The sequence below is a fragment of the Cupressus sempervirens genome, chromosome 9 (assembly GCF_028749045.1).
Source record: "Cupressus sempervirens isolate cs-2001-9-10 chromosome 9, ASM2874904v1, whole genome shotgun sequence".
Classification (NCBI taxonomy): domain Eukaryota; kingdom Viridiplantae; phylum Streptophyta; class Pinopsida; order Cupressales; family Cupressaceae; genus Cupressus; species Cupressus sempervirens.
In genome coordinates this window covers 304,412,780-304,556,958 of record NC_143126.1, presented here as the reverse complement: position 1 = coordinate 304,556,958, position 144,179 = coordinate 304,412,780, and the positions used below count along the sequence as shown (strand labels likewise).

The 144,179-nt window shown below is 35.7% G+C and overlaps 2 protein-coding genes across 3 annotated transcripts; one reads left to right on the top strand and one right to left on the bottom strand.

Annotated features, from left to right (window-relative positions):
• The first annotated feature begins 29,325 nt into the window (after positions 1-29,325).
• LOC149538614 (c-Myc-binding protein) lies at positions 29,326-126,723 on the top strand. Of its 2 annotated transcripts, none has more exons than XM_089799925.1 (5): positions 29,326-29,404; positions 71,191-71,263; positions 71,463-71,511; positions 92,443-92,566; positions 126,282-126,562. In XM_089799925.1, the coding sequence occupies exons 1-5, from the start codon at positions 29,366-29,368 to the stop codon at positions 126,342-126,344; spliced, it is 348 nt and encodes a 115-aa protein (XP_089656051.1). In that variant the 5' UTR covers positions 29,326-29,365; the 3' UTR covers positions 126,345-126,562. The 2 variants fall into 2 exon arrangements, with proteins under 2 accessions (XP_089656051.1, XP_089656052.1); XM_089799926.1 differs by having other exon boundaries at positions 29,361-29,752; positions 126,282-126,723.
• LOC149538615 (uncharacterized) lies at positions 102,216-104,446 on the bottom strand. Its single transcript, XM_089802878.1, has 2 exons — positions 102,355-104,446; positions 102,216-102,257 (listed from the first exon to the last, which is right to left on the bottom strand). The coding sequence occupies exon 1, from the start codon at positions 104,069-104,071 to the stop codon at positions 103,295-103,297; it is 777 nt and encodes a 258-aa protein (XP_089659004.1). The 5' UTR covers positions 104,072-104,446; the 3' UTR covers positions 102,216-102,257; positions 102,355-103,294.
• Positions 126,724-144,179: the final 17,456 nt, after the last annotated feature.

Below are 144,179 nucleotides of genomic sequence, written 5' to 3'. Positions count from 1 at the left end.
AGAGGAAAGGAGAAAATCACAAGATGGGATCATACGGTGGACAAACTACAGAAGCAGTTCATTCCTATTGATTACGACCTTGATTTGTTCAAGAAAATGCAAGGGTTAAAATAATTGAGAAAATCTATCTAGGAATATACAAAGTAATTTTATTGAGTTCTTATCAAGGCATGGTCTACAGAAGCAAACAAGGAGAAGGTTGCATGTTACCTTAGTGGATTAAAACCTAGCATTCAGGAGGAGTTAAGTTTGGTTAGAATGACTAGCATTGAAGAGGCATACCAGTTTTCCCTGTGAGTTGAGGAGAAGCTAAACAAAAGGTTTGATGGAAGGCAAAGAGGCTGTGATCAAAGAGGAAGGGGTGGTGGTAAGTCATTTGGAGGCCAAAATGAGAACTAGAGGAAAAATGAAGATGTGGGTACTAGTCGAAACTAGAGGAATGAGGGTTTCAACCGCTCTTGTGATCAAAACTTTAGAGATTAGAGAGGAAGAGGTAGAGGATGTGGAAAAGGTTTCAAAAGAGGAGGCTTGCATGGTACCTTTTTTCATTATAATGAAGAAGGTCATTGTGCCTTTGAATGCCCTCAATGACAAGGAAGGACATATAGGAGAGTTGATGGACAAGCAAGGGTTGCTCATGTGGATGAGGATGCACAGTCATCACATTTAGAGGATGTAGAAAGAGGAGAGGTTCTAGTAAATGAAAGGGTCTTACTAAGTGGTGAGACTAAACTTGGACAAAGGAGGAGTTTGTTTCATACCAAGTGCAAGTGCAAGGGTAAATGTTGTGATGCGATTGTTGATGGTGGAAGCATTGACAACTTGGTGTCATAAGAGATGGTTTCAAAGATAAAGCTCAAGAAGGAGAAACACCCCCAACCCTATTGGATTGCTTGGGTGAAGGATGATCATAAGGTTCTAGTTAGTGAATAGTGTCTGGTGAAGGTCAAGATTGGGAGTTACCATGATGAGGTTCTCTGTGACATCATTCCAATGGATGTCTGCCATTTATTGTTGGAAAGGTCATGGCAATTTGATAGGCATGTTGTACATGATGGTCATGTAAATACGTACTCTCTGACAAAGGATGGGGTTCACCACAAACTGAAGCCCTTGATAAAGGAAGGTGAAAAGGTATGCAATAGTGCTAGGGTATGTCTTGTTGATGGAAGAAATTATTTGGATGGCATGAAACATCAACGTATGTGTTATGCTTTGATTCCTAGAAAAGATAAGGAAGTAGTGAAATTCCACTTGAAGTTTTATGCCTATTAAGTGAGTATGGAGATGTCATCTTTGATAACGTTCTAGAAGGGTTGCCACCTATAAGGCAAATTAGTCATCAAATAGATTTAATGCCTGGAGCTAGTTTGCCTAACAAGGGTACTCATAGGATGACTTCTACTAAAACTGAGGAGATAAATAGACAAGTTCAAGAGCTATTGAGGAAAGGTTTGATTCAGGAGAGACTGAGTCCATGTGTAGTATCCGCAGTGCTTGCACCAAAGAAGGATGGAGAGTGGAGAATGTGTACAGACTCTCGGGCTATACATAGAACAACAATCAAGTATCAGTTCCCTTTGCCAAGAATGGATGATCTTATGGACTATTTGAGTGGAGCTCAATACTTCACAAATATAGATCTCAAGACCAAGGAGGGTCTATATGAGAGGTTAGTCATGCCCTTTGGACTGACCAATGCACCAAGCACCTTTATGCAGCTAATGAATGAGGTACTAAAGAAATTCTTGGGAAAATTTGTTATTATCTATCTAGATGATATTTTAATTTTCAGCAAGTCTTTAGATGAAAATTTTATTGCACATTCGTAGTGTCCTTGAAAGGTTGAGGGAAGATAAATTTGTTAGGATAAACCACAGACATAAATAAAAACTACATGAAAATATAACCAATAACAAAAAATAATAGATCACACAGAAATGAACACAAGGCACCAAGATTTAACGTGGTTCACCCAATCCCTGGGCTACGTCCACCAAATAGAAAGTTCGATCTTATTACAATCTAGTGATTACAACCTAATTACAATCTGTAATCCCTTACAGCTCAATACCGCCGCAAGAACAAATTTTGCATCACAACATAGTGAAAAATACCAACCCTAAACCCTTTTAAACAAGTATTAAACCGCTTTAGGGTTATAACATGTCGGCCATAATTAGCCATAACTTTAGTGGCAAATCTAAGAATGGAAAATAGTACCAAAACGATTGGCGAATAGTACCAAAAAAAAATTTCTAATTATGAAGTATGTACAGTACTTTCCTGATCAATCACCACAATCTAACAAAATTGTTGATTAATTTGAAGAAGTGTAGCTTCGTCAAAAAGGAGTTAGTCTATTTGGGGTTTGTTGTATCAGTTGAGGGTCTCAAAATGGATCTAGAGAAGGTAAAGGCCATCCTGGAATGGCCTACTCGAAGGTCTACTACTAAGGTGAGGTCATTCCATGGTGTGGTTAGTTTTTACAGGAGGTTCATTAGAAATTTTAGCGACATATGTGCACCCCTGACTAAAACAATGAAGGGGGACAGAAGAGAGTTCAAGTGGACTATAGGAGCTGCAAGGAGTTTTGAATTGTTGAAGAAGAAGGTTATAGAACAACCTATGTTGGTACTTCCTAGTTTCAATAAAGTGTTCCAGGTGGATTATGATGCTAGTGATAGTACTATTGGGGTTGTATTGAGCTAAGAAGGTAAGCCTATTGCCTATTTTAGTGAAAAATTGAATGATGCAAAGAAGTATTCTATTTATGGTTAGGAGTTCTATGCAATAGTTCAAGCCTTAAAGAAATGGAGGCATTATTTATTTCCAAAAGAATTTTTCTTGTATACTAATCATCAGGCATTGCAATACCTAAATAGCTAAGGTAAATTGAATCGGAGACATTTGAAATGGGCAGAGTTCATGCAAAGTTATATACTTGTGTTAACACATAGAAGTGGAAGGTCTAATAGGGTAGTAGATGCATTGAGTAGGAGACAGTTGTTCCTGACAGTAATGCAAGTTGAAGAGGTTAGGTTTGATGAACTCAAGAATCTATACCCTGAGGATCTCGATTTTGCTGAAGCATGGAAGGCTTGTAAAGAACTTGTTACTCTAGATAGAACCAAGTGGCTATATTATTTGATTCAGGATGATATGTTGTTCAAGGCCAGTCAATTATGTATTCCAAGGAGTTCTATGAGGGAGAACTTGATCAAGGAGAAACACAGTGGAGGAATGGCAGGACACTTTGGTTAGGATAAGACTATTTCCATTATTAGAGAACATTATTTTTGGCCTCAATTGTCACAGGATGTGAAGAAGTTTGTGCAAAGTTGTCAAGTGTGTCAAGAAGCCAAAGGATTTAGTCACAATACTAGACTTTATTAGCCATTGTCTATTCCATCAAAGCCCTGGGAGGACATAAGTATGGATTTTGTTCTTGGATTGTCGAGGATACAAAGGGGTAATGACTTAGTATTTGTGGTGGTTGATAAAGTCTCTAAGATGGTGCATTTCATTCCATGCCACAAGACTCATGATGTAGTACATATTGCAAATTTGTTTTTCAAAGAAATGGTGAGACTACATGGTCTCCCAAAGACTAAATTTGTGGGGTATTTCTGGAAGACTTTGTGGAAGAAGTTGGGGAATTGAAGTTTAGTTCTATGCATCATCTGTAGACTGACAGACAAACAAAAGTGTGAATAGAAATCTGGGCAATTTGCTAAGGTGTTTAGTGAGAGATAAGCCCAAGGGATGGGATTTAATTCTACCACAAGAAAAATTTACTTACAATAATTTTGTAAATAGGAGTATTGGTAGATCACCATTCCAAATTATGTATGGGAATAGTCCAAGGACTGCACCAGAGCTGAGAAAGATGGAGCAAGGGGAGAGGACAAGTGTTGAGGTAGAAGAATTTGTTGAACATGTCAAAAATCTAAATGAGGAGGTACATGCACATATTACCAAGATGGACCAATAGTATAAGACTAGGGTAGATCAAAAGAGGAGACATAAAGAGTTCCAAGTAGGGGATCTGGTTATGGTATACTTCAGGAAGGAACAATTTCCAGTAGGTACCTACAACAAGTTAAAGATGAAGAAATTTGGTCCCTACAAATTTTGAGAAGCAAGACTCAGGAAATGCATATGAGGTGGAGTTGCTAGATGGGATTCACATTTCTCCTATCTTCAATATTGTAGACTTAATAGAATATCATGATGATGGTGTAGATGAGGGGTTGATGTTGGGGCCATGTCCAATTCCTACTTCAATGAAGGAAGAGATTGAAGACATTCTAGATAGTCATGTGGGCTGGAGTACCAGAAAAAAGTAGTATGAAGAATACCTGGTGAAGTGGAAATGATGACCAATAGAAGACTCAACTTGGATATCTGTAATGGAGGTTTCCCATTTGGGTTTTCCTCTACCAGCTATAAAGTGACAAGGTGAATTTTTAATCTACTCTGGGTGTCTGATGCAGGAGCATCTAATAGTGTAAGGGAAATCTTGTATCACCCAAAAATATGTTTAATATTATTTTTTGTTTAAATTTTTTTCATTTCTGGATACCCATTTGGGTCAAATAAAGATTCCAACTCTCATAGTTCTACTATTGGTTTTCTGGGTTAGAGTTTTTGAGCACCCTGGATATGTGTCAATGTAGAAAATGGGTTATTTAGTAATTGAGCCATAATTATGATGAGTTAGAGGGTGTAAGTTGGAGGGATTATTATATTTGTAATTTAAAACACTCTAGAAAAAGAATCAGGAAAAAGGCTTTATGGTTTGAAAGTTATTGCAGTCTTAAGTTGCCTGGAGACCTACTAAGAATGCTTCTGAGTCAAATTTGAGGCATTAAACAACCTTGTACAAGCTCAAAAAATGGGAGATGAGTAGAGATAGTCCATAGGGCTATAGGGCACTTCAAGAGCTTTCTAGAAATGTAAATAGTTCATCAATCGGAGTCCCAGATCAAAAGTTATGCCTCCCAAAAGTTGGACTACCATTTCTGGATTCTTCTAATTTTACACTGGCTTCTAATGTAATTTCTATCTAGAACCTTTTGTTTTGGTAGTGGATTCCAAATGGCATATTCTAGAATGTATTCCTAATCCTAAACCTAATTGGGGTTTATTTAAGAACATTTCTGGCATTGTAAAGGCAGTTCTTGGTGGAGTTTGAGAGAAGGTACTGTGAGGAGGATTTTTCTCCAGGGTCAAACCATTGTAAGCCCATAGGGCATGTATTTAGGTCTATTTACATGTACTAAATGTAGTAGCATATTTTAATGATAATAATATTCCCCTTTTCCCTTGTTGCATTCATTATGATTGTGGCTTGTGTCTTCATCATTTACAGTGTTTTCCATACAATTCAATAGCCACCAAGCTTCTACAGTTGCTACCGAGTCCTTTGGACCAGCTTCAATGGTTAACAAGTTTGTAGTGCACGTGATGTGAAGTCAGTGTTATCGAGCAATATAGTGTCTATCAATTACTATGTTCATGCGATGTAAAGACAGTGTTAACCAAGCTACTCCATGGTAACCAAGTGATTCAATGTTTGCCAAGTTGCACAATATCTACCGAGTCACCAGTGAAGACCAAGTTCAAGACTACTTGAAAGTTATTAGTGGACCAAGATTCTATGTCTACCAAGAGCATGACAATGCTAAGCAGTAACAATGGATGCCAAGTATCAAAACCTCATCAAGTCAGTGTTCAGAACCTAAGTATCTTCATGTGGGCTAACTTTGTAAAATTTGTGTTAAATTGTGTCATGGCCAACTTTGTAAATTTGTAAATTAGATTGGTATATATATGTGATGTATTGTATCATATCCAATGTAATATGTAATATATAATGTGGAATGCAAGTGCGAGAATGCGAATGTGAAATAAATGCAGTAGATAAAGAATTATAAAGACCATATCAGTACAAGAAGCAACAATGACAAAACTATCACAAAAAGGTGATCAGTACATCAAGGAATCTCTATCAGCAAACCTAGTTGCAAGTCATAGATCTACTACTTCATCCTAATAAGTGAACTAGTCAAAATCCTCTAACAAGGTAGACCTAACAATCTTTTCTAAATCTTTTTACCAAGTGCATACTCCATTGTATGTTTGTGAATCCTCTCATAAGTTGGATCTAGCAATCCTATTTGCTCCTAATAGGGCAGATCATCAGAAGTGATCAATGTAAGCCTAAACCAGCCAACTTTATGCTATAGTACTAAAGTTTGTGGGTATCATCCCCGCCCTAGTTTTACTTTCTATTTGGAAGGTTTTTGGGTTACCAAATCATTGTGTTCAAGTGTTGTGAATGCTTTTATAATTTCAATTTATCATGCATGCAATTAGATCAGATGTCATGAATTAAAAGCTAAATGGTTTATTGGATTAAGAATTGAAATTGGTAGAAGTTTTAGAAGTCACTGATTCACCCCTCCCATCTCAGTAACTTAGCATAGTCTTGAATATTTCCAAAAATTGGTATCAAAGCATTTTGATTCTCAAAAGAAAGTTTAACAGCTTGATCAAAGATCAAGGATATGGAGATATTCAGACTTGACAAAGCTATTGACAATGAATAGTTGGATCTAGAAATGGCCATTTCCCAACTCAAGAAAGCTAAGGAGAAACTTTCCCAATCCCTAAAAAGAAGAAAGGAACTTGCAAATCAAATAAATGATCATCTCTACATTGAAGAAAGAATTGAAGATTTTTTCCCCTAGAGTAGTTCAAATGAAGCAAATGATGCAATCAAAGAACTCCTAGAGAAGAATGGCTCCCTACAAGAAGAAGTAAGAAAGCTAAAAAGAGACCAAGAAATCCAGCCAGTAAGGTTATGTGAAGTCCTGGAACAAAGAAACAAGATAAAAGAAGAAATGGATGGAAGAAACAATGAGATCCAAAACCAATCCCTTCAGTATGCAGACCTTGTTGATCAAATCTCGAATGCAAATGAGGAAATCATGAGCCAAAGAAAGATCAATGAAAGATTAAGAAATGATCTAAATTTTGAAAGACAAATCAATGAAAGAATAAGAAATGAGCTGAGATCTGAAAATAAGATTAGTGAAAGATTTAAAAATGACGTAAACGCTAAGAAGCAAATCAATGAAAGAATGATGAAATCTCAAGCAGACATGGTTCAATTGAATGAGAAAAATCTCTATAGGCAAAAAGGAAAAGTAGGAATTGGATACAAAGAAGAAGGTGAATCCTCCAAACAAGGTGCTCAAAGGAATCAAAGACCTACTTGCAATCACTATGGTAAGATAGGTCATACATCAAACAAATGTTGAAGTAATGGAAAAGCAAAGTTCAATGGGAAATGCTATAATCGCAATCAGTATGGTCACAAGGCTAATGAATGCAAAGAGAAACCTAAATTTGAAGGCAAGTATCATAAATGCAAGAAACATGGACACAAGGCATCAGAATGCAAAACAAAGACATTGAATCCTACATAACAAATTATGAAGGCAATATTTGGTTGGGATTATAATACTTGGTGTAAATGTCATTATTGTGGAGAATATGGACAGATTGGTATGAATTGTGTTAAACATCATATGAGGAAAAGAGATACCACTATAAGATGTTACATTTGTACAAAACTTGGTCATATTGCCAAGAATTGTATGAATACTGGTAAGATTGAAGATGAGAAGAAGGCAAAAGCTTATAACATTCGAAAGCAGATGAGACAATAATGGATTTCTAAGTCTACCAAGGATTTTGGCTCAAGCAATGATGGTCAAGTCACTCAGGAACTGGGTGACTCTACCATTTCTAATTAAGTTCTTAAGGAAGAACTGAAACCCAACTATCAAAGAAGACATCAGAATCAATTCCAGTTGAAAGCTAACAATGATCCAAATCCATATGCAAGATACAAAGGGATCACTAAGCAAGATCTATATAAGTCATTACCAAATTATTGAGTAAGGTTGGGTCATAGACTCTACCGAGAAAGGTCAGGAGTAACGAAGGCAGTCACAAAGACTTCATCGAGTGATCAATACAAAGTAGTGGATGATAGCCTGTCAAGCATTATCTTAACTCATCTACCTCTATATTAATCATTAATGACAAAATTTTGACAAAAGGCATGGAAGTGAATTCATTTTACACTGTAAATTTTAGAGAGCTATGGCGAAGTGCTAATTTTTGTGCGATTAAGCGACTTGAGTGAATTTCCTACAATCATTTTTTAAGTTCCCTCAAGCTACCGAGCAAAATGGCATCTAGCAGCAGCAGCAAGGCAAAGAAAGATTTAGATATGTTGGTTCATGGTGTTGAATGGAAGGTGTCAGACTCCAAGCTCGAGCCCGCGGTTGCAAAAACCTTAGACCCTAAAGGTCACAAATCTCTCCCAAGGTGCTTCTTGTCAATGACATTAGAACTCATTTTAAATGCACAATTCAAGAAATTGGTACTCTTGAGATGGATGATGCCCTAGCTCAATTGTGTGTTGATGGAACCCTACAACCCAAGCATCAACATTTAGAAACAAAAGGATTAACTCATATTCCCCATATGCCCTGAGAGTTTCAAATAAAGTGGATTAGGTATATTCTTAGTTGGGTGCACAATGGTCAATTATGGTTGGAGTAGCCAATATTGATAACGAAAAAGATGATTCATCGAATCACTAGCCTTCTCATGCTTGCCAGAGCCAAAACCACCAAAACCCTAGGTCGAGCAAAATTGGCAAAGAAAACCCTAGCCAAGTGGGATGGCAGAGGCATGAAAATAAGCAATGTTCCAAATGCAGAACTCAAATTTGGTATTCATGTTATAGCCCACAAGATATACAATTCAAGTCGTCACAACAGTGTATCATGTGAAGCTGTGGACTTGGCATACAAAGTGGTGAAGAATAACTTGTCTTATGACCTTGCTGAGTTGTTACTAAGATAATTTAATAAGAATATGGAAAGCATTAGAACATCCAAGAATAACCTATGCAAATTTGGTTCTTTTTTAACATGTTTATTCTTCTATGTTCATAAGTTTTTCCCTTCCAAAGGCACTGTAGTCTAGAGAAAGGATGTGCTAGTATTGTACCAAATAAATGAATACATTGTAGAAATGGGAGAAAATTATGGCAGCATCTACTTTGATGTGTTTAAAGACAAAATGAACAATAGGTTTAGGATACCTAAGAAGTTATTTGAGGACTACAAGGATGATTTGTGCTTCATGGTTGATTGTAACAAGGTATAAATCCAAGCAGTCAAGCCCAGAACTATGTAGGTCAAGCCTCTTGGTTATGAAGTAAACATTGATGAGACCAAGGATATCATTGAAGCCCTTCTCAATGAACCTATGGATCCCAAAGCCACTTACTTTGGTACTTGTGAAGAGGCAAAGGCAAGAATAGAGCTGGAAATCAAGCTACCTCAGGCCGTTAACAAAGGAAAGAAGAGGATAGCCAAACTGAAATCTAGTGCACCTCTCATGTTAACCAAGGGTAAAGGTGAAGATGAAGAGCAGGAAGAGGATGAAGAAGAATCAGAAGAAGAATAAGAACCTTTGAAGAAAAAGGACAAGGTGATCATCACCAAGCCTCTAAAGGCATCCACTGCAGTCTTCATAGGGAGATCCAAGAAGAAAGGAAGTGACATTGTACTTAGCAGACCTCCTCCCACCTTTCAAGAAAAGTTAAAGAAAATGGAAGAAGGTGCTGGTATAAAAAATTTTAAATCTTTGAATTATGAGACAAGGACAAAGGCAGAGCAGGAACAAGTTGAAAAGCTGGTGCTGACCAAAATGGGCAAATGGAAGTATTCACTAGACCAGATTGCCTCTCAAATCTCTAATGAATTATTGGAGAAAATAAAGCCAAGATGGGATTTTACAATGCAAACAGTAAAAGACCTATATGCACAAACCCTGAGGTAGTTACTACCAATCATAACAGATGTTGAGGTTAAAGAGTCTTTAAAGAAAAATGAAGAAAGCCTAACTCTAAGATTTAATACATGTTTAGTTTTGATTAAGGATATAGAGCATGTTGTGAGAAATGCAACAAACACTTGGAAGAATGTTTACCATCTTCATATGCCAAGTGAATATCCAACTCAAGTAAAGGATGATGAAGAAGAAGAAGGTAAGGATGAAGAAGATGATGAAGGATCAACTCACTATGTTACTATTGATTATGAAGAGTATAAGGAGCAAGAAGCTAAAGAAAAGGGAGATGAAGAGGAGCAAGGTGTAGAAGCTAATGAGGAAGATAAGGAAGATGATGAGGAGATTGACCTAGTAAAGATAGTAGCTATAGTCATTGCCTCACTTCCTCACTCCCCGAGAAAACCTTTGACAACATCAAGTAGGTAGCTTCAACAAGTTTGGTTGTGACTACATCAGATGCATCAAATGTCCAATCACACTTTGCACCAACACAACTCAACATATCATTGACAGAAGTGACTTCCACTTCATCAACCGAGATGTAGACTCTCTCTTCATCTACCAAGTTAAGTTCTTCAGTCATCTCCTCTCCAATTTTGACTTCTTCAATTTTGAGCTCATCCATGGTAAGCACTCCAATTTTGTCTACTTCAATTTTGGATTCTTCTAGCATATCTGTAAGCATTCCACCAGTCAGTGCTATAACAATTTTTACTGCAAGCCCGAGTATGTCTACTATTGTTTCCATTTTGAGTACTAAGGCAATAAGTGCAAGGACAGTTGAGCCTTAGTACAAAATAGGGATAACTTTAAGGAACCCCCCCCCAAAAAAAAAAAAAAAAAATTTATAAAATTGTGGCGAATCACATGTCATTTGGGTGAAAAAAAATTAATAGTGTTGGCGAATTATGCATCAATTGATGGATATTTGGTGGCGAATTTTTTAATAGTTTAGACAATTTTTATAAAATAATGGTGATTATAATTTTTGTTTTTAATAAAATTATTAATATTGATGGTGAATTATGTTTTGAAATATGGATATTGGTTGGCGAATATTTTAATAACCGATACCTTTTTTATAAAAAAAATGGCAAAATTATTTTCCAAATAATTGAATTAATTTATTTGTTATGGCAAATGGTTTTTAGAAAGTTATAGTTGGTATGGCTATTTTCAAAAGATGGGAAATAAGTAGCCTAACCTAACATACCAACTTACATAAATTATTTGCAAGTGGCAAGTGGCAAGTGATGGTTTAAAGACGTGGTTGTTTGAGCGTACATTATGGAAGCATAATCTTTGCCACTACCACTGTAATTATGTTAAATGTATTATTTGAGAACTCAAACCGTCTGATGATCCAAGATCAATGGCTGAGGTTTAATTTCGGCCAACATTTCTTGAAGGAAGAAGAATTGTCGAGGTAGTCATCGAAATGTTGACACGTATCAAGGTAAGTTGTCTGCGGAGTACAATGTACCCAAAAAGAATTAAATGCCATGTCAGTGATAGCGATATTCTCTCGCTAGTACACTACCACTAACCACACACCACTTCCCAAATTGTATAGCCGATTTTTGACAATTTTTTATCGACAGTTACCAATAACATTGCAGTTTAGTTTATCTATAACTATATATAATAAGCCAAAAGATATCTTATTATTATTACCAATACAAAATGAACAAAGCTTGGATGATTGAAATGATAAACATTAATTACATGTAGATTATAGACAAAAATTTAAAATTTAAAATGAACAAAGCTCGGGTTATTTAAATGATAAACATTAATTACAGATAGATTATTAATTACATGATTCAGACTACCGTCCGATGATAATATATCAACGATTGAAGGTTTATTTTGGGACCAAACGTTTGGAATGAAGCCTTGACCTTATTCAAGTATCCGAAATGGTGACATGTTTCTGTCCAACGTGTATCACTTAAGTTGCAGGAGATAGTATATTGATGTCTTGTCATTGTTAATTACAATTTACAATTGGCCTTTTCCATCGACTAAGCAGCTTTGCATGCATTACAAGACATGCCATAGTCCACTAGCAGTAGTACTATTAGTCTTAATTACAATTGGCCTTTTCCATCAGTTAAGCGGCTTCACACGCATTACAGGACAATGGACAGTGTTAGTGTTTAATTATAATTGGCCTTTTCGACACGTACTTGCAATTATGTTCAAGATTTGAGAATATTTGCTAATTTAATGTAATTGAATTGACAGTCAGACGGACAAATATTTAAGAAATATTTCTCAATCACTAAGCTTATTTAGGAAAAAAATTAATAATCCCTGGCACCCTATCCACCAAGCTTATTTATAGGCGATTGAGCTACTTCTTTCATCATTGCTCATCTCATTTTTGGTAGTCGATAGGTCTGGTTTGTTTGGTGGTAGTCTGTTAGAACTTAGAGTTTGAACTTTGCAATTTACAAAGTTACGGATTCTTAATTTCTAGGTTGAGGATTATGGTCCAAGGAAAGCAAAAAACTACAGTCTCTCAGCTCTCTGCAAAATTGAAACTAAGGGCAACATGAACATGAACGGGTAAGTGTAACTACTAAAATCATGAAAATTTATGTCCCACATTTTAAATTTTTCAAGCCTCTTGATTTACAACTTTACTATTTATATTATATAAAAAAAAATTAGTCTGTAAGGTTTTAATTTTGAATCACCCCTATAGGCTTGTAACTATGTTTAAATATTTACCACGATGGGCAAAACAAATACCAAGAATAACAAGATGGGCAAAATAAAAGAATTCCACAATGTGCTTAAAACACCAAGTTTCAACGATTTATTCCATGATATACATGATCCTATTATTCATGGAAATAAGGGTATAATGGAGATAAGATTTGCACTTGAAAACAAGTGGAACGATCCAAATAAGGCTTCAAAATTTTGTTCATTTAACCCTAGTGTAAATGCAATTGCAAATAAAATTGCACCGTGGGTAGCTAGGTCGGCACACATGGCGTTACCTCAAGCATTCCCTTGCCCAGAAATTGTTATGCTCTGCGCCAAAAATTATGATGAAAATAGAAAAGCAATTGTGAATAAAATTACTCAGGAGGAAATTTTGTCCATAACTGAGAGTGAATTTGCTAGTCTGTTGAACCTAGGATTCCAACAACAATAGTCAAACGTACATATTGACCTGGGAAAGCTGGCAGATGATTATGAAAAATTAGATGCAAAACAGAGAGATTCTTATATCAGAGGAATAACAAGCAATTGTAGGCTGAGTCCAAATCATATGCCTCCTTATGATTTTGAATTTTTTGTGTCATGGGCACAGGACAATATTTCCTTGCTAGCATTTTGTTTGGGATTGGATAGTAACAAACAAGTGGATGCCAGCATTCTTGAAATGCTTTATCATATTCATTTTAAAAAAGAACCAGTAAGATATCATTTTATTGAGCACATTGTTCGTTGCATGCAAGATAAATTACTAATGATTCAAAGAGGTTCAGAGAAGACATTTAGATTCACAACCTACTTGTGCTATCTTCTCCTAGCAAAGCATCATGCATTATTTGAGGCAAACAAGCTTGCAGTCAGACTCAAGGCCTAAATCCAATATATGAGTGGACACCTCAGATAAGGATGATTGATAACAGAAGGAACTACAACAATTTTGTAGACTTCTTTTTGGCAAAAATGTACCATAAAATTATAGGCACTCCAATGCCTAGATTGCCTATTACTTGTAGAAATTGCATTCAACTCGAAAGTGAGCTACAATTGGTTGACTGGTACTTAATGGAAGAGTACACTATGTTAAGGTTTTATGGTTCATGGGTAGAACCCTACAAACTTCCAATACATGTAACAGAGAGGGTATTTGCATTGGAATATGTACAACAAATGGAGAGCACAGATGTACTCTTTCATGGTCAGCAAAAGAAAATGATATTTCCCTCCTTGTCATTCTCCTTTGGAGGGTTCGCATTTGAGAGAAGAGGATTCAAAGTGGCAGAAGCCTTTTTTTCAATTTTTCGATTTGATGTTGACAGTCATTGGCAGTATGATCCACTGAACATAATTGGAACAAGGCTTAAGGGCATTGGGACTTCTACAAGCAAATCTCAACATGAAAGTATGCCTTTGATTGAAATTTTTTAAAACATGGACTCCTGGGAGGAGGTCAAAAAATAGATGGAGAAATATGCTGCTGAAAATAATATGTCAATACAAGAATTGTCATCACAAATAATGGCATTGCACAAACATAAAGGAAAAGTGTAGGGCATGACATCGTCCAATTTCCACAAGAAAGCTGATAAACCATCTACAAAACCTATTCCAAAAGAGCTAATGAATGAATGTATAGATGTTGGATTGTAGAAAAAATGGGCTACCAAGGTTCTGGTGGTCTGGGTCCCAGTGGAGAAGGGGTTTGGTTACCACCTCAACCACCAGCTGTAGCACCAAAACATGGTAAAAAACCAGGCCTTGGGCATGGAGATCAATCATCAACTCGGTCAATTCCATCCACATTGGATTCATCTCAATTAATTAAATTTGTTCCTGCTTCATTTATAGTTCCACTTCCAAGCACTCAGATTCAATCTGAATCAACTATCACTCCCACAGCTGTAGATATCATGGGTACAACTACAACTAGTGGTCTAAAAAGGACATTGTATATAGATGCAAAAAAAATTGGTCCCAGAGATCAAGAAAGTGTAAAGAAGCAGAAGGTTATGGCAAGTATTAGTAGTACTACTAGTACAACAATGCCAATGGTGACTGTGAGTCCAACAATTGCCCATCCTTCGAGACAAAACCCTCAGAACAGTCCACAAACCCCACTAATGGGTCTAGGTGTTGGTTATCCTCATGGTATTGGTGGAATCTCGTACATCAGTGCAAGTGCTACTGCTTTTTCACCATTCAAACATTCAATTGTCTCACAAAATCCTAATTTTCGTTACAATGAATTTGTAACTAACTATGAAAAATCAAAAAACAAGAATAGAGAAAATAGTAAGACAATGAAGATGGAAGCAATTGCTACAGCTCGTGATGCAAAACCTACAACCAACAGGTTATTTCCTACATATGACCCAGATAAAGATATAATGGAATCCATGGTTGTTATGCCCCCAACTAGAGATAACAATCCACCAGAGAGTCAGTTAGATCCATCTGAATTTCAAGTTAGCACCCTCCAAATGGATTTATCCAGAATTAAAAATGTGGACAAGATAAATGTGTCCAAAATGACCAACCAAGTGGTCTACAGTTTAGTGATGAAGTTGGAGAGAGAGAAAGGAAAGCTTCAAGGCACAATAGATAAGTTAAAGGCAGACCTAGCAAATGTAAAGGCAAGTGAGAAAGCAATAGTAAACAGGTGCAAAGAATTAGAGAAAAGGATAAAAAATTCATCCTCTGGCTCTAAAGAAGCAATTGAATAGCAAGAATAAATGGATGCAGAACTGAAAACTCTGAGGGAAAATTTGGAAAAAATGGAAAAAAAAACTTCAGGATGAAAAAGACTCTTCAACAAAGTTATATAAAAACTTGGAGAATGTTGCAAATGTAAACGATAAGTGAAATAAAGAATTGGAAAATGAGAGGGTAAAAACAAAAGAGTGGGAAGAGAAAGCACAAGGGTGGGAAAATAAAGCAGAGCAAATAAGAAAACATAGTGAACACTAGTACTCAGAAATGAAAGAAGACCTAAAGAAGGCAAATGATACTATTAAAAAATATGAAAACAACTTGAATGACCATGTAAATAATACAGTAAAGCAAATAAAAAATTACTTCTGGGGGCAAATAAAGACTTCTACTGATAGGTTGTGTGATTGGTTCGAACTCTATAAAGCTCTTACAGATGTTTTTGGGAAGCTGAAAGAGCAACTTGAGGAGAACAAAAGTTTTGGTCAGAGATAGAAAACTGCAAAGCGGATTATGGAAGAAATCAATAGCATTGCTGACAGGCATTTGGCAAGCAAGGGAATTTAGGACCGCATTGGTTCAATAATAAAGGCGACCTCTGTATTTGATAAATGTCAAAAACTAACAGAAGCAGAAGAAGTTATTGCTTTATTTGGGCCAAAGCTCACCAAGATGAACAATAAAATAGCCAAATTGATATCTCTTGGTTTACCGAGTCCTAGACCTGATTTCTCAACAACGGGTTTCGTTGGAAGAGAAGTTTACAAACAAAAGTTGGAGGACCAAATAACCTCTAATTTAGGCAACCTTCCTCAGGACAAAACTCATGAAGGCATTGCAAAGTGCATCAAAACATTCACAAATTTGCATGCACTAGTGGAAGGAACGTTGCTTGAAACTCGCTCTTCCAAGTATGGAATGCTGACGAGAATGCAGGTCATTTACCATAACATCAAAAATTTTGCCCTTCCAACCGAAGAAGAATGGAGCATACTACAAAAACTTATAGTCTATCTGTGAAAGTACTTTCAGTTTCAATCATCTCTATATGTTTACTATATATGAATATCTTTCATATTATCCTACATACTACAGTCTAGACTCTAGAATTGAGTTTAAAGTAACAAGTTTGAACTTTGTTTTTTGAATAAGATCAATGTTGTAGTCTTGCAGATGCTATTGCATATGCTAAATTGCTAATTTACTGAACCGGCCTATCAAATGCAGAAAAAGTTGTAGAGATGTTGTAGACTTGTAGATGTCTTACTGATTTAGATTTTGAGACTTCATATTAGGCAAATCGACCTAAAGTTGTTGTTGCTCCCTTGTTTCTATAAAAGGGAATTCAGGGTCATTGGCTTACAAGAATTGTACCATATTAGTTAAATATTGTAAATGAAAAACATTAATAATTATTAATTGTGGAATTGAATCTATGATTCTATCTAATTTTCATATTTTCCAACTCAATGTATGTTGAATAAATGAATAAAATAGAAAACAAATTTTCATTTAGGAATTTCAAATTCAAATATGAATGATCATTGATGACATGATATAAACTACACTCTACAATAATAATATTCTTTGTTCTCAAATTTTAATGATGAAACATAATACATTCTAATTTCTTGCTTTTTCTAAAATGAACATTGAATGATAGGATATCATATAGTAGTTAATAAGTTCAAAAAATACCTATTGGTTGCCACTGCTAATTTAGCAGAAATTTCCTAAATTTTCCAATTCATCTCTATGTCGTCATCATCATCCAATTATGGTGGTCCAGTTGCTTTATTGTTCTCTTCATTTTCATTTGTGTCTTCTTCAACTTCAAGTTCACTTTGACCTCTGCTTCTATGACTCCCAATCCCATGGCCAGTGCCACTGCCAACTGTACTTGTCCCACTTAGAGTCGTTGTAGGAGATCGGTTAATGGTGTTTCCCACCCCTCTTCTTTTGCATCTTTTCTTCCAGATTTCCATTGCTTTTTGATAAGGAAAAGTATTGACATCATACCTAGATGTGTATACCCTCAAGCATGATTCCAAATTCTTGTCTAGTTTGTTTCTTAGCTTTGATTTTAGGAAGCCCAAAGCACTAAAAAATCTCTCATCCTCCATTGAACCCAATATCATGGTTTGACATAGATTAGCAAGCTTGAAGTACTCTGAAATTTCTACACGCAACAATGTGCTCTGTTTTAGTTCTGTCCAAAGATTTGTTGCCGAGCCCTCTTCATGTGGGTTATGCATTAATTGATATTGATGCTTCATGGTCCTTGCAAAGGTGCCTGATTGTTGTCTAAGAAGACCCTCATCTAATATTATGTTGATAGTCACTCCATTGAATTCTATAGATTTGCAAAATTCCTTTATCAAAATCAACAGCCTTCTACGATAATCTTCCTTATTGTTGAAGGACCAGTATTGAGGAAACACAATTGCCATGGCCTCAAGTAGTTGATCATATGGGAATCATGATATTATTTTAGAGAAAAATCTATAGGCTATGTCCCTTGCAGTAGATGCTATAGACTCGACGATCTTGGTAAACTCTTCCCTTGTAACTCTTGTAGCTCACTTCTTTGGGGCACTGTAGTACATTGGTATCTGAAATCCCCTTACAAAACACATAAATCTCTATTTTCAATGATCTTTAAATAATTATCAAGATCGTCCAAATCTATTAGTTTTTGCCAGTGATTAAATCTATCATCAGATAAATTTAGGTCAGTATGATAGAGACTATCGAGGGCTTGGCATGACATTTTATGCAATTGAGCATATTCTGCAATATACATGGCTCTTTGCTGGGCTTTTTTCATAATTAACCTCATTTCGTCTAGCATGGGAAGAAGAGATGCCAAAGTCAAAAGTGTCTCTATATTGCTTAACCTCCGAAGCAGGTCGCCACATCTTTGATTTTCTACATTGTCCCGATTTTTGTACATCAGTCCAATCAAAGATTGATATTCGGAAAATACTTGATGCGTTGGTCCATCCAAAGAGATCCATCTGGTATCAACATCTTTTAGAAGCTTGTTTCCATTAGTAATTCTATCAGCAAAGTGCTAAAATTCCCTAAAACGCTTGGGACTTTGACAAAAATATGCATACAACTCTCTTACTAAATCTTCAACCTTGTTTATTGAAGGAAACTTCTTCACAACTCTAAAAGCAAGATTCATCCTATGGACCATACAGTGAATGCCAACAACATATGGTGAACAAGAAGCCTGCATCTTTGTGCAAAGACCATTCCTTTGACCTTGCATTACTGAAGCTCCATCCACTCCAACACAGACCAACTTCTTCGCTATTGTCAATTCATCCATAGCTCCATATTCAATTAAATTGCTCTTTACTAACTGAAATAAAGTTTCTGCTATCGCATTATCTCTCAATTTAGCAATAGATAGTAGATGTGGTTGGCGGACATTACTCTGTACAGTATAAACATGCATGCATACCCACGATGTATTATCTATTGTCGTAACTTCGTCTAAGGACAATGCAATAAAGGTTGACTCTTTTTTTTTTCTTTGTACATCCTCTATGTCAACCTGCACAATACAACTTGCCCATTCCCATCTACTGTTTATCGACCAATGACTGACAGGATAGTTATGAACTTTCAAAAAGTGTCACAAACCACTCATTTCTGGATAGTCTGTCATTGGACGCCCTTTGCTCAAAATATGGAAAACATTACTTAATTGAACAACTTTTCCACATCTTCTACTTCACTTGCTTTTGCAAAAATAACATTAATAGAACCTTGAATTTCACCAGGCTTCGTCTGAAACATATAATATTCTTCAACATTCTTTTTATGTTGACATTGCTCCTTTGTTTTAAATCTTACCACTTTTATTTCCTTACTATCTACAGTTGAGGTTTCATAAATCTTACTAACATGTTTCTCTATGGTGTCTAGTTTAAGTTGCAACCGCTTTTCCTTTTTATACTTCCAACTACAAATTGTACATCTGCATTCTACTGGTGGCTTACCTACAATTGGATTGTCCACGGGCTCAATGAATGGATACTTTGCTGCCCAATCAAATTTAAATCTCTTGGCCATCTCCCATTGACGATCAATTTTTTCTTTCGATTTTCCTCTCCCTTTAGTGTTATTGTTAATTGCACCATCATCATCACCGAAGTCGATTGATTCATCCTAGTACTGGTTATTTACTGGATATTCTTCTTCAAGGTCATCTTCATTAGAGATATCAGGTTCTGCAACTCCGTCACCAGATTTATTAGGCTCCCCAATTTGTTGAATGGACTCCTATGTAGGTTGAGATTGTATAGGCTCCTCTGATGATGTACCTTCCTTACTTTGACCAACACTGTTGCGTCTACGCCTGCCAAAGTATGAAGATATATTTTTGCATTTTGTTGGCCTCTCTTGGAAATCTCCACCTTCATTAGTCCTACTCCTCTTCCTATTTAAATTTGACTATGACATCTCCATCAAATTAAGGCTGCAATAAAATACTATGGACTCGTAGTCGTAGTCGTTTTAGTTCTCTACTGATCACAATACTATGAAGAAGGCTCCTTCTTTCGGCATGTTTCAATAATGAAACTCATATATCTTAAATAGACAACTACAAATAAACTGTTTTCATTTTGGCGAACGGGCCGATCGTTACATATGATAAGAACTAATATTTGGTGAACCTTGCATAATTTCAAGTAATCGAGTGGGTGAATAGGGTGGGAATTTGGGACCCCATTGTGTGTGATGCATGGCAAATTGGGTCCTAGGACAAATAAAAATTTCACATAGGAAAATGGGAATTTGGCAAATGATGATCGTCAAAAGAGACACTCAATTAATTCTATGGCAAATAAGAGTAAACATTAAAGAGAAATATGGGCGAAGAACCTGACTACCAAACTGAAATTACGTAATAATAATGGCGAATGTTTCGACCACTATATGAGTATTTTATAAAATCTAGGCGAACCAGTCAACTAGTATATGATTTTTTTTTTTGCCAATTTCTATAGCCCGATCGGGACATATTCGCCAATTGGCAAATAATCGCCACAAAAAAAAATCGTTGGTACAAAATTTTTGAAAGGAAAGGAGATAGAAGAAGATATAGATTTGGATAAGGAAATAAAAATTCCCAAATGGGATTTCTACAATCTGTCTGTAGACCAAATGCACATAGTTGGTGAACTCCTCTAGAAAAAGGCCAAGTAGCAAAGATAAAGAGAAGAAAGAGACGGTGAATACAAGATATTAGATGATGCTAAGAATATTTTATCCAAGGCTTTTGGAATTAAGGTTGATTCTTCTCAACCTATTTTGTTTCAAGTTGAAGAGGTAGTCCAAAAGTTTAATGAGGAAATTGATTGAAAAGGCAGAAAAAAAAATTAATGATAAAGTGTTGAAGCACATTGCTCATCAAATTGTTATTAATCAAGTTGAGTTATCAACAATTTTGGTCAATCTTGAGGCATCCCATTCCAATGTGTCATCACTTTTTGCAAAGCTATGTGATGTCACTGAGTATACCAAAGAAGTTAAGGATAAATTATCCAAAATTGATACTGATCTTAAGGCAAGTGCTCAGCAGTTGCAATTTGACCCCAATTCAAGCTCTGTGCATTTTAAGAAGATCAAATTTTTGTCAAATATGCAAGTAGAGTTATTAAGAGAAGAAGCAAGGATCCACTCAACACTGGTTGATATCCAAAATATGATCCTTCCTATCATGAACTCTATGCAGAAACATATTGTTTATTCAAAAACCCTGATTCACGATAACAACTTCTCTATTGCTGACCACATGATTGAACTATCAGCTGAAGTGCAAATTTCCATTCAGACATGTATGGTTCTTCAAGAAAATTGGGATAAATATTGGCAATTACCCTCAAGGTACACTCTAAATTCTTATCTCATTTTGGTGTCTCCATGTAAATGTGTTGAATAAATATTTGGCATTACTGTCAAAAAGGGGGAGAAGAGCGGAGTTAAAAGGGGAGATGAGATATGGGAGAAAAGTTAAAGAGGGAGAAGAGCAGAGTTACAGGGGAAGAAATGTATATAAGAGAAAAGTTGCATGTACGTAATAGATCACATAGTATGGGGGAGAAATATGCTATGATGCAGATATACTCTATATATATCTTACAAAGATCAATTTTGAAAAATCTCAAAATAGACTGAGCTAGTATCACATGGTGATGAATACAAGGTATTCAATTTTGGGCTAATAAGTGTTTTTGTCACTAATGCCAAAGGGGGGGATTGTTGACATATCAGTCAAGTTTGTTATTAGTGACACACACACTTATTTAGATTATGTACAACTACCAAGCTCTTTGAATAGTTTATAGTGTTTTCCATATAATTTAGTAGCCACCGAGCTTTTATAGTTTCTACCAAGTCCTTTGGACTAGCTTTAGTGGTTACCAAGTTTGCAATTCATGTGATGCAAAGTCAGTGGTTGTCGACATTGCAGTGTCTACCAAGTACTTAGTTCATGCATGTGAAGACAATGTTAACCGAGCTACTCCATGGTAACCAAATGATTTAGTGCTTGCCAAGTTGCACAATATCTACCAAGTCACCAATGAAGACTAAGTTCGAGACTACTTGAAAGTAATCAATATGGACCGAGCTTCTATGTCTACTAAGAGCATGACAATGCCAAGCAGTGACAGTGGATGCAAAGTATCAGAACCTCACCGAGTTAGTCTTCAAAACTTGAGTATCTTCATTTGGGTCGACTTTGTCATATTTGTGTTAACTTGTGTCATGGCCGGCTTTGTAAATTTGTAAATTAGATATGTGTGTGTGTGTGTGTGTGTGTGTGTGTGTGTGTGTGTGTGTGTGTATCATATCCAATGTAATATGTAATATACAATGTGAAATGCAAGTGCAAAAATGTGAATGTGAAATAAATGTAGCAGATAAAGAATTGTAAAGGCCATATTAGTACAAGGAGCAGTAGTCACAAAACTATCACAGAAAGGTGATCAATACATCAAGGAATCTCTATCAGCAAACCTAGTTGCAAGTCAGAGATCTACTGCTTCATCCTAACAGGTGAACCAGTCAAAATCCTCTAACAAAGTAGAGCTAACAGTCTTTTCTAATTCTCTTTATTGAGTGCATACTACATTATATGTTTATAAATCCTTTCACAAGGTGGATCTAACAGTCTTATTTGCTCTTAATAGGGCAAATCATCAGAAGTGATCAATGTAAGCCTTAACCTGCCAACTTTATGCTGCAGTACTAAAGTTTGTGGGTATCATCCCCACCCTAATTTTACTTTCTATTTGGAAGGTTTCTGGGTTACCAAATCAGTGTGTTCAAGTGTTGTGAATGCTTTTATAATTTTAGTTTCTCATGCATGCAATTAGATCAGATGTCATGAATTAAATGCTAAATGGTTTATTGGATTAAGAATTGAAATTGGTAAAAGTTTTAGAAGTTACTGATTCACCCCTCCCCTCTCAGTAACTTAGCACAGTCTTGAATATTTCCAACACGATCAATACAACATATGTCCCTAGGGTTCTTAGGACCCTGGGGACATATGTTATCATCAAATGTGTCAAAACGGTTCATAGGTTCACCTATGACCCCTTTTGACCCATACGTGAATATACGACCAATACAACATATGTCCTTAGGGCACCTATGACCCTGGGAACATATGTTATCCGCGAATATGTTGAAAGGGGTCATAGGTGAACGTATGGCCTCTTTCTACCCATACAATCAATACAACATATGTCCCTAGGAGTCTCAAGGCCCCAAGGACATATGTTGCCAGCAAATGCATCGAAAGAAGTCATTGGTGAACCTATGACCCCTTTCGACCCATACATGAACATACAATCAATACAACATATGTCCCTAGGGGTCCTAGGACTTTAGGGACATATATTGCCATCAAAGTGTCGAAAGGGGTCATAGGTGAACTTATGACCCCTTTCAACCCATACGTGAACATACAATCAATATGACATATGTCCCTATGGGTCTTAAGACCCCAAGGACATGTGTTGTCATTGAATGTGTTAAAAGGGGTCATAAGAGAACCTATGGCCCCTTTTGACCCATATAATCAATACAACTTTTGTCTGTACGGGTCCGAGGACCTCAGGGACATATGGTGTCAATGAATGTGTCGAAAGGGGTCATAGGTCCTTTCAACCTATACATGAATATAAAATCAATACAACATATGTCCTTAGGTACCCTAAGACCTCGAGGACATATGTTATCATCAAATGTTTTGAAATGGGTCATAGGTTCACCTATAACCCATTTCGACCCACACATGAATATACAATCAATACAACATATGTCCTTAGGGTTTTTAGGACCTCAAGGACATATGATGTTAGCAAATGAGTCAAAAGAGGTCATAAAGTGAACCTATTGCCCCTTTTGACCCATTCAATGATAACATATGTCCATAGGGGTCCTAAGTCCCTAGGGACATATGTTGTATCGATTGTATGTGTCAAAGGGGTCATAGGTGAACCTATGGCCCCTATGGCCCCTTTTGACCCATACAATCAAAAAAACATATGTCCCTAGGGGTCCGAGGACCCTAGGGACATATGTTGTCAGCAAATGCATCGAAATGGGTACCCCAGGGACATATGTTGTTAGTGAATGTATTGAAATGGGTAATAGGTGAACCTATGAACCCTTTTGACCCATATGTAAACATACAATAAATATAACATATGTCCCTAGGGGTCCTAGGATCTCGGGGACATGTTGTCATCAAATGCGTCGAAAAGGACTATGACTCTTTTCAACCCATATGTGAACATACGATCAATAAAACATATGTCCCTAAGGGTCCTAGGACCCCAGGGACATATGTTGTCATTGAATGCGTCGAAAGGGGTCATAGTTGAACCTATGGCCCCTTTTGACCCATACAATCAATACAATTTTTGTCCTTAGGGGTCTCAAGACCTCGGGGACATATGGTGTCAAGAATACATTGAAAGGGGTCATAGGTGAACCTATGACATCCTTTCGACCCATAAATGAACATACAATCAATACAAGATATGTCCCTAGGGGTCCTAGGACCTCGAGGGCACATGTCATCAAATGTGTTGAAAGGGGTCATAGGCCTTTTGACCCATACGTGAACATACGATCAATACAATATATGGCCCTAGGGGTCTTAGGACCCCAAGGGCATATGTTGGCAATGAATGTGTCAAAAGGGGTTATATGTGAACCTATGAACCCTTTCGACCCATATAATCAATACAACATATGTCCCTAGGGGTCCTAGGACCTCATGGACATATGTTGTCACTTTATGCGTTGAAAGGGGTCATAGGTGAATCTATGGCCCCTTTCCACCAATTCAATGACAATGTATATCCATAGGGGTCCTAAGACCCCTAGGGACGTACCCCTTTCAACACATACAATCAATACACCTATGGCCCCTTTTGACCCATACAATTAATACAACATATGTCCCTAGGGGTCTAAGGACCCCGAGGACACATGTTGTCAGCAAATGCATTCAAAGGGGTACCAGGTGAACCCATACATGAACATACGATCATACAACATATGTCCCTAGGAGTCTTAGGACCCCAGGGACATATGTTGTCATCAAATGTGTTGAAAGGGGTCATAGGTGAACCTATGACCCCTTTCAACCCATACGTGAACATACGATCAAGACAACATATGGTCCTAAGGGTCCTAGGACCTTAGGGACATACGTTGTTAGTGAATACATCCACCCATACAATCATTACAACGTATGTCCCTAGCAGTCCTAGGACCCCGAGAGCCTATGTTGTCATCGAATGTGTCAAAAGGGGTCATAGATACACCTATGACCTTTTTCAACCAATACTATCAATATAACATATGTCCTAAACCCTAACCCATATGACCAATTACAATATGTCCCTAAGGGTCCTAGGACCCCTAGGGACATATGTTGTATCATACAATTTATTTTTTATTAGAATATAATATAATATAATATAATAGATATAATATAATTTAATATAATTGATAATATAATATAATATAATAAAGTATAATATGAATATATTATAACACAAACAAAAAAATCATTTGTAATTTAGTTAAAACACTTCACATGGATCATGGAAGGGATAACGAGGACTCTTCCTCAACTTTAAATCCTTACCCCGCATTTTCAATTTGATTGTTTTGTATATTTAGGCGAGAAATATCGAGTATCTGATCCCATATCGGGTACCTGATTAGGATTGGTAATAACCAAGCCTCCTTGGTCAACTCTCAAAACGTGATTTCTCCCCATTAAGGTGACTTCCAAACTCAGAGGAGGTAGCTGACAACTTTTAATATGACCAAATTTGTTAAAATGAAAAGGGTTTCTTGAAAATGTTCTCAACTTTCCATCAATATAACGTTTGTCAATTTATGAGTTTGATAAGTAATCATTACCATATTTTTAAATGAAGATATCTACAAAGTGTTGATTTACATATTGATTAAAAAATGGCTATAACTTTCAAACCGTCAAACATTTTTGTAATCCAAAAGATGTGTCACATTTTATGCTTCGCCTATTGCAATAAAAATAAAAATTGGTAATGTTTTGAATTAGTTAAGGTGGCCAGACACAAGCCTTTTTTTCTTCTGAAAATATTGTAGTAGAAAATTCATAATTAATTATATTTTTGGAATAAAAACACCCAAAAATATGTGTCACATCCAAGCATGAGTCTACTTCTTATATCTAGAATCTTATAAAAAAATATTATTATATGATTGTGATTAATGTGGTTAGACATATTGTCCTAATTTTTTTGTACTACTACATTAAAATATAATTTTTTGACCAATCAGATTAAATTATTTTCAAATAAGGCCTAGTATTTAGAAACTACATTCAATTACCTACATATACTATTCTTACAACAGTGTAATATATTTTTCACAACTAGCTCAAAATTGCATGTCAAGCTGATATAAACCTAATTTGCTGATTTTAGATTGTCGCTTAAGGGTATAGTTTGGCCCACCATGATCCTGCACATACCCTATGATTCTATATTTGAATAAGTGGATAGGTTTTCCAAGATGACACATTTCATACCATGTAAGAAGAATACATATGTACTAAATTTAGTTGATTTATTTTTCAGAGAGGTTGTGATATTGCATGGGTTACCAAGCAGTATTTTTGAAGACAAAAGTAGTAAATTTGTTGGTTACTTGAGGACACTTTGGAGGAAGATAAAGACTAATTTGAATATTAGCTCCATATTTCATCCTCATATTGATGGATAGACTAAGGTTTTGAATAGGATATTAGGGAACTTATTGAGGCATTTGGTTGGAAAAAAGCATGGTAATTGTGATTTGGTTCTAGCTCAAGCAAAATTTTCCATATAAAATTATAGGAAAGACACCATTTGAGATAGACATAGGAATGAATCTTAAGAGGTAGCTAATTAAGGGATCTTAGAGGAATTCAAAAGAAAAATATTTTACAGAGCTTATGAAGTCATTACATGTGAGGAAGTAAGACTACATTTGGAAAGAATAAATCAAAAGTATAAGGAGAACGTAGATAAGAAAATGTGATACAAGGAATATCAAGCGGGATATGAAGTAACATTTTATTTGAACAAGGGGAGGTTTCTTATTGACACTTATAGAAATGCGAGGATGATGAAGTTTGGACCTTATAGGATTTTGAGGAATATTCAAAGTTGCAAATTCTTATGACTATCATGAAGCTGATTTAAGTTTAGATGATGAATCATATGTTGCACAAAAATACCCTAAGAAGAAATTGGATGTGATACAAGAGATTTTGGACAAAAAAGTTGGTAGAAGTATAAGAGGCAAACAATGTAAAAACTATCTGGTGAAGTGAAAAGACATATCGGTTGAATATTCTTAGTGGATTTATCAAGATGAGGTGAATTATTTCGATTTTCCTCTAGCACCAAATTTAGAAACTCAATTTTCAATAACCTTGGTTGTCTGACGTAGGAGCATCTTAGGTCCTTAGAACTATTGCATCAATCCAAAATATGTTTGTTATTTAGTTTCCTATTTGTATAGTGATAGTTTTCTTACAACCATCCTTCAATTATTTGAGTTAGCTATTCTGCAACTAGAAACATAGTCGAGACATGGTCTTGGATCATTCCCTAGGTTTACGCTATATTTGGATGTGTCACATTCAAGTTATGATAGGTTCTTATCTGGCCACTAATGTTCTTCACATTTTCTTGACTAATGTGTATTTTTAGATATTGCAAAGCTATTTTTTGAATGGTAAAAATTTCTGGCATGTGTCTCAGTGTTCTCTAATCTTGCATGGATTTATATCTTTGACCATAATGAATTTCACGACTTATGTGATGAGACCTATGTGGTTTATGTCTTGCCTTATATATTGTAATATGTTTTCCCAATTCTCGGAGGATGTAATTTGTTCTTGGTTGATCCACTTGTCATGAAATCTTTACAAGGATTGTAATTGATCTCTTCGAGAGAGGTTGTTATTGGAGCATCAAGTATGTTTTAGACCAAAGGATAGGAGTAGGACTTTAGATAATGAGGCATGTTTTCCTAGAATGTATGACTATATGTTGTAGGCCCATTGTAATTCAATTTATGATAATAAGAAAGTTGATCTCGCATACCTCTTGATTGTTCCTTATTATTTTCATTATGTGACTCATTGCATGATTGGACCAATCTCTTTGAGGTCTCTCTAATTGTGATTACACCATAATTTTCCCCACATATCTATGACCCTACACCTAAGTAAAATGGGTCCTTACTATTCCAGAAAAGTCAATTGTTTCTTTTAAAGAAACTTAGAACTTATATGGATAAGTGTTGCTATATTTGAACACGTTTCTCATTATTACAATATTTCTTTGAAAATATGTTTTTTAGATGTATTTATATTTTAAGAATACATTATTGTTACATTCTTTGAGTTTCTAGTAATTTTCTTGTAGTTCTTATTGGGGCATTATAAGATATGTGCAATGTAGGTACAAGCACATGATAATTCACCACTAGTTGTAGGTTTTTGCATGAAAATTGTATAAGGTGTCTTCACAAGACAAGATTGTAGTGGATCAACATGAGTACTAGACATGGTCATATCCATACAAGAATAATACACAAGGTAGAACATCATGACTTGTGTGTTGACTTGGTGGTCACCAGCTACTTGGAGATTCTTGACATGACTTAATTGCCTTTGATGGATAACGTTAAATCTTGCATTTGTGTCGAGCATCGACTGCTTGAGCTTTTGGTGTAACAACAAATGATTCCAGTAATTCATATTAGAGCCTTGGGTCATGGTTTGAGTTCCCCTTCAGTGTGTGTTGAAGGCGCAGTCAATGCTAAGGGGGAGATTGTTGACTTGGTGGGAAACACCTCCTTGGTGGCCATCACATGGTTTAACCACCTCACATGGACTAGGTTAAATTTTGTATTTGTATCAAGCATTGATAAATTGAGCTTTTAGTGCAACGACAAAAGATTCCAACCTTGTGGTCACGTCCTTAATGATATAATAAAGCTTGAACCTTATAACACCAATTTCTACCCACCTTTCTTTAGTTCATAACATCTTCTTCATCCACAAAGTTGTTTTACCTATCTAAAATAAGAACAGAAGCCTCAAACTATTCAACCAAGAACCAAATATAAAGAAAGAACCATCCATTTTTTAGTTCATATCTACTTTAAAATGTGAAAGCAAAAGAATTTATTCATTTTTTTCTTCTACATTTACCTATCCACGGACAACATAATTTCAAATTCAACTCTAATTTTTATTTACCATTCTATTAAGTCTAATAAATAAATAAATAATTATTAAAAGTAGAATTGAACATATGTTTTTATCTACTATTATATTGGTGGTATTTGATGTATCACTTTGTTCAATAGTTCATCAAGTATTTGAATGGGACAAGTCGAGAAATCCGTTGGTTCTGAAAAAAAGGTAAACAGCTCATCCTTTTCATAATTTTGTAAAGTTTTAAATAATAATATAATAACAACTCAAAACGAGATCCAAAGTGAAAAATAATCTACTTAAATTTTAAACAGATCTACACAAAATTCAGCTGGAAAGTAAAATCAAACGAGGTGCTCTGGATTAACCAATTCATTATATCTGTCCATCTTGCTCAAATCTAATTTATCAGGATTTTCATTCATTTATCATATTTAATTTTCTACGGGAGTTTTCGAGCCTGTTATTTGTCGGCGGAGAAGAGTTATCTTGCAGGGAGCAGGGTGGTTTCGGTGTTTGATCTTTGTATAACTTTTTCTCCCCTCTTCAACAATGGTAAATCTCTCCTTTTCATCTTTCCATTGTCTCGCATTTAGATTATTTGTCGCCCTTGATGTGGTTTGGGAGATGTTTTCTGCAAAATTAGGGGGTATTTATTGTTTAGATTGTGCCAAATTCCTTCCAATAATTTATCTGATTGTATTGTTTGTTTTCGGATTTTATACGATCTACATCGAAGAAGTGGAGGATACCCAAACATATCTTTTTGAAGGATTTGGAAAGTGGGAGAGTATTAGATGCCAATTCGACGACGATTCTTAAATTAATGCTTCTAAAATCCCAGGGACCTATTTCATCACAGAATCTCGAGCATCTAATCAACACTGAAACTCTTTATTTGCATTTTAGGGCGGAGGTGGAGAATATTCAGGGTGTTAAACAGAGAAAAATATTTTCGCTAATATGCATATATGTACATTGTATAAAGTCTAGCAATTGCAACACAAATGGAGAATAACAAGGGAAATCAAATTTTATCAGTTGGAGATGTTGATTAGATGCTATAACTGTCGAATAAGAGCCTCACCTTCTCCAGCACTATCTTGGTTTGAAGAAGCTTTGCTCCATTTGTTTGTCAGTCATAAAGAGACGGATGGCTTATTTCTCTATTGTGTGCTTTTTCCGATTTCTTTCACTGAAAATATTGAGTAGAAAATTGTGCGTGACTGTGAGTTCAACTTCCTCATCTTCAATGCTATCATCTCTCTCTGCCATTCTACCAAAGAAAGTAAAACAAAAGGAACCTGCCTTGCTCATATCATCCGGATTAAAATTAAATTCATTCTTATGCATCAAACATGTCCTGGTTTTTATGGGTCCAAAGATAACTTGTATCCAACACACAGTTTCAAACAGTCTACTAAATCTTCAACACCCAGATCTGAACTCAGCAACTACCTCCTTTTACTTTGAGGCCTTGATACCATAAATTAACTGAATCTGAATATTAAACCTTCAAAGCTTTAAGCAACTCGCATTGGAAATTGTTGAAAATCCAGAATCAAATTGTTTTCTATTCTCCATTCCGAACACAATGAAAAGAAACTGAGTGAAAGTTGTCAATCCACTTTGAATACATGGAAAGACTGGAAAGGTAGAAAGCTGAACACTATCTCTGATTTTCTGCTCTCAAATACTGCCTCCAGGCTGCGTGATTGTCTATTCACTTCCCTCGTACTCGTTGTTTTTAAGTCTCTCTGTTGTTCTGAAATAGCAAGGGAAGGAAAGGAAGCATTTGTGGTTCACCTACATCAAAACCAAATTCATTCATACTCATTGCATAATTAAGAATTTAAGTGTATGTAGGTTTTTATATTATAAGCCCTAAGGATAAGTGAGTCTGATACGGATTTTTAAATAATCTGCTAAATTGATGTGCTGTGCTCTCTGTAAAAGGGCATTTAAGCACCCTGAAATAGTCCTAAAAGAAAACTACATTATATTTTCAGTTTAAAAGCACTTCAACTCAATCTTATTTTAAAAATCGATGAAAAAGACTGTAGCGATGAAATAACATGAAGGGCTATTCTGATCCTCTCCATCTGCATTATTTACAGTCACACACACAACATTGTCATCTGGTTCCTGAGGGAATGTTGTAAATTGACAGGTAAATCTGGTCCTCCTCGGGCTGTTACCTCCTTTTGAATGCACTGCATCTTTTGTTCTCTGTTCCAGTTTTTTTCTTGCAGGAGATGGGTTTAATCATGGTTTTTCTGTAAAATTTAGTCATACTGGAAAATTTTCTTTTTCAGAGGATCAGAGGCACTTGTCCCACTGCCCACCCACCAGACCAGTTTCTATGATTCTCTTAGTGATCTCATGAATATTCTTCCTTGAAAGCGAAGTCCTTGGATCTCATGTGAGGCTATGGATCATGGCTTCGATAGTTTTATTCTGTTCCTATCCATTTCGGATCCTACTCCAGTTGCTTGTTTTTGAAAATCTGAAATATCTTTTCTTCCAATGATTGCTGAATTTCAAGTCTAAAAGATTGTCTTATGAAGGGTTTTAACTTATAAGAAACATACGTTTGAAATAGATATTTATGCCTTCAATTGCAACAGTAATTTCATTTGTATTGAAGAACACACAGGAAAACTTTCCAAACTTGATTAATTTCTAATTACAGAGATATGCTTTTTTGCCAAAGAAAACAAATTCAGGGTTTATTCACATACGCAGATATTTCTAACATAGTATGTTCATCAGTCTGGGTTATTACATCAACTAGAAATTCTCATCTACTGTTGCTGTGTATCTTATAAGGAAGCAATTCAGAGCTGCTGGTGGCTGTTGTCGTTGTAGGAGGTAAAATAGATCAGACAGCAGATTGAGAAACAGAGACTGCTGGTCTATGCGCCTGAGAAAATTACTATTAGCCGCAACTGAGATGAGGTTAAATGGTTGAAAGCTTTGGAGGAACATCCAAAGCACAAGCTGCAGGGTTTGGCGTCCTGACCTTGTCCAGAACTGATTTTAAAAAATGAAACATAACTGATACCAAAAACATGTCCTTTCCCTTTTCTTCGAGCTTTCTTTCCAAAATTGTTTTGGTGAACTGCAGAGGAAACTTTCTATTATCCACTCCATCTCACCTTATCCTGACCTTGGCTACAGATCTGCCTTGTCATAAAACAACCCAATCTCTTAGCTTGGCAACAGCAAGAAAAAAACAAATCCATAGCTTAAGACTCAACATTGTCACTGAAAAATAGGAATAACTCAAAATTCACCCCTTTAATTCATTGTTCCATGACACATGTCGAGTGAGTATCCCGGGTCGGCAGGTGGGTCAGCCCTGCTGGGTCTGGGTCGGCGAGCCTGGTCAGCGCTGCCAGTTTCAATATATGATAGCAAAAGGGTGAAGGTAAGGATAAATCTTCATAAAATTTCAAGGGTTTTGTTGCTTTGCCAAGTCACTGCCAAGTCACGGTCGAGTCTGAGTCTGTTCACGAGTCGAGTTATCCTCGTTGAGTCAGGGCAGGGTCTGAGTCTGGGAACTTTGCCTTAATTTAATGAATGCTTCACCTGAGGGTGTTGGAGTTTGAAAACGTTACCCATTTCCAATTACCCTGATGAGAACAAAGCACATCTAGGGGCAGCTAACTCCCATTTTCAACATGCCCATTCAGACACCAGGCCAACTATAAGGCTATACTCCTTCTGCACTTCAGGCTTTGCTAAACCTAGGCAGGTGAACCTATAGATTCCTTATATGGTACCAGTTATCAAAGCATACACTGAATCTAATACAAAGCAGATAGAAACCCTTATTTCTCCTAATAACTTATGAAATAACATATATCTGCAGTAGCTAGATGCAAAACAATGAAATTCATAGGCTGAGTGAGGGCGTTCTGTTTATAACTCTTCAACATGAAAGGGAAATTCATTTGATTAAAGATGTTGATTCAACAAAACCTCAGAAATGCAACAGTATAACCAGTGATCCTATAACTGATCAGTGCCTAATCCATTGGGCAATTCCATGAATTCAAAACATACATCTGTGACATCAGGACGTATCTCATATACCCAGACATCAGATCTATCTAACCACCTTGTGATTCAGACATCAGTGTTCATTCAGGTCTCATTCTCACAAAATATCCTTCTCAAACAACCAGTAACCTTGTTTAAACATATTGAGCATTTACTTGGCCCTTTGGTCCAACAGCAAAATACATCAAACATACAACCTGAGAGGGATGCAAATGGGTCTCAAATCTTTGTTCCAAAACCACATAAGATTTACAGAATGCTGAGACAGGAGACAAGAACCAGAACAAAACTAGTGAAATTGTTGATCATATGTATTCATTTCCTTGAAACTATACATTCAGATGCATAAGATTAAAACATGAAACAACCTAATATCTCAGAACTATCTATATTATCTCTACAATGCTGTTCACATGAGAGTTCTGCTGAAGAAAATGGTGTCACAGTCATGGAAACATGTCAAAATACTGGAACCAATGGTCTCACAGTGCAAAAACTAGAATCCCTAATGGTATCACAGCAATGAACTTTTTCTTCCCAAAAACTGGAACCCCTACAAATGAAGAAAGAAAGAAAGATATAGCAAGAAATGAATTCCCGGATCTGATATGCAATTGCCAGGTGTCCACTTGAAATCCAATCCTCTGTAACTAAAAAACCTCTTTCTTCTTTCATCCCTTCTGATCTGATTTTGTTTCATCATTAATCTATAATAAACTTGCAAAATATCCTTGCCTAATGATGAAAACCCTTTACTTGCCAAAATATCTGATTGCCCTATGAAAAAGCTAGTGAAAATGAGTTTTTACTGAGTAAATCAGAACAAATTCGACCCTAACTACATTTCCATTGCCTTCTACTGATATCCAAGTCATTATCTTGACAAAAAACAAATCTGAACTTCCTGGTATGAATATGGTGGCACTTTAGGTACCTGATAGAAAACCTCGTGTAGCTCAAACTGACTGATACCTATGCAAAAACTGACTCCATAATTGGAAAGTTCGTCTTCTCCCGATTCCGGCGATATATAACATCGCCTATCTGGCCTCTTGAAAACCTCCAGAATCTTATTTCAAAAAATAGTCCTCTGCTAGAAGGTTCATGCTTGCAACTTTGATTTTTTTTATAAAATTAAAAAAAATCTAAAGTATAAACTTTAGAAAATGTCCCATTTGATTTTCAAACTTGACATGGGCATTTTCAACAAAAATAATAATAAAATATTATTATTTTAAACTTCTCAATATTTCGCTCACCCTTTTAATCCGTGGTCAACCTAAAGTTTGACCGAGTGACACGTGTCACTTACTGATTCGCTGATGGAATTGCACGTGGGACCCACGCAATATTTTGGATCTCGCCGGATTTTGGGTTTTCCGGTGACATTGCTACCTCGCTAGCCGGAAATTCTGACATTTCCCGGCTAGCGAAATAGCGAGGTGCCGGATTTTTCAGCTTTCCGGGTGCTTGGCTTTGTTGACGTCACCATTTTGATATGCGAGTTGGTTCAAAATTATGCTTTGGACCCTGCTGACGTCACCACATAGCTGTCTGGGTCCCGCGTGCATCATGGCTTCCAAAAGCCTCTTTCTTAATTCATTATACATAGCACACAAGATATTATTTAAAGACTTTAAAAGTCTTACCCATGGGCAATGTGGGATAAAATCTCACTGGCTTTTCTTGCTCTTAGCGTTGATTGCTCCTGTATTTTGTGGCTCCCATGTTGCAACGTGCTGAGTCTTTATGCTCATGGGGTGTCTCCTGGACGTGGGCAGCTTTCTACACACTGTCCCTGCTACTTCTATGCATGGGGTCACTCATGCTCTTAATGCCTTGGCCATTCTCAGCGCTGGATTTTTTATTGCATGACATTTTTTATATCTGCAGCTCGTGCTCAAAACGTGGGCTCTCTCTACCCTCTTCTATCTGCTTGCTTCCCTATTTATGTCTGCTGTTGGATGCCCCCTGCATTATCTCAGGCTTGGACTGCATTTTAAATGTATTGGAAATCTTCAATTGATGTGAATTCCCTTCCGGTTGATCAGTGACTTTAACCTTTTGTTTTGACTGTATGATTTCTATTTACCTGCGGCTTCTCTTTGTTAAAATTAAAAAAAAAAAAACGTGATCTTCTTTCCTTGAATATGTCCTCCATTATGACAGCAGATTTTGCCTTGAGTAAGCCTTTTTAAAGCTATGGGCTGCTCTTCTTAACACTGGGCATATTGTGCTTTAAAAAACGTTGGTTCCTTTTATGCATGAGAGCTCTGTGCTAACTGCTGCAACCGGCTTCTATGGCTTTGATTTGTTCCTTAATTTCCATTTTCTCTTATGGAGTTGCTCCATAACAATGCCGACTGCCCCATTTCATTTGCATGAATTGCTTTAAATTAGTGGCTCTGGCTTTGTATTGATTGAGCTGACTCCCTTCAAACTCATGCTGCTCTTATCTGCATGTGGAAATTCCTTAAGTTGCCCGTGGTTTCCCCTTTTAATACAATTGAAATGCTTTGGCAAACTATATCTACTCCACATAGTTTGATCATTAGATCAAAGCATATCCCAAAGAAATTATTTAACATTGATAATTTCTGACTTCTCCCTTTAATGGTCTATCACATTTTGAAGTTTTAATCATCACAATGCATGATCTCCACTTGCAATGACTGGAACTAAAAAAAAAAATCACAAGAACATTACTTTAAAACTCCTTTTTAAAACATTTCCGCACCATTGTGAAAATTGTGTCAGGAGGCCTGCCAGGTGGCCGTAAAAGCTAACTTAATCAAGTAACGAGGTTGTAAAAATTGGCATGAGTGTTCAATCCTGTATACTTTACCACACTGCAAATTTCAAATTTTTAGCCCATGACGAATTTCCAGTCAAAAGATTTTAATAGCCGAACATCCATACTTCAATTACCCTGCAAGCAAACAATGTTAAAAAACAAAAACTGGGCTCGGGTTCGGCATTATAAATTGGGTTATTGATCACTTGGGGTTTTGAAAACTAGGATATAAGTTCTTTGCCATGAAGAGGATATAATTCCATGTTTTGGGCTCATGAAGAATCACAGGGCACATTTGGTGAATTTCCGAAAACAGGCACTTGGAAATTTTAACTGGCAAATGTGTCAAAAAGTGATTTTTGGCAAATGTACGAACATAAGAAAGTATGCAAATGGATTCATCATGACTTAAGAACTGGCATATTTCAAGGATTTCTAGGACACAACACAATGGTACAATCCATTTAGGCTAGCCAATCACAGGATCAAAGTTATAACATGCCGAACAGGGGTACGGATCAATCTGGATACCTTAGCCGTAACAAAACAATGCAAACTGGGTTTTTGATCATGTTAGCAAATTGATCAAATGGATTCGACATGATCTCAAAATTGGAACATATGAAGCGTCTTACCCCTAGATTACAATGCAAAAATAATTTTTTCATTTGGGTCAACTGGGTCAAAGATATGATTGGTCGAACAGGGCTTCCCAAAATTGTGAACAACTAGTTAAATGCACAAAACAGTAAATGACCAACTTTGAGGGGTTCAAAACCTAGTCAAACGGATTCGAAATGACTTGAAAATTGAAACATAGGTTCTCTATTATGGACACTAAACATCCCCAAAGTGACTAGTCATGACACAGTCCTGGGTAAAAGATATTTAGATGCAAACTGGGCCTCTGATCGCTATTTGACACTCGGTAGAATTGCAAATTTTGACACTAGCTCAAAATGGAACTTCACAAAATGGTTCGAAATGTCAGTTTAACTTCATAGAAAACATAGACGCACTAAATGAAAGGTGTTAGAAACATTAAACACCTCTTAGGCCTCAGACTGACAACCAGGTACAATCTCATTTAAAAGCATTTAAGGGCTTGATTTCTCAATGTTACTAAAAATTGACCTTGCAATTTTTAGTCTCAACAGAGGGAAAAGTACTAAGCTAACATTTCTATTTATTTAAATCAAGATGGCTAAACAAGGCAGGACATGACAATACTTCCTTCTTGTGATTGGTGGTCCACAAGCAATTGCAATTATTAAGACCTTATTTCTTAGCTTCTTTTCTCTCCAATCTGCAATACCCTCGGGAACTAACACCTATTATCCTTTTTCATCAGGAGGTGGAAGCTCTGGAGATGTTTCAACCTGCTGACCCAATGCCTTCTTGAGGCAAGAAACATGGAAGACACTGGGAATCTTACTTCCCTCAGATAGTTCCAATTCATAAGTCACATCACCAATTCTTCTCACTACCCTGTAAGTCCCATAAAAATGTGGCTTAAGTTTTTTTGCATCACTCTTCTTTAATGAAGGTTATCTGTATGGCTGCAAACATAGGAAAACCCAGTCCCCAATCTCAAAAGTTCTCAATTCTATGCCTATCGACATACATCTTCTGCTAGTTCTGTGCATGCTGCAGATAGTACTTCAATGCCTTGAGAATTTCTTGAAAGCATTGCATTGTCTCCTTGGCCTGTGGAACTCTACTATCATCAAAGGCCAAATCTATGAACGAAAAGGCATCATAACTGTATAAAGCTTTAAAGTGAGATCTGCCAATCAACATGTGGTAGGTGGTACTGTAGCAATGCTCACCTAGATGCAACCATCTGATCCAAGCATGCTACTGTCATGAGACATAGTAACACAGATATCTCTCAATTCATTTACTCACTATCTCTGTTTGACCGTTGTTTTTTTGGATGGTAGCTTGTGCTTGGTGCCAACACGGTACTTGCCAACCAAAATAAATCCTGCCAAAACATACTTAAGAATTTTCTATCATGATTACTAATGATCGTTTCAGGGAGCCCATGTAACTGGAACACCTCTTTGAAGAATAATTTATAGCAAAGAAATGGGCATATTTTGTCAATCAATCAACAATTACAAATATGCGATCTTTTCCCTGGACACGTGGCTACCCTGTGATAAATTCTATGGTTACTCCTTGCTACTTTTATTCAAGTATCAACAATGGTTGTAGGAGGCCTTTAAGGAATGTGTGCTCTACCATGTTCTGCTCACAGGCTAGACATTCCCTGATATGTTGCAATACATCCTTTTTCAATCCCTTGCAGCTAAATCTTTTACGTACCTGTCGATATGTTAAAAAAAATCTTAGATGTCTTACTAAAGGAGTATTATGCATTGCCATTAAAATCTTAAATTTCAACTTAGACCCGTTAAGGTTGTAGCTTCCGTTGGATTAAATTGACCTAGAGATAATCCTTTTATGGTCATTGGTTAATCATAAATAAGACAAGCACTAATATATATATATATATATATATATATAGTTTAATTTATGATTAATTTATAAATTATCAAAGAGACATGTCTCTTCTACAAATATTTATATAACATTAAAATCTGCAATTGGAACACACCACTAAGATGGCAGTGTTATTACATTTGCAGAAAACGATCCTAGAAAATTCAACATGGTAGCAGAGCTGCAGGCTGCAAATGTAGAAAATAGAAAAGATGCAGAATAATTATGTGATAGGAGAAAAGGATTCGAATAAGGACATCATGGATCAAAGACAAGCAAACTGACTGGAAAAACATCATGGTGATATTATGTATAAAGGATTGCATGTCTGATGTTAAAGCAATTATAATCACAAGATAAGGAGGCGTCGTCACCACACGCAGAGGATATGCTATTAGAATCGGTTTTACAATAAAAATTGAAACTCCTTCGAAAAAGTTGTTCAACAATAGAAGACAAAAGAAGAAGAATTTTTGAAGAGTCGGGTGCTGTCCGTGTGGCAGCCTGATCAGATTAATAAGACTCGTGATTATGAAATTGAGTGCTGTCTGTGTGACAGCCCGATACAATAATATGACTCACCACCGGGGATTAGTTGTTAGCCCTTATCATTTGTGATCCAAGGGGCTAATTTGAAACTTAATGGGATCATGTGATCATTGGAGGTAGACTACATCACCTATGTCACAAAATTACCAAGTTAGGAAAGAAATATAATTAAGGTCCTATTATGCGGCTACACCACTAATGGTTCATGATAATCCAATTTTTTGCAAGGACTGACTTGGAAGCTACATAGACTTGCCAGAATCTCCACGTATTATTGTCTTGGTGTGCGTGGATAGCAATGACAGAATAAGAAGGGTCTGGCATTACAAATGGTTGGGAGTGTGCAAGGTATTAGAGGCGTAATGGAAGTCTGGACAGGTATGGAAGACAAGAGAAGAAAAAAAAAACAACAGATGGGATTATTAACTAGTTTGTGAGTTTGATTGGAAAAGAGACAGGATTCAAAGGAGAGGAAAATTGGCAGTGAAAATGAATGCAGGTTTGGTTCTTGATTTGCATTACCTCTCTGAGTGCAGATACATACATCTGAGGATTGGAAGGACTCAATCCCTTCCTATCAACAAACTTGACACCACAAATAGTGGTCTTGAGACTTGGGGGCATTTTGAAGTTTTACATGACACTGGTGTGAACAGTTGAATCCAGTTGCTGGGAGCTGAAAGAGTCGAGGCTAGTTATATACAGAGCTAGGTAAAGGCTAGTTGTCATTGTCAGTGGTTTGAAGACCTAAAGTGCAAATTCTAGATAACATATTCTTAGCAGCAATTATATTATAATTCATTGTTAATAAAACAAAAGTCTACTAGTGCTGAATACAAGAACATAAGGGAAGGCATGAAGTATTATGCCGGAGATGATTAACATTGAATAAAAGCACTGGAAAGTTGCAAAATTACAAGTGGTGTTGAACTCAGTGACCTAAAGACATCAGTAATTATTCTGGAATTAGATCTTCAGTAATTGTGATAAGTTTTGGATCAGTTAATAAGTTCTTCAATTATATGGATAAATTCCAGTCTTGAAAGGGATATATTAGGCATCAACTTAATAGGCTTGGACTTTGAATAGCGATAATATTATCTATCACAATGGGGATTATATTGAGCAGAAGAAAGATGTACTAATCTGTCATCTACATTCAACATCGACATTGATTGATTGGACATCATTCTTACCTTACTCTCTTTTGGGAAGGACAGTCAGTGCTGAAATAGACAAACTGCCTTGTGTTTAAGACTTTGGACATTGTGTTGACAGGATAGGTTTACAAGGATCGACACATGAGAATCAGAGGAAGCGAGAAATTCATATTAGCTTTGCCGCAGGAAGTACGAAGTCAACCGAGACTGCTAAGAATGCAGACAGGGCTAGATACGTTATGGGATTCACCACCAAGAAAAGAAAGATTGATATAGGATGTATTATTTCATAACAGAGGGAGCAGTTAGACGAATAAGATTATTATTTGAATTGAAAATGAGAAGTCCATTTAATTAATAGGTTGATCTATTGCCTACATTATGTGTGGGAGATTAGGAATGTTCAAAGACACAAGAAACTAACATATTTTGAGAAGAGTATGCTTCCGTGAAAAAATATGGAGTTGGTGAGGTTTATTATCAATCTTGAATGGCAATAACACATTTTCCAGACTCGTCTTGAACACCTCATAGTGTTGCTAGAAGTAATCAAAAGTAGAGAAATACTAAAGCCAACAAGAATGATTCAATTGACTCAAATTTCTATCGTTTAATAATATCAGAAGTAGTAGATATAAGGAAGGTAAGTGCAAAGAGGCATTGGGCCTATTATCACTAAGCAAATTATCTCTCTTCATATAAGATATATGAAGAGAGTCAATTTGATTCTTCAATAGGGAGGGAAGACAATTAATTAGAAAAATATGATTTCTCTCTATACTAAATTGGAAAGGGATGAAGCATAAATATAAACATATTTCATGTGACGCAAAGTTGTTCAACGATAAAAGAGTGGGAATTCTACATTGTGGGGGGGAATAAAAACCAATGTTCCATTCCTATTGTTTGATAAATGCTTACATGGAGGCATTTTTTGACTGATGGATATGGACCTACATTTAAAGCAACTTGTATCAAGGATGTTGATGTACAAATAAGTATTAATAATCTTTAATTTTAACACTTATTTGTTAAATATATTCTCTTGCTTATGTGTATGAATAATAAGAGTCATGTGCCTTGATGTACTCTTGTTCCATTGTTTGGTCTCCAGGTATGCTCTTGCAAGAAGAGAAGAATGGTGCATTAACTATGCTACCAAGGCATTAGTGTAGGACTCGACCTATGAGTTTTTTGGCAGAAAAATATCTTCGATGACTGGCACTATGTGAAATGAGTATTCTTCTATACTAAAAGGGAGTTTGACACTTCTTTAAGGCAATGCAGGAGCTTAGAAGATTAATATGCAGAGGGAGTCTGAAAATACATGTGTGACTGTATGATTTTGATGGGCCTACTCCTGTGTACATCATGAGGAAGTAACTACTTATCACCATAAAGTTGGAAGATAGATATTAGGTTCAAAGGGAGTCTAATAGGCATTGTTTGGGCGAAGAGAGTCTCTAAGGGAGTAACTATAGGACCTGACTTCCCAGGATCATTGTTCAGAGGGAGAATTTTGAGTGCAATCCCTTGTGAATGATATCTTCTCTATGAGGGAGAAGTTCCAAGTGAAATTCCTTGTAATGCATTCTTCTCTGTGAGAAAGAAGTTGAGGTGAAAGCCGTTGTTCCACCCTCTGACTTGGTTCATGGTGGTTACTATTTTGCATATGTGGATTATGTCATGAAAGGTGATGATCTATCATTGATGTATTTGTGAGGTCGGTATTGTAAGGCGACGATCTTAACAATAGCTTGACCTGTTATCGTTTGACTATTGTCCTGGAGTGCCGGATATCATGATAACGAATGTATCATGACAAACTACATTAAGTTGTTGTCCCGGACTATGCTGGAAGTCATGATACCTGTTATGATAGTGATCATGACAGACTGATTACTTGTTTTTTGATAGACTACATTAAGTTGTTGTCCCAGAGTGCCGAAAATCAGATAACTCATATCCTACTAGATATAACATATTCGCTTGGTAAGCATCACGGATTTGATGCTAGTGCACATACCACAAAAATATGAGATTGATAAATATCTTATGGTTGATATTCCTTGTTGAATCATAATTCAGATGATATTGAAAGATAACATCTATTTTGATGAATATATGCTGATATCCTTAAGTATGTCATTCAAGAATATCACAATGAGATGAATCTCTTTATGCTTGAGAGCATAATCTGTTATATAGCAATCCTCCCTAGCTAAGAGTGAGTGTTAAGGTTGTAGCTTTTGTTGGATTAAATCGACCTAGAGATACTCCCTCTATGGTCATTGGTTAATCATAAATAAGACAAGCACTAATATATATCTACTTTTATATATATATATATATATATATATATGTTATATTAATATTGTTTAATTTATGATTAATTTATAAATTATCAGAAGGACATGTCTCTTCTATGAATATTTATATAACATTCAACTCTCTCTCTCTCTCTCTCTCTCTCTCTCTATATATATATATATATATATATGTTATATTAATATTGTTTAATTTATGATTAATTCACAAATTATTAGAAGGACATGTCTCTTCACGAGACATGTCTCTTCTCCGAATATTTATATAACATTCAAATTTGCAATTGGAACACACCAATAAGATGGTAGTGTTATTACATTGGCAGAAAGCGATCCTAGAAAATTCAACAAGACCTTGGTACAAGATAAACTCTATTCTTGCAATAAATCACATCATTCATTACTGAATATCTATTATCCTACATTCTACCATCAATCAAATCACAAGCAAAAGTATATTTGGTATATTCGGCTAGCAATTGATATTTCTAATCAGCTGAAATCTCAGTAAGAGAGAAAAGAGTTGGTCTCTAGGAAAGAACATCAACAACAATATTATTCTTTCTTTGGACAAAAGTCGAATGCCTTAGTCTTACCCATCTTTGTTGCTGTTCATTGAGATCTTTTTGCTCAAGAAAATATATGAGATTGTTGTGATAAGTCCTAAACACAAATTAGTCCCTTCCAAATACTGAAACTTAGCTAGCACATGCATAATTGCTAGCATTTCCTTATCATAAGTGGAATACTTCTCTGTACCCTTCAACTTTTGGCTCTTGAATGCAATCAGATGTCAATTTTGCATTAGAACTGCATCAACTACCCGAGTCAATGCATCGCACTCTAAGACAAATGGCTGCGTAAAATTCGACAATGCTAAATCTGGACAGAGGCTTATGACTAGCTTGAGCTTGTCAACTATTGTTTGTGTTTTCTTAGACTGATGAAAGCACCCAAGGTTTGTTAATACTTATGCCAACTCTGAGAAACCTCTCACAAACCTCTCGTCGTAAGATCACTGGCCCAAAAAACTTTGACTCTTATATGTTCTTTGGTGGCAGCCAAGTTAGAATTGCTTGTATCTTCTCTTGGTGTACCTTTACACCATTATCACCGAATTCACATTTGGAGGCTTTTGCAAACTGTAAATGTGACTCTAATTGATGCAGGAGCATCTTGGGTTCGCTTGCAATCCTGCATGTTTGAGAGGGATTTTGGTTAATGGTCTAGGAGCTTGGCATGGTCTTGGGAGCTCGGCATGGTCTTGGTTACTCGGCATGGTCTTTTGCTGCTCGGCATGGTCTGGAAATTTGGTGCCTGTTGCAAGTTGTGTAACTAATTTTCTATAATGAGTTAGAGGATGAAAATTTCAGGAATTGAAGAGAGCCTAGATTTCTATCTACGGTTCGAAGCACGAGTTCTAATTCATCCGGAGCTAGGAGATATCACAATTTTACTAAGACATTGATTTTGGGAATTTAATTGTTGTAGGAGGCCGACTTTCGCATTTAATTCATGTATTTGTATTTAATTTGTGTTCTGGGCCGACCTGTGGCTTAGATTGGTATAAGTAGGGGTTGTGGGGAAGTCTTTAGGCATGATCATTCAGCAAGGAGAAGTAGAGGAGCTTGGAAGAGCGAATTTTGAGAAGGGCTAGTAGCCAGGGTTTTGGGATTGGATCTTGAAGGATCTTGCAGAACTATTACTTGCTTTGTATTTGGCCGTAACCGGGAAGGCCTTACAGCCCGGCACATTGCATGTAATCAGTTATATTTTATGAATATATTATTATGATTTGGTATCAGATCTTGCATTGTTGCTTCTTGTTATTATGTTTCTGCTGCATGGTTTTATAGCAGGGGGCTAGGATATCTCCTTTGGGGATTCTCCTGCCTTGCACTGCGTCACTAATATACCCTAAACCACATCTAAATGCTGCAAATGACCATTCTACGTCTTTTCAAAAATTAATATATTATCAATTAATTATATTGATATTCGATAATTATCATTGTGATAGAAAAAAATTTAAAAGCATAATCACTTGAGATGGCAGAGAAATTAGGTGGGGAATACCATTAATTTTAAAATCATGTTATGGGTCACCCTTGAGATGATTATATTTTTGATCAATTGATACACCTTTAATGCCTATGCACTTTTTAAGCCTTATTATTGTTTCACTTCATATTCTTACCTCTTTGAGATTTAGCAAGAAAATTTTCTATTCAGAATACTTGTCAACTTTTATCAAAACTTACAAGTTTACTACTGTATTTGCTCATTTCTTTTTTACCATTGTTTGCCACCTATCACCATTTTGGGAAAACCCATTGTAGTTTATCTGATATATATGTGAAACCTTTATTGGAAGTTTCCTGATTCTCAAGGGATGCTTATAGGAAATGTATAGGAGACATGAAGAAACTTCATCTGCAGTTTCATAATGTTTGGAGATGTTTTCATATAGGTCTTCAAGATAGTACTTATTTTCGGCATTGGAAACAAGTACTAAGGGTCGAGGAACAAGTCTTTGAGTAACTATATAACAACACAAGGTGAATGCATACCAATGAAAGACTTACTTGAGTGCATGGAACAACAACAATACAATGTAATGAGCCTTGCTGGCTCTAACCCCACCGGTGCTGAAGAATGGATTTTTTTGTGTTTATTCATATATATGTTTTTTTTCTTTTTTCTTAGAATATGAAATATATGACAATGCATAGGAATTGAATTTGCACATTCTCTCTTCTATGTTTTATTATGCAAACATATGCAATGGTATGCAAATATATACGATGAACAAACTTGTTTATTCAAATGCAATGAGCTTGATATAGCAGAATGTAACACTGGTCTCCAGCTGAGATTTAAAAACGTAATTCTCCCCCAATGTTGACGCCAATCCTTCCAATAGCAACACGAGCCTTGAATTTACAGGCACAGCCCTGTATATGCAATTGCTGCTTCCTTAAAACTGATTGGAGCTCTTCTAGAACTCCCACTGGTAATATTCAGAGCTCAATATGTTGTTTAGAAGCCTCCAGTGTTGCGTAGTTCAACTGTAAACTCACAAGGATGTCCCCAATTCAGAATTCTGTGATGCCAAAACCTAACCATTTGCAGCAGCAAAACATCAACTCTCCATGCTTGAATTGATCCAATTCTTAGTCAAATTGCAATCTACGTTCCCCGGGGATGTGACCCTGCCCAAAAAGGCCAAGTTTTGGAAATGGGGATGTCCCTGGGATGGGGGGGCGGGTAGGGGATGTCCCACCGAGTCCCTCTGTTCTGAAAATTCCCAGGAAACGTCCCAAAAACTTGGGGGCTTCGGGAATTTTTCTTTGGGATGTTCATACGTCTCGGGGACAGTTGGGGACGTCTTGTTAGTCCCCTAGACGGCTGGTTGTCCCTGATTTTATAGACAACATCAACACATAAAATATTTTTCTTTTTTAATTTTAAAGTGGGCCCCTCCTTCCAAGTTCACTCTAATGTGCTTATTATTGTTTGGTAGTTAATTCCTGCTATTTGGGGCCCTCTGATTAGTATTTGACAACATTATGTTAAGAATCATGGAATTAATATTGCTGTTACAGTCATGCTAGATGCTCAAAATTATATAGCAAACTATTTGCAAGGTGTTGGGAAAGTCTGAAAAGTACATTATAGACCTAGAACATGCATCCTTATGTCATTTTCTAGCAATACATCAATGCTTGGTTGGTCTTGAGTTGATCTGGGTCCTTTGTGGAAGATATGGTGAATATTGGAAGTTGCATTAAGATACTGTCTTATTGTAACAAACCCATGTCATGATCAGAACTATATAGAGGACCTTTTTGTATTAATCTCAGTCCACTTACAATGAATTGAAAGTGTAGGTTCAGAATTAAATGATAGTAGTGTGTTTCAATTTGGAAGGTAGGTTTTTGTTCTTGTTGCTATTGAAAATGACTTATAAATTATGTTCTTAAGTTAGTTTCAAAATTTTATGTTATTATTTTAATATGACATGCACATTGATAATAAGTCCAAATTATGAATGCATTATAGCATATTGAGCATTGAGTTTGATTATTGAAATGTTGTATGTTAAGGTTCTATGATGTTTAAATGGCATGGTTTATCCATGTCTTCTTATGAATGTAATGTATATATGCAAATTTTCTTATATATCCCTCTATTTATATAGCTGTCCCCATTTGCCCCCACCCCGCCCTCCCCAAAATTGACAATTTTTTTTGCCGTCCTAGAAACTCGTTCTGCCGTCCTAGTCCCCATCCTAGATTCTCAGAGGAACATAGATTGCAATAGTAATGAGGCACAACTCATTGGCATTTGAAACCAATTCAAAGTGCTAACAAAATCTGAAAGAAATTCACAATATCTTCAACTCAAACCCTCAAACTCCAAAATTCACCAAATAACAAATACATAGGATGAATAATCAAATCTAGAGGCTTGCTTTTATAGCAATTAAGGCCAAAATCTTCTTCAACACACCAATGGCTAATAGCTTCTTCTATACACTTTTCACCTAAATGCAAACTTTAACTTTTTGGTTACATATTTGAATTTTAAAATATAATTACTCTATGTACCTTTTAAGTAATACCTTGGCATAGGCTTCCATGAATTAATCAAATAAGTGGCCTCTTCCAATGATGACTCAACCCTCAACTTAAGTGAAAATTTAAAGTTAAATTATAACTTAATAATAAGCTACTTAATGATTTAATAATAATTTTGTACTAAAATAATAATAACTCCCAAAATACATATAATTTTGACACACCGTCTAAAACAAGAATCACACCTTTTATTTCCCTCTTGCCATAAATAGTGAGTACACAAAACTAAGCCCAAATGAAGTCCAATCTGAGCCAAACAAAGACCAAACTAAACATACTGAATTTTGAAGAAAACAAGACCCTCCCCAATGGAGCTTCTGCCTTAGAAGACCCTCTATCCACAATAATTAGCCTATGAGGATCACAATAATGGGCTAATCCCTCAAAGTCTAATGCTAGCGAAAATGGGGACATCACATACGATGAGAAACAAAGGAGATATTGCCTACTCACAACTGAAAATAGAGTGTGATAAACTCGATTTAGGGTTTGGTCAGACAACCTAGCAGTATTTATTAACACCTTTTCTATGTGCTAATATTTATTGTAACAAGCTATTTTTCCTAACCTTAAATAACAATTAATAAATTATTGACTATGTTACTTTCCATATTCATATGCATGAAAGATAGTTATAGTAGTTACTTTATATATTCATATGAAAGAGATTAACGATTATAAAAGACTAACTGAATTCTAGATAATTGCTTTTATGAAGGAAAGATTAATTTTGTAAATTAATTAACTGCTTGAAAACATGAAAAAGCTTATAACATTAACAATTAACTAATCATAATTTCAACTGAACTAGAAATATATATAAAAGTAAAATACTCGATAAATGAAGGAGACATGGATGTAGATTTGTTCTATGTTGAGCGAGTCATGGCATTAGGTGGAGAGGAGAAGCATTGTTAGAGGCTTAACCTCCCAACCATGGACCCTAAGTTTCCCCACACAATCTCAACTGAGAAAGGCCCTCCCTACATGAGAACAGGCATGGGAAAACCCCTATCTTGCCACTGAGTATATTGGTGTTAGAGTGTCAATTTCACAACTAGCTAGGCAGTGAACTCCTTTCAATAAACTATCCGTCCAACTGCAAGCTATCCTAACCTCTAGTGATCATAGCAGCATCATAAGCCATTGAACGTACCTTGGCCAAGGATTTACTTGGATACTAGGTGCTTAATAACCCACTTCTCGACTTGACAACAAGACTTATACCCTTTGACCACCATGAGCTGACTCAGTTTAATATTTATGCTTATATATATTTATTGTTTAGTTTTGTACTAATTTTCCACCCTTTTTTACTTGTAGGTCATTTTCCATAATCAAATATTATCAACCTATGCCCTTCATCTCAAACTTGTCAGTTATCCTTGATGAATCCCGGTGTGGCTGTCCATGATTGTTGAATAAACTTTGTTTACCACAGACAAGATTTCTCTGCCCAACTTGGCCTATAATAGATATATAAAAAAAAGTTAATGGCATTTCATAAACAATAGCATTAACTCTTTGATGGCACCTTCTCCTATCTCGGAGGCATATGGATTATATCCTTGTATAAGAATTGCACTGAGTTCGTATTCCTCCCCAACTATTTTAGGTTCTGGAAAGAAATAATAATTGTCTACAACAGATAAATCAGATTGATTACATATACATAAGCAATCATATTGGACAAAATGTATCATATATAAACAAGTACTCATACACAGATCTTAATCCATCTGGCATAATTAATATTGTTTTTGCACCATGCTCCATTTTCAGAGATTTCAAACACGGCAAACGGGAAAGGTAAGGTGGAGAATGACACTCGACGTGGTTTGCAAATATGGCGGTACATCATCCTTGATTGTGAATGTTTGGGCTCGTCTCCTTAGTTGTACAAATCCAATCCTCTACTGTGGCTATAATCGCAGAAAAGGGTAAAAGAGAGCTTGTAATAAATGAGTATATTGGTGTTAGAGTGTCAACTTCACATCTGGCTAGGCAATGAACTCCTTTCAACAACCTATCTGTCCAACTGCAAGCTATCCTGACCTCTGGTGATCATAGTAGCATCATAAGCCATGAAATGCACCCTGGCCAGGGATTAACATGGATACTAGGTGCTTGATAACCCATTGCTCGACTTGACAACAAGGCTTATACCCTTTGACCACCTTGAGCTGAGTTAGTTTAATATATATGCTTATATTTATTTACTATTTAGTTTTGTACTGATTTTTCACCCCTTTTTACTTGTAGGCCATTTCCCATAATCAAATATTATCAACCTACGCCCATCATCTCAAACTAGATGGTTATCCTTGATGAATCCCGGTGTGTCTGTCCATGATTCTTGATTAAAATCTGTTTACTACAGACAAGTTTTCTCGGCCCAAATAAAACAAAGTTCATGGCATTTCATAAACAATATCATTAACTCGCTAATGGTGCTTTGTCTTATGTAAGAGACATATGGATTATACCCCTATATAAGAATTGCATTGAGTTGACATTCCTTCCCAATTATTTTAGGTTCTTAAAAAGAAATCATGATAGTCTACAATAGTTAAATTAGACCGATTACATGTACATAAGCAATCATTCTGGACAACATGTATCATATATAAACAAGTACTCATACATGGATCCTAATTAGTCTGGCATTATTAATATCGTTCTTGCATCATGCTCAATTCTCAGAGCTTTCGAACATAACAAATCGGAAAGGTAAGGTGCTGAAAGATGCATGACTTGGTTTGCAATAATAGTGGTACGTCAGCCTTCAATGTGAATGGTCGGGCTTGGCTCCTTAGTTGTATAAATCCAATCCTCTATTGTGCCTATGATCCTAGAAAAGGGTAAAAGAGAGCCTGCAATGGCTTATTGCTGCTATATGAGATAAACTATAGGTAGGGAAGATTATTGCTGAACAAGAAATGGCTTATTGATCTTTTGTGTGCCTAAAGTATGCTTGGTTGCCAAGTTATATCTCCGAAATGGAGTTACGAGCAAGATGATTGAAATGTGGCAATATAAGTTGCATTCTTGATATGAAAATTGAAAGCCACAGATAAAAGGCCAATGGAAATAATATTAAAAACATTGGCATAAGATGGAAATAACAATTTTTTCCTAATGCTTTAGTATAATGACACCATCTTATAATTACATATATTTGTATATGTACACATACATACGTGAACGTAGTATTCTAAATATATGTTTTTTTGTGTATACGTTGTATTTTAAGTAAACACATACATTCATGTACGTCATAGTTGAATACACACACACACACACACACATGTATATGTAAGTACCATGGTATCATTACACTAGAACATGTTTGACATAACATGGAAGCTTTGAGATTGACCCAAATCATAGAGGTAACAATTGTTCTTAGTTTGATCATTTCATTATCTTATTAAGTTGACCCATTTAGCTCATGGTGATCACTTGGTATACTCTTGCTTGCCTCGTCTGTTTTTCCCTTGGCCATGGTGGTTTATGACTCATACCTGTTTGCTCAATGGTAGGTTGGTGCCCTCATGCCCATTTCCCTCTTTGGTAATGCTTCCCCCCCTTCGTCGCGTTCATGCAAAAAAAAGAAATTTACCATGGTGATAACATATCTCCAAATCATTTAATCAAAATCAAATAATCATTTAGCTAAACCATTTTCCATTCATAAAACATCATAAAGATAACCAATATTTCTAATTCTCATGAATCAACGAATAACCATCACTTCATTTTTACATGAGACCATAACGAATAACTATTTTAACCATTCAACTCAACTTTGCATGAAGTCTTAACGACTATATAAAATATTTTGAAATTAAGAAAAATAGGGGATGTAACATACTCTCCCCCTTAGGTTTCACTGCCCTCGATGAGCTGTGCAATTTAAAACACCAAAAGAATATTTGAAATAAAAGATGCAATTGATATATATATATATATATATATACACACACACACACATATATATATATATATATATACATATATATAAAATCATCATGTTTCAATTCAAATCACAATTTATTTATTTAAATCCATATTCAAGTTCTTGGAAAAAGATGTGGAAGATGTCATCATAATCCTCCCAAGTGGCATTCTCTTCAACATATTGATCCCACCGGACCTTGCATTGAGTGATATCTCGATTTCACAAGCGGAGCATACACACCTCGAGTATTCTGAGTGGCTCTATTTCCACTACCCTTGGATCTCGTACTTGCAAGAGATTCCAACCAATAACATTTTTATGGCTAGCTATGTATTTCTTAAGATAAGATACATGAAACACATTATTCATCCTAGCAAGGGCTAGAGGTGGAACAATTCTATAGGTTACAGGATTTATGAATTTCAACACCTCAAATGGTCCCACATATCTTGGGGCTAATTTGACATTTCTACCAAACTTGATGGTACTTTTCTAGGGTTTTACTTTCAAGAGAACCTTTTCTCCCATTTAAAATTCTCTATGAGTCCTCTTCGCATTTGCATAACTCTTTTTTCGGTCATTTGTCTACTTTAATCTTTGATGGATTTGAACTACTTGTTTCTCCATCTTAGGTCCAACAATAATTCGATCCTCAACCCTATTCCAACTTACAGGGGTTCTGCACTTGCCATATAAAGCTTCGAAAGGTGCCATTTAATAACATACTGATATGAGTTATTGTAAGCGAATTCAACTAGAGGAAGATACATCTCCCATCGAGATTGTTGATCCATGCGACATACTCTCAAGAGATCTTCTAGCACTTGGTTTACTCTTTCTATCTAGCCGTCGGTTTCAGCGAGGTGGTAGGCTGAATTGATTTTCAGATTTGTCCCCAGGGCAAAATAGAGTTTGCTAAAATCTAGATGTTATCCTAGCATCTCTGTTTGATATAACCTTTTCTGGAACTCTATGAAGTCTGAAAATCTCTCTTACGAATTGATGGACAATCACTGGCACCCCATTAGTTAAGTTTCCTTCAATAAAATGTGCTACCTTTGTTAATCGATCCACTACCACGAGGATGGTATTTTGCCTATTTCTGGTCATAGGCAGCCCTTGGATAAAATCCATAGTGATTATTTGCCATTTCCATTCTGGAACTTCATTTGGGTGTAACAGCCCAGTTGGGTATTTGTGCTCAGCCTTGACCCTCTGACACTCAAGGCAACCTGATGCAGTACAAGGTAGGTGTATGCCCAAAGATGACCAAGCCCCCAACTAATAACAACACAAGAGAAGTAAACACGATACAGTTGAAACAAACTATCTTTATTAACAATAGATCTTGAACTACATCCAATGAACCAAATACATGTTGGGCTGTAAGGCCTTCCTGATTACAACCAATACATTCCAGATTATAGACCAAACTTGCGACTCATGTTAAACATGACAAGCACTCATGTCTACTACATCACATAAGACTTCATCCTTAAAAGGTCCAATACTGAAATAAACCAAACATTGTTCTCTAACTTGCACCCAATCATCATCTTGAAACCACAAGGAATAGGATGTTCAATCTTTGCAATCCAAGTTTCCTAACCATTTCTTCATAAACAAGATTATCAGTACTACCTTCATCCATAATATCTTTGCACATTTACCTCTAGACTTACAAATAGTTCTGAATAATTTCCTTCTTTGCATTGGTTCCACATCATGCTTAGCCAACATGATTTTTCTCATCAAAAGAGATTCTCCAACTTTAGGTGAAGCCAAATCAACAATCAGAAGTTTCCACTTTGTGATCTTCCTGTACTAGTTTTGTTTGTCAATCTTCACACCAGGACATTCAAAAGCTTAGTGTCCATCTTTACCATAGTTAAAACAAGTACCTCCGAATGCATCTTTCTTATTAGAAATAACTTGCTTAACCTTATCCACTTTTGTCAATTGTTTACCTTGCTTCCTTGCTAACTTTTCTTTTCCCTTCAATGCATATTGATAAGCATCTTCAACCAAACTAAGTTTTAGCATACTCAGTTCATCCTGAACATTAAATTTCAAACCATTAACATACTTTGCAACCTTTTCCCAGAAGATTCATGCTATCTAAATCTGATTTGTATCTTGTAAAACTCTTCAGTGTATTCTTCACAGACATATCTTTTTGCTTCAAATTCTTCAACTTCTTAAACAATTCAAATTCATAATCTTCAGGATTGTATTTAGCCTTCAACTAGCAACCATGGATTTCCATCTAACTAATGTTAGCTTCATCATTATCTTCTCTATCCTTCTATAATGCTTTCCACCACAAGGCAACATGAACTTTCAACTTAGTTTGATCTACAATATTTTCAAGCTTAAAGTAATCCTCAAGTTCATTAATCCAATTTATCAATTCCTCAAGATCTAAAGAACTAGAATAATTTGATATCTCCATTCTATGACTCTTACCAACTTCTATCATACAATCTTTCTTCTTTTGCAGGGATTTCTACTTCAGGCACTTCAAGATCTTCAACAACTTCAACATATTCATCTTCTATTTAAGGATTTCTTCTCAATCGATTTAAGACATTTTGGATCTCATTCCTCATCTTTGTCTTAAATTCTTCAAACATATGTTCTAACCTCCTAGTATTCAACCTTCTAGGCGGCATACTAAATCACAACTAGGTGCAACTGCCTCAAACTTCAGCGATCTGTCCACCAACAAGAATCAACATATCTGTAACAGGATAACAGCACACCTTGAACAAGTCCTCTGCAATTGTGAGCCAAAACCACGATTTGCCACCTCACAACCAAGAAGTCCAGGCCTTGACAAGTCCGCAAAGCTTAACCACAATCATATCAGCCATAATTAGATCAACCTTCACTCTGATAAGTCCAATCATATCAAACCATGCTCTGATACTATCTGATGCAGTACAAGGCAGGGGTATCCCCAAAGGAGATGACCAAGCCCCCATCAAATAACAACACAACAGAAGTAAACAAGATACAATTGAAACAAACTATCTTTATTAACAACAAATCTTGAGTTACATCCAATGAACCAAATACATTGTGAGCTGTAAGGCCTTCTTGGTTACGATCAATACATTCCAGATTATAGACCAAACTCGCAACTCTCGAGCTATCCTCTTTCTCTACTAAGCATACTATTGATTGATTGCCTTCTAAGACTCAATAACATTACATATATAGCCATCATGATACACAAGTTGGCTTTGAGTTCACAATCTCCAGTAAAGGAAACTTGTTATACAATATAGGACTGATCCTCAATGAATTAATGACCAAATACATAATACATTATAAAATCTTTAGCGACCTTAGATATAGGTCTACATGTTAACCACCTGTCTAGATCCAAGAGTGCGTAAGCTAACTCTTAAATATAGAACCTCGCCAAATTAAATACCAGATCGCATGAAGAACAACATAAGAAATCAACACCTGAGAAGATGAAGCATAACTTCCACTAAATGTAATATTAAATTATGCACACTTAGGATGATGATCCAAGATAGGTCCACAATATAAAGAGAAGCCTGCGAAATTTGGAAAGGACAAACAAGTGTTCGCCAAATCAAACTGTCAAACATATATTTGGAAAAAAAAAAAAAGTAAATATCTTTTTGGGATGCAAGATTGCCAACAACCCAAGGATGCTTCTGCATCACAACTTGCCACATACTTCGTTGTTTCCTTCTTCATGCCTTTCCAAAAAAATAATGCTTTGATGTCTGCCAGCATTTTAGTTACTCTAGGGTGCCCTGAGTAAGGAGCGACATCGATTTCTCCCAAAAACATTTTCTGAATTTCCAAGTCCTAAGGTATGTACATCTTGCCCTTATATCTTAGGAGTCCATCCTTTTCCAACTGAATCCTTCATATCTAATATCTTGAGGATCCCTTTGGAGCACTCGACCTACTTCATTATAGAACCCATCTCTTGGTAGACATAGAAGTACTTCCTCCCTGAGTTCAATATTTATTGCTACAATTACCAAAATATGTCTTCGCCTACCCAAGGCTTTAGCTACTTGATTTTCCTAACCCTTGATATAATTGATCTCAAAATCAATATTTGCTAAGAACTCTAACCACCTCCTTTGGCGAGTGTTGAGATTAGGTTGAGTGAATATGTACTTTAATCCATGATAGTCAGATCTGAGTTCAGATGGTTTCCCAGTCAGGTAGTGTCTCAAATTTGTAGAGCATGAATGATAGCTGTTGTTCGTAGGTCCTTAACTTCCTATACTCATAAGCGATGACCTGATTCTTGCATCAAAACACCCGCCAGTCCTTCTCCCGATGCATCGGTAATAACTTCAAAATGACCCTTAGGGTCTAGTACTCCGAGTATTGGTGTAGTAGTTAGCTTCTCTTTTAAATTCTCAAAAGTTGTTTAACACTTTTTTGACCAGGTAAACTTCTTTCCCTTCCTTTGCAACGTAGAGATGGGGTGTGCTATTTGAGAGAAGTCTCTAACAAATTTTCTGTAAAAACCGGCTAAACTCATGAAGCTTTTGACCCCTGACACATTCCTAGGTATTAGCCACTCTTTGATTGCCTTGATCTTGGCAGGGTCTATTGCAATTCCTTTTGTTGAGATAACATGCCCTAGATATTGGAGGAAAATGTAGAAACCATGAAATACTCCAAAATAACACCAGAAATCCACTATGTAAGTACATTGAATTTGCAATTGCTTTGGCAGCATCATAGAAACAATTTCTTAAAGTCTCCCCATTTACAAATGATTTGATAATTCCTTATATTGAGCCTTCAATTACAATGAATGAGCTAGATTGATTTGAGATCAATGGCTAAGAACATGCCAAGACAACCCTAATGTAACTACCATCTACAAGCATTAAATGCTAACCAACTACAATATGACACCAATTTTTTGGGCCAGTGAGAAAATCATATTGTTTTTGAATACATATTCATTTGAGGATGAACCAGTGAGAAAATTCATTGTGGTAAAGCACTAAATGCAATCCACATGTAGACTTGAAACAATTTGATTGGTGAGACGAAGGTGTGCCAGCTGAGCATGCGTATCTTGTTTGATCTACACTTTTCATCCTCCTCTCCTTGGAAATCTTCTCATTGAGATGTTCTTGAGATTGCTTGTACTTGTCTTGGTTTTGATCTTGCTTCATGATTTGAACTAGTAGAACTTCATCTTTGCTTGCACTAACTTTTGTCTTTACTCGTGATTTGCATCTTTATTCCTTCATTCCATGAGATGTGAATTTTAGCAATTCAATCATATCCTTGGTTGAGGTTTCCTACAAATTTGGATATACAACATTGATCATTATATCAAAGATGCCTTCTTTCACGTTGCTTTGTCATTGCCAAGTTTTCTCCCATTTTTTCCTTATCTTGTTTGAAATCTTTAGGTGGAAATTCTGCTCTTGCTTGAGCTTCCTCATGCAAGCACCCTTGATGTTGCCATGATTCCTCCTTGTCCTCAAGAATCTTCTTTCTGGAACATCTTTCTTCATTCCTTTGCAAAACAAGAAGAATTGTCAAAGATATATCGTTTTTATATCAGTACTTAAAACCTTAAAATTATCAAGTTTGTTCACTACCATATTTAAGTTCTTAGAATCAATTAATTGAAATCCTATGAATAATTTGAAACTTTTTTCCTCTTTGAATTCCATTTTCAAACTATCCTTGTCATGCATTTCGTGAAACAACCAATTTCTGATTTCCAATCCCATCTTGATTCTTAATTCCATGATGCTGGGCATAAACAAAAATTAGATTTGCAAGTAGATTTCTACAATCCATTAAAATGCAAAATATCAACTTCTGGTTTTGCTTGTGTAAGTATTTTTAGCATCAACATTTTGGATCACACTCTGTGATCCGTCCTCATTTCACATCTCTTGTAGTCTCTTGCTATCCTTCATGATGGATCATGGAGTGTAAGCTGAAAAATTGATGCTAAAAATACTTACACAATCAAAACTAGAAGATGATATTTTGCATAAATCAGATTTCCAACATACTTTGTAAAACACCAAGTCATGGTAACTCTGGTTTTATACTAAACCTGATTGCGAAATTCGTAAAATCTGGATTATCTGTTCACAACCTAAGCCCGACCTCTCTTGGATAGTCAGACTTACCTTAAAGTTTCACCCCAATTTCTCTACAGTTTGTACTCTAAAGGAGTCTGTTCCGCTTTTATTGTTCAATCTGATTTAATTTGTGAATGTACAACTTTGATTGTCCTGATACAACCTCAAGCCAAGAGTCATGCCCTTCCGTGGAGGCTAACTTGTATATGTTTGGTTATAATTAATGTCAATTGGGCCAACCTGATTGGGAATGATTTTCAACTTTTTATTGCAAATAAAATTCTATGGGAGTGAAGGAATATTAATTCCAAAGTGGGGTCGGAATCCGGCCACCCCTTGATTCTGAACCCCCTTTGGACTTAATCGTAGGCTCTTTAACATGTTTGATCAAAACATCTTAAATTTGCACATTGAATTCCATTCGTTCTTGATCAATGTCTTATTCATTTTTTGATTAATGTGTTGAATTTCTTCAATTCAGATCTACATCTACTTGTCAAAATTTTATCCCTTGAATCAAATTTCCTATACATCTGCCTAGATTTTGATCATATATTAATTTGAATTTCCTTTACTTTGGGATTTTTTCCGTATCTTCTTGGGCTGGATTTGCATGAGACTTGGGACTGAATTCCAACCCAAGGTCAGATCCCAACTAGGCCTTTGAATTTGTTCCAAGATAAGGTTACAATCTGACCTTGACATGGAACTTTTTCTCTTAGTTTTAAGCTCTCTTCAAGCCATGGCAAGTCTTATACTTGCTTTGTAAATTCAATTATCTTTCTTTGTTTGCTCACACTTATTCATTTTCAGTTGCACGTTAGATTCCAACTTTCAAAAGAAATGTTCTTGAACATTTCAAGGAAGAAATTTGCTTGGAACTTAGAATCTTCAATCAACCCACGTTTCACATATCAAGAAACTAGGAAGCCTACTCAATAGGGAAGAAAAATCACAAATCAAGCTAAGAGCCATCATCTTCAATTACCTAAAAACCATTCTTGCTCGAAAAGACTATCGAAGACTTCTTAAGGTCCATCGGAACCAGCTACACAAGAATTCCATGCTTCAAAACATCTTGGATAGACCCTTGTTGCTAGTTAAGGGTTCACAGACTCGATGAAGTTATTGCTATAATCTCATGGAGATCACTTTGATTTGGGCAAATTATTCTTTTGAACACTTGTAGAGATGTTCGCATACACCAAAACCAAATATTTCATGATATTTCTTTTCTTTTCATTTTTCTTCATACCTCTTTTTCTCATCTTTTCATATATTCATTTTGGCTCATAAGCAGAAAAGAACGTAATGGGTTTGAGAATTACAGTGGCGCTGAAGCAGGGGTTAAGATTTTTCACTAACTACAATTTCTCCTTAGAAACCTTGATGACTTAGAGCAATTAATATGTGTAAGATATGGTAATTGAAAGACATAGGTATTCAAAGCACAATGAGCGATTCATTTCCAAACTAAGGGCAGATCCTAATCAAATGATGCAGTTATTAGGAATCAATTTCCAATTCACGAGAACTGCAAAAAGAGATCCAGGAAATAAACTGGACATACATACTGGGATTACACCAAATTGTGTTTTATGAAAACATTGCCTTCCTCACAAATTGGGATCCCTTAAAACTAAACTAACCAAAGTAGGAACACTAATCTAAACAACTAAGCCATTACACTTCCTAGTTCAAATGACTCGAGGGGGATCTATGATTTGACTTTCTAAAGTAAACTAAACGAAAACAAATTTTAGGCCAAATGCCTCAAGGCAAACTAAGCACTAGGTTCGACCAAACAACTATACTAAAAAAAATGAAAAGAAAGCGTACCCTAACTTCTTGATTTAAATTGTTCAAGTTAAACCTACTCTAACTTTGTACAAGACACTTGAGCGGACAATACTCAAAAAACTTAAATATATATACATTTTCTAACATAATATCACAAAATGTTTAGGAGCAACAAGGCATCAATGACGGTTCAAAGTCTAGCAGATTTAACCTTGTATTCTAAGAAAACTTTTATTAGCTCATATTCAAATTCAAGAAATATACAAGGTTGCATGGGTACTCGTACCCACACCCCTGGTACTCGTACCCACCGAGTACTCACGTACCCAAGTACCGGGTACACGTATCCCACGTACCGGGTACTTGGTGGAGAGCATCATAGCTAAGGACCTTGATTAAGATTCTGATTTTTTTTTTGGTTTTTTATTTTTGTATTAGCTTGTTGTTTATCAAACCTAATTCAATACCAAATCAGTTTGAAACTTTGATACTCATTAACAATAAACTTTATCACTGTTCAAGTCATAAGTTTATCAATTGCAATATGTCATTGTTATATGATTTAGGATCCTCTTGTTCATGTTTAAAGTCTGCCTTCTTTGTTATGCATCTAAGCATTTATCATGTATTATTATTTCAAACATATAGCAAATCTGAAATTGAAAACAATACATTACATTTGCAAACTTTATCACTATTCTTGTTTTGAAAAACCATTGTCATGACTCATAATTTCAGATTTTTTATAAATATAAAGGTATAATTTTTAAATAAGTTTGACATACCCAAGTAACTCTGTCCCCTATTATGAAAAATACTTTAAACATTAAACATTCAGCAATAGCATATATATATATATATATATTTCAAATTTCTTGTTTTGAATGCTCAATGTCATGACTCATGACATATATTTTGATTTTTATATTTTCTATAAAATATTAATTATATAGAAAAAAGAGGCATACACACGTACCCCCGTCCCCTATTTTGAAAAATATGTGTACCCGTACCCATTCCCGTTCCCGTACCCACGTACCCGTGCAACCTTGGAAATATATCATGCAATAATTGAGGCAATTCATTTGGTTCATGATCTATACAAAGACAAGTTGTCTTTCCTAAATTTCCACAATCAAATTGATAACCTTCAAAATTAAAAGAAGATAAAGGAGCAACTTGGTGTGCTTTATCATTGAATCAAAATTGTTGATCATCCACAGCTTTAGGGGGTCAAATTTGATGGTGTATTATCCCACTTGTATCAGCATCATATTCGTGAGTGATTAAAGCAACATCAATCTTGAAGTCAGGTCAATGAAATATCTCTTCCACTTGCTTGTCCTTGTATCACATGAACCATGCAGCTTGTGCAACTCTGTGAGCATATCCATTACAATCAAGGATTCATTAATGAATTAGCCCTCAAACACATTCCAAGTTTTTCTTCAAGCACCATATCGAATTGTGGCGCCCCCATAATTGTTCTATATTCTTTTCTTTCACGGGAGCAACTTGTTCATCCCTTGGCACATATTGCATACTCTCACCAAGGGTGTTTGAAATTTCATCAACTCGAACGATATCACCATTGGATTTTTGTAGGAATATCTTGCAATTCTTCATTTGAATCTGTCCTTTGTGGCATGAACAACAATTTACCAAGGATTTCCTCGTTTTGAGATACATCAAAATCACTTTATCTTTCTTGTGCTAAGTCTTTTACTTCGAATCCTTGATGATCTTCAACTTGTAGTTCTTTGTTCTCAAGTATATTCAAAGATTGACGTTACCTTACCACTACTTCACTTGATTAAAGGTCTTTTGTTGCTTGGTTTCCATTTCAATGAACTTTCCTTTTGGAATAGTGCTTGAAAAGTTGTCACCCACTTGAATAACTTTGATATCTAAACTCAATCATGCTTCCTTCTTGTAACTCATTTTCTTCACCATTGGGTGAGGTTGCAATGTGCCCTTCTTTGTCTTTCTTTGGAGACTCCTAATTATATGTATGCTGCATTGATGGCAAGGCAAAATGTTTTCTTCATATCCATAACTCCAAACTTGGGCTCTTATTGATCCTTTCATTGAACCCATGAAAGTCTGATTCTTATCTTACAAATTCTATTGGTTTATGCACTTCTCTTGGTTTATAAACTTTTCTTTTATTTAGGATTTTTTCAAATTTTCATATCTTTTTTAGATTTTTTTCAACATTTGTCACTTTTTTGTTTGGATTTTTCAACATAAAAGAGATCTATCATATCTCAAATGTATCTTTGAAAGAGGATACTTGTTGTTAGTTCCACAAATGATCTTGAGCAAGCCCTCATTCTAGTGCCAATTATGTTGATTAGAGTTTTGAGACCACTTCAACATCCAGGATGAAACACTTAGTATTCCAAGATGAAATACCAGTTATCAAATCTTCTCTGGAACAAAAAAGTATGCTAAGATTGCAAACAAAATCACAGAGGCTATTCCAAGTTTTCGATATTGAACTTGCGAGTTCTTGTTGGCGGTGAGGTGGAACTAAAGCAGTCCTTGTGTCGCCAAATCAACTATGCAAAGGATGTTGCAATATGAAAATCATATTGCTAACATTCATTTAAATATCCAATTCTAGTGCAATACAAATTAACATTTCCAATTAAAGTTAAGTACTTGCAATGAGTTCAGACCAACCTTACATTGTTACTTGCAATCAACAAGTACCAAAAGGTCTGAACATAAGTTTCACCATAATCCACCAATCAACATCTTCCATTCATAGACTTCTTCTACTCAACATAAATAAATCTAGTTCAAAGTGAAGAAATGTAGAAACCGTGTAATGCTCTAAAATATCATAAGCAATAACAACAATGAATTGACAATTACTCTGGCAGCATTATTGCAACAAATTCTCCAAGTTTACGTTTTTAAAATGATTTTAGCAGCATTCCTCATATAGATGCTCCAAACACAATGAACAACCTAGATTGAGTTAAGATCATTGGCCAAGATCATGCCAACACAACCCTAATTTAACTACTATCTACAAGGATTAAATGCCAACCAATTATAGTAAAACATCTGGGCCAATGAGGAAACTACATCGTTATTTTATACATATCCCTTTAAGGATGACCCAATGAGAACATTTGTTGTGCTAAAGCATTAAATGCAAATCGCATGTATACTTGGAACAATTTGATTGGTGGAGATGAAGGTGTGCTAGGTTAGCATGCTTATTTTGTTCGATCTCCACTTTTTGTTTAACTTGCCTTGGAAGTCTTCTCATTGAGGTTTCTTGATATCTTGGCTTTGATTTTGCTTCATGACTTGGACTTGTAGATCTTCATCTTTCCTTGCAATGACTTTGTCTTTACACTTGATTTGCATCTTGATTCTCTCATTCCATGAGAAGTGTATGTTAGCATTCTAATCATCACCCTTAGTTGAGGTTTCCAACAATTTTGGACATACAACTTTGATCATTATATCAAAGATGTCTTCTTCTTTCATGTTGCTTTGTCATTACCATGATTTCTTCCACTTTACCTTCATCTTACTTGAAATCTTGAAGTGGAAAGCATCCTTCCACTTGAACTTCATCATGCAAGCATCCTTGATGTCCATTGTGTAACAAGCTACTTTTCCTAACCATAAATAACAACTATATATTTTTGAAATTATGTTAACGGCTATAGCAGAATAACTGAATTATCTTTAACTAACAAATGAAAAGAGTATTCATAACTAACCATTACTAAATGGTAGAGAGATCATTCAATGCTATCTAAGTATGAAGAAATTACTTGCAACGATAAACTGAACTTGATTTAATACATAAAAGAATAATAACCGACAATTGTAAAGGCTTAAGAAAGAAGATCTTGACTTTGTCTTGTGCAAGTCCTGGCAATTGGGGAAGAGAAGTATTGTTAGAGGCTTAACCTTCCAACTGTGGACCCTAAGTATCCTCGCACAATCTCAATTGAGAAAGGCCCCCCCGGCGTGATATTAGGCATGGGACACCATTTGTCTTGCCACTTGAGCATCTTGGGGTTAGAGTGTTAGCTGTATAGCCAACTAGGCTATGGAGACCTTACCATAAGCCCATCGATCCAACTGCAAGCTATCCTGACCTTTAGTGATCATAGCAACAAGCATGCCACTAATCTACCTTGGCCAAGGATTTGCATGGACACTTTGTATCCGATATCCACCGCTCAACTTGACAAACAAGACTTATACCTATTGACCACCATGAGCTGAGTTAGTTTAATATATTTGCTTATGGTTTTTAACTGTTTAGTTTAGAAGTGATTTTCCAACTTTGTCTTGCAGGCCCCGCATTCAATGGTTATTAACCTACACTCTTCATCTCAACCTTGTAGGTCATCCTTGATGAATCCCGATGTGGTTGTCTATGATTCTTGATTAAACTCTACTTATTCCAAACATGATTTCTTTGTCCATCCTGGGCCTTTAACAGATTTAGAAATAAAGGTTCATGGCATTTCATAAACAATTTCACTAACTCTTTGATGGTACCTCTCCTCATCTCAAAGGCATATGGATTATACCCTTGTATAAGAATTACACAGAACTGGTATTCTTTTAAAAGCATGGATCCTAGACCATTTGGCTCTATCCATAATATTACTATTTACAAAGACTCATGCAACTAGCTTGATACTCAGAGCTTTCGTTCTTAATAAATGAGAAAAAGGAAGGTGCTGAAAGATGCACGACCTGGCTGTATTATTGAGGAATGACACCCTTGACTATTGGTATAATCTTGTGATTTGTTTTGGCACAACCCCTTGTACAATCCAACCTCCCATTGTGGCTGTTATAGCTGGTTGAGGACGGAATATAATAATGCTTGCAATGGCTTGCAGTTGCTAAGGAAAATAAAACACAGGTAGAGAAATAGAGAGCTGAGAAAGTATGGCTGTTCTTAAGAACTGAATACACAGGAATGAAAATTATCGTAGGTCTTGAAGCTTATCGCAGGTAGAGAAATAGAAAAATGGCTTATTATTCCTCATGCATGCAGAATTCACAAATTAAAATCTCTGGGAAGGAGTTACGGGCAAGACAATTGAAAGGTGGCTAACTATAAGCTACATTCTTGGCTTGGATATTCAAGAGCCACAAATAAATGGCCAATAATAACAAGTGGCCGATGGAAAAAAATAATGATTAGGCTGCTGGAAATAATATAAAGGTCCGATGGAAAAATAATGTTAAAACATTGACATAAGATGGAAATAATAATAACTTTGCTCTTCATGTTTTATTATAATGGTGCCTATTATAGTTACATATATTCGTATGTGTATGTACACATACATATATACACTATTATTCTAAATATATGTATTTTGTGTATACGTTATATTTTAAGTGTACGTATACATACATGTATGTCATATTTGAATATATGCATATATACATATATATGTAGGTACATGTACCAATGTACGTAAGTACCGTGGGTACCATTATACTACTACATGTCTGATAAGCAAGAAGGATTGCCCCGTTCCTTAAAGGTAACAATTGTTCTTAGTTCGTTCATTTTATTTTTTTATTAAAGTGTTTTGACCTAGTTAGCTCATGGTGGTCACTCGGTATATCCTTGCTTCTCTAGTTCTTTTCCTTGGTCATGGTGTTTAGGACTCAAACCTGTTGGCTCACTGGCAAGTTGGTGCCCCCATACCCAATTCCCTCTTTGGCAATGCTTTCCCCCCTTTGTTGCATTCGTGCAAAAAGAATTTAGCATGGTAATAACATAATTCCAAATCATTTAATCAAAACAAAATAATCACAGCTAAACCATTTTCCATTAATGTAACATCATAGCGAAAACCAATATTTTTAAATTCTCATCCATAACGATTAACCAACTCTTCCATTTCACATGAAACCAAAACGAACAACTAACACTTCATTTTCACATGAAAGCAAAATGAATAACAAATTTTAACCAACCAACTCAATTTTGCTTGAGGTCTCAACGACCATAACGAAAGTTTTTAATTAAGCAAAAACAGCGATGTAACACATGGTTCCTCCTTGTCCTCGAGCATCATCTTGCTTGGACTTCTTTGTAATATCGGCATCCCTGAAGTAAAAATAGATAAATCAATAACAATTAAATAAGTTCAAATTAATAGAAATAACATCTTTAATATAATAGATATAAATGAGTAACTTGAGAAATAGTTCAAGAGGGCCATTATGATAGAAGATATATCTATTGTATTGACAACAAGAAGCAAACCTGTATCAGGTAGCCATTATGACAGCAGATATATATATTCTATTGACAGCAAGAAGCAGACCTGTACCAAGTAAAGAGAAATAGTGGTTATATTAGTATGGAAACGATTATATATTGTGCCAGCTATTGGTCATAAAGAGGACAAATACTATACTCAACAGTGGAGTGCTTAGATTCTGTTAGAATCCCAAAGTAATATTGATATCCTTCCTATGTGGACTATTTGGTCAGACAAACCATAAATCTATTATGTATGGTATCAATGGCCAAAGATGTAGAGCGAGTAATATTTAGAGACTAAAACGTCGATATTTGTAATATCCTCATACAAAATTATCCCTAGGTTTTAACACAAAAATTCAAACAAATATTTTGATTTCAATATATTCAGCGAAAATATAAAATACCCAGCTGAAATTGAACCTCAGAAATGAATATTGCAATTAAATCTTCAGTAAGAAATAATAAAGATCCAATCATAGTTACAAAACTTACAAGATTGGATACCACGAATATTAATCTGAAACACTAAGTGAGACACCTTTGTGATATCTTCAACCAACAATGGGTTTCCATCTGCTGCCTCCAAGCTCAAGGGTTTCTGTCCTCAAACCTGTTGAAAGCTGAAGCTTCCAAATTCTCCAAGAGAACAGTAGACTAAATCGTTCAAGTGCTTCTAAGTCAACCTCTTGTGCTTCTTTGTGTGCATGGCCTCAAAAATACTCCAGTTGCGCTTGCAACTAGAAGCACAATAGGGCTGTGATTATATTCAGATAGCAAGCTTTTGAAGATTAGGTGTTGTGGCAACATAATCTCCACCACAAATCTACAGTGATTGAAAATGCCATTTATAACTTGGTAAAGGTTCCAATAAACTCAATGAGCAAAATAAATGGTATAGTAAAATTAAACACATGCTCTTTTTTCCTTGGATGTAGGGTCTGTCCTACGTTTGCAATTAGGTGAAAACAATGACCCATCAACCTTCCTATAGCTCTATAATCATCATCAACTAATATCCAAATACTTGTGTCCATGCCAACTTGAACCTCTGCATCTTCTTTGAAAGTGTTGGAGAAGTAAAAATTGGAGTTCGAGTAGTAGGCAACAACATGAATATGTTGGTGGAGTTGTTCGTTACACCTCCGATTGATTATTCTTTTATGGGTCCATATTTGGTCTCATTTGACCAATACAAGTGCTAAATGACCTCTTTGGTCCTATGCTGACCTTATATAGATACCCTATGGGATTTTATCCCCATCCACCATTTGTAAAACCTTGAGCAATGGTTCTAACACTTGGACATAAAAAATTAACAAAAATCAATGAAGCAGTATCTGAAAATTAAATAATAAATGACCAATTGAGGTTTGCAAACTTATATTGATGATCTCCTCCATCTTGGCAAATCTAACATAAAAAACAATCTTCAAATGATAAGGACTCTTTAACCATCTCTCAATCACAAACATCTGCTTCGAGTTGGGCAATGTGGCTAATATGCTTTGTAAGGTGAGAAAATTAGTGGAAATGTTTGTGAGCCCGATCACATGAGATACTTACCATCAATGTGCTCTCTCATAAGACTCAGGACCCATGTGTGGTTGTAGATGTACTTCGTGATAATCCATCCATCTTTAACCACCTTCTCCACCCAACTCAGTTTCCCTAGGTCCTTAAGGAGTGAGTCAAGACAATGGGCAGCTCAAGGGTTCCAAAATAATGTTGAATGCCTAACCATCAACACCACACGTGCATCATCGCATATGACACCTGCATCATCTTGTTTGGCAACTCAACATTGTACAATATCATTACTTTGTCTTACTTACGCTGCACACTGTACAAACCATTCCTCCAGCTGTATGTCATTGCAATCACCATATAAATTGTCCTTCTAGACACACGTATGCATTGTGCATCAGTGTCATCTCTGTATGCCATATAGGATATACTTCAAATTGTTCTTTGTCTCATTGTGTTGTACACTGTATGACCACCTGGATGCCACCCTTTTGTATGGAAGTAAGAACTCCTTGAGTTGAAGTACTTTGTTTCAATAGTAGGAGATTTGTTAGGGTTGATAATTGCATTTCAGACTTAATCAATATTGTGTTTGGCATCTTAAAAATCAAGAAAATGATGTGTGCCATGGAGTTCTGTGTGGTTCTAAAGGTCTCAATTTGGTCTTGATGGCAAGGGCGGAATCTCTCAAGGGGTGCTGCCCCTTGACCTAGCTAAGATAGTTGCCTCTAGACTCCCATTTGATTTTTAAAGTACACTAAAACTTTGAGCTTGCAGATACACAATTGTTATTAGTCTTCCCAAATGTTACTTGATGTATGATTGTTGTATGGAAGACAACTTTTTCCTTTTTGTGGGGGAGGAGGGGTGGGGGAGGCGGATGATCTAATTAGTGTACAATGGCTATTGTTATGTTTGATATTTTTATTATTGGTTATCTGATGATGTATTAACTATCTGTATTAAGTTGGTTCTCGCTTCTGGGTAGTTATGTGTGTTGGTTGACTGAAAATTGTGTTCCACTTTGCAATCATTGGTATTTTAAATATGTTGTGTTTTGTCAACGAAGGGAGTATGTATAGTCGGATGAACTAGAATGCTTGGTTTTCCATCCGTGGTCTTCTTCTCTGTAATAATTTCATGAGGAAATAAAGACATTTTACTCCTGTACTTGGTACACATTTCCATCTTTATTCTTATTAGTTATTTCATGTATTTGGTTTATCAGATATAGCAGTAAATACACCTTTGTAAGAATTTGTAATATCCTGTTTATGCAGTTGTTGCTGTCACAGTCATTTTTATTCACTGCTATTGTTGACTTTGTAATTGCTACAGGCACTGATATGTCTTTTGTTATCTTTGTCATGTATTGGACATCATTATAAACTCCATTAAATTGAATCTAGGTTACTAGGTATACCCTTAAGGTCTTCCTGCACCCATGCCAGGTTCTTCTGGGTTCAAGTTTGCCTGGGGGTTTGCCTAGGGTGCTCCACGGTTGCCCTAGGCGTACCTTGGTACCCAGAGGCTTGAGCACCAAAAAGAAACTAAAAAAATATTTTTAAAATATTTATTTTTCATTTAAAAACCTAAAATGCTTCTAAAAGCATCATTTCACCCATACAAACATCTTTTCTCTCTCTCCATTTCTTTTCTCATCTTGGCATTTTGAAGGGAAGCAGGTTTTTTTCGAAGGTAATTGATCTGGGATTTCGAAAGGAGGAAAGGTATATTTTGGCATTCAGCATTGATAAATGATGATCATCGAAGAGGCAATGAGAAGATGTGTTTGAGAGTTTTTTCAGATGATATCAGAAGTACTCTGATGATTTTAAAGCTACATTATCATTTGAAAGGCTGCAAAAGGTGTTAGGAAAAGGAACTTTGTCTAAATGCCTATGAAAGTTGAGAAAGGAGGAAAAGAAGTTAAAGTTGAAAGAACAGTTAAAACCAGATTCCACATTTATTGCAAAAGTGTATACTATCTCCAAAGGCAGAATACAGGAGCATCTCAAAAGGACCACAAAAGAAGGGATGGCCTGCACACCCTTGAAGGACCACACCTATAGTTTTTAGAAAGAAGATAGATGAAGGCACCCAAAATGAGTTGAGGACAACTCTTGTTAAGAACCATGGGAGTTAAGCCACAAATGCCAAAGAAAAAAATGGAATGGTTTCTGAAGAAGAGTCAAAAAAATCAGATTTGAAAGAGTTCGAAAGCAAGCAAACCTTGGAAGAATACAGTGTAAGTGGAAGCTAAGAAATTTGATGAAGATGGAGGTATTGTTTTGAATGCTAATAACGTAGATCAACAAGATGGATGCCTTCATAAAGTCAAGGAAAACTTGTAGGATATCTGTGAGTGAAGGTGCAGATGGCCATGTACTTGATGAGGAAGAAATGGAAGAAAAGAAGGATCCAATGACATGTAAGAATGATCTACTAGGTAGATAGTTTGTTGAGCATAAATCTGTAAGGGATGTTTTAGTTAACCTAATTTTATGCACAAGTAGGTTAGTTGAGAAGAACTCTAGAAGATCTAGGAGACAAGATAAGATAAAATTATTAATGTTCAACAGGAGAAGAAAAACAAAATCCTAGTGATATTTTGTGATAATGGTGGAGCAGTGGAAAGTAAGCATCTAGTTTTTTATGCAAGGATAAAACACAGAGAACTGTTGGACTATTATGTAAGAGGTTTGGTACAAGAGAAGAAAGTTGAGATTGAATTTTATAGGTCAGAAAAGCAGTTGATAGTATGACTAAAGAACTTGGAAAGGTAATGCATTCAGGAAGACAAAATTCCATGTACAAGGATTTCACATCAAAGGGGATAATGTAGGAAAAATTAATTTCAAACAACAAAATGTTCATGAAGGTAAGAATTTTATTTTAGATGCAAGCTAGTGTTATTTCTTTAGGGTAGTTTTTTTGTTTGGAAATTAGTTTCAAGTGGTGCAATCTGTTGTCTACATTTAGAGTATCACCTAGTTTTGTAGTGCTTTTTATAAGACAGTTTTAGAAGTATAAATTTTAAAACTCTATACTCCAAAGAGAACTTCAGTTTGCAATATGTGATTTAAGAAGTCAATTCAGCAGAATAAATAAATTTTCAGTGGGTGTTTTCAACATTGCCCCTGATCTGATAGAATTGCTGGTGGTAAGAGTACTCTTCATTTGGTTTTTGATTATTTTACTGAGTGATGGTAGTGGTGCTTCCAGTTGTAATGGCCTGAAGCTGTGCTCTTTCATATCTGCTGTTATGTAATTGCTGTATCTGGGCTCAGGGCCCTCTCCCTGCCATCTTAATACCCTGCCATCTTAATAAAAAACACTGCCCCTAATCTGTTCCATACATAAATTTCAAACATCTTTTACTACTTATCCAAAGCAAATTTTCAAAAAGCAATGTAACTTCTGAATGATGTCAAATTTACACTATTGATCAAAATTACAAAACATTGGGTTAGAATAATCAAGAATGCTTGAACACCTCTCTGTCTAATTCCTTGCAAATAATGACAACATCAGAAGGCCTATTTCGTCAAAGAATTTCTTTCATGCACTCAAAGTGCTAAAAGGTTGTCTGGCAAAGCAGATGGCTCAGATATTGTTCACTTTATGCTTTTGACAAAAATTGCAAAACATGGAGTTACACTAATCAAGGAGAAGATTTAAATGGCTATCTGTTTAGTTCTTTGCAAATGATATGTGATGCAGTTAAGTATCAATCACCTCGTGAAGGGTGGCTAATTCAAGCAGCTATGCATGCACAATGATGATCTCTTAACAGCAGAATTACAAATGTGAATAACGGCATTCCATTTCTTCATTGGTCAAGTGAAAGTCTATTGCAATTTTTTTAATGACGGTTCTCTATACAATGTTTGTATTTTTTTTGGATTTTCATTTGACCATCCTGTGTGCTTAATAATTGACTTATCTTGTGCACGCTGATGCTCATTGAATGCCCTGGTGTGCCAAATGTATAGCTGGATGGCACAAACATTGCATAATTTTTTTCTTCATTGTTTCTGTAGTCAATCTATTTGTGTCCATTGAGTCCTATTATTCCCTTGAAGGTTTTATTGGGTAACATAAGCTGTGGAACTTTGTTGGTTTACTTTATTTTTGAATTGGTGTGGGAACTATTTGAAACATGGTAAGCTGACATTGCTCTTGGAAGGGTTTTCATTTCTTATAAGTCTTTTGTAACTTTTAAGCTCAATGATAATGCTTGGCATCCTCATATGGCAGGCAAATGAATCCAAGAAGGAAGCTTTCAGGAAATATTTGGAGTCAAGTGGTGTGCTTGATACCCTCACAAAAGGTCTCCATAGTTTCAGTTTTTGTACTTGTATTGAACAATGAATTCAAGATTAACAATTTTCTTAGGCTTGTTATAGAATTCATTAGTTTCTTATGAGAACAATTATTTAAATCATAAAGAAGCTGAAACTTATGTTTTCTTTGAGAAGTTCTAGATGGCTATCATTTTGGGCTAAATCAAATCTTTTTTTTTGTTGCAGTTCTTGTTGCTTTGTACGAGGAGAACCAGAAACCCTCTGTGGCAATTGAGTAAACTTTTGAATCAGATACTTTCTTTCATAATAACAACTTGTGTGTTTATGGTCATAGATGAAATTGTGGCAGAAAAATAAATAATTATAAGCAAGGTTGCACATGTACGGGGGTACTTGGGGTACTTAGGGTACTTAGGGTATGGGTATGGGTATGACTATTTTTCATATTAGGGGATGGGGGTACTTGGGTATGTCACTTTATTTTTAAGTATACATTTATATTTATAGAAAATCTGAAATTGAGTGATGACAATGGTTTTTCAAAACAGGAATTGTAATAAAGTTTGCAAATGTAATGCATCGTTTTCAGTTCCAGATTTGTTATATGTTTGTAATAGAAATATATGATAAATGATTAGATGCATAACAGAGAAGGCAGACTTTAAACATGAACAAGAAGATCATAAATCATAGGACAATGACATATTGCAAACGATAAACTTCTAACTTGAACAGTGATAAAGTTTATTGTATCAAACTTTCTAACTGTCTAGGTATTGCATTAAGTTTGATAAACAACAAGCTGATACCCAAACAAAAAACTGGAAAAAAAATCAGAAATCTTAATGAAGGTCCTTAGCTATGATGCTCTTCACTAAGTACCCGGTACTTAAGATATGTGTATCCGGTACTTGGATACGTGGGTACGAGTACCATGGGTGTGAATACGAGTACCCATGCAACCTTGATTATAAGAATGAATGGATAGCACATAGTTGTGAAAATTCACAAAAAAGTGGGATTGATTGCCATTCAGCCTGGACACCAATTTGTTCATTTAACATATTATGATTATTCAGTTTAATTGGTTAACTCAACTATGGATCCCTTTTTTGGTGATTTCATTGGAAAAAGCCATTTTTAAAGATAAAAACATAATTTCTTTGGTCAATTTTTGTAGGGTTTATGGGTTGTTTTCCTCATTTCTGTGGCATTTTTTTTGTTCGGAATTTTGCTAACCGTTACCCAATTTTTTCCTAATTAATTGAAAATAAATACTAATCTTGCTTTATTTCAAAGATTACACAATCCAGAATTCTGCTAAGAGATGCGAACACATAAATTGAAATTAGTGCTTCTTATGTGGAGTATTGTCTCTGAGCAAGAAGCTAGCTTAAGATTATAAAAATACCTCATGCCTTCGATACCTCCAACCTCCAATATTAACCTATTATACTTTATTAATATGATGTTGCATTAGATTCTTTGAGAGCAAGAGTCCAAAATATTTATTAGGTATAACATGGATAGCTTCAAGAACACAAATGTTATGTGAAGTAGCCATATGTAAAGCTGAAAGTTTGAGTATCAATATTCTCATAATAAAATATCTTTGCACTTATAAAATTTAAATTTGCAAAATAAATTCTTCTTGAGACATATACTTCTCTAACTCATTGACATATACTTCTCTAACTCATTACATCCAATTTAGAACAAGTACCTCATAACTATTTTCAGACTGACTCAACCGTTTGTTCTCTTGGCTTGATATTAGCTATTACCCTGTTAATAGGCACTCTCCACCAACAACCCAAAAGTCTCTTTTAAACAATTGAAAACAAAATGACAATAAATAAATTCTTCTTGAGACATATACTTCTCTAACTCATTGACATATACTTCTCTAACTCATTACATCCAATTTAGAACAAGTACCTCATAACTATTTTCAGACTGACTCAACCATTTGTTCTCTTGGCTTGATATTAGCTATTACCCTGTTAATAGGCACTCTCCACCAACATCCCAAAAGTCTCTTTTAAACAATTGAAAACAAAATGACAATGCGAAGACTGTCTGGAATATTATGCCTCCCCATATATGCTGGTAAGCCTGGTATATATTGAAAGAAAGAAACCATCGGGTTTTTTAGGGATAAGGAATCCCCGCATTGGGTGATTGCAAGGAAAGCTATTAGAGGAATTAAGGAGAATTTTCTCCTTAAAAAAAAATAATGCTAAAATTGGCAATGAAGGCTTTTCAAAGGACACTCTATTACTCTGTGATTTTAATTTCAGGAACATAAATCAGAAAATAAGAGAGAATGTGGTTTGGCTAAGTCCAGTGGAAGGGTGGTTTAGGGTCAATTTTGACGGTGCGGCCAAAGGTAATCCCAGGGATGCAGGTTGTGGGGGAATATTAAGAGATTCAAATCGCAACCGTGTTAATGCTGTGGCATGTCCACTTGACACTTAGTCCACCCATGTCGTCAAAGCGAAAGGGACCCTTCTTGCTATTAAGCTTGCCAAAGATGTGAACTGTAATCATTTATGGGTCGAGGGTGACTCGAAAAACATTATGCCCAAATGGGAAAACCCTGCCTATGTGAACCATTGAAGCAATCATAAAAGAAGCAAGATCAGTTTTAAACTCTTTTGAGAAAATTATCATTTCCCATACATAGAGAGAAGCCAATTCTTGTGCGGATTGCGTAGCCAACTTGGGTGTACGGGCAAAAAGGACAATTTTTTTCCAAGATAATCTCACTAAGGATCTCTTATTAAAAGAGAGGATTAAAGATATGTCATGTTGCCTCATTGGAAATTTAAATAATTATGATGATTATGATGAATACACCAAAGATGTATAGTAATTATTGTAAGTTAATGTGGGGGACTCTTGCTGTAAAGAGTATTAAAGGTCAACATGTTTTCTGGGCATTTTTGAGTATTGCTTTCCATGTTTTTGGCTTTACTCAGAGAGATCTGGTGTCCAAATTTGTGGGTGTTCATAGTAAGGGAAGGAAGAATTATGGGTGGCAAACCAAAAAGATGAGACGAAAAACTGCGATGAATGGAAGGGCATGCTGAAGGTTTGGGAACTAGAGATGGGAGGGGTTACCACTTATCTTGAATGGTTTCATGGGTTCGAGCCTAAAGTAATGATGGAATTTTTTCAGGGGTTGGAAGTAGTATAATGCGACTATGTATGGAGTTTCCTTTCCCCTCAATACTCAGTTCATTTCTGAGATTTCTGGGCTGCCGCACGATGGTTTGAAGTTCTTCAAAGAAAGGAAGACTACTGAGGAGGCCTTGCAAAAATTCCCCAAAGATGGAGATGAAAAGAAAGTGCTAGTTAAGGTGGGTCATTTCTTCTCCAATAAGAAAATTAAGCCTATATGGAGATGTGCCTTAAACTGTGTTAGGGCTTACTTTACCCTAGATGGTAGGAAGAAAAGGGTGTATTAATTTAACTTTGTTTTCCTTAATCATTTCCAATATGGTGATAGAATATGTTTCCTCTACTATATTCTGAAATCCCTAAGCGAGAGTGTTATAAACCATAGGAAGAAAGCTTCTCATCCCATCCTTCATGAAGGCCTCATCCTTTTGTTTGCTGAATACTGTAAAGCTAGAACCCCGACTGTGAGTCTGAAACCAAAAAGGAAAGTGGGTCTAGGAGTAAAGGAAAATCCCTCGATTCTGGTAAGGGGAAAAATTGTATTGAGAGTGAAGATACTGGGATGGAGAAAAGGGATGAGGAAGATGCCACCTCGAGGGACACACAGGAAGAAAGGGCTTTGATGGATGTGTGCGGTGATGATGGGGACGGGATGGAAACAGGGGATGAGAGTGAGAAGACTCCTTCACTCAAAAAACGAAAACTTCCCCCTCTGTTGCAAAAAATATGAAAGATGTTTAAGAGGTTGGTGAGGAAAATCTGGCCCAGGACAAAAAAGACAACAAAAATGATAATATGAGGGAAACCCCTGACATGAATATCGTTGGGTATTCGACATCTGAATCTAAGGAGGTGCCTCCAGTTAAGGATACTAAGGGTGTTGGAGATTTCGATTCCATTCTGACCCTGGATGCTAGGAATACTATCATAAAAGTTAAGGAGAAAGCGGAGCTTACTGTTGCCAACGATAATTGGGTTTACAATGAAATAATTTCTATTAAGAATATGCTAGATAAGATGGATAAAGGTCTGCAGAAAGAAGTGGAGGCAAGGAAAAGAAAGGCTGACCTCATACTGAGCCAATTGAAGGAGATTGAGGGCACAATCAAGAAAATTGTCCAGGATAGTGACGACAGAATTCATGACTCTGTCCAGAAGCTCATGATTGGCAAAGGCATTGAGATTAATGTGGATTTGAGCAGCCAGAATAAAGACCATCAGGAGGAGGCTGCAGAGGGTCCTAGATAAAAGGACAAGGAGCAGAGCGAATAGGGAGAAGGTGTCCCTTGCATAGAAGAATACTGAAGAGGATCCTGAGGTCATGGAGATTTAGGTAGCTAAGGCTCTTAGGGAGCTGGTCTAGTGTCAGTATCTCTGTCTAGTCCTGGTGAATTTGGTCTTTTGTGTCTGGTTCTGGTCGTAGGTCTTTTGGTTTCTTGCTGGTTCATCTATTTGCTGGTTTTCTAAATATTATGAAGGTTAATTTGTTTTCCAGCATAGATTTACTTTTGGGCTTTATTGCTATATTAATGTAATCTGCTACTTATTGGATTTCGGGTCCCTGTAAAACTTGTTTTTACCTTAATCCAAAAAACAAATGTGAACTTACCGTATTAGGTTTTCACATGCTGTTGGGCTAGTACATTGCTATCAACTGTAGCAAAAGATTCCAGTTGCATGTGTTTCAACTAGAAACCTATTAATAAACATGTAGGAACATTTTTCCACCTTTGGACAAAACACATATTGTTTGCATATTTGAAAATGCTGGCAGGAAACTAAATTGGAAAGGAATTTGCGTACTCATTCAACCTTCATACTTGGAAGCCTGCAATAATGGCACTTCTGTGTATTTTTTTTCTCAAAAATTACCAAACAGAATCTTTAAATGCCTTGTATCTACGAACAACCTCTAAAGGTTTTATTCAAATTGCTCCTTGCAAATCTTAATTCTTCTTTTGTCTTTTACATGATTATTTTACTGCTCTTTCTTTTATAATAAACTAGTCATTAAATATCAACAATATCCTCAAAAGACTCCTGGATTTTATTAACCTCTTCCTCATCATTCCACGACATTGTGAACTTCCAAATTTCCCTAAAGATTTGAGAAACATATTATGGTTTTGATGAGACTATTAAAACGTGCAGGAATTGCTTTGAATGCCCAACAATGGATTTGAACTACAAGCAATAATATTCATGCTCAGTAATAACGCCACCAAACAAAATTTAAACGCGCAAAAGATTTTTTTTAAAACCTAGCATTAACAAGAATGCATAAATGACGACTTTCCTACACCTTTATATGCTTGACAAAGTGAATATTTGTTCCTGTATACTTTTGGACAGGTGTAGCAAGAGCAAAATAGTATGTACGCCTTGGATGCAGCATCAACTCTTCTTCATATGCTTGGAATTTGGTTTTCATAGCACAAGATTAAGTATGCTTTGATAGCATATTAAATTTGGTAGAGCAATAACACACAGATTACACCGTGACTGCTGCAAATAATAAAAATGATACATTACTTTTTTGGGAATTTATACATACTCTTATTTCTGATGTCTTACAAAGTGGCTACAAAGCGTTATTTTCCAACTACTATTTTATGGGAACGCAACTTCGCAAAACTAATTTATAACTTATTATTCTAACAGTAATATTTAAATACTAAAAAGTCACTACGGTAACTTTATAGTGATATGCTATGTTGTAGTATATTTCCAATACTGAAATAGTTTATTGGTGTCACAGTTGATAAAATCGGACTTGGCAACAACTCAGACTCAACCCCAAAATTTCCAAACATTATAAGACATAATTTTGTAAAATATTCCTAAAAAACTAAGTTGCCAGTTCGGATTCTGGTTTGTATGCGGTCTCGACATTTGGGTTCGAAATTCGCTCAATTTTTTGGGGCCAGGTTTGGGTTCGTTTTGGCTTTGTCCGTACAAGTTAAAAAAAAATAAAAAATAAAAATAAAAATAAAAATAATATATATAAAAATATGCTGCAGCAAATAAATTCATACACCACTACGCTAATATTAAAGCAATTTAGCAAAATAGACCACCACATATATTAACGATTTAGTTTGAATGGCATGATAAAATGTCAACATTGCTAGTCAGTCATATGTGATCAAATATCATAAAAAATTATCAAAGAATTCATCATCATTAGACAATTGCTAATTAGAAGCACAATTAGTGCCACTAACATCAGTAATAATATTCAAATATATATCAATGCCTAACACACAGACATATCTGTCTACAATATATATTTAAATATATATCAATGACTAATACACAGGCATATCACATGTTTAAATAATATTAAAATATATGGTAACAATAATATATTATTATTTATTTAACCTCTCATATGCTCTTATTCCTAACGCACAGGCATTATATTATTTAACCTCTCATATACGCACAGGCATAATATAATATATTAATAACAAATATATTTAAACATTTAATAAATATATATGCACACAGGCATTATATTGACATTTAATTTTTAAAACATGCCATTAATATTCAATGCCTGTGGTCGATGGAACTGCTATCATGGTAAATGGTGCCGCTGTTGTGGATGAAATCATCGTCTGCTTTGCCAAGAAAACGTTGGCTGCTTTGCCAAAAAAACTATTAGAAATTTGTCTGTTGACCATGTTTTAGGATTTGACTCGCCAAAACAAAAACGTCCTCCCAGATTCGCATTTTCATTTTCAAAGTCACTCAAATTCACTGCAGAGATGACCATGGTCCTTTACACAGAATTTGCAGTGAATATGACAGTTGCCAGACGAATTTATTGTGAATTCGCACCGAACCTGAATTAGCAGCAAATTGAATTCCGACTTTGCTGTTTGGAGAGCGAATGTGGTAACTTAGCTAAAAACATACATTCACTGAATTTAGGGAACATATTAGCAGTTTATGTCATATAGATGACGAATATGCATCATAGACCAAAAAATGAGTTCAATATATATCAACTTCAAGTTTCACTACACATAAAAATACAAATTATAAATTTCTTCAATGAATAAAGCTAGGAAAGTTTGTTTCTAACTTTCTGCTGCATGGCATAGCTGCATCACCTCAACAAAACAAGGCTTTGGACATGGGATAATGTTATGAGTGCATTATAACCCCCATTTACGTCTTACCGACCTCATTTATTGCTTTGTCAAATGTTGTGTAATGCCCCAAATTAGGTTTTTCAATGATGATAAGAGATTTTATCATAAAAATAAACTTCACCGAACTACACCACACAGCACCAATTCGACTGGGCAGCCAACATTCAAATTTGCACAAAGCAACTTTATATTGATAAAATTTTGATCATTGAAGCATAATGATTGTTGTTACATTCATCACACTAGCCACAACAAAAAACTGAAAAAATTAAAATTATCAATGCTTAACTCACACACACTGCCAACCAAAGCATTGAAAGCTCTCCAATCTTCTTTACAACAAGTTTGATATTCCCAGCTCTTGGAAAAGATTATGTATAGCAAAAAGAATTAAAAAAAAAAGAATCCTACAACAGCACACAAAACGACAACAGACTGACACAAACACTGCATTCGAAGTGCATATATTTCATCTCAACTTGCAACAAATGAATACACACTGAGTAGCTGAAACACTCTACACATATGTGAAGTTCTGTGAAGCTCCAATGCAATCCTCAAATGAGAATGCCTTTCTGAATCAGAAGGATTTTGTCCACTGACTCTTGTAACTCATGGGTTTTCATCCAGAGTCACAATCCTCTATTGGTTTTTGTCCACAAAAGGATATTTGAACAGAAAGTGCTCTATAAGATAAATTGACACATAGTGAGATGATTTCCCAAATAGAAAATGATACAGGCTTTATATATGTATTGCAACCCAAATCTTGGCACTCGAATCCCATGCTTCGTTTGGAGGGAAAACAAATTAAAACAAGTCTTCAAAATTGTTGACCTAATCCTAAATGGGCTTTTGGGCCCAGAATTTCAAATCATAAGGTTGGTTCTAAAGGCCTTACAAAAAAACAATTCTTTTTTGAATTGAGTGATCTATATAAGAAATTAAATTAATAAAAAATCGAACATGATATGTTGCCACTTCTGCTTCCCATTCTGTTGTCTCCTTCCCCAGTGAAGCAATGTTACAAGATTCAAGAAGAGTTGGCAGATTAATGGATTTCCGGATGATTTATTTATTAACAGAGGAACAAATGTGTTCCTTATAAAGAATTATAAAGACGTAGACTGAAGACGGAATTAGAAACAAAACTAGAGACAGGATAGGAAACATTCCTATCTGGACTGAAGACAAAAGAGACGGGATAGGAAACATTCCTATCTAGACTGAAAGACGGACTACAGACAAGTAGTTGACTATTATAGAAAGTACAAGATATTATCTTAATACCCTCCCTTAATGGTCAATGTACGGATGTCGGAACATTCTGGGATAATTGAGACCCTCCCTGGATCTACAGAATGTTGAAACCAAGAAGCTTTGCCAGAAGAGTGCTATGACTCAAAATAGGTTGCAATTACAAAACTTCGTTTTTGTGGAAAAAACGGTAAAACCCAGAATCTCACACAACCTTGCGTATTACAGACAACTTGAAATGATTTTTGAGGAGAAAATCAACAAACCCATAAAAAACAGAAACAGATTCAGAAGGCAAAAAATGCAGCTTCGCCTTGATCAGGACCTGGAGAAGTCGGACGCTGCGTAACACCCAGAACAAGTTGATCGGTGTTTCGATATTCGAAGATTGCGATGATGCGCTGCTTCCAGGTTCCATAATTGCGACCATTGAATTTGGAATTATTCTCGAGTAGAGTATTTGTTAGAGATGCCATGGCACGTTTTTCAATGAAAAATTGTGAAAATCTATGAAGGCACGTTCTTCGAGGCAAAAATACGAAAGACCCAGAAGAACCAAAGAATGACCCAGAAGAGAGCTCGAAAAACCCAGAAGGAATCTGCTGTCGTTTTTTGGATCCGCTGGCTCGAAAATCGAGGCACAAAAATTGAGGCACCCAAGAAAAACGGACGACAACCCAGTTGAGCTCTCGAAAAACCCACCAAGAATCTGCAAACAAAATATTTTTTTCGACCCCAAAAATTAGGGTTTCGAAAAAAAACGGCCCAGGCTGAAAAAAGCTTGAAAAAACTTCAGATTTCTTGATAAAAATGGCAGATTTTTTTTTCCAGGGAGAGCGCAAATGATGAAGAATGCAGACAAAACGAACTTATCCTTGACCCTACAATCGCGATTTTGCTGTCAAATGAGCTTGAAAATATATGGACGCAAGTTGCAGAAAAAAAATTGCGAGCTTTCCCAAGGATACAGGCATGGATTTTGCAGACTAGGAGGCAGTCGTGAGCAGATAATTTCAAAAGAAATTATAAATTTTTCGAAAAATTGCTTATCATGGCTCTGATACCATGTTACAAGATTCAAGAAGAGTAGGCAGATTAACGGATTTCCGGATGATTCATTTATTAACAGAGGAACAAATGTGTTCCTTATAAAGAATTACAAAGACGTTGTTTCTAAAAGAAACAACGTAGACTGAAGACGGAATTAGAAACAAAACTAGAGACAGGATAGGAAACATTTCTATCTGGATTGAAGACAAAAGAGACGGGATAGGAAACATTCCTATCTAGACTGAAAGACGGACTACAGACAAGTAGTTGACTATTATAGAAAGTACAAGATATTATCTTAATAAAATCATCATTAGCAAACAATGTATTTACATTATATCATCTGCTTCTCATTCTACTGCCTCCCTCCCCAAAGTAGCCGAAATCATCATTAGCAAACAATGTATTTACATTATATCCACTGCTTGCCATTCCACTGCCTCCTTTCCCAAAGTAGCCAAAATCATCATTAGCAAACAATGTATTTGCATTATATCATTGAGGCCAAGGACATGTTGTATCTCTTGCCCCTCTACCTTCTTTGCACAGAATAGAAAGTTTACTATAGAAATATGGGATTATTCAAGCACTATTGAGTTGACTATTGTGCATTTTTGTTTGAATGACCTTCAAAAACTTCAATTGTGATGCAGATGTGTGTGTGTGTGTGTGTGTGTGTGTATTGTGTATACTATGTGTTTGCAAAGAAATGAAAGTAATAAACAAAGTTAAAACATTTGATAGCTTGTAACTTCACCAATACATATTTAAATACTCAATAGGATTATAAAATATAAACCATATCAATGATATGAATATCATATACGTCTACGTTCATGATTCCTATGCAAATCAAAGAATCATCACATTTACAAAATCAAAATATAGTTCAACATTTAATGTTTCTCAATCTGAATCCGCATCATATGGATTTGAAAAAAACTCATCATCATCTCCGTCTCCTCCAACTGCTGCAAGCTTAAAATCATTTGAACCGAAAACAGTTCCACTTGTGCTAGATACACCATGTGTCATGATGTTATCAACATCATCATCTGTGATTGTGATAAGATCTTGAATCATTGCATCCAAGTTTGCACACCTAGGTTCTACATCCTAAAGCTTGGCTGCCCCTTCCTTGTAGTTGGTATGAATGAAAACTAAGTCATCAGTTATTTTAGAACCCAACCGGTTACACTTTACTGAGTGGATCAAGGAGTATGTACTCCAATTCCTTTCAGCAACAGAACTTGCAACCTAGACAATGTTCACAATTACAAAATTAATTATTAAGCTAAGGGCCCGTTTGGTTGCAAGCGTAGGAATTGAGAATTAGAATAGAAAATTTGAATGAGAATGGAGAATGAAGAATAGGAATGGAAAAATGCAATCCAATCTTGTTTATCCCTTGTTTGGTTATGCAAGCTTCAATTGGAATAGGGTTAACTTGCAATCGGCGCCATTCGAAAGTATTTCTGAAAATGCAATCGGCGCCATTGGAAAATCACTGAAATATTTGAAAATATTGAAAACAAAGTTCCAGCGCTCACCCCAAGTCAAAGCGGATTTGAAAATTTAATCAAATTTGAGAAAGCTAAAATGAATGCAAGAATAGCAATTCCAATTATAGGTATTTTTTGGAATGGACAAAAGCTCATTTTGGGGCTAAAATGGGAATACGTATTCCTATTCCACGCACCAAACAAAGAATACAAATCATTTTCGAATTTCCTATTCCTATTCCAGTTGTATTCCAGCAACCAAACGGGCCCTAAGACAAAAATGAAAACCAATTTAAAGAATTGTAGAATACATGTGGTAAAAACAAGTAAAAAACAAATAAAACTTACTTGAGAGAGGATTTTGATTGCGAGAGGTTGTAGATGCTTGAATGGTTGACCAAAGAGATTCCACTACGTGATAGCTCCCATGTCACATGGGTCCTTTATTGCAAGAGAACTAAGTTTTTTCTTGAAGAAAATAATTCAAATTCAGTCCTATTTTTTCTGTGAGTGCCATCATCTAAGAAGAGTCTTGCAAAATCTTTTTAGCACCCACTAGCAACTTCTTCATCCACATATGGTGCTACTCTATTAGGCATACCAAGTACTTCTTTGCTATAATATGTTGGAGATAAAGCATATGCAAGGAGGTGCAATGTGGTAGTCATCTTTTCCCAATGATGATGAATGATTGATTCAAGTCGATTGCATAAGGCTTCACATTTTGTGGGGTCATCCTCATGTGCTTGTATTGAAAGTATTACCTTCTCAACCATTGTGTCCATGCCATCATGTACATCCCCCCAATAAGGCTTCTTTGAATTAGCAAAACGGAGCATAGTCATGATAGGATCTGTGAAATCTAATACAAATTGCACACGATCCTACCAACTGTCATCCAAGATCAATGCCTTGACCTTTTGTGCTCTCTCTAAATTTGAAGCCTTCCATATACTCCATTGGCTTGAAATAGCCTTTTGGCTTAATGCCTCTTGCACCTTGACAAGTGGTCTCATAAGAATAGTATGAGATGCAAACCGGATCTTAACCTCCTAAGCAAGTTAATTATAACAATATGCCAATAGATACTAAACATGACATAAAATTTATTCAAATAATTTAATTAAATAAATAAAAGAAATTTAGTATTTACTAATTACAATTTACAACTTGAATTTACCTTTAGCAACTCCAAATTGGAGAATGATCTAAATATGGATTGACACGTAGTGGTTTGCACAAACATTTGTATCTCCTCTCCCTCTTGGTATATTTGCTTGTATATCTATTTGGGTGCCAATTTGTTGCATGACCAAGTTTAGGGAGTGTACAGAGCATGATGTCCAAAAAATATGGTCATACCAGCCCTCAACCAAAGCACTTGCACCTTTGCAATTTTTCCCATTATCTATAATTACTTGAACTACAATTTTCACTACCCACCATTTGTATGTTAATTTCTAAGATCACTGCAAATGTAGTAACAATTGCCATTGTATGATTGTGTTTTAAAAATCAATCCGACAGAAGCTACAACCTTAACACTCCCTCTTAGCTAGGGAGGATTTATAGAACACATTATGCCTCAAGAGTATTCAGAGATATCATTTCAGTATGATATTCATTTCACTATGAGGCTAAATTTCTCACCTTTCATAACACACAATTGAAGCAATTTCCATAAATTTAAAACACCACCTTAAGTGTGGTCTATAGTAGTAACTATGTCATTGTGTCCGACAAGATCCGGTCCAAAGAACCATAACAAGTTGATTATCATGGTGTCCGGCAAAGTCCGGCCCAAAGAACCATGATAACAGGTCTACCATTTATAAGATCACCACCTTGCAATGGTTACCTTCTATCTGTTCGTTGTCATGATTATTAGCACTCTAGGACAACAATTTAATGAAGTCTGTCATGATAACAGGTCTACCATTTATAAGATTGTCACCTTACAATGATCACCTTTTGTTTATGTATGTCAATGAAAGATTGTCACCTTTCATTACATATCATAACAACATCATGTAGTAACTTACATGATATCCACCATGAACCACCATAGCTGCTACTAGAGGGTGGAACAAGGATTTTCACCTTAGACTTGTCTCTCATAGAGGAGAGCACATTACAAGGAATTTCACTTAGAACTTCTCCTCATAGAGAAGATATCATCCACGAAGGATTGCATCTCAAAATTTCTCTTTTTGAACAATGATCTTGGGAAGTTATGTCTTGTAGTTACTTCGTCAAAAACTCTCTCACCCAAGGATACCTATTGAACTCACTCTGCATCTTATATCCATCAATACTTCCTCATGACGCACTCAAGAGTAGGCCCATCAAAGTCATGCAATCACACACATGTATTTCTAGACTACCTCTGAGTATTAATCTTTTAAGCTCTTGCAGTGCTTTCGAAGAAGTGTCATACTCCCTCTTAATGTAGAAGGATACTCATAATCTCAATCATTAAAGGTATTCACTTCAAGAGCCTCATTCTATCTAGCCTGATCACAACTTCTTTGAAGCTAGTGTCATAAGCTTGAGCTCTGCTCAATATTTGGTAGCATGTGTAAAGAACCAACCTTCTTTTCCTACAAGAACAACCTTAAAGACAAAGGAAAAGATCAAAGCAAATAACTCTTATAGCATGTATAGAATTTACAATTATGAGAGAGGCTACAATGAGTAGATAAATGTAATATTCAAAGATAATGAATACTTATCTGCACAAGTTGCTCCAATGAAGGTCCATATGTATCAAATTAGAAAATGTCTCCATATAAGCATTTGTCAAACAATGGGGATGGAACATTGGCAATTATTCCCGCACAATGTAAAATTCTCATTCTTATTGTTGAATGATTTGCATCAAAAATAGAAAACTTCTTTCTGTTTAGTAAATCTCAGATCTTTAGTCTATTTGCACTAAGGGAGGATGCGATGCTGGTCCTCTCCTACTGAACCTTTTCATCAAGTATTCTGTTATGCTTTGAAAGGCGTCCCTTGTCGAACAATTTGGAAAGTACAGCGTGCTTTATGATGACTATTTACAAATATTTTCTTGGATTCCAGAATGGCTATCAACTAGAGATCAAAAGTTTTTTGAAGCCACCTATTTCATCTTAGTTTACTATTTGCCTCTGTCTATTGAAAATATTTTAATGAACCATATTTTAAAAAATAAATGCAATATTCCATCCAATTTACTATCATTATCCCTTACGGTTTGTACAAGTGAAAACCACGCCACCGTTTCAATGACCCGATATTTGAATAACTTTGAGTCTTCCACTTTTTAGAGAATTTGTCTGTAGTCTGTAGTTTTGTTCTCTATATGAAAGGAAGATAAAGAATCCACACAGATTGAAAAAAATAAATTTCCATTCTTTGAGTATCTTTTATTTGTTTTGTCCACCTTTTCAATATGTTCTTTGCTAGAAATCAGTACCGACAAGTTCCAGTGATCAACAACATGGCAAAGAATATCTTTTTGTGTGTAATATGATATACAGATCAGAATATAATCTGGCCAGTGAAAGATTCTAACAAAACCTCTATAATACTCATAGATATAACATCTGAAGTTCTAGTTTCATGTTGTATGGCGGTCTAATGAATTCCTTGTTGTCGAAGGAGAGTACTGGAACAATTCCATTATATCCATCGCATAGTGTTTTAAAAAACAGATACATCTGTGTTATCAAGCGTGAAGATATAATTGAAGATCTTTGGTTTTCTTGAAGACTCCTTTCATATTCATGAGCAGTCATTATTGTGTTTAACTAAGTTAATAACACTGATCATACATTTGTCAAGATCCAGTGTATTGAGAAAGCAAAGACCCGATTCATTGATCTTGTATTATGATATAAATTGTCATTGATGCTTCTCTATGTATGACAGAGGGTGTTAATGAAATTATAACATTTAGTGTTCTTATAATAGAACTTGTTCTAAGGATTCGTTTCAAATAGTTCAAAGACTTCCTATGTAGAATCAGTTTATCTGTCTACCATATAACATGTGAGGATTGAGCCACTCACATGATACAATATTAATAATAGAAACAACCCTTGAATATATTTTCTATCGGAATGAATATATTGGGTGATGAAGATTTAGAGGGACCTGGAAATATTTCACTATTAACCATACTCGCAAACGATTACCCTCGAAATAAATAGCATCTCTTATTGTCTTTTAAAGTAATCCTGAAGCATGCAATGCTGAATAAACAACATCATCATATGGAACAAATATAATGGAAACTACTCCCATGCTTCTGTTAATGATTTGTGGTTTGTCTGAGATTAGGAATCACATATTTGCCACTTAATTGTTTTGCTAATGTCCAATCATGGACATTTAAGTTTGAATGCTTTTTATATGCCATCGCTGTTTGTTTTAGGGGCACAGCCTGCATACTTTGACATGTTCTTGAGTCTGAAATATTGAATCATTTTTCCATCTTATAAGGTTTAGTTATTAATTTCTTTAAATCCTGATCTGGAACAAAGATTCATAATAATGGTCACTGCTTTTTTTTCAGTGACATTCCTTTTCGCGCACAGAGATGTCCATATCATTGTGCCTTATAGTTCTATTTCTTCTTTTCATTTTATCGGGCCTCCATACATTTAACTGCTGACGCTGCATATATATGCTGCCTATTAATTAGCATCGGGACTAATCTATGTTAAGAATAACTCACTCATATGCTTCATATTTATCACTCGTCTCTTCATCAAATGTACTGAAATATATTTCAAAGTTTTCTTTTTATGAAGATACTACCACTCTGTGAATATCATCACTACCACAAATGCTATCGTCCAATAAGGGCATATGTATTTGTCTTCCTATCCTTGATTGGGGTTTGATTGTCTAATCTCCATCCTTTCATCAGAAACATTTATCATATACAATTCATTACCTTTGCTATAATTCATTTCTGATTCATTCAAATGGATATTGTAGTCTGTAAGTTGTTGTTTGAGAGCGTTATTAGCCAAGATATCTAGTTTGATGATGTGTTGTCTTAATTGCTGCTGTGACTGAATTTCCTGAACATTAGTGTTCTATCATTATCACTATTTCATCCCCGACTCTATATTTCCCTTTGTTCACATATCGTTGCTTTGCAGTATGTGTCATATTTCTTCATGACGTGGTTTGATAATTTTATCTGCACTGTATATCTTTCTCAACTTTTCTTACTAATTTATTGTTACACCTGCAGTCTAGCTTTGATACCATGTTAATTTCTAAGATCGGTGCAAATGTAATATCAATTGCCATTGTATTGATTGTGTTCCAAATGCAAATAAAGGCTTATAAATATGAGAGGAGGAGACATGTCTCATGAAGAGACATGTCTCTGCAGTTAAACATCACTAGTTAACATATTAATATATAGTAATATAAATAACCATATATGTAACTCATCTTAAGCATATATGTAATATTAATATATTAACCATATATGTAATATATTACTATATTAGTATCTAATAATATATATTATATTACACACACACACACACACACACACATATATATATATATATATAAAAGATGAACCATCAACAAGGTATCTCATGTAAAAATCTATTCGACAGAAGCTACAACCTTAACATTGTATAGCTTCAATGAGAATCTTGGAAATGAGTTGTAAATCTTTCACTTGCCCTTCACAATCAATTGCCTGCAAGAACATTGCCCCTTTGGGTGACACTACAATCACATTAATTAATGGCTTGTTTCTCGTATCTTTTCATCCATTCGAAATAATAGAAACACCCGAACTTCTCCATGAATTTCTAATTGGTTGAAGAGCTCTATCTACCCAAAACCTCTCTTTTGTCAATAAAGTAGTATGCACCTTTTCATATCCAGGACTTGTGTAATCAACCGGTGCTTTATTTATAGCTGCCACCATTTCTTTCCAATATGGTGATTTCACCGAATTGAAAGGAAGACTGTTGGCATAGAGACATAATGCAATGGCTTGATCAACAAGCTCTCGTGCCTCCATTTTAAATGTGGTGTCCAATGGACCTCTTATGCAAGAAATAGTTTCTACTTCTTCCTCTTCCACTTCCGGTATAGGCACTTGCAAGAATGGGTGTTTGGAGGATACAATTGGCTCCTTGGGCAATGTTTCCTTTGAGGATGGATGTTGGTAACAAAATTTTTGTTGACCTTTTTACCAATTTATCTCTAGCTTCTTGTTCATTTACAAATGAAGCTATTTGTGCATTAGACAACCCCTTCCCATCTTTGCCTTTGCACATAAAAAATCCTTTACCAGGAAGGCCCATAAAATGAAGTTTTACCCAAGAATAAGAGCTATTGAATGGTTTGCCTTTATTACTTTGACAATAATTACACTCCCAAATATAGGAGCCACCTCCGAAAACTTGTGATATTCTTGTGGTATGTATGCATAAAGGAGATGCTACATCAATTTAAAACTATCAGCTGCTTGGCCCTAAACTTTGATTACTGGTGGCGGCCATCTATAAGAAATTAAATGAATTCAAATTAAAAAAAAGAAACTTTGAACATCAAGCATAGAAGTGCAAAAAAATGATAGAAAACAACTAAAATAGATAGCTAAACTCTTGCTTTATTTCTGTTTTAAAAAAACTTGAAAAAAATCTTCACAACCTTGAAACAATTGCTCCAAATCTAAAAATAATTATTAAGCAACTCAAGAATAGGATTAAATGCTTGCCTTAGTTGCTTAAAACTCATTCTTGGAAGCTATCTCTTGCTCGACAAACTATCCTCTTCGAAAACAATCACCTTGCCTTCAAAATGCCAAAATGGAGAGAAAAATGAGAAAAGAGAGGGAGGCACAAACAAAATGCAACAAATAGCAGTTGAATGGCATCTTTTAGGGCCGTTTTAGGGTTTCCAAAGAAGAAATAGGTTAAAAAACATTTTTTCCCATGTGAGTTTTTGGTGTGTTAAGTGAAAAAAATAGCCAACAATGCATTTCTTTGGGTTTCTGCCTGTGGAGGCTCTTGGATGTGTCCGGAAGCTGGCCGGAATTGATTGGAAGCCACTTTGTGTCATTGGTACGCATCCAGCTGGCTGGGAGCACCTTCGCACTTGTCTCCGCTTCAAACAGCTTTTGGTTCCGCCTTTGGGCCTCTAATGGACAAATCGGTATTTGAGTATATTACCTGACCTGAAGCTGAAATAAGAATAAAGTCTTTTCTAAATTCCATCCAGGACTCTTTAGAATGGACCATTTTTTCAGTTTTTATTACTGCATACTGGATACCACCTGTAAACACCAAAGTTGCATAGTTTGATAAGCAGAGGTAATTTGTAATTCTACATCAATCTTGAATCCAAATTGTATTTTTCAATGCCATTCTATGGAGGAAGTTGGTAAAGGTTGTGGAGATCCGGCTTCACCTCTGCCAAATGGATTTGTTTCAAAGTTTCTAAGGCCCAATTCAATAAATCCATTTTTCTCAAATCTCGCAGTTATTATGGCCCTGGCAGCTTCTTGTAAATTCTTTCCATCACATCCATATGGACATTACAGTGGATCCTATAGCTTCTAGTTTCATGTAGGTTTGAGGCTTGGCAATTCAAAATCAGCCTTGAAAGATGAAATTATTCTTTTGTGCAGACATGTTGGGATTTCTCAAGGATTGTGAAATTTGAAAACGACATGTTGGGATTTCTCAAGGATTGTGAAATTTGAAAACTATTGTCACAAGTTTAAGAGTCCATCGAAACACCAATGAGTTGAATGTCGAGGATTTGGTAGATTTTTGAACTAGCAAAATTGCCAATGAGTTGTATTTGTCAACATTTTGGGGGCTTTTAGAACTTTAAGAAATGCTGAATTTTTAATTGTTCTCAACGTTTCACATTGCCATCAGGGTTTAAAAAGTTAGGAGAACTCATTGATTGTGGTCTGGGGAGGTCTTGAAAACCAAGAAAACACAAACTTTATTATATTTTTGATGACTATTTGAAGTCCGCGCAGTTTAGGGCTAAATACTGAAAACACTTACCATTTGTGAAGTTTGGGGTTGAAGGCCAACTTTACATTTTGCACTATTTCAGGAATTTTGAAGGTTTTGGTAGTGGAAAATTTGAAATCCTAGAGTCTCCCCATTTGCAACATGCAACTACATTTTCAGAAACTGGAATAGTATAAGAACTCGTAGCTTCAACATACATTTTGGGAACTGGAAACTTTTGAAAACATGCAACACAAACAGGTATTCTAGAAGCTGAAAATTTTATGCCTTCTACAACATAAGATATTTTGGGATTTTGTTAAATCTCCACAGTTTGCAAATTCTGGAAGCTGAATAATTTGATCCATTTTTATCTTGCAGTGTAATTTGGAAATGGAAATAAGTTGATATTTTCAATCTGGCAAGTGAATTGACCTTTGAAAATAATCAAGAGTGTTTGTGACCAAGGACAAATGATACAATCATTTAATATGTGACTCACACAAGTTGACATAATGTGAGATAACAACGTGACAACACATGTTGATGCGATGAGCATGAAAAACATAAAAATTGAGAAGGTTGAAAACGATACCAATAGGATTTTGAAGGTTAGGTTGTGACAAAATCTTCTCACCGCAAATTTGCAAAGACACCATTTATAGCATCTTAAGGTTATTAGTAAAAATGTAGACATGAAATTTTACCCCCACCCTCATTAGAGAGGAATGGTCTCTCCTCGCCTTCTTGATTCATCATAATGCCTCAGCTCAGCTTGGGCTAGCCTGCATTCCTCTTGGAACTTAAACTCTTTGTCAATGGTTGGAATAGATTTGCATATAGTTACCCTAGATAAAAAAATAAAAATCTAAGAGTTTCCATGTTTGGTTGAATATAATTGATAAACATATGAAATTAGTTTATTGATTGTTGGGTTTTAATAACTAGCACCTCCACGGATTCTGGTTTGGTTCATCAATCTTTTCATGAATATGGCCTGCCTCCTTTTTAACTGCTAGGAGCTGATTTTAGACTGGTCACAAAGAAATTATTAAATAAGTACAAATTAAATAATTTAAACAAACTATAAAAAATACTAAATAGGTGAGTTTTCTGTGGTTTGTTGTGAGACCATTTGGTTAGCTTTGAGTTTGCCTTGGACTAACCCACAGTCCCTTGCACACTCCCAGCTCATCTCAAAACGTGCATGGAACCCTACCAAATATGGTTTGAACCTGACCTAATTCTGGGCCTATAACCCCATAACCAACCTACACAGAATAAAACTTGCACCTGCATTTGTGCCCTTCATCTTTGAAAATACTCTTTTGGGCATTTCTTGATTTCAATACATGATTTTAAAACCAATGTGGGTAAAACTGAAGAATGAGATTGAGAGCAAGTGGTTTGATTTCTTAGGTGGAAAACATCAGACTATTTTATTGATCATATGCTAAAAATAGAAAGTAGTCACGTGCTAAAGATAGAAATATCACAGGCTAAAGATTGAGGCTAAAAATGTATGATGGTATCAACATCCTCATAAATACCTAATGCCTACTATTGTAAACATACACTTTATATTAAATTAATATTCTATTACAGAAAATGAACTGCAATGAGCATTAAGGCAAGATAACCGATCATTTTTATTGCCAAAACTATTTTTTATACAGACAAGCTGAGGAACAAATTTGTTGAAGTCTTGGAACAATTTCCTTGACCTCACCATAGTTAAAGGGTTATTTTACCAGATGACAAACGTTTGTGTTCAATGAAATTTTGTTCAAAGGTCTTTTTGTCATTCAGGATAGATGGTTTGCATAAGCACCAAAGAACAACTTGTTTGATTCTTAAAGTAAAATATGGAAGAAATAGTTTCATTTTTTAGTTAACATTTACTATATAGTGTTTTACCTTTTATGACGAGTTTTGCACATATTCTTCAATTATTTTTGACTGATGCATTCAACCCTTTTTGTTTTTGATTGTATGTTGTGTTTTTTCCTTTCAATTCCGGAAATTAAAATGTCTTTGCCTTATTCTTATGTGGCAGATTCATTCAACGCAGCTTGGGTGGGCCCACAACAGCAGAATATGAAAAGTTGCAAGCTGAGAAAGAAGAGTTGCAGTCGAAATATGAAGAATTGCTTTTAACACATGAAGAGACTTGTGCACAGGTCATGTTCTTATTACTCATTGGTTCTTCTTGCCCGGAATTGCTCAATTATAAAGATGCTTGTTTTCCTTCAAACTAAATTGCTGGTTTGAGTTTGGGTTCAATAGTTTGCTTCATGAGTTCAGTAATTTTTTTTGGGTGGTTTGGTTCGTTTTGGGTTAAGTTCAAAACACAGCACCACATTTAATGTTAAATATCATAGCAAGTCTGCAAGATATACCACCATATTAATAGTTAAATATTAGTCAAACTTGAATCTCGTGATAAATATTATAGTTAAAAAGTAATAATGACAAGTATCAATTATCAGCCACCGTTGATAAAAAATCATATTGTAATTTTTTTTTGTAATATTCCCTTTAATAATCTGATATTCCTATTTCTAATTGATTCAAAGAATATATAAATTAAATATCTAACATTTTAAAAATAAAATTATAGATAAATTAATCAATAAATAAATCACAAGATTTCAAACTATATTGAATATTGAATAAAACAAAATAAATTAGTAATAACTAAATAGTTATTGTTGTATGAACAATTATATAACTCAATTTTTAAATAAACTAATAATATCAAAATCACACTATTAACCCCTACTATACCATGTTCGGGGCCCACTCTGCCAGTTGCCGGGTTCAAAGGTTATGACCATTGAATTAAGACAAGGGCCAATATATATTCTACATCACTCTGCTAGACATGGCATCAAAGAGGGAAAACATAAAGGAATATATGATAACAAGCAATACTACATCATAGTAGACCAAATCAATACACACGGTTGGTAAGGAATAAAGGTATTTGTAAATACCGCCTGCATATTGAGGACTGTGGGAATCAAAGAGCGCACAGGTAATACATGGAAGTGCGAACAAGTAATGCCACGTATCATGGACGTGATCCACGACTGGTGAATGGTGTCATAAGCATCAAATAAGGTTGAAGGAGATATCATTTAAAGGTAAGTTTATGAAGTAAGGCTTCCCTATTAGCACTACCCCACCATATTATGCAAAGTGACTACAAGAGATTATAAAGGCATGCTAACCATACATGTTTATAATGGAATACAATCTCCAATATGATCTATACTTAAAAGTGATACTTAATGAATGACTAATAACAAGTATCTTCCAATATCCATCTTAATAATAGTCAACTAAGGGATTGCTTTAAGATATATTTATATTAATAATGGAATTGAGATATTTTTCATAAGAATATACATATTTATTACAAATAATTCAAATAATAATATCTTTGACATTACTTTCTTATGATCGGAAAGATGCATTGTTACCAATGGAGGGGCTTGTATAAATCCAATCTAGTGGATCTTTTCCCAATAGAGGGTGGGGTTCAGCATCTCGTAAATCTTTGTGAAACGGACTTGGACCTGTAAACTTTGAGGGAGTCCATGGATGGTGTCTAGGAAACTTGGATAACGTGAAGATCTTCCGGTCCTAAATTCAAATAATCACATCATTTGATAACTAAAATGACTATTATAAATATTATAATTCATTTAAAGACATCATTAATGATGGACCCTAAAAGGGGACATTACAAAAATGTTATCATCTGTCCCCCTTCTTGAAAGAGTATTAACTAATAAGCATTAATAATTAAATAAAAAATCTAAGGTGCCGGTTCAGATTTGGGTTCGGATGTGGGTTCAAGATTTGGTTCAAAAATCGTTCAAATTTCTTTGGGGTGGGTTCGAATTCGTTTTGGGTTCATCCATGCAAAAATATGTTTTTCCTTAAAAAATATGTGTGTATGTATATGGTGCATATGTATATATATGCAACAGCAAATAAGTTCATACAACACTATGCTAATTGTAAAGCAACATAGTGAAATACGACACCACATATATTAATGAATTAGTCCAAATGACTGTTGATGTTTGGTAGCTTTAGTTGGATAAATTCATTAGACTAAACTGAAGTTACATATATGTGACACACACACACACGCACGCATGCACCCGCATGCGTGCACACACACACACACGCACGCACGCACACACGCACACACGCGCACACATGCGCACACACATTTGCGTGTAGTTAATTAAATAATAAATTATATAGATATATATATATATATAATTATGTTATCATTTTAACGAATAGACATGTCCCATGAAGGGACATGTCTCTTATTTGGGTTCGGATGTGGGTTCAAGATTTGGTTCAAAAATCGTTCAAATTTCTTTGGGGTGGGTTCGAATTCGTTTTGGGTTCGTCCATGCAAAATATGTTTTTCCTTAAAAAATATGTGTATGTATATGGTGCATATGTATATATATGCAACAGCAAATAAGTTCATACAACACTATGTTAATTGTAAAGCAACATAGTGAAATACGACACCACATATATTAATGAATTAGTCCAAATGACTGTTGATGTTTGGTAGCTTTAGTTGGATAAATTCATTAGACTAAACTGAAGTTACATATATGTGATACATACATACATACATACATACATACATATATATTTGCGTATAGTTAATTAAATAATAAATTATATATATGAGATATTATATATAATTATGTTATCATTTTAACGAATAGACATGTCCCACGAAGGGACATGTCTCTTAATATAATCTCAATAAATAAGGGGTCACTGCCATTTGGAAAACACATACCAAACATAACGGCAGTGCTATACATTTGCAGCGATCCTCAAAAAAATAACATGGTATTAGAGCTAATTGCAAATGTAAGAAAGAGAAGAAAAATGGAAGGGTGTCATATTTGTTGGGGAAGGTTGCCATCTTATAAGGGTTGATGAGTGGAAGGGGAAATAAAATTAGAATCCGAGTCCAGTCATTACAATGACGACCAAAGGAGTGTTCAGAAATTATCGGCTTTGGAGTTATCATACTCTAATAGCATACAGGTGATTCTCTAAAATCCGAAACATCATTTATGGTAGAGCATTGCTCCTAGAAATATCACTGTTGTGTGAACAAAGATAAGTTGGAGTATCTATTCTATGCGAAGAGAAGTAGGAGTAACATAAAAAAGAAGAGTTATTTGCCAATAACAGGAAAGATTCAATAGCAGAATTTACAGGAAAGTGACCCGTCACATCATATTTTAAGGGTAGTCAAAATGTGTTTTGAGTCAATTGACGTAACATAAATGGCTGCTTGTTCTTGTGAATATAGGCTTTGTAACTCATGTTTTGCTTCGTCATAATCCACCAAGTTTATTGGGCACCTTACACAGGAGTGAGGAGCATAAAATATATGGAAGGACGACAACAACTTGGGAATTGGACGAGGAACATAGGAAGGATACAAGATTGGCCTAAGTTAATTCTTTGTACGCAATGATTAGCCAATTGTTTTATTCGCCATTTTCATAAAGAAAATGCCTTAGAAGGGCTCGGGCTAATCACCACGTTGTGACGATAACAACACTCCCTCGCCATTCGAAGAGAGGAATATCCATATTTTGATAACCTTCGCCAACCTCTAACTGTGCTACGTAACTGAAAAGAATCCCAACTTTTAAAGGTGAAGTGCATATGTTATGAAAAGCCAACAAGTTGAGAAGGGTGCGAGCTTGTAGGGAAATGCGTTTGCCGAGTTGGATGGTCTTACATCATCCATTACCAACTAGTCAATAGTGATGTGGAATTCAGCTTTGATGCTAATGCACAAAGCCAAGGCACACGCTCGATAAGAAAGGTTGGCCATTTGCTTTGATGCTGAAACCAAGCTACACATTCATGGATACTTTCCTTCATCAGTAGGTGGGTGTGTTGCGATACTTCATAAGCATTGTTAGCATGGGAAGATGAACATCTATTTGATAAAGTGCCTCACGATGCGTATGTTTCACATTGCATATATAATGATGTTCACAAATTGGCAATTCAAAGGGAGTATCATTGTCACTTATGGGATTGGAAACACCAGTCTTGAGTAATTAAAGTCAATACCTTAAAGATGCATGGATCTATAAATTACAAATGAAAGAATTTAAGGAGGAAGTGGGCCATAATATGCACCACCCACAAAGCACTTCCTTGGCGCATGGTCAACTAGGAATGAGACCAGCTCGATACCCATGAAGTGAATGGTGCTAACATGTACAAAGGAGCCATCCACGTAGAAACAAAACTCCCCTATTAAGAGGTACGTGTAAGTGTTGTGTCCCTTAAATTAATGATATTAAAAGCATGATAATTCTTATATGCTGACACACACACACATAAAAATGAAAGAGAAGAATTTGGTAACATAGTTAAAAATGAAAGAATAATATTAAAATTAATTAAACATTAGCTTAGTTAAACAAAAACTGCTATGTTCCCCCAAGTTTCCGGGACGGGGACGGCAGGGGACAGTTGGACGGGTTTCCGGGGCGGCATTTTTTTTTTGCCGATTTTGGGGACGGCGGGGGACGGCAAATGGGGACGGCAAAAGTGACATTTTTTTTAGTTTTTTAAATTTTTTGTGTGTTAAAAAATTGGGGACGGATGCAAGTCCCCAATGAAGTTTCCGGGACAGGGACGTCCCCGTCCCCGAAACGCTGGTTTTTTTGGGGGGGATGCGTCCTCGGGGAACATAGACAAAAAGTCAAAAGGCATGAATGGAAAAGTTGTGAATCTCTCAAATGAGAGGTATAAAAGGGAGAGATGAGAACGCCATGTGGGGGAAAGGGAAAGAGGAAGATAGAGTGGACCATAAGAATTAAGGAGGTATTAAGGGAAAGGAATGGAAGGAAATTAAGAAAGTGGCTTTCAAAAGGTGAAGGGTTGTGAATCTTTGATAGGGTTGTGACTCTTTGAAAGGGTTGTAGTTATGAAGTTTATGACTCTTCAAAAGGTTTATGATTGTGAAGGGTTGCGACTCTTCGAAGGGTTGTGACTCTTTGGAAGAGGGTCAACTATGAATGGTTATGACTCTTGCCAAAAGACATACATGATGAAGAGGTGTGGCCTATCGCTCACATGGGAAGATATAAAGGAGAAGGATCAAATGATATGGGGGAAAGAGGAGTAGAGGATATCTAGTGTAGATTTAGAGGAGTATTAGGAGGGAACTGAAATAAGACTTGAGAAGGAAGAAGAAAATAATAAAAGGATATGCAGATATTAATGGGATATGTGCAGATCTGGAAAGTAGTAAAGATAGATTTGAGAAGTAAGAGATAGGAATGAAAAGGGCAGCAACTGTTAGCCATGTGTATATTTTCATAACCAAAGGGTGTGACCCTTTATAAGGGCATTAACAAATGAAATGGTGTATTAAGGAGCAGAAGGTTCCATTTGGAGAGGAAATAAAGAAGGGTAAATCAATTTGGCAGAATAAAAGATTTTTCTCACAGGCAACAACAAACAATACTATTAATACTCATAAGATAGGTAAGTCCTAATGTGGAATGAACCATTTTGCATCATACAAAGGCAAGGGATACATCCTACGGTGGAATGAGCCATGCTACATTGTACAAAGGAAAGAGTCCTATAGTGGAATGGGCATGAGCTACATCATACACAGATAAGGGAATAAGGCTTGTGGTGGAATGGGCCACGCTACATCATGCAAAGGTAGTAGTCCTATGGTGGAATAGGCATTAGCTACATCATACAAAGGCAAGGGAATAAGGCCCGCGACGGAATGAGCATGAGATATATCATACAAAAACACTATTTGTGAAGGACATGTCACATGGAAGAATTATTGTGAGAATCCTTAATCATATAGGCATATTATATTATGCTAACAATACAAGCAGTTTGCATATACTTGTTCCTTATTTGGTGATTGGAGGACCTAAATTAGGGTTGACCTTGCGAAAGGGCATTCTAAGTGGTAAAGTTATATCTCTAATTGTTTGACGCTTCTTATTTTAATTGAATTTTGTGATTCTAGGGCAGAAATTAGTGCAATCCCAAAAATGGGACATCACATCATCGCTATTCATAGTAGGTGACTATCTTCCTATAGGTTTTGTGATCTTTTCGGACCATCACGCCATTGCAAATAGGGGTCCCCTCTTTTTGCTTGTAGTCATTGGGTTTCAGCAGCTGCAGTAAAAATTTAGGGCTTTAAAAGATAGGGGAGAGATTGAGAAATTAAGTTGTTGGATTGCAAGTATGTGTGGAATGTTTAGTTGGGATTCTCTCAGACCAAGTTGTAATAGGCTTGGTTAAAAATTCTAAGTGCATTAAAATTTAGGCTAGTCAAATAGTCCAAGATATATCTTATGCATAAGGGCCTTAAAATTCTTATAAAAATGCATAAAATCTAGACGAGGCATGAATTTCTCTACTTAAAATGATGAAAATCTGAATTAGGCATGAATTTCCCGCGTAAAATGATTAAAATTTAAATAAGGCATGAATCTTCCTACTTAAAGTGCATAAAATCCAGATGAGGCATGAACTTCCCCACTTAACATGATGAAAATCCGAATAAAGCACGGTTCTTCCCACATAAAATGTTGAAAATTTGGACAGGGCATGAATTTCCCCACTTTAAAGAGATATATATGATGAAAAGAAAAAGTGTTCGAATAAAGTGAAATATCTAGATGCAGAGTGTTTTCCCCTTGAACTTAGAAATTAGGCAATTACTTTGTCCAAATGTGTATGGATTTTCCCCTTCGTCCTGAGATGATTTGCCCCCTTTTCAACACTTCGAAGAAATTTAAAGTCAGGATACTAATGGAGTATGAATTTCCCTTTGTCTAGATTAATAATGAACTTCCCCAAATCTACATGAAAGTTAGTTTTTCCTTGGAGGTGATTGAAGAAGAGTGAAAAATTCCTAAGAATGAGATTGAGTTTATCCCTATAAGGATTGATTTTCCCCACATGTGGTCAAGGAGAGATGAATTTGCCTAGATATAGAATTCAGAATTTATCCCTATGGGGTTCAAATTCCCCCTCTTGGGTGAATGAAAAATTACAATGGATCAATGCTTATGAAGTTTGAATTTTCCCTTTTAAGGATGGAAAAAGGATGACTTAGAAATTAAAAGATGGTTAATTTTTCCCATGGCGAAATAAAATAAAAATAATTACAAAGGAAAATTATTTAAAATACATTGTACACAAGCTTCAAGGTGGGAAGTTTTAATAGCACATTGCTTGTGTGGGTGAAAATTCAACAAATATCTATTTGAAAAGAGCAAGCTACAACCACATGAAAGCACAAACGATTGGCTAAATTGTCAAGGTTGGTGAAGATCGAAGCTAGAAGACTGAAAATTTATCCAAGAATCTAAGTTACCGATTCAAATGCGGATCCAGAAGCCTATACGGGATGTGGGATTTTTTTTGGGTACGGATGCGTTTGGAAACGTCTATATATATTATATAATATTAATATATATGCAAAGAATTTAAGAAACTTATAAATACAAGAACTTAGAGTTAGAAACTTGGAAAAATACAAACATACATCATTTGATAGTATCATATGATACTTCACCGTTGATCAAGATTCAAGATTTTTCATATGTCAATTAAATAGCTCAAACCTCAAATTAAAATTTCATAGGCACAAATATTCATGTTCTAGATTCCATGTCCAAACTACAAAATCAAAAACATAGTTCATGATTCAATGTTCACCAATCAGAATCATAAGGATTCTCAAAAAAATTTGGATCCTGCTCATCTCCAACCATTGCAAGGTCCATATCATTTGAACCAAGAATGGTTCCACTTGTGCTAGATGCACCATGTGTCATGGACCTATCATCACCATCATCTATCATCGTAGTAAGATCATGAAGTGTTGCATCCAAGTTTGCACACCTAGGGAGTACATCCCAAAGTTTGGCTGCCCCATCCATGTATTCATCATCCTTACGTGACAAAAGATGCAAGTTGGTATGAATGTTGACCAAGTCCTCAGACCCCAACTGGTTGCACTTCACTGAATGGATATAGGAGTATGTACTTTAATTCCTTTCAGCAACATAAGAACTTGCAACTTGGATTGTGTTCACCAAATTATTTTTTAAATGTACAAACGAAAAGCATATGACAAGTTTACAGATGTTAAACACTAGATTGTAGAATACCAAGGTTGCATGGGTACTCGTACCCATAGTTGGAAAACTCGCCAAATGCAAAAAATCGCCAAGCCCCCCAAAAGTTTAATCGGGAAAAACTCGGCAATTTAAAAAAAAAACTCGGGAAAAACTCCGGAACCTAAAAAACCGCTGAAATTTAATTAAAAATACATTTATTTTGCAAAATTTAATGAGAAGATGCATCTAATAAGTTAATTAAAGACAATACAAAAGAAAGAAACAAAGTTTAGATATATATAAATGCATAATGCGTACAAAATTGCATTCTCATGCAGAATGCTCATGGTAGGAAGCAAAATAGTAAATTACTAAATAGCTTCAATCTATCAAACTAGAAGTAAATACTAAAAGTCTAAATACATCAATACAATGTCAATCACATCTTCCTCTTTCCACTTGCACTAGCAGGAAAGCGAGGGGGTCTAGTCCTAGAAGAAGTGCCCCACACTGGGATAGGGCGTGAGCTGCGTGACTGTGAACTCTGTGGCTGTGCCCCCTCGCTCGACGTCCCTATTGACTGGTTCGGCGTCCTAGAAGAGGATGCATCTCCTCCTAATGGTAATGCCTGATCCTCGCCTAAATCATCATCATCCTCGTCCTCATGCTCAATGTCATCCATAGTGAACTGAAAATCAGTGTCAGCCTCCCCCTCCATGGCCTGCCTCTCCAAATCAGCGATCTCATCTGGTGTAAACAATGGACTTGGCTCCTGTGCTGTCCAATCAGAATAAGGATCTATCTCATCTAGATCAAGCGGACCAGGTAGTTCTAAGAGCTGTGACTTTTTTATGCGCAACTTAAGATTATAGTGCACATAAACAAGGTCATTAAGCCGTTTTTGAGTCATTCTGTTTCTTTTCTTTGTATGGATGGACTCAAATAAGCTCCAATTGCGCTCACAATGGGATGAGCTACAAGGTTGGGATAGGACTTTGAGAGAAAATTTCCTTAAATTGGGGGTATTGCCACCCCAACTTGCCCACCAAGCATCTGCAAAACAAAATTAAAAAAGTTATAAAGCAATAAAAAACAAAATCAGAAGCACAACTTATCAATTAGCAAAAGTTTTAAAGTTTGACGCTTTACCTGGTGCTTGAGTAGATCTTGCTCTCTTTGCTAGCATAGAAGAGAACAAAGGACCCCTTTGATTCCACATAGATTTGTTGTTCGGTCACAATAAGGTCTCTCTCCTCTTCACTTGATATCATTCTCTCAATGCATTTAGAGAGACCTTCCATGACCTCTCCATTAGGATCTGAGTAGGAATCATCAGCCCTAAAACAAATAGAAAATGATATCAAGTCTTACTACACAACCTTAAAAAGTAAAGTAAGATAAAGACTTATTAAAATCCCAACTTCAAGGACAATCAATTATCATAGTACCTGAATTTGGGATTGAGGAAGTAGCCTGCTGCATGAATAGGTTGGTGGAGCATTTTGTTCCACCTCCTATCAATTATTTCCCAAATGGGGTCAAATCTGAGACTGTCCCCATGATATTAACTTCTAACAGCCTCTTTCGCCCTATCCATGACCTCATAAAGACCTCCCATTGGGGATTGCTGCCCATCACATGTGCGCAAGACTAGAACCAGGGGTAGAGACATCTACATTTGAAATTTGAAAAATACAAATTAGTTAATAACATAGTAAGTTATGAATTGATAATGAAACTTGAATAAACTAAAAATATAATGAAGTTACCTCCACAATCTCCTTAGCCTTTGCAAAAAAGCTATCATCAAAGACTATTCGTGCCACAGCTTCTCCTTCGGGCTTCTTTGAGTAAGGTGAAGCAACCCAATCAGCACACACAAACATTTGCTTCAAAGCCAATATGTGGTCAAGAATACTTTGCAACGTCAAGAAGACCGTTGCAAACCTTGTCATAGTAGGTCTTATCAAATCTTTGCCTTTAGTGGCTTTTCTCATCAAACTGAGAACCCATGGGTGATTATAGATATATTTCGTGACTCGCCTAGCATCTTCCACAACTGGACTCACCCAATCAAGTTTTCCTATGTCCTCCAAAAGAAGGTCAAGGACATGTGCTGCACAAGGTGACCAAAAAAGTATGGGATGCCTTTCTTGGAGGATTCTACCTAAAAGATTAGCAAAAAATCAATAATCAGTAACAAACTTTCCATATTTAGTATTTACAAATTACATCAAATCTAAATTACCATAGCATTACATTCATGATTCATATTGATTCAAATATAAAAAATTAAATCTACCTGCTGCCACATATGCTGCTGCATTATCTGTGATTATTTGCACCACATTCTCTATTCCCACCTACATGACAACATTCTCCAACATTAAAACCAATGTGGCTGCATTTTTCACTTTGTTGGAGGTATCGACAGATTTCCAAAACACCACATCATCTTTGCAAGCAATCAAGAAGTTAATAATGGTTCTACTTCTTCCATCTGTCCACCCATCAGATAAAATGGTGCAGCCATACTTCTTCCACTCTTTCTTTTGGTCTTCTATCAACAATCTTGCCCTACCAACCGCTTTGTCAAGCAACCTACAAAATTTAAGTGTAATATTAAATAAAGTGTAAGTGTTAGTAAAAAATTAGGAAATAAGTTATAACAATTAAGATTAAAAATATAACAATGAACTAAAGTGAATCTCAATTATTTACAATTACTAAATAGTAAAATACTAACCTTCCACTCATATCCTTGCGATTAGGTGGCTTGTACCCTTTGCCTGATATTGTCATTGCATTCACCATATTGACCCAATAGAGACTATCAGCGGCATTCATTGAGATATTGTTGAAAAACCAAAAATCAGCTGCTGCAATATCAGTTTGCTCATGCACCTCCTTAAACCATGCAGTGCCCTCTAATGATGGTTGTGCTCCAGGTGTGTTCCTGGGCACAAAATAACCACCTATCCCTGATGGGGATCTGGATGGTGATGATGAAGAAGTAGGAGATGTAGAAGAAGTGGAACCGGTAAAAGAGAAATTTTGTTTGCGGATCCGTGGGCCACGAAGAGATTCTAGTATGTTCTTAAGTGCTTCTTCTTCCTCTTGCATATCAAAAGGAGCTCCTTCAGATTCAGCTATGGCTGCCCTCATAGCTATTTTTGCCCTCTCCCTATTCAATTTTTTCTCTTCAGCAGCTGCAAGTAGGGCATGGATGAATCTTTTTTCTTCATCAGTTACCTTGAGACAAGGATTTGAGTCATGTTTCTTTATGCCTGCAAGGTGGTATTTGAGGCGGTTTATGCCTCCAGAAATAATTCTCTCATAGGGAATGCATATCACCTTCCCAATATCATTTGGACTTGGAGCTTCATAGGCATACTGCCATGCCTTATCTCTTGCATTTTTAGGCCGAGTGCCTATATATCCAGATGGGCATGGTGTTTGTGGCCACTCTTCTTGTGGGTTTGTCATTTTTTTAATGGTTGACCGCTGCCCTACACATAAATATATAGAGAAATGAATAAACAAAGTTAGAACTTAGAAGCTAGGGTTTCAAATGATTCAAACTTCAAACTTGAACCATATCCTTAGCAAACAACAAACTTCAACCATATCCTTAGAAGCTAGGGTTTCAAATGATTCAAAATGATTTTAAATGATTTGAAAACATTTACAAAAAACAACAAAAACAAAAGAACATTTGTTATAAAACTATAAAAAGTTTTCAAACTATGATAAGATGAACATACCTGGAAAGAAATTTGTCTTCTAAAATCGGTTAGAATCCTCTACAATCCACTCAAATCCGCCTTGAATCACTTGCAATCAGCCAAGAATGCCTCCAAACCTTCTTCCCTTCACTCCTCAAGGTTCTAAACAATGCAAATACAAGAAAGAATGAGAAAAAACACACTCACTGCCGCTTAAATCCGTCACAGGCCGCGTTCACCAGTAAATTGCGAGTTTTTCATAAAAACTTGCCAAGTTTTTGCCAACTACTCGCCGATTACTCGGTGAGTTTTTACCAGATTGCCGAGTTTTTAAATCGGCGAGTTAACTGGTTAAAAACTCGCCGAGCTAGGAAACTCGGCGAGTTTTCCATCTATGCTCGTACCCACACCCCTGGTACTCGTACCCACCGAGTACCCATGTACCCAAGTACCAAGTACACGTATCCCACGTACCGGGTACTTGGTGGAGAGCATCATAGCTAAGGACCTTGATTAAGATTTTGATTTTTTTTTTGGTTTTTTATTTTTGTATTAGCTTGTTGTTTATCAAACCTAATTCAATACCAAATCAGTTTGAAACTTTGATACTCATTAACAATAAAATTTATCACTATTCAAGTCATAAGTTTATCAATTGCAATATGTCATTGTTATATGATTTAGGATCCTCTTGTACATGTTTAAAGTCTGCCTTCTTTGTTATGCATCTAAGCATTTATCATGTATTATTATTTCAAACATATAGCAAATCTGAAATTGAAAACAATACATTACATTTGCAAACTTTATCACTGTTGTTGTTTTGAAAAACCATTGTCATGACTCATAATTTCAGATTTTTTATAAATATAAAGGTATAATTTTTAAATAAGTTTGACATACCCAAGTAACTCTGTCCCCTATTATGAAAAATACTTTAAACATTAAACATTCAACAATAGCATATATATATATATATATTTCAAATTTCTTGTTTTGAATGCTCAATGTCATGACTCATGACATATATTTTGATTTTTATATTTTCTATAAAATATTAATTATATAGAAAAAAGAGGCATACACACGTACCCCCGTCCCCTATTTTGAAAAATATGTGTACCCGTACCCGTTCTCGTACCCATTCCCGTTCCTGTACCCATGTACCCGTGCAACCTTGTAGAATACAAATTGTAATCTAAAATCAAAAATCAAAACTTGTGAGAGAAGTTTGATTGCAAGAGGTTGTAGATGCTTGTATGGCTGACCATTCATGTACCACCATGTGATTGCTCCCATTTTATTTTTGTCCTTAATTGCAAATGGAGTAGGCTATGCTTTTGAAGCAAATAAGCTAAACTCTAGTCTCACCTATTCATGCATGTCATCATCTTGGAAGATTCTTGCAAAAGCTTTGGAGCACCCATTAGCAACCTCTTCATCAACATATGGTGCAATTCTATCTTACATAGAAAGTACTGCCTCGCTATAATACCTCAGAGATAAAGCATATGCAAGGAGGTGCAATGGGGTATTCATTTTCTCCCAATGATGAAGAATTATTGCTTCCACTTTATTGCATAAGGCTTGACATTCTGTAGGGTCACTCTCATGTGCTTGTATAGAATGTTTTACCTTCTCAACCACGGTGTCCATGCCATCATACACATCTCCCAAGCAAGGTGTATCTGTGTTGGCAAAGCGAAGCATAGTTATGATGGGCTCAGTGAAATTCAATACATATTGCACACGAGCCCACCAACTATCATCAAAGACCAATGTCATGTCTCCAATTTTTGCCCTTCCTTAGTGACAACATTTCTAGCAAGGTTTGTCTATTATCTGGTTCCCATAGGCCAACAGAGCATAGAGGGAACCAACCCAGGGGCTTTGAGAGTCATGCATGAGCTTCCCAAGTAGTTTGGAGCAGTAGACAACAGTTTCCTACAATTTAGGAGGGATTCCTAATTTGTAGGGATTGACTAGGAGTGGTCTAGGAGGCATTTGGAGACCTCGGCGAACATTTTGGAGACTTAGAGTGCATCTCCTATTTTTTAGGAGGAACTCCTAGTTCAGTGACAGTTCTCTCAGAGGTGCACACAGTAGGGGAGAGTCATTGGGACTCAATTTTGGTTGATTGGGGCAATCTCCTACTTTTTAGGAGCATCCCTAGATTTTAGGGATGGACTGCCAGTTGACCCATCTTGTTCGGCATTAGTCACAGACAGGTGACAAGGTCAGATTCATGTTTGATTGGTCATTTTGGGCCTTTTGGGACCATTTGAGAAATATTTTAATATATTTAAATATTTCCTAAGTTGGTGATTAAATAAATTAAAATAAGGTTAATAATATAACCATTTTGGAGTAATAAGGGGATTTTGGCTTCAGTTGATCAGGTACACCTATGTGTTATAGCTTGTTGGAAAGGTCTCGAATTATTATACATGATTTTCACTATCTGTAGACTTTTTGGTGCCTTCAGCTATGGAATTTTAATAAAGTAATTTTTTCCTATAGCATGGACAACTTTAACTGGGAAAATGTTATTTTATTATATTTTATTTAAAGGGAAAAGTGTAATTTCCCTTTAGGGTTCAATTTACAATTGGAAGGGGATATAAAGAGATGGAGACCTAATTTCTTATTATCTTTTGCATATTGAAAAACTTGTTTTTGTGAATTGGCTCTGAGAGAGCAATTCTTCATCTGGGACGCAAACCCCAGGTTCTGGATTGGCTGGGACGTAGCCCTCAGCAGTTATTGGCATTGGATTCTTTAGACAGTGTGCGTTGCTATCAGGGATAGAGTACGCCATTCTTTATTGTGGATTCAGGTTGCAGATTTATGGTTTCAGCATTGCAGATTGATTCTTTCAGTTGGGATGTGATTCCTTGCAGTCTTAGGGCCGCCATTTGCAGCAGTTTGGCATCATTGTTGGATGTAAGCTCCTTGGAACTGCATTGGATTTATTATTTGGTTTTATAAATTAGAAATCTGCCTGGTACGATTTATAGCAATTCTGATTTGGCTCTATGCTCCTATTTATTTTCAGTCTTCTCTCATGTTTATTGTTCATTATTCATTACTATTGTGAAAACTATCAAAAAACACAAAACAAAAACAAAACCTTCTGCAACTTCTGTCTATTCTCAAAGACCATCAAAGAAATCACAGGAAAATATAGTTTATTAATTTAAAAACTACAGCAAATCAGCAAGGGCATCCATCAGGGATCTTTCAACCAAAGCCCTAACCTTTAGGGCTCTTTTTGTATTTGAAGCCTTTCCACATACCTCACTGAGGACAAATGACCATTTGGCCCAAAGCATCTTGCACCATGAGAAGTCATTTCATAACAATAGTACGAGATGCAAAACGGGTCTCAGCAACCTAAGCAAGTTAACAATATGCCAATTGACAATAAAATTATAAATATTAACTAAATTACAAATACATTAAAATATAATAATTACAAAAAATTAAATAACCTTCAGCAACTCCAATTTTGAGTATGTTCTAAAAATGGATTGTGACATGTGGTTAGTCACAAATATTTGTTTGTCCTCTCCCTCTTGGTATATTTGCTTCACTTAATCTATTTGAGTGCCAATCTATTGCATGACCAAGTTGAGGGAGTGTACAGTGCATGGTGTCCAAAAAATATGGTCATACCGACCCTCAATAAAAGCACCTGCTCCCCTGCATTTTTTGGGATTGTCTATAGCAACCTGGACCACATTCTCACTATCCACCATATCTATAGCCTTAATAAGAATATTAGAGAAGAATTGTGAATCCTTCCCCTCCCCTTGACAATCAATTGCCTTTAGAAACATTACCCCTTAATGGGACACTGCAATTGCATTAATTAATGGCCTGTTTCTTGTATTTTTCCAACCATCAGACACAATTGTTACACTCAAAGTTTTCCAAACATTTCTAATCGGTTGAAGTGCTATTGTATGATCAAGGAAGAAATTGCAAGGATTTTTGGCTAAGTACCGAAATTCCCTCTCCAGATCTTAAATTTCACCTCCTTCAAGTGTGTGCCCATGAGTTGAGAAATGTTGATGAAGATAAATGGCTAGGAGGGAATTTTTGGAAAATAAAAGCGCAACAAAGTGAATTTAAAGCAAGAAAAGAGGAAGGTGTGAAATGTGAAGAGATGAGAATGAGTTTCTAGAAAGAGAGAAGGTCTGAGCTTTTATGAAGAAAGGGGAGGAAGAATTTCAAGAAAGACTTTCAAGTCTTAGAATTTCAGTTCCAATTTTCAAGTAATCTAGTTCAAGGCATTCAAGGTTCAAGACATCAAAGATCAAATTCAAGTTCATCTTGAATTTTATATGGAAACCCAAGATTAAAAGTCAGAAGGTCCAATCTATCTCAAGAAGATGAATTCCCGAGCAGGTACATGGAAGGAAGGAAATGTTCAAAGGGAGGTAATCTCAACTAAAGTAATCAAAGTTAGATTTGGGTTGCAAATGGATGCAGTTAGAATAGATTTGAGCCTACATGGCACTAGACTTGCTAACGTGGTGCTCAAATATCTACACCAGCTAGTCAAAGGTCTCCCAGTCAAAATTCACTGCATTTAAGGAAGGGAAACAAGATTAATTTAATTAAGGAGGACAAAGCATTCAATTCTTGTTGAATGGGCTTACATAATGACCATTTATTACCCCCAATAAGAGAGTAGTTTTCTTCTAATTGGTGTATGTAGACCCTCTTATTAATTATAGATTAAAGATTTTCTCTTCTTGCCCAACCCTAATTGGCAAAATTTGGGTCATTGGTTCTGTTTCAATGGCAACCACTCATTGTAATCCGAGACCTATATAAAGGTCTCACTTCTCATTTGTAGAGGGGTGAATTTTGAGATTGTCACTAGGAGCTACCTAGATAATAGAGTTTTCAATGTTTGTTTCATGGTGATTACTTGATGTACTTTTGTGCTTGCATGGTTTCATTGTTCCCTCACTTAGAGTAAATAGATTTGCTAGATAAAGTGCTCTGATTCCAATCAAGAAATGTAATGGTGTCTAATGAATTTCCCTAGTTCATACTTTTGGTAATTTGCTAATTGTAAGTTGTCAAGTAAAGTTATCTTGAGCCCCCCTTTTGTATGGATGCTTAAATTCTATCATTAAATGTGCATTGTTCATTATGACAGTGTTCACTGTGATATGAGAATTCTTTGCATGACCCCTAGAAGATTGCACCAGCTCTTGCAAATGTGTGGGGCTTAAGGGGCTTTCTAATGAATGGTTCATAAGGCACAACACTTGGTGAAGGTTGTGCAAATGGGGTTGCAAGCTTCGGGTTTAACCATGGAGGAAACTCCGAAGTTAAGTGTGCTCAGGCTGGAGTAGTACTGGGATGGGTGACCTCCTGGGAAGTCCCGGTGCTTCACCCTTGTGAGCATCACCTAGATCCAATGAGTGCTAAGTGTTCCATTTATTCTCATGAGAGATTGATTCATGTTGAATCACTTCTCATGAAACATGGGTCAATGAGTTTGACTCAAAAATCACACAGTTAAATCCTGATAGCAATATCGCAATTTGACTTACTATGGAAATTATCTCCTACTTTTCAACTATAGATATTGTCAATGTCTCCTATTGTGCAGTTGGTAGTTGATTTGGGAGATGATATGAGACAACTTAGTCTCAACACTTAGGAGGTTGATGATGAGATCATTTCAGCATTGAAGGAAGTTAATGAGGATGAGAAGATGGAAGATGGTATGGATTTATCCATGGTTCTTGAGTGGCTAAGGGAAAGTATGAACAAGAAAATAAGAGTAGTACTCCTCATGGACGAAATCAATATATGTTTCAGCATGATCGGTAAGGGGAAAGAGCCTAAGCTAGCAAATAAAGTTTATAATATTATTTGGAGGCATTTGGATCTTGCACTTTGCATATGACTATCATAGTTGGTGACAAGACTATAGATGAGATTACCCCAAGTGACTACCACATTACCCCATTCAACATTGGGCCAACTACAAAGAAGCAAGAATTTCAAGAACTGAGAAGTGCTACATATGCCATTGAGGAAAGGATGTGTAAGTTAGAAAAGAAAGAAAGTTGAGTTGGAATTTAAAAACATAAAAAAACACATAAATCCATTAGCACATGAGAGTTCAACATGTGTTTCATAGGTCCCTACTTGTTAGGATCTGCATGATACTTATAGTGTCGTGAGAGGCACTTATTGGAAAGTGAAGGAATGAGCAAGTGACAACAAGAAACAAGTAAAAGCTTTCGTCACTAGGATAGTTCAAGTATATGAGAGGACTACAGCGTAGGTGAATAAAGTGCAAGGGTTAGAGGGGAGATGGAAGGAATTTCGACCCATTGACAACAAGATGATTCGTTGTCTCAAGGCATTGAGTGTTCTTACATCGATCCTGACTCAAGGAGGAGTAATTGATAGAGGAAGTGCATATGACTTTGGTCATTGGTGTATGCTTAAAATGTGAGCACACTTCTATGAGTCATTATATCAAAGATTGCTCAAGAATGACGTGTCGAATGATGGCTCATAGCTCTCTATTCATGGAGTGCAAGGGTTTGTAATGGAGGCCCATAGTTTTGACCTAGTTTGTGCCCATGCAAGTACACCATAAAATGAGAGATTCAAAGATCAAAATATGAATGCAAATGGAGATGAAAACTAACCTATATGATATCAATACAAAACAATGCAAGATCTAAGCTATGAAAGCAAGATCTAAGCTAATATGAAAATGCATGGATTAGATATGATAATGGAAGTCATGGATGCATGAGAGAAGACAAGAAGATAGAAGTTCTCCACAAAAAGTTTTAGTATTCAAATCCTTCTTCAAAAATCGCTCTCCAAACCTGCAGCATAACAATAGCCTAGAGTGTGTATATAAAATGAGGAGAGGGCTCTCCCTTATAAAGAAGATTGGACGATCAAGATTAAGAGGCAAAAAGATTTAATCAAGGCTGGAGAAAGAATGATTCGTGTGAAATAAAGATCCACCAATGAGAAAATAGGAAAAGAATTAAATGGAATCCCACTTAGAAATATGTGCATTTAAGTGTAGATTTTTTAATTTTAATTTATTTTATTTCCTCTTTAAGTAAGGATTTATTTAATTAAAAGGGAGCAAGTTCTTTTAATTAAATAGGAAATATTTAATTAAATTAAAAGAGAGGTTTTTCTCTTAATCAATTAAATGTGGATGAATTATTTAATTAAAAGAGAGGTTTTCTTTTAATTAAATGGGGACTTATTTTATTTAATTAAAAGAGAGATTTTCTTTTAATTAAATAAGACTTAGGATAAAATGGTCAACCTTAGAAATGAAATAATTGAATTTGATCAAGGAAATTAATTTGAATTGATTTAATAAAATAAATTGATAATTTGAATAATGGGGACCCATATAGTTTGGGTGACCATTTTAGGGTGCATACAATTGGTATCTTTCACTTGTCATGAAGAAGTCTACATTTGAGCATGCGTAGTTAGATTGGCTAAATGTTGAAGGTCCTATCCTGAAGATATGTTCCAAGGTCCTTGTTGCAATCAAGGAATTGCTTGATCTGGACATGAATGCTTCGAGTGAGTTAGATTTGGATGAGTTGAAAGAAAAGATGGAATCGGTCTACTTCAAAGAGAGGGACTCTTTTTAGAAGAGTCAATTAAATTTATTTCTCTCACTTATGATTTCATAAATGATCTATAGAGTCATACTTCAGATTGGGATAGCATATTGGATACATATATGGAGAAATTAGAGGTCATTGAGTTACAACCATAGTTACACTAAGGGAATGGGGGATGGTAGGGGGATGACAATGAGGGACCGGGGCGGGTGGGTGGGGGGGGGGGGGTTTGTATATACTATACACAGGGTACTCAAAATGCTAGTTATGAAAATATGTATTGCAATATAAGATGTAAAGATGTAAAAGAGTAAATACTTGAACATTACCTTGAATTGGAACATCGAACATTGAACATAAATAGTCAATTCAGCAAATAGTCAACACTGGGATGTCCCCCCATCCTCGATGGAGGTGATGGAATTTGGTGGTGCCACTGGGGATGGGGGAACGAAGTCCCCAAGTCCCTGGTGTGTGGGGCAAGAGGGAGGGTGGGGGGGGCGCGTCCCCGTGTTACTATGGTTACAACATAACAACCCTCCCAATATCAACATGGAAAAACTAATTGCAATTTTGGTTAAGTTCATTGATTTTGCTAGAAGGGGGAATCAAAAGTGGGTACATCTCTTGGATGATGAGCTATATGATGACTAGGCAACTTCCCTTTCTCTTACTAGTCCTCAACCCATTGAATTTTCTCGTTGGCTCATTTTTTGGTGCTTAAGTCTCTTTAACTACTTGTGGTTACATTAGTTAGGGTTTTCTATGAATTAATCTAGGCCATTTGATTCAGTTTTAATCTTGACCATTCATTGTAATTGTGGCTCCTATATTAATCCCGATCCTCTCATTTGTATCAGAAAATTGTTGCTAATATATTGCCAAATTTGCTCTACTATTCATTGTGGTGTTTGCATGGTGAATAATTCTGATCTATTTGGAGTATTGCATGATGATCTACATTCCTGATTTAGAATAGATTTGATTTCAAGTTGTTAAGTAGAATTTTCTTTGAGTAAATTAGTTCGATGAGAGTAATTATGAATGCATCCTTGTTGGACTCAATTATAGACCAAATCACTAGCTACTTACTGATTGTGAGTTTTACCTTGCATGGTTGAATGACATGTAAATGCACTTAACTACAATCCATATTTGATCTTTGATTTGCATCCATAAATGGGATTGAGGAAAGGGCATTGGTTTGAAAATCATTTGAACACGCCTTAGAAGCTTGCACTAGGTGAGTGGAGGGAGTCCAAGTGTATTCACTCTTTTTTGCATCCTTAGAGAGAAGTGGAAGTAGAAATTGTTTCGATCCTCAAATTTAAGTTCAATAGAAAACTGGAAGCCAAAGTATACTTTTATTGCACATTGTGAAGCTGTATCAATTGAATCGAGTTTGATAGGTCTTAGTGAACAACGGAAGACCCCTTGTCATACCAGAAATCACATTAATATCACCTAGTGAATATCCACATTAAGTAGCCTTGGAGTCACCTTATGATCTTTCGTTGTAGTCATAGCATAAGTGGTGTCTTTGTTCAAGAGAGGATTTGAAATTCAGTGTTTCATCTTGAGACATTGAGTGTTCTATCCCGTATGTTGTAGTGGCATAAAATTCACATGAACAGGTCCATTTGACTTCAATTTACTTAGATCTGACAATCGTAGTTTGCAAAATTGGACACAAAGAGTAGCTCACTAGCTCAAAATTTTCAACTCCGCAAAACTCCACAACTTAGAAAGTTATCATCGGTTTCTGGATTCGATTGTATATGTGTTTTTTAGCATTGACTTTTTGTTTTACATCTCTTGCTATCTTTCATCCTGATGATGGATCACAAAGTGTGATCCGAAACATCAATGCTAAAAAACACATACACAATCAAATCTAGAAACCTATGATAACTTATGATGGATTGTGGAAATTTGATATCTCTGAACTTAGAAAGTATTAAATAATAAAATCTCTTTATTATATTCAATTACAAAATGTATGAAATTAAATATTGACATCTTGAAAGAGAAAATGCATGGATTTATAGCAAAAACATGTGAAAATTGCCATTTTAACAGCAATTTAGCTGCAATGACATTTATTTATAAAAACACCGCAGTTTAACTTTTGAAAACTCACCCAGCAAAAAAACTAGAGTACTCAGTGACTTGGAGTGTACTCGTAGAGTCTGCAAACTATGCTGACAATAATTTATGATTTTAAACTCTGTAGTCTCAATAGGCTATGAATAGCATTTCATAGATACAACTTGATGACTATCATATCTGTTAAAGCATGTAGCTTCGGTTGGACAATGATTGTGATCAAAGATCTATATATATATATATATATATATATATATACTAGTATGAAATACATACATACATACATACATACATACATACATACATACATACATACATATATATATATATATATATATATATATATATATATATATATATATATATATATATATATATACTAGTATGAAATACATACATACATACATACATACATATATATATATATATATATATAATCCCATTGTATGTCATTCTGCAAATGATTGCTGCAGTTGAAACTGATGAACATATATATATATATATATATATATATATATTCTGAGATCACATCTCAGTCATGATCATAACATATTCCGATCCCTTTGATTTAAGATCATTATTGATTTGTGTAAATATCATTATCGGGCTGCATATGAATCGAGTTCATTACGATCAACAATATATATTTAGACTTGTGTTAAGTCTAACTAACTCAGAACAGGTATGATAATCAAAAACCCGAATAGGTGTGACAGTGAATGGTCATGTCTCCATTCGGAGACATGCCCATTCACTCTCACACCCCTCCTTGTTATATATATATTCGATCTGCCCGATATTGCAAGGCATCAAAATTTATTAATGCAAGCATATCAAAGGAACATAAGCTTCACATATACAAGAACATCTCTGTTATTTTTGTAGTGCTATATACAGATTCTGAAGTAAATCTAATTCATTGGCAACTGTGTTTAAACCTGCAAACAAAATCGTGCATCAGTCAGCCTTATATTGAAATCTGGTTAGAAACTTTACAATATCCATGGCTTTTCCTAGAATACTGGGATAAATAGGGATACTCTTCATAGAACAGTATGATCTATCTTTTGATATAACTGTCATTTGAAGTTTAGTATCATTCTCATGATGGCTTCCTTTTACACTGTCTTTTTTTGGTGCCGTATCAGAAGGCCTTTATGCAAATTAAGATTGCTTTGTTTATAAAAGCTTATAGAACCTTGAGGCCTATCAAGAATTTGGATAAGGATTAAGGTGTCCTTAAAGTAATAAACTGGCCCTAAGATTTTAACATGTTCTAATCCTTACTCACTGCTGCAATGTACTTGATAGATTGCTGATGACAGTCACTTGGTACTGTTGAAGATACAATACACTGTCCTTAACAATGGCAATTGATAAACATGATTCATGCATTGTTTTACCAGATTCTCTCCAGCAACCCTCAAAGTCTGGTTCAGTTCTGTACAAAGTCTGGTCCTTGTCATATTCTCCCCATATTCGCCTATAGAGCCACAAATTCGCTGCAAATTCTGTCAGAGGAACCCGGGCAGAATTTTGAGAAAATTTTTAAGAATTTGCTGGCCAGCAGCAGAATTCAGGCCGAACTTAATCTCAAAACTTTAAAAAAAAAATTCAAAGTGTTTTTTTTGCCTAATTTGGTCTATTCGATCCTTCCAACCTTTAAAGTGACCTCTAAAAAGGCCAAAATATATGGTTTATATGTCATTTATGCATTTGTGAATGAAAATGAAAACTTGCTTACAGAGGAAATCCAAATTGACAATAGGTGAAATCCAAATTCAAGATAATAGAGGAATTTCTTTAAAAAAAGCAATGATATCTTAGACTCCAAGTCTTAAAATTTGAATCTCAAGTTTTGATCTAGCCTTGTTAGATATCTGATATCCAATACAAAATAAGAATTCAGATAATTTTACTCATCTTTTGATGATTCCTTTCATTCTCAAGCTGTCCCCTTCATATGGAAATATGTCCCGTGCATGTGACCAAGGAAGTGCATGATGCAATTAATATCCTATTGAACTGAAACATTTATATGGTGGTGTATTTTTTAAGTTGCTTTACTATTAGCAGAGTGGTGTATGGACCTATTTGTTGTTGCATATACGCACACACATATATATATTTTAAATATGTTTTTGTACGGACGAATCCAAATCCAACCCCCAAAAAATTTGGACAAATTTTGAACCTGAGTCTCGAACTTGCATCTGTACCAGAATCTGAACCGCAACTTAGTTATAAATTTGACACCATTAGAGATTGAGATTTGAATATGCAAGTGTTTATGCTTCACATTAGACTCCATTTTATTTCTATCATAGCAACCAGGTGATTATTCTTGGATGCTACATTTTGACAACCTATTTATTATCTATGTTACCTTGGGTTTCCGGGATGGATTTTTTTTTCACGGGGCAAGGGGCGACAAGGCATGGCAATGGGGATGACTATATTGAAAAATTAGTAAATTTTTAAATATATACTGAAATTTTAAATATTCATGTAAAAACCTGGAGAACATGCTAGCATACATTATAGAACCTCAACTTATTACATTTGTGTCAAATAATTTAAATTGAGAGTTCACACAAGAGTGGAAGGCAAACAAATTATCAAAACTCATACATTATTTAAATTAGTATTATTGTTGAGATAAATAGCTTTGGTTCAGAAAATTGCACTGATCACATGAGACCATACTAATGTATATATACATGTCGATATGCAGAATACTGATATGTATATACATGAATATAGTCTGAATTTCATAATGGAGATCGCAGCATTCAGTACTGCCAATGCATATTATTATTAAAGTAATATCTCAGATTTGAATTCAGTATGCAATCGTATTTATACTGATTGTTACCGATTGCAATAGACTTAGTTAAAGTCTTAATGGCATTAGTTCTTGTTATGACTAATCATTGGGTGTGACCATTCCACCGAACAGGTACATCGGTGAATGGACATGTCTCCATTTGGAGACATGCCCATTCACCCATGTACCCGTCCAAATTCATTTATATAGTATATGCCGCTTGGTAGTGCAACATAGAAATTGATTAATGTGTGTAGATCAAAGGCAATACAGACGCCGATCTTGAATAAATATTTATTATCATTTGCATTGAGTTTTATATATACTGTGCAGCACTTTTATACTTCATTGGCATTGACTGTACCTGCAGAAAATTTACATACTTCAGCAGTAAAAAGGAAATCTGTAAGTAAACTTTACAATTATGGGACAGCCAGGGGACAGGTTTCCGAGTTTCCGGAACGTCCCCGTTTCTAGGATAAATCAAATTATGCTCGAAATGCGTACTGGGTAACATTGTTTATTATTGCTACAAATGGATTCCTTACAACAAATAGTCAAAAACACTCAGATTTCTCAGCTGGATGCATATCAAGGTAAAATTTGACCCAGGTCTGCCTAAATTCATCTAGGCCGAACCCACAGGCTTTGGGTGGGACCTTGGATGAATGCATAGGGGACTCAACCCAGACCTTGAAGCTGGTTCAAACCAAAGTGGGGCCCTGGGTTGCACAGGGACATGCTTAAAAGTTTAAATTTTAAAACCATAGTTACGAGACACAAAGAGTACTCATTGAGTCAGCCTCAACTTATAGACTAGTTCATGTCTGACAATTGAGATGATTTTCAGCAGACCTGTGATTCTCCCAAAAAATACAGAGAAGAATACAAAAGAAAAATAAATTTAATTTGCAGAGTTTTGGCTGAGGAAGACCAATTCAAAAAAACAAGATGCTGGGTTTTTGCAGAGTCTGAGTCTCGACAACCATGGTTTAAATCATAGTTTGCAGACTCGGACTCGGAGAGTACTTGGCAAGCCAAAACTTTTCAACTCGGCAAAAACTCGGCATATACTTGCAAATATTCAGGAAAAACTCGGCAACTCAGAAAATACTAAAATTTAAAATCTCTTAAAGACACATGTTTTTTGTGGAATTCAATTGTAATAAATTAGAAATTGACATCTCAATAGAGAAAATGTGTAGTTTTATAGCACTAACATCACGTGAAAAATGCATCTGATCCAGTGTTTTCCTTGCATTGACATTTTAACCTACATTTTTTTACATCTATAAATATGTGGGAGTTAAACTTTAGAGTACTCGGCAACTCTGAGAGTACTCGCAGTGTTTACAAAAAATGATGGGAGTTTCGAACAATTTTTTTTTTTTCTGAATGCAGTGTCCTTGTTTTTTTCATCTCAAGTTCAGACAATATGTGAATCTGCCGTCTTTTTAGTTGTTACTTTTCAAAGATCAATCCAAGCTAATGACATGGATGCACACTGCTTCATCCACCATATACCTGGTCATTCCTAAAATGGAATATTGGAGTAACTAAAATGGAAATTCTGTATTATTGCAAATCACCAGGGCAACATATTCCTTGTAATACTTTTGGAAACTGCCACGGATGTGGACCCATCTGGAGGTCTTTAGTCACATTCTTGGGGACTAACATCGATTCCTTACTAAGCTGCAATTAGATCTTGGTTCACAGAACTCTTGTGAGGGCCTTTCTGCCAGTTTCCATAAGTAAGGTTTTTATAATTGGAAAAACGTATTGCTAGATGCTAAGAATGCTTTGACCATGTAGATTTTCACTATGGTCAACCATAACATTTTTGTGTATGTTATAATGGGCATCAATAAGAAGGCATGGGAAAAAAATGGTCCAAAAACCAGAAACCATTTTTGAGGGTGGCAGAGGCACCTCACTGTGGCTCAGGTTGCATAGAGAACATTTGGTCATGCAAATCTGACCATATGCAGTATTAAACTACACTAGAACCATCAACAGGTATTATTTGTAGCTTCTTTGAAGCTTAGAGTGTGAAACTAGATATATTACAACCAAAAGTGGGGACAATGTTTAGCAAGACTTGAAAATGTCCTTTCAAAATAAGTCAAGGAATTTATAACTTCTGTTTAAAGTGTTTTGTTGTCAAACCAAGTAACACGTTAACTTTTCTAGTGAAGCTAGTACTTAATGTGTTTCAGGAGTATGCTTGAAATATTAATATTCTCTGCAATTGAACTTTTCTCTATGGTAGAAATATAGTTCTTCAACAAGTCATTTGTATTTTTGCAATGAATCAAGTCTTGTTATATTATAGTTTGATCACACAAAATGAATAAAAGCAAACTTTTTCAAATTGAAAGATTTCAAAAATTTGCAGTTCAAACTTTAAAGTTAAAATTTCTGCCATTTTACTTGGCAATACACAATTGTATGGTTAGTGCATGATTGTATTTCAAAATCTTACAAAGGCAACGCAAAGACTGAGGGAGGGGTGAGTGACTTGAGAAATTTGACCCTGTACGACATTGAGCTGTGATGTGAAGAAAAAAGAAGATGATACAGATAATCGCATTGAAGAGAAAAATGTAGAGGGGACCACATAGAAAACAAACATCTAAGAACTCATAGCAACTCTCCACGACTGCCTGAAGCTTCCCACATGTAGTTGGTCTGGAAGTGTGGATCCATCCAGTTGTTCCAATATCTATCAGATTGTTATTGATTTGGAATAGTTGGCATTTTTACATGTTTAATATGTAGATATTACCTTTATCATTGCACTCTTTCTTCTTTATGTCCTACATCTCTATAATGAGTTATAATATTCACGACTGCTCATTTTCTTTACATACAGCTAGTGCAATAGACAGTCTATTTACAGTGCATCACCATTTAATATACGCAATCATATCAAATCTTGGCTCAAGTCAATTTGAAAGGCCCTATGTTCTTACATTGGATATCTTCAGCATTTTTCCATTAATCTTTTTTTCACCTTTTTCTTGGTTTAATGCTTGTTGCAAATAATTATTATTTATTATCTGCCTCTTCTCTACCTGGGGCATGTCCTGGGACACAACTTGCCTTAAATGTCCAGGGAGAACTTGCCTGGGTGAAACCACTGGTATTCTTGTATCAAGATAGAAACAGAGCTATATAAAAACTAGTCATTTGAGCAGTAATCTGTTACTGAATTGTGAAGGTCTGAATTTTTGAAAATAAGAACAGGAGTGATTTGTCTCGTCGATATTCCTGTTCTGCATGTAGTGATGGTAGCAAAGTGGATAAGCACAGCTCACATACTGAGTACAATTAGGGAGATTATGATTAAACAGAATCGAGTTTATCAAATATGATATTGAGATTAGTGGGAAGTTCCCTTTTGTGAATTTTAATAACGTACCCAATTTTTGTGTTTTATGTTTGTACCCTCTGAAATGATATGGTATTCTTGTTATAAAAGTTGGAGACTATCTAGGACCTTCGTAGTGGATTGGTACCAAAACCTCTGATTGTACTTTAAGGTTCGTACCTTATGACATGATACAGTATTCCTGTCATATAAGTTGGACAATATCTAGGACCTTCATAGTGGATTGGTACCAAAACTTCTGATTGTACTCTGGGATCAAACCCAGATTGGAAGGTATAATCTTTAAAGTTAAGGGATTTGTTAGCTGGTGAGATTTGTGGAATGTAGACAAGGATCACTGGTCTTTTTCAAGAGGCATTTCTAGGTGTTAGCTCAAAAAATACAAATTCTTTTATGTAGTTATAACTGACCCTCGGATAGATTCAATGCTATCTTTATGAAAATGAAACAATGCTTATATAACTTTTCATCAAGGAGATAAGCTCAATACTATCTTTGTTTGTAGAAATGAGGCACTTTTTAGTAATTTATGTATTTTTAGATCAACTAGATGGGCTATCTACAGGGGCCCTTACCTGAAAAAATAAAGAGTCCATTTACATAAATTAAGGACTGGCATCAGATATTAGCCAAACTTTTATTCCTATGTGATCTGAAAATCATTCGTCAGGGGCTTTCTTTTTTAATAGTGCCCTTCTGTTGGTTAGTACAGTCCAACCACCTTTCTTAAGAAATGCTTTGATTAGGTCAACACTTTCATCCCCTTCAACAGTAGAAAAACTCTATACTGATAAAACAGAAACACAGGCCTTCTGTGCAGAACCTAATGATTTGAGGACTCTTGTAAAACAAAAACATATCAAATACTTGGCAAACCTTCTTATCAATGGACTTCACAGAATCTGCTTTCAAAGCACACTTGTGTAGTGAAGACATGTTTCTTGTTAGTGAATTGGACCTGTTGGGGGTAGACACGAGAACTTTGACTAGGGAACTATTCATAATATGATGATGTGTCTCAAGTTTCAACATCCTGCCATCATCAAGACTTGCCAAAAGAATTTCTTTTCCTCGCTAGACATGAAACAGATAGATTACCAAGAACAAAACGATTTCTGCACCCAAAGAGTGGCCTTTCATAAATAGAATGCTGCTTCCAAATGCTATTGCCTGATTTCAACCATATTTTCAGTGGCGAGCCTAGAGATAAATCTATTTCTACTAAAATATACACAATAGTCATGTGACAGCCTGAGAGTTTTATAAGAAATGGATGCAGTTTCCAATGCTTTCGAGGGAAGAAGAAAGCGAAAAATGCAAAGGAAGATTTGCATCCTCACTGTACCGGTGAAAATCATAACTTTTTGCCAATAGATTAAAATCTGGAAACCAAGGTTTAACACAATTGACCTTTAGGAAAAATAAAATCTTTTTATTCCTGAGATTCAAATACAATGATGAAATATCTCCAAGCACAGGGAAAAGTCCTGTAGGCCCAGAAAGGAAGGTCTTCCATGTATTAGTTATCCATTGATGCAGCTTCAGAAAATTGTGCCAAACGTTGTTGAACCTGCAAGTAAGTGCCATTTCTGAGTAGTTCTCAACTTGTTGTACCACATTACTGCCTAATCATAAAAGAAAAATCTCTCACCTGCATTAATTATACCACTTGAAGAGACTTTCAAGCCAAAGAAAGGTTTTGCAGTCAAAAGTTAAAACAGATTGTTGATACTTGACCTTACTACAACATGCATAATGGGGCAGTTACTATCTCTATCACTACTCACAACTTCAAATGAGTGTCCTACATGGTAGCCAACATCAGAAGATAAATGACCATAGGAAGTACCAGATTTGGTTGCCAATCCACCAGCTCTCTGCAACTTCCGTGTAACCATGTAAGCGAGAAAAGAGGCTGAATAGCATAAGCCATCTTGATGAAGACCCTCTTTGCAGGGAGTAACACGAAAAAGAAAGCAAGCTATGCCTCCATGTTTATACCTGAAGTAAATATTGCTTTCTGCAAGGTTAGAAGCAACCTTTTTAATGTCTCTTTGCCTTTTTTTGTATGATGTCTAGTAGTATCTATTGATGCGTGTTTCATGACTCACCAAACAGTAGAACAAAATACCGAAATATCTTATCCTCTCTTGAACAAAGTCTCGTGTATGCTCAGATTGCAAGAAAATAATACGACTCCTCCAAGGTTCCTTCAATGTTAGGTCTTGACTGTGGATAAGCTTGATGGTTGATGTGATTTTCTAATGATCACAAGGGACCTTACGTGTGTTTAATCAGATTCATTTCAAGCCATACTGGATGTAGGAAATATCTAAAGGTTTTGCAATGAAGTACTTTTTTGGATTTTTACAAAGTATGCGGAAATGAAAGTGGATAGTGTTTAGGAGTTCTATTCTAATCCTAAGGGAAATGATGACAATGGATGGTACTCCTGTGGACAAGTTCCTCAATTTACCAAGCTCCGCTTCGCCAAGTTATACTACAACTACGCGTGAACTAGTGCAATCTTCAAGGGTTATGGGAAAGATTTTCAAACCACCACATACACCATCATAAAGAACAATGTATATTAATGATAGAAGTTAAACATATGCATGAAAAGGGTTCAAGCTAACTTTTCACAACAATTTAGAATCATTAGAACGTCAAAAGTATGAACCAAAGGAATTCATCAATACACCATCATCTTCTCCATTGCAATAACAACACTTTAACTAAACTAAACTTAATCTAAGTGAGGGAATTTAAGAGAATAAGCAAGCACCAAGACACATCAAGTATTCACCAAGCTTCAATGAAAACTCTATCTCAGTAGTTCATAGCAACAATCTCAGAAAATCCTCCCTTTACAAATGAGAAGTGAGGCCTTTATATATGTCGTCAATTACAATAGGTGGCCCGGATGATCACAACAACCTATGGCCCAAATCGTGCCACATGAGCCCTAATTAGGGTTAGGGAGAATATAAGGAATTTTCATTAATGCAATAAGGAATCCACCACTACAGTGGGTAATAAATGCCAACTATGCATGCTTGCACAGAAAGAGAGTGGGGTGGAATAAATTTCCACTATGCATGTCCATTGCTCGATAAATACTCAATCTTCCTTAAATAGATCATTCTCGATTTCATTCCCTGAATGCATAGAAGTTTGACTTGGACACCTTAACTCATCAATAAAGATAATAGGGGCCACAAAATCATGATGGAGACCATGTAAGCTTGATTCCTTTCCAATTGCATCATTTTTTAAACTAAGATCCAACTTTGATTGACTTTTCTAAAAATCTCTCCTCAAACATCCCATCTTTCATGTACCTACTTGGAAATTTATCTCCTTGTAATGGATTGGAATCCGTTGCTGATGATTTTGTCACTTTAGAATTTCCTCATATAGAACTTCCTTCGCCATGTTCTTGAATTTTTGGATTTGAACTTTGATCTCTGAACCTTGAATGCCTGGGATCGGATCACTTAGTACTTGGATGTCTTTGATGTTGCTACTAGAATTTAGGATTTGAGTGTCTTTCTTGAATTTCTAGAACTGGAGCTTTCTCCTCCTTTCTCTTCTAATGCGTTAAATTCACTGTTACGCCTTTTCTTAAGTTTTTGAAGAATTCCCCCTTTTTTGTTTATCACCATCAATCATTTTTCCAGTCATGGGTGCACACTTGAAGAGGGTGAAATTTGAGATATGGAGGAGAAAATTTTCAACACTTAACCATTTTTTCTTCCACGAGGGAGAAATTTCCAACACTTAGCCATCTTTTCTTCTATGAAGGAGAAATTTCCAACACTTGGGCCCAAATTTCATACTTAACCATATATTATCTATTCCTTGAAATTTGTTCGATGGAGAAGAAATTTTTCAACACTTAAATCATTTTTCATCTTTCCATGAAGGAGAAATTTCAAACACTTAGCCATTTTTTCCAATATTTCCAGTATTCTTGTTGGAGGAAATTTTGAGTGGTCATGGATTTTGACCATGATGGAAGAATTCTACAACCACCATCTTTCTCCGTGGCGGGTTTTTTGAGCGGTCATGGATTTTGTCCATGATGGAAGAATTCCACAACAACCATTTTCTCCAAGGTGGGAATTTATAGTGGTCATGGATTTTGTCCATGATGGAAGAGTTCCGTGACAACCACTTTTGTCCAAGGCGGGATTTTTGAAGTGATCATGGATTTTGTCCATGATGGAAGAATTCCTCGACAACCATTTTTCTCCAAGGCTAGAAATTTTGGATTGTCAATTTTGTCCATGATGGAAGAATTCCGCGAGAACACTTTTTCTCCAAGGCAAGATTTTTTGAGTGGTCATGGATTTTGTCCATGATGGAAGAGTTCCACGACAACCATTTTTCCTGATGTTTTCATGCCTTTCCACTTTTGGATATTTCAAGGGTGATTTCAGACTTGATCATTTTCTGATTGACTGTCTTGCTTGTTCATTCTTTTGGATATGGAAATAGATACCCTTTTGTCTCTTCATCAACCAGAGCTCACTTGTTGCCAAAATAGACCTGCCAAAAATAGACTTTCTAAAAATAGTAAGTTGTCCCAAAGTCAAAATAAGATCAACCTGAGAGGGAGCAAAATTTACTAAAAATAGACTTACTAAAAGTAGTCTTTCTAAAAATAGTATGTGAAGACATTCAATTCTCAGACAAACAAATAGTTTCCATTCTGGGAGCCATATGCACAACACCTTCCAGACTTGGCCAATATATCAATTCTCATTTGAAAGAGGGGAATCTCAGAGGACTGAGCCCAAAACTACTAAGACAAAACACTCAGATATTTTATCATATAAAGATATGAATTGAAGTTTTTGGGCCATGCTCAGGGTTACGGTTCTCTCTTTCTTTTGGACAGAAAGAAATGGAATGACTTCTGAGGTTTTGATGGATTTTAGTAAAACTGCTTGCTATTGATTTATTATTTTATATCATAAATTTTAACCGCGTAATAAACAATAAATGCATGTGGCTGTTGATGTAGGATTTCATTTTGAGACGTTTTCTCTCCATTTTGGTATAGGGGAGGAAGGAAAGCTCCATATCTCCCCTCCCTAACCTGCTAGAAACCTTTATTACTTTTCCATGGTTAGGGCCATTAAGTTTGAGGAGGATAACCCTCAAATTTGCATATTTGGAGAATACATTAGAGTCGAGAAAATACATAAATGATAAAAGGGAAAATGATTGAATCAAACAACTGATGAAACATTATGACCATTTGGTTTTTAATAGTATAGACTTAAAACTTCTGTGCGATGCAATCAGAATGCCAGGTGACAGAGGCTGGAAGCTGTCATAGCTTCTGTCAAACAGACTGCCCCATTCAGCTGGTCATATGCTGAATTCATGCAGATAGCTCTTCATCGTGACCCCAAACAGAAAGGCTGTCTTGGCTCTTGAGTGGCCCTGGTAATGACTTCATTTTCTTAAAAAAATTCTTGGAAAGTTGTCAACTTTTCAATCCAATTTTTTTTTCAGTAGTAGTAGTTGCAGTGGAATGGAGCAAAACATTGTTTATGTTTGTGTTTACATATACAGCTATATGATAAGCTCCCTGGTCCACTATTCTGCTTTTGGTGGACTCTCTCAAGTTGTAATTCACCATCTTATAACATTTATATTTTGGCTGTTGAAAAGAAGAAATAATTGTCCATTTTTCTGTTTAAAAAAAGTGCCTTCATAATTTTTTATTTGAGACTAAATCCTTCTATAAATATTTTGTTTCCCATGATTACATCTATTTTTTAACGTTTGTATTCTACAGCTGTGCAACTAAGAATTAATGTCCTTGCTTGCTTAATTTCTTTTTGAACATTACAGTCAACTTGTATTTGTAAGAATATGTTATTACTACACATATTTTACTCGTTTAAGTTACATCATGTGTGTGATCTCTTATTTTTTAGAACCTTTATCTCTAAATTGTAATCACTGTTTCTTGTAGCAGCTGGAAGAATTGCGTGATGCATCAGCCCAGCAAGCAAATGATGAACCAGGTGTTAATGCCTAAGTACCGAGATTAGGGTCTTGTGAGATTACACTATTCTTTGGTCCATGCAATGTATATTAAGAACCTGTTTCAGAAGATAATAATCTGGCTCTTTATAAAGTTTTGGCATTATGTTTGTTGTCATGCTGGCAAAAGTATCCTATGCCTTTCCATGTAATATTTGCATAATGTGCTGTTTCCCCTGGAAGCACCCAAGGTTGTTGCTAGATTGAGAATGCTGATCGTTTTATGGATTGCAGAACTTTGCTGATGATTAAGGTAGTTTTTCTTTGCAAATCTAAGTTGGATGGCTTTCATGTAAATTTTGTAAGAAAGCCCTTAGTGAAGCAAGTTCCGTTATTAAATTAATCGTCATATCATATAGTAGATTTCATGATCATTTCTTGGAGTGTGCTTCTTCAAATTTAACACTGTGGCATTGGCTTTATTGTGGAAAGAAACATGAAAGGTTGAATCTGTGCTGCACTTTTTCAGTAACTAAACTAGCAGGTTGTAAATGAACCTATCAATCAGATCATTAATCTGAAATATGATAATGATGTGGCTTGTCTACAAATGAAAAATTTCAATCTTGACAGCTGAGAACTTTCTATGTGTTCTCTACATTTTGCTTTCCTCTTTTGTGGGGTATTGAGGTTGTTATGAGTAATTGTGAAATAAAATGAATGACACTGTATCTCTGACCTTTCTTGAAATCAGAGTTGGTCTTCTTTCAAGATTTTGAGAGATAGAACTCATATATTTTTTTGCTAATTGTAATTTAGGCTACAGTTCTGATTAAATATTAATATGCAGGCCTGCAAAACAAGGCACTCTAAGCATTTTAGGTGCACATAGCACTCTGTCTATATAAAGAATGGATTTGTAGTGGGGGCTGGGTACATAAAAATTAGACACACGTAACAGAATTGAGAACACAATATAACAAATTATGAATGGTGAGGTAGCTTAATCGTTCTAGTTGACTTAATAGAATTCTGATTATCGATGGAAAGTCAAATGGAGAGCTATTCCTTGGAACTGTGCTTGATGAGCTGGAGTGGAGTTCTATTGCTCACTTCCTTTGCATTTGTCTCTGTTCATTTTAAAGGTTAAAAATGTTGGGCTTTGAAATAGCGATACAAAGAAATACAGTTGACATATACGCATCTAAAGCATGGACATCAAAGGATGGCAGTGGCTAAATAGCCAACTAGAATGTAATAATATATAAGGAGAGTTTGGAAAAAAACCTCAAGTGTCCCCCTTGGTAACACGTGTTTTAGTTTGCTCTTTAGACGTTGCCTCAAACGATTGGTCTTAAATAGAATACGGTGGTGATAATTAATTGGATTTGCCAATAAACGGGCCAGATCAAGGCTTAAAGAAAATTAAAAACAGCTTACTATAATCTGACAACTAAAATGGACAAGCCAATAAACAAAAGAAATATTTATTGTTGTCTAGCAAGGTTTTAGCAAAAATTGGATGGACTATCATGTTGAGGAAAGGTTTCAGCAAAAAATGGATATAATATCACATCGAGAAAAAATATAACCTTAGCTGCAAGATGGAAGATAACGAGTTTTGTAGAATTTGTGTAATATCTTTTGTTTCTCTCTCTTAAATGGTGCATTAAGGCCCCGTTTGGTTGCTGGCATAGGAATAGAAAAATGGAATGGGAATGGAAATGAGGAATGAGAATAGAAATAGGCAATTCCAATCATGTTTGGTGCACTTGGAATTCGACTGGGAATATGTTAATCTATTGTTTGGTTGTGCAAAAATAGAATAGGAATAAGGTTAAGTTTTGTATTTTTAAAAACATTTTTTCTAATTTTTTTTGTTAATTTATTATTTTTTTAGTTAATTCATTTTCATTTTCATTTTTTTAAACAAATAGATATAATTTAAAAAAATGTTATTAAAACAAATTTAACAAAAAAAATTCAAAAAGTAAAAGTAAAAAAAAAAAATTCAAAAAAAAAAAAAATTTTGAAAAAAAAAAAAAAAAATTTTTTTTTTTTTTTTTTATTAATGGAAAATCGGAATGGGAATGGAAATGGCCTATTCCAATAATAGATATTTTTTGGCATAGACATATGCTCATTTTAGGGGCAAAATTGGAATATGTCTTCCTATTCCCAATTCCGATTGAGCTTACCAAACAGCGAATATAAAACATAATCTAATTTCGTTTTCCTATTCCACTCATATTCTAGCAACCAAACGGGGCCTAAGAGATTGCACATAGATGTTACGACGTCCTTGGGACATCACGGGGACGTTGAGGATAGCCTAGTCCCTTGTAGTGCCCTAATAGAGGAGAGTTTTCCTTGTACAATAAAATAGAATAGAAGACATTTAAAAATTTCTAAGATTAAATATAGTCTAGAGGGGGCATCCCCAAATAATTTGGGAAAATAAAATTGAGGGGATTATATTGAGGATTTTTGGTCCTCATCTTTTGGGTGTCATTTATTTGAAACAATATCAAACCAGGGGAGGGACACCCTTGTGAGCCTTGCATTGGTGATGGCTTTTCTATGTTTTATGATAATTGTGAAATATATATTTTTTAATTAAAAACTATTAGCTATGAAATTGCCAAAATGAAAAACCCTGGTATAATGCTGAAATCTCTAGAGTAGTATTGGGTTGTAATCTATTGTGTTGGAGCCTCTTGGATGAACTTAGGAGAAGCTTATGCCAACAAGCTAAGGATAGCTTGCCAAAGATGTATGTTGGAGCTTCATTGGTTGTTGGAGATTTGGCTAGGGTTTAGCTGTTCACTGGGGCTCTACTATCTATTGGGACGTTGTTGGCTTTAGCTAGTGTTTCATCGTTTGTGGGAACTTCGGCTAGGGTTTTGTTGTCCATTGGAGCTTTGTTGTGTTGTGAATTTGCTACCTTTTCGATTGGGGTTTTGTTGCTGGTTGGGGCTTTGTCATCGGTTGGGACATTGATGGCTTCAGATGGGGCTTTTTTGTTAGCGAATGGAGTTTTGTCGTCCACTGGTGCTACCTTGTTCGTTGGGTTGTTGCAACCTTCATTTGGAGCATTGCAGTTTGATGGGGCTTTGACTAGGGTTTCTTTGGTTTTGGGAGTTCTATTGTTTGCTAGATCTTGGACATCATTCATGACTTTTGGATCGTTATTGTCTAGTGGTTAGGCTTTTGACTGGGGTTTCACCTTTTGGGGGTTCATCATCAACTAGATGTTTGCCATTTGGCGCTTCTTTGTCTGCAGGGACCTTGTCGTCTATTGTTAAGGTCTCGGCTAGGTCTTCATCCCCTCATTCTGGTGGGACTAGGAATGGTGGTGGCTCGGTTTGAAAGCGAAGGGACCTTTCCCTATTTCGAACCCTATCCGAATATCTTTGGATGATGAAGTGGTGGAAGATATTGAGTGTACCTTCTCTAAGTTTTCTAACCTTGGTGTGATCTGTTGTTTCATGGGTTTGTGGATGAGCCTCCTACTTTGTACCAATGGATCTCTTCTTAGTGGGAACCTATTATTTATGGTACTGTTCACATCTACCCTATGGTCATGGGATTATTTATTGCTAAATATGATAATGCCGATGACAGAAAGTTAATCTTGTGCAATCATTCTTTCCCTTGGGAAGATCATTTTGTATTGGTGGTGAAATTGTGGTACCTTAATTTTCCCCCACTTTCGAAACCTTTAACAAGGTTCTGATTTGGGTGAGGTTCCCCTGTCTTCCTCTTCATCTTTGGGTTGACTCCCTTTGGAAGTGGTGGGAAAGGCTCTTGGAGATTTCTTGATGATGATATGTCAAATGACATTATGCACTCAGCTTATGCATGAACCCTGGTTGAGATGGACATTTGGGTTAGCAAAAACGATAAAATTAGAGGATTCTAAGGGTTTTTGGATGCAAACTTTGGAATATGAAAGGCTCCCCATTAGATATAAGAAGTGCTTTAAAGTAGGTCACTTGGCGGCCTAATGTAGATTGCATAGATCTAAGGAAAAAAAAGTTTGTTTCTTGGTGGATGAATGCTTCTTTTAAACATTATATTGTTGTTAAGCAAAGCTTTTCCTAAATCATGGCATGAGAGTCTATTGGTTTTAGGCCTGTTGGTTCTGTGGATGGCTCTCCTACTAGAACTTTTCCTATCAAGTTTATCGATATTACTTCTGGTAGTTTTGCAGCTGGAGAGTGTGTAGGTCCTCTTCCTCTGGAATTGTTCCCATTGTGTCCACTGGTAAAAAATATGGTAATTATGTTGCTACTGCTAGTTTAAATTCTAGCTCTGCGGTGGTCAAAGCGTCTTTTGATTCTTCTTTGCAGGCTAGGGATTTTGAACATGTTGGACTATGCTTTAGATGGTAAGTTTGGGCCTAGTGTTTCTCCTTTGCTGGAGGAAGCAAGAAGTGCTAAGAAAACTATTATTGTAGGCAATGTCAAGCATAATGTTGTATCTTTTATTGCCAATTTTGATGCCATTCCTCTGGTGGAGGGCTCCATTGCCGGTTCTATCCAGAACTCTCTTGTTGGTTCTGTTGTGGTTGGCTTTTGTCCTGCTTTTTCTTGGGGTCTCAAGCTTTTGTTTTTGCAAGATTGGTAGGAGAAGGCTTATATGGTGAAGGAGGGGTGGACCTTTATAATTAGAAAACACCATAAGAATTCCCCTCCTATTTTGACATTACACTACATTCCCAAAAGAAGGGAGACACAGGAAAATCTCAGTTTTCCTTGTTTTATGCAGCTTGTGGGTTCTTGGTTTCAAACCCATTGGGCAGATTGAGCTTTCTATATATTTCTTCTTTTCAACTGGTTTCTTTTAGTCTTGAGTAGTGTTGTCCTTTTCACCATTCCTTTGGTTTGTCTTGGGTTGCTACTTTGTGCCTACTGACATTTTTTTATCTTGGGGCTTTTGTCGAATATCTTTATGCTCAAAAGTTGTAAAGGGTTTGGGTCCCTTCAAATTTGGTTTTTATATTAATCAAAAACTTGGGAGAAGATTATGTCATTGGGATTGTTGTTAACTTTAGATTTAATTTTATCTATAAGATGGCCAAGATCTTGAACAACAATGTGGAAGCCTTAACACACACACACACACACACACACAGATATATATATATATATATATATATATATATATATATATATATATATATATATATATATATATATATATATATATCCAATTCATTATTGACAAGTTTGTGGATTTTAGTTCAAAAGTCTAGGTTCATTATGTCAAACACTAATGTGCAAAGTTGGAAATTAAATAATCTTCACGACAGATCTTGATTAACTAGGTACTTAACCATACATTCAAGCACACAATCTCAAAAGTTATTGGGCTACAAATGCCTTGTAAGATTCCTCCTTAAAAAATTCATAAGAATATATTAGTATAAATGTTCCTAATGCTATGCCTATAACTCAATCTTGAGTTACTGTCGATGAAGATAACTAAATAATCCCTTTACTTGCCTTTCTATATTGGAGGAGGATAAGGATATGGTCAATTTCACATTTCTAATGGGTCTTTGACAACCACTAGTTTTAATGATTTATACGATAAAGAACACCACCCTTCCCTTTCAAACTTAAGTTGGCGATTGTTTTTTGGGGGGTTGAAGAAAAATTATTCAATAGCTTGGAAACATTAATTTGATTGGGATGGTGACAAAAAAAATACCATTTGTGATGATGTTCATTTCCATAATATTTGTTACATATGTTGCCATTAATTTCCTTTATGTGTTCTACTTGCATTGCCATTTATTTCTATAATGATTAGGGTCAACATTAAGAGCTACAATAAGATGCTTTTACTTTTTGGGGAGATATGCTTAAACATGAATCATTTTGCAATTTCCCCCATCTCTCTCTTTTGATTCTTCTCCTTGATTATTGTCTCCTAACATAGTTTTTACTCTCTTCTTGGCCTAGTTTCATCAAATTTTCTTATAGTTATCATTTAGGCTTTGTTTATTAGAATATTGTTAGTTTAGTGTTTTTTTTTGTGAGAAGCACTTTAACCCCTTGCCATACTTAGGGACCAATGATAGAAGATTATGCTTAAAAGAAATATAACATTGTATTCACATTAACAAACAACATAAATTTGAAAAAGAAGAAATGATGAGATTTGCAATACACTCAATGACTTACACTACTTCCTACCCAATAGATTTGAAATCACTTGCTCCATTTGTGTTGCTCAGGCATGTTGGGTCTTCCACTCTTAGTTTTGTGACTCGTGAGTGTTGTTGAAGCGTCTAGTGTTGGCTCACTACTAGGTGTTACTTCAATTGTGGCTAATTTTATCCAATTATTGTTATTGTAGGTGATTTTGGGGTTTTTGTGCCTATAGGTTTTGAAGGTGTGCTTGTCTTAGAATTTGACAATGGTGTTACTTATGGTATGAGGGTTTATGTAGAGGTGATGGTTTCTAGTTTTGGTATTTCTGCACCTATTCTACTAGGCACTCTTTTAATAGACCTACACCTCTCTTTGCTAATGTTGTGAATGTTGGTGTCCCCTTCCCCAAAACCTCTTTCTGCTGATGATGGGTGAAGCTTTGCTTATGTTGCCAAATTTTTTGCTACTCTTCCTTGTAAGGGGATATCTCAACCTCTTGTTTGTGTCAAGGTCTCCCTTATCGTGGTTTGTGACCATGATGTGGTGGATAATGTGGAGTACGACCAATGTGGTGGGGTGCAAATTTTCTTGTTTTTGGCTTTTTCTACCAGTATATCATCAATGGGTGATGGATTCTCGGAATTCCTTAGTTTTTTGTTACATTGAGCTTTTCCCTTGTGCTAAACAATTTTTTATTGCTTCTTTTGTTTCCTTTGATTAATGAGATTTGGTGTTGAGCTAGTTGTGGGCTTAGGGGGTTCACTCTCCTTTGATAAAACTCTAGAAAATCTCTTTCAACCCTCTTATTGAATCACTTAGTGTGTGTTTGTGGTTTCTTCTTCCAAATCTCACCCCCTATTTAGGGAGAATTCTTGTTTTGAGGTCATCAACAACTCTATTGGTAGTTTCTTGAAGGTGGATGATACCATTTCTTTCGTGAGTCTTTTTACTTTTGCACACAAATTGATTGATATTGACATCTCCATACCTCTTCTTAGGGATGTGGTTTTTATGGTTGGGGACATGCCATGGACTTAGTCATTGTTATGAGGATCTCCCCTTCAATGTCTTCAGTGCTTCTTTGTTGACCACTTGGCCACAAATTGCTCTCTCTCACATTTTAAGGGTGTTACCACTTGGTGGAAGGATGCTATTGGTGATAACCTAACTGTCTTGGCTTTTAATTCCTCCTCTGGCAACTCTTCCCAAGCTGGCGATTATTCCTCCAAGGATGATGTTTTGCTTCTTATTGGTGTAACGACCTCCTTGGGCCTTGTGGATCCTCCTCCACCTCTTGTTGGTGATGCGGATTCCTCTAACTACACGAACCCTTCTCCTATTGCTCCTATTATACTTCAACCTTTGGTTGATAACGCACTGCCTCTTTAAAAATTGTGCCTTGTGTTAATAATCTCACTATGAGTTCTTGAGCTTCTCCCTTGGTGATGATGTTCCCTATGATTGTATTGCTTTAACTATCATCCATTGTAAGAGGAAAGATTGGTCTTCTTCCTCTTTCCAAACTCTTCCTCGAGTTGTCAGTGTTCTTTCTACCCACCCTTGATTTAGGTTACTAGTTGTTTGACTACTATGTTGTAAGTGGTTTGTTTTTGCCTTTTTTGTATCTGACCTATTTTAGACTAGTTGTAAGTATCCTTTTTGGCGTATCTTGTAAGGGCCAAAACCCTTGTTTTGCTATTGTTATTATGAAAAACATTGTATTCACTTTCTTGGAGGTTTGCTTCTCTTTTATGATCTTTATTTATTTTGGTCATTTTACTTCTAGTATGAAGCTTCCCTTGTCTTTCTTGTATGCTCTCTTTTGTTGTATTGTATTTATTTTCATGACTGCAACTAAATTTTCATCCCTCTTGGCTAGCTCTAAATGGGAAGGCCCAAAATTGTTGACATGTGTTACTTTAGACCAAGCTCCTCATCCTATTTATTGTACTACTCATTCAATACTCAACATGCTATCTCCTTTCTAGTTGCTAAGATCTTTTTCTTATTAGCAAGGCAATGCTTATATATTTTGAAGAAATGACTATAGGAGTTTATCTCAATTGTTGTTTTTGGTGACCCATTGACACTTGAACAAGAGATTTAATTTATAAAAAAGTTTTCGAATTAATGCTAAAATCAAGTTTTGAAGGGACCCCGAAACTCTTTACAACTTCTCAACCTTCAACTAATCGTAACCAAAAGGACCAACTGTCAATATAATGCAACAACTTGAAACATAGGCCAAAGATGATCCCTACAAAACAAGGCCAAAAGAACTAAGACTTTCCTTGGCCTCCCTTCTTTTGGGAGCAAAGCTTCATGTTGAAATCAAAACATAATTTCTTACAATGTTTTCCAATAACATGGATACACCCCTCCTCAACCAACGACACCACCATATATGAATCCAAAATAAGAAAATCGTCTACAGTAGATCCCATCGAGGAGACATAGTCAAAGCCAACAACAATAAGTCCAACTAAAGGGCCTATACCAACAGATCCAACTTTGTCAGGGACCTTGACACGAGCAACCTCTACCATAGTAGGAGAGCGCATAACAACATTTAAACTAGCTGCTTTACTTCAATTTACCTTCTCAATGAATACGTATATGATATTTGTTAATGTTGTAGCTTCAGTCGGATTGAATTGATGTAGAGACAATTCCTCTATGTTTTTCGGTCAATCATAAATTAGACAAACCCCCTTATGTCTACTCATATATATATATATATATATATATATATATATATAGACTAATTAATGATTGATCCGTATCTCTTCATGAGACATGTCTCTTCTATGATTATTTATAATTCTTTGAGATCTACATTTGGAAATACACCAATTACAATGGTAGTGTTATTTACATTTGTAGAAAATGATCCATGTTGTTCAACAATATTAAGAGACATGTGTCTTTAATATTTTAATTTACATTAGTTATTACAAATAATAGTTGCTCAAGATTTTATCGTGTGTGTGTGTGTGTGTGTGTGTGTGTACACACACACACATACATACATGTGTATATATATGTATACATGTACATATATGTGCGTGTGTGTACATCTATATATATACATGTACATATACATACATATAAATATATGCACATATATACATGTACATGTATATATGTACATGTACACACACACACACACACGTGTATGATAGAACTTTGAGCAAGTATTATTTGTAATAACTAATGTGAGTTAAAATATCAAAGTCACATGTCTCTACAAATAGAGACATGTCTTTTAATATCATATACATATTCATTGAAAAGGTAACTTGAAATGCACATAAATTAAACAAGTGCTATTAGAAGCTACAACAATAAATTAATTTATACATACATTGAGATCTTTAAGATGGAAAACTTTATTTTTGGCCATTTTTAGAGATGAAGTCTTGTGTGATGTCTTATCTATGAGTGTTTGTCATGTTTAATTGTGTAGACCTTGACAATTTGATAGAGGGGATATTTATGATTGTATAAAAAATCTGGTTACTATAGAAATGTATGGGTATAAGTTTACTTTGGGTTTCTTGAAAGAAAAAGGGAAGGGAGTGACAAACTTGAGTCTTGTGACGAGTGAAATTGAGAGGCATAATATAAAAGCTTTACATGAGGACGATGTTAAGTTCAAGAGGGATCTCGAAGGAAGATTAGAAGACAAATTGATACCAGATGGTAAGAGAGGTAGAAATATGTAGAAAATGACCTTGGTTTCATATAATATGGGATCTTTCATAGGTGTTAATCGTGATGATTAGAAGAAAGTTTGTGATATTAAAAGTCCCATACTACCAAATGCAACTTTGGGGAAATGAAGATGAGGTGAATAAAAGGAGACGTTGACGAATATTCCAAAGAAAAGAAAGGAGGCAAGGAGGAAAGGTACAAGTGAGGAAGACATTTGGATCAACAATGAACATGGGATTTACATCCTATATATTGTTAAATGTTCATGAGATCCTCTCATGAAACATCTTCTTCTTAGTAGGGGTGTTTGATGCAGGAGAATACTTAGGTTAATGGGAATCTTGCATCAAACAAAAATGTCCTTTTAGTTTGATACTATTTAGTTAGTTTATATGTTTCCTATGGCATACCTTCAATTTGACTTAGTTTCTATTGTGAACCTCATGACATGGTCTGGACATCATATTTTACCTTAGCCTAGGTTCATAACTTGACTTGACACCCTAGAATGGAGATATCATGGATTCTTGCTCTAAGTTATGTCCTTTTAATGTTTAATGGCTAGTTTGGATTTTTTCAACTATGCAAAGCAATTTTATAATTTGAGGAGCTTTGTGGCACATCATTTGATGTTCATATGATTATAATTGACCTACCAAAAGGTTTGTGCTTCACTTCAGATTGTGTTGGTTAAGTTCTTCTAGATTTAGGTCTTAATCTATATTTTGGTATTAAATTTTGCTTACCTTGAAAAATGTGATCTTTCTTGGCTAGCATGATTCTTGCGAAGGCTTTATATATTGAACCATTTGTTCTTTATTAAGGAGAGGAGGTAGAGCTAGTTATAAGGATAACCCCTAAAAGGTTAGCACTAGGGTTAGATTTGGAATTCTATTCATAAATCAAGCCTATATATCTGCATGTTGATGATTAGTTGTATTTATATTCATGGATTTATGTTAAGTGAACATTTTATTTCCATGTTTCTAGTTTCTTTTTATACTCGTGGTTAATGTTTTCCACTGTCTGACTCAAGTTGCACAATTTGGATTATCCTCTTTGAGGATATCCTTGTCCTGATTGCATCACTATAGACTATACTAATAGTTGGGAGAGGAAGTTGAGGTTTATTGGCACCCAATATGAATTTATAGGTGAGACTCTCTATCTCTTCCCAACTACCCTTAATGAGATAAACATACTAGAGTAAGGTGTCTTCTTTGCTAGGAAATTGCCTATAAATAAATTATAAGCGAGCCCAAATAAATGAACTAAAATGTTGACCCTCCCCTCCATGGAACTATTTCTTTCCACCTACCTAATTTTATGATTCATCTCAGTCCTTCCTCATACCATATATGTAATATAAAGAGGGTGACACTAACATATAGATATAGGGAGGTGAGACGGACCCTAAATGAGACTATATATACTACATGCCCAACTAGCTTTATCTTTATAAAATAGGACATCAGGAGAGGAACCCTATTATATAATATAGACCCGCTCCATATGCACACCTTGATATCTAAGAATTAAGTAGGGGTACTCTCCCCCACAATTATTATGCTTGATACATTCTTGATTCTTGGTGGTTAATATAATAGATATCATATCAAAGGTCACAAAGCTCATTCCAAATTAGGGAGGTCATTTGTTACAATATGGGGGGGTTAAATATATACTCTCCCTTAAGTTGCCACTATGTGTATTTCTAATGTTTCTCAATATCCTAATGGAGCATATTTTTTTGGGTGAAAAGATGTTGCCACCAAGAGGAGGTGGTTCTTGCCCTTGCATTTCCACAACTTGGTATTCTATTGGGATAAATTATGGATTCAATAAGACTTTGATTTTCTTATTAATGAATTAGTCAATCTCTCAATAAACCAAAAACTACTTAATAGTTCTCATACATTTCAACAAGCTATATTGTTATGATAATCAATAATATGACATTAATTCTTAAATTAAAGAACATACTTCTAATAAAATAATTCTATTTTCCCCTTTACTATTTAAACAACACTATTCATTATTTTAAAATAACATAAATTGCATCTTACAATTTGTCTATTCACATTCATTATTTTTTATTTATCTAAAGAAAAACCTTACCATTGCACTAAAAGCTATCCATTTATATTCATTCTTTAATTTGATTTGTTTTAATGTTATTCTTTAAAAAAAATATAAAAACTATTAAAACCATCTACCATTCACATAATTACCATACTAATTTGGGGATCATTGGATGGCGCCAGCTTGCACTCCCATTCCTGCCCAAGGGCAATTTCAAACTGGGTTGTCTGGTTTTTCTCCTGCTGTGGTTTCCTCTTCTGTCGTGGATGCTCCTGTGGATGATGTCACACTGGGTGTAGAGGGTGCGGTGGGGGGTGTTGTGTTTCCCTCTCCTTCATCTATTTTTGCTGGGTCTAGTGTGGTCGCTTCTCCTACAGTGAAGGCTACTTGTGCTGGGTCTGGCTCAGGGATTTCTGCTGTGTCCGGGGATAGGGGGGTTGGGGTCTGTTGGTCTTGCCTCTTACATGGACGTCGTTGCTTTTGAGGCAAACCTTCATAGGTCTGTCCCTTCTGCTAGTCATTCTTCAGGATCTTCAAAGCAACGTGAGGCTACTCCTGTGAGTGTGACTAAACCCCTTTAGGTTTTTTTAGATTCTAATACAATTGATGAGATTCTCAAAATTGCAGAGGTTTTCTCCTCCCATGCTGCTATTTTCTGATTTAGGGGTTTTTGGCTCTCCCTTCTTGCCCTTCATGATTGGATTGCCAAGTTTTGGAGGCCAATTTTTTTTGTAGATATTCAGATTTACCTAGTTGCTAAGGGCTTTTTTATTGTCAAGTTTGAAAATGCTGAAGATAGGAGGACTATCTTGTGTGATTACAACTTCTCTTGGGAGGAAAGTTTCCCCCTGATGGCCAAACCTTGGCATAAAGATTTTGATCCACTTACAAAATCTTTCAATAAGGTCCCTGTTTGGGTTAGGCTTCCAAATCTTCCTATGCATTCTGGTTGGATTCTGTTTTGGAATCTATTGGGTGGGCTCTTAGGGATTTTTAGATTATGGATTCAGTGACTTCTGATGTTCTTCATTCGACATTTGCGTGCATCCTAGTTGAGATGGATGTCTCTAAGGGTCTCCCTAAGAAGATTTGTTTGGGTTCCCCGCGAGGTAACTGGACTTAGGTTTTGGATTATGAAGGTCTCCCCTTTCGATGCAAGAAATGTCATATGACTGGCCATGTGGCGGTTCAATGTTAATCTGACAAGGCAAGATCATAGTGAACACTTACCTAGTGGGCGGGTGTTTCTGATAAGCATTACACTGTTACTAAATCTTCTTTTGTTTGAAAGCAAGTTGCTGAGGGGTCTCTTGCTTTTGATGGTTCAGGGGATACTACTCCAGATGTTTTGGATCAACCTGTTTTGGAGGAGGCTCTTACTTCCTAGACTGATGGTCTTGTTGTCCTGAATGCTGACCCTTTTTAGTCTGCTGTCTCCGGACTTGCAGTACAGAACATTTTGGATTTGGGTTCACCCAAATTGGCCTCTCCTATGGAGAGTGTTTTGTTGGATGATACTTTTTCTCTGGTCTGCTTTGTGAATTCCTTCATTTCTTCAGGGGATTGGTAGAATGATGTGACTAAGCTAGAGGATGGATGGACAATGGTAAAATGAAAGAAATTTAAGTACTCCATCCCTCCTCTAGATAAGAATTTGTGGTCTTGCAAGGGAGGTTCTAAATCTATAACTAATTTTAAAGCTCCCTTGTTGAGGATTGATGTCCATTATGGTGGGAATTTGTTGATTGTTCCCTATCTTTGTTTCGTGACTCACATTGCTGTATTTGGGTCTTATATTGTCATATCTTTAGACTTGATGTACAAGGTTTCAGGTCCTTTCAAAACCTATTTTTACCTAATTAGAACCATACTAATTTGGTGAGATAATATAATGTCAAAACTAGCTATAAAACACAAAATTGAAAATAACTAAGAAAGATGCCACCAAGATTGTTACACTTGTAGAAGTGTTCATTATTCATCAATCCTATAAGACATTGTGTGCAAGTAAATATTATGTCTTACTTTCAATATTGATTTAGAAGATCAAATCTATAAGTCAATTACACATCCAACAATAGGAGTTAGTTTAAAAATAAATAAATATGCAAAATCATTAAGACAAATACACAATTCTATGCATGGAGAAGGTGGCAATAAATTTGCAAATCAAGTATTAATTATGAGTTCTTATCTATTTATTGTTAAGTAATCTTAGTACTTATTTGTATAATTCCATCTTTATCAGGGTCTTAGAATCAATCTGTAGTAGTCATCAACAATTCCAATATTTCCATACCATTCAACTTTCTAAATATCTATTTTTACTACTCAAAGTGTTGTAGGCAATGTTACTATGCTTTGCCTAGTTATTTGTTGAGCCTTAGCACCATCTTTAAGTGGAATGCTAGGACCAATAGGATTTTTTTTGCTTGGATGGTGGATAGGATAACAACTATGGAATCTCCTATCTTGTCCAATATTGTTATTTTGTTGTGTGTGAATACTACTTTCTCCTCTCTTCAATGTAAAACTCCACTATATGCTCTAGGAACCTCTTGCATATTGTGTATCAAAGATTAGTGAAATTTTTTCTAATTACACTTAGCATATTTTAATTTTATGATCAAAATCCTCTGCAGAGAGTTTAATTGTAAGAGGAGTTGACAAAATTTACAAGGTTTATGTGTTAGGAGGTCATGATGCTCATATGGCCTATAGGCTATTTTGGATTCTTAGATGTCCATTTCTTTGCATTCATTCCTTCAATTATATCTTCTCCTCTTTTCTTGAATTAAGTGGGTGTTGGTATCTTGGATATCTCTCATAAATGAAAAAAATGACCCTTATGGTCATGCTAAAGGACATTTATTGGTCATTTTGGTTCATGCACCAATAAGGATTTAATATGTGATTATAAATTATGGTTGTGGGGTGAACATTCACTTTTGTTTTCTTTTTGGAATATACTTATGTAACCCCTTTATATCTTGTCAATTTGGGTCACCTGGTCTCCTTTATTTTTGGAAGAGCAATTTTATAAAGATATTAGATATTCTATTGGTTGAAAACTAAGTTGGCTACTTCATAAGTTGACTACACTAGTTATGCCTATTTTTTTTGAGAGATGAGAAATGTAATGAATTTACTAGGGTTGTCATTTGATAGTGGAGGAAATAACTTTGACTCATTTTTTTAATATAAAAAATGAGAAAAACAAAGGTGTTGGCCCTTACAAAGATATACAAAAAAGATCATTTACAACGAGGTCACAAACAACCCATTAACAACACAATAAAGGAATAGTTAATCACCTAGAGCAAGAGTGGGGGTAGATAAAATTACCCATGATTTGAGGAGAATGAGATTGAAAAATAATTTTTCCTACATCAAGAAACAACTTTTGAGATGATATTGTCAAAAGGTTTTGACCACATGGGAGGCAAGTGGTGACACCCTCTTTGTGAGATTGTAAGCACAAGGGGTAGATTGTTGGAAAAGATGTAGATTATTAGCCAAAGATTGAAGAAACTATTGGAGAAGGGTAAAAATATACAAAGAGGTACGCACTAATTAGAAAGAGGTCGAGTCAAGACCACCAGGTTTGAAGAGGAAAAAAAAACAACATGAGCATAATATCAAGGGGATTAATCATCATAAAGTTAAGAATTGTCTAAGGAATCCAAGATAAGTAAATGATACATTAGCACCATTCCACCAAGTGGAAACAACTTAATGGTGCAAGAGAGAACCATATGTTCCAAATGATCATTAGAGAAGTGACATTGATATTAAAAGAGGAGACCCTCATAATATAGAAATTTATTCCATGACCTATCCCAAACTTCTCAAACTACATCTCCCAAGAGAGGTGAGAAAGTATCAATGTCAATTAAAATTCAAGCAAATGTAGATCAACCTATAGAAGTCATGGTATCATCCACCTTTATGAAGCATCCTATAGAGTTGTCAATGGTCTCAATACAAGAATTATCCTACAAGTGAAGGGGAGGATTTGGAAGAAGAGCCTACATTGGACATAGACTAAATAATTTAGAGAGTTTGAGGAGATTATCCAAGGTTTGGCAAACAGATAGTGAGTATCCCAAGCTCACAACTTTCTCACCATCATATCTTGATCATCAAAAGAATAAACTAGAAAGAAAAACCCATAACACAAGGGAAAATATCAAAGTTATTAGAAACTAAGGATCTCAATATTGTGTCACCCAATGATGATGATGCAGGAACATCCTAGATTTTCTTGGTAGCTACTTTGGAGTTCATGGGAGGAGACTTGGTAATTTCTTTAGAGGGTGCTTGGATTGGTACTTAGTTGAAGAAGAGGTGCTTGGTATAGGTTACTTGGTCATCTCTTGGCAGTTCTTGGTTGAGAACTTTGTGGATGGATGGACTTGATGATCTTGGAGGTGATCGATTGTTGAAGGAGCTCGACATAGCTTGGGGGCACTCAATCATTGAAGGCACTCAGTGTTACTTGCAAGAACTAAACACACACTAGAAGCTTGATGAAGCTTGGTTGTAGTGTTGCCTGAGTTGCTCGGTTAGTGAAGGGCTTAGTTAATGAAGGAATTCAGTGATGCTTGGGGCACTCGACGTATACTGTGGCTCAATTTACATTTGGAACTTGGTTGTAGTATCACCCAAGTTAGCTCGGTCAATGAAGGGAGCTTGGTTGTGCTTGGTGATTTGCTGATGCTTGGTGGTAGTTTTCGACACTCGATCATGTCATGGTGTCTATGTTTCCAGAGTTGTCTATGAGCTGACCTTTTGGCATTTAATTTGGGTTGTAGGTATTTAATATGTGTTGCAACTGACTTGTGTCTTGCATGAGCATTTAATATAAGAATTTATTTTAATTTATAATTTTTAGGCCAACCTGTGGCTTAGTTGGGTATAAGTAGGGGGTCTTATGGAGTCTTTGGTAACTATCATCCAGCTTGGAGAAGAGGATGTGGAAGAAGAAATAATTTTGAGAAGGGCTAGTAGCTAAGGCTTGGAAAAATAAGGAGATTGCTTGGTGGGATTACAAGCACAAGTTGAGATCTTCCTTGGGGGTTTCTACTAGAGTGTGGATCTAAAATAGCTAGTGTTAGAATTGGATCTTGAGGGATCTTGCAGAACTATTTTTTAATTTCTATTGTATTTGCCCAAAACCCAAAAGGCCTTACAATCAGGCACACTGCATGTAAATAATTATTTTTAAATAAATAGTTGCATTTGGTATTAGATTGTGTATCTTGTGTTGTTTTTTTTCTATGTGGTTATTTGCAAGGATTTGGATTATCTCCAGTAGGGGTACCCTTAGATTCTCATTGCATCAGATGGTATTAGAGTACAATTGTTCCTAAGTGTGGTGACAGATTGCTGAAGTTAAGGTAGTTTACACCAAGACCTTGGGTTGAGAGAAGTTGATCTAAGAAGATCTTATTCTAGTGGCAAATTTTTTCTTTTGGAGTCCTAGATCTCTTGATTGTGAGGTGGCATATGATGGTTCTAACTTGTAATTGTAGAGGACTTGCAGATGGATCGATGGATGCGAAGATGGAAGGTTGATCTTTTTGGGGAAGATTGATCTATTGGTGATTCATTACAAAGGGTTTACAAAGATCTTGGAAGATGTCTCCAAGAAGATTGGACCCTGGGATGATTGTGAATCTTTGTGATATGGTGGAGAAGAGGCTTTCTAAATTGTCTACTTAGTTTGAAGCTAGTTTGGTTGATTGAGTTAAGGATAGGATGGGGAGGGAATTCTATAGATTTTTGTAGAGTTGGAGTCTACCAATCTGGAAGAGAGTTGTCTAGCTAGTTAGAAGATTTATTCAAGAGAGAATATGGCATAACAAGGTCGAGGTGGAAGAGGTTGGTTTTGTTTATCAGTTTGTAGAGTCTAATATAGAACCTGTAGAGAA

Excerpts from the sequence above, each read along its gene's own strand:
- LOC149538614 (XM_089799925.1), top strand. The coding sequence starts at position 29,366 with ATGGGACAAGTCGAGAAATCCGTTGGTTCTGAAAAAAAG. Across the intron at positions 29,405-71,190 it reads CCGTTGGTTCTGAAAAAAAG|GCAAATGAATCCAAGAAGGA; the intron begins GTAAACAGCTCA and ends CTCATATGGCAG. Across the intron at positions 71,264-71,462 it reads GCTTGATACCCTCACAAAAG|TTCTTGTTGCTTTGTACGAG; the intron begins GTCTCCATAGTT and ends TTTTTGTTGCAG.
- LOC149538615 (XM_089802878.1), bottom strand. The coding sequence starts at position 104,071 with ATGACAAACCCACAAGAAGAGTGGCCACAAACACCATGCCCATCTGGA.